Source organism: Quercus robur, chromosome 2 (genome assembly GCF_932294415.1).
Source record: "Quercus robur chromosome 2, dhQueRobu3.1, whole genome shotgun sequence".
Taxonomy (NCBI): domain Eukaryota; kingdom Viridiplantae; phylum Streptophyta; class Magnoliopsida; order Fagales; family Fagaceae; genus Quercus; species Quercus robur.
In genome coordinates, this window is record NC_065535.1 from 50,094,142 (window position 1) to 50,233,010 (window position 138,869).

Sequence of the window (138,869 nt, forward strand, 5' to 3'; positions counted from 1 at the left end):
TGAAGGAAGTGCTGTTCATCAAAGCTCAACAGAAGTCTTGATAAAATCCTTTCTATCGAGAATTACTGCTGAAGCTCGATATAAGCTATATTTATTGAGAATTATGAAATCAGGTTTTCCAGATCTGATTACACTCATATCTTTGAGTATTTGTGTAGGGTTTCTTTTCTCACCAGGGATGGAGGGAGACTAAGGGGGCAATGCCCCCCCTATTTTTTTATTATTTATAATTAATATATACATAGTCACCAATTTTAACAATTTTGTTCTATAAAATCACACTTTATCTCCCTTAATATTATCATTGATTCTTTTAGGAGTACTACTCTAGTCACAAAATTTTCTATAACATTTTTACAAACTGTTGTGGTAGTAAACTTTATTGGTTTGCATCTAGGCTCATCACGTACATCGCATTTTAACTTACTAATAACCACTCATCACATTAATAATTTGTAAAAAAAAAGTTTATAATTCTAGCATTTTGCTCATTTTAAAGGCTAGATCTAAAATCTAAAGCAAAATAAACAAGCCCAAAAAAATTATTCAACAACAAAAATTACCAATAGTAAAGCTAAAAACAATTAAACTCAATCAATCAATTTTACCTAAAACAAACAACTTGACCCTTTAAAAAATTTTAAACAAAATAATTTTGTCCATACTTGGATGTACACATAAAAAAAAAACTCATTAGCTGTTAAGTAACTGAGTCGGAAGCTAGAACCACCACACGCAACTAACAGTAAAACTGCCCCCCCTAACTTCAAGTTCTGGCTCCGTCCTTGTTTCTCACAACCCTAGACATATATAAGAATTATTTTATGAGTCGTCACAAGGTGATGCAAGGGGTTGCAAAAGAATAATCCATGCATATTGTGACCAGAGAAAGAAATTGCTCTAGTTCATCATATTCTCTATGGCAGCTATTGCGTCTTTACGCCAAGGGTTTTGTGACCAAGGACCTTCTTGATCTTTACTGTTGATGAATTGAAGAACTTTGCAGCCAACAATCTTCCTAAAGTTGGTGTGTTAGTCACGTATTAGGGTTCGTGCATCGTTGGATAGTCACGTACTGAGATTTGTGCATTGAACGGAGAGATTGCCGCTACAATACAAGTCAAATTTGGTATTGGGGTAAGGGTTTAATTGTAAGTTGGTATTGGGTATTGGGATTCCTTTTACTTATAACTGGTTGTGATTGATAATAGTGGAATCTCGAGAGTGGTGACTTTAAATTCACCCAGTGGAGTTTTGCCTCGATAGTTTTCCCCATTCGTAAACAAATCACCTGTGTCAAATTTAATTTCCACTGCATTTAGTTATTTGGTGATTTGTTTGTACTACCACGCTATTGCATGTAATTTAATTAATTAATTAACTTAGATAATTAATTAATTTGCTAAGAGGTCAATTCATTTTAACCCAACATGGACAAATTTATAATAAGGAACCTCATAATCATAGACCACAAGATTCAGCTTCTATATAAAATTCATCTTTTTACTAACCTCTTAAAAATAAAAAATAAAAATTTTGGAGTTAGGGGTGTGTAAAAAACCCACCAACTTATTAAATCGAACCTGATCCAACCCGACTTGTCAAGTTGGATCGATTTTTAGGGTTTAGTGGGTTGGGTTGGGTTGGGTTACGAAAATTTTTTTATAGCGACTCGAATTGGATTTAAGTCATAAAATTACAAACTCGTCAAATCCGACCTAACCATCTATATTTAATATATATTTAAAATATATTATATATTTAATAAATTAAAAAAAAAAAAAAAGTTGTAGTCTTGCTATCATATATTATATGTATATATATTTAATAAAATTTTTTTAAACCAGCTGTACTGCACTAAAATAAAGTGGAATGCTTTATATAAACGTATAAACACTATACTCTGCAATTCACATGAGTTCTGAGTCTTCTGACTTCTGATAACTTTTGCAAATTGACAATTTGACATGATAACTCATAGCATAGAAAAAAGTGAAATGCTTTCCACAAAAACGTGTACATCTTGTACTTTGGAGAAAAATATTAAAATTTTTAAAAGTCTAGTAAAAAGACCTGGGTGCGGGTGGTGACTATGACTAGAGAGTAAATAGTGCGTTTAAGTACGAGATGGAGATTTTTAGCAAAAAAAAAGTACGAGATGGAGAGAATATCTCAGCCAGCTCCAAATGTCACTTGTTTCGGAAAATGCAAATTGAACAATGTAAACTAAAAATCCATTACAAGACAAATAAAATCACTGGTCTTACAGATGCATATCCTGAGAATATTTTATTGTTGTTTTTGTTTTGATTTTTTTTCTTCTACAAGCGGAGAAATCGCTTCTTACTGTACTCATTATGCATAAATGCACAATTTTACACCCGCATAAATATATAATTTTATATCCACTGATATGGGGTTTTTTTAGCCAAATGATGTAAAAAGACTACTTTTTCTTTTCATTTTACAAAATTATCCACCAGCTGATGTAATTGCTCTTATCCTCGTTAAATCTTGGCCAAACGAAATAGCTAAGATTGACAAGTGAAACCTTTTATATGCATCAATGAAAGTGCACATCTGGGTGCACAAACACACAAAACAGAAAGAAGGAAATGGATTCTTCCAATAAGGCAGTAGTAACTGATAAGCCTCATGCAGTTTGTATTCCAGCCCCAGCTCAAAGCCACATAAAGGCAATGCTAAAACTTTCCAAGCTTCTCCACCATAAAGGTTTTCACATTACCTTTGTCAACACTGAGTTCAACCACCAACGTTTTTTGCAATCTAGAGGCCCCAACTCCTTAGATGGCTTGTCTGACTTCCGATTTGAAACCATTCCTGACGGCCTCCCTCCATCGGACGTCAACGCTACCCAAGATATCCATTTTCTTTGTGATTCCATTATGAAAAACATGTTGGCACCATTTTCTGATCTCCTTGTAAAACTCAATGGTGCAACTTCAAAGAATCCTCCAATGACTTGTATTATCTCAGATGGTTTCATGCCATTCACCATTACTGCTGCTCAAGAACTTGGAATTCCTATTGTAATGTTCTTCACTATTTCTGCTTGTAGCTTAATGGGTTTTATGCAGCTTCCTTCTCTCAAAGACAAAGGAATCATACCACTTAAAGGTTTAAAAAAAAAAAAAAACGCAATTCCCTACTGAAATATTGCATTATTTTGTTACAACTAATCACAAATTTTTAAAGCTAAAATCATTCATTGATTTTGCAGATGAGAGTTACCTCACAAATGGGTATTTGGACAGAGTGATAGACTGGATTCCAGGTATGAAAAACATCCGTCTAAGGGATCTCCCAAGTTTCGTTCAAACCATAGATCCAAATGATGCTTTCTTTAAACTTGATATCGAAGCAGCAGAAAGAGCTCCTAAAGCTTCCGGAATTGTTATTCACACGTTCAACGCATTAGAAAAAGAGGTATTGGATGCTCTTTCAACCATGTTTACTCATGTATATGCCATTGGCCCTCTTCAACCGCTACTAATCAATCACTTACCCAATGACCTTTCGAAATCAATTGGGTACAATTTATGGAAAGAAGAAACTGAGTGCCTCGATTGGCTTAACTCTAAATCACCCAACTCGGTAATATATGTGAATTTTGGTAGCATAACTGTTATGACACGAAAACAATTGATTGAGTTTGGTTGTGGACTTGCAAATAGTACGCACCCCTTTTTATGGATAATTAGGTCTGATTTAGTTGTTGGAGAATCAACCATTTTGCCACCTGAGTTTGAGGTAGAAAGTAAAGAAAGAGGCTTCATAGCTAGTTGGTGCCCTCAAGAGGAAGTGTTGAACCACCCTGCAGTGGGAGGGTTCTTAACACATAGCGGATGGAATTCAACCATTGAAAGTGTGTATGCAGGAGTACCAATGCTTTGTTGGCCATTTTTGGGTGATCAACAAACAAACTGCAAGTATACTTGCAATGAATGGGGCATTGGCATGGAAATTGATAATGATGTCAAAAGAGAGAAAGTAGAGAAGATTGTGAGGGAATTAATGGAAACAGAAAAGGGTAAGAAAATGAAGAAAAATGCAATGGAGTGGAAAAAAATTGCCGAAGAGGCCACTTGTCCACTTGGATCTTCATCCATTAACTTTAACAATCTGGTGAGTGAAGTTCTTTTATCAAAGGGCTAAATATATTTTGAAGAATTTTTTTTTTTTTTTTTGAAGTGACAATAATAAGGTACCCGCTATTAAGTTTGTTTATATTAAGTTTGGCTAGAAATAACTATCATCTATTGCCTATAAATAGAAAACTTCATTTTACAAGAAAGGGCCCTTGACCATCCAACATCCAAGATGACATGGCAAATTCAGATTCTCTATCAAGAGACCTCTATGTAGAGATGTAGACTTATCAATGTAAACTTGTAGAAGATTGTGGGCTAAGTCCCCATGTATTTGAATTCTTGTTCAATGAAATTTATATCTTTTGTGAGTGCATCATCCTCACTTCAAGTAGGCTTTGTTAAGTAGGCATTGCAATCATCCTCATTCTGATCGTTGTTATATTGTGTATTTCGCAAAAATTCCTATTAAGTTGGTGTTACCGAAGTCATTCCTTCTCTTGTGAAGTCAAATTCACTGCCTTGAGTGGTTTTCAGTTACTTTGAGCGGACAAAATCTGGTTTGTACTCAAACTAAGTTCTCAATGGGTCTGCTACTTGTTTATAAGCCCTCTCAAACTCGTTCTCCTTTTGTAAAGTTATTATTGCGCCACATGTATTGTTTGTTATGTAATGATCAAATCAAGCACTCCCGTCCTTGTATGACTAAACATTGCATTAAGATTCATTGCACTGATTGCAGAACGAATGGATACGAATGAATGATAAACTAGTGGAAATCATTGCTTGAAAAAGACTGTGACAGGTACTTGTTTCTTCATTGTGTAAGTGAGAAATAATTACCAGGTGAATTGTAGTTTTCCGATTCTGGACTTCGTTAGTGTGAAATTCATGAGTATTTATAGGTGTTAATGACAGTTTATGGATTTGGTTAGGTTTAATTTAGAGTTATCTTAATCTACATCATTGATATTGAATTTGAATTTTGATTAACGGTGGATGTGGGTTTAGAATTTCACCAACTCTTTGTTAACCATAGAGCTCATCTGTGCAAGAAGACACACAAACACGACGACGTTTATGACAAAAGGATTGGCAAAGCTGTGCGTTTTGTTTAATTAGACACGCGTGAAACATTAGCTCCTGAAGTTCAAGCATGTGATCACTTACTCACACAATGCGGTCTCTAGCTCGAGTCTAATCTATATATATAATAATAGGTGAAGCTGAGAGGAACTTAAATTAGAATTCCAAATTAGAGTTCTAATTTTGTGCCATGTGTCTAGATTTATGTGAAATCTGAAATTGAAGTCTAATTTTGATCCATGTACCTAAATTTACGTGAGAACCAAACCATAAATATCATATTCAAATCACGTACTGAAATAATTGTCTTGGAAGAGTATATATAACAGATTTGCTTGGCAAATTTTGAAGTTTACACATTAACATAACACTCACACCCTCTTTCTCTCGACTCTTCCCCTTCTGAACTGAATGACTTTTCATATTTCTAATTCTTCATGCCCGTTCAGTTGCCTCTAATCCTAAAACATCAAAGAGCCCGTCAGATGATCGGAGGTCTATTCTCTCTCAACTGGAAGGGAAAAGGTTTTGAGTTTAGGTTCTACTAAAACAGGCTCCATTCAGAGGAACATGATTGTCTGCAATTCTTGATTGGGGATTGTGAACAAGCAATCCAATTATCATGGGAGAAGAATTACAAAATTCGTAAGGTGTGTGTTCCAGGTTTTTTTTTTTCTCCCCTAAAAAATTTAAGATATTCATTCAATTTTGATTTGTGCCTGAGATTTTGTTTTTGAGTGATTTGAATGAGTTCTTGATGCCGATTTAATATGTTCTGTTATAGTTTTGGCCATTTGCTTGTCTGTTTTAGTTTTTCTCTTAAACAACAATAAAAGTTTCCTTCAAATGACTACCATGTGTTTTATAAATTAAAAAAAAAGTAATGACCATCTAATTTAGATAGTAATCTGTTCCACAAAAGCAAAAACGCTTTGGCTGGCCATATTTGTTTACCACATGATTGAAAGTATTGCTGCACTTCTTACAACATTCAACCCAACAGTTTTGTTGGCAAGATTAAGTGAGATAGAGCACTAAATACTACAAGCAGAGCCTAATTCAAAGTCCATCTATTTGCCTTTTCAAGTCAGTTATTTACACGCATGTATAGTGAACATCAATTTTACTTCCATAAAACTCTAATATCATAAATTGCATCAGTTGCAGAATACATCAAGAATAGACACAAACAAATGTTGGTTTTTGTCGCACCCGTGATTTATCAATTTCCATCACTTTACTCCACATTATCAGTTTTTGTAATTCATGGCTCACCTGCATACTATTTTGTAAATTGGTAGAGATGCTAGCAGAGTTGGAAAAGAGGAATGGTCAAAGGCAAGCAAATAAGTAAACTACAGAACTTAAACTCTAGAAAATAGGTACAGTTTAGGGAGCGGATTGAAGTCTCTATAATGCATTCTACCAGCAGTACTTTAATTGACAAATGTAACGTGTTTGTATAACTAGAATTTATTGGTCTTGGCCAATTTTAATAAGACTTGATAAGTGAAACTTCTATATAAGCTTGCATATAACATAATCCTCTCAAAAAAAAAAAAAAAAGAAGCTTGCATATAACATAAGAACTTTGCACTTTATATTTATTCTTTTGTATGGAGAGGGATTTCCTCCAAACAAGTCTGCAGCCATTCCTACAAACAGGGACATGTGTCAATAAAATAAAAGGACACCCATCTTTTCAAGGCTCCAATTTTTTCCAGGTTTGTTACCAAATCCCTCTGTATTTGGATGATTTAATTCTAGTTTTTTCTTGCTGTGATAATAAGATTTATTGTTTTTAATTTTTTAAAAATTACCATTTTGGCTAGCTCTTCTTGATTAATCATGTACAAATGAGAATCACTTAATATGTGATCAAAGATAGAAGATCCATATTGAAATTTGATACACGGTGTCTCCTGTTCCTATGTGGCATTTGTCCCTCTTACTAGATTTTAAATAGTTAGTTTGTTGAACTCGCACTTATAGGACGAATGTGTTATTTGTTATTATAGACTCTGGTATTTCGCTATTCATGTCATGTTTAGAGCATGATGGCCTCTCCATCATGAATAATTTCTGAATTCAAGCTCTTGATGCTAACATCCATCCGTTTCTTCTTGGACAGAGATACAACCACTTCATTCCCAAGTTTTGTTTTCCGCTTGCAAGTTGATGACACCTGAGTTTCTAGCTGACATCAAGTTGATAGTATCTAGCTGGAAGAGCTTGTTTTTCTCTTACTGCCAATGTAGCTGGAAGAGCTTGCTTTGACCATTTTAGCTTTTGCCCAAATGGGTCTGAGCTATTTGTTTGTTGGTTGGTCTCAGTGTTTGTTTGCTTCACTGGAAATCAAAGAGGAAAGGAATTCTCTGGCATTTCACCATACTTGTGTTCAAATTGAGTTTGTGCTACTAGCACTTTGAGCAGTTGCCTCACTAGGTAGAAAAATTTGTAAAGTACACCATGACTTGCAAATGAGGTGAAACTAAAAGTAGAAGTGCAGAAGATTGATTGGAAATTGTAGCCTTGGCTTCCCTCATTTTTTTTTTTTTTTATTATTATTTTTTTGTAGGTTTGTATAACTGTCTTTTTCAGTAAAAAGTGCTACAATGTGGCTTTTTTCCCCGTTTGCGTAACCAGTGGCACTCAATTGGTGATTTGTGTACAAGTGCATGGTACCATTTCTGCATTGATGTTTTTCAACAGATTATCTTGGGTGATGTAATGAATGGAAAGTGTTATTGATCGTGTATTTTTCAAGCTATGTTGTGTTTTTATTGTGAGGCAAATGAGCCTTTTCAAACAAAGAGTTGCAGAATATTAGTGATGAGTTATGGTATTTTATTAAGAAGATAGACTTCTTGTTGCACACAAAAAATGGACACAAATTAGCAAAAAAATTTATGTAAAAGAAATTTTTTAAGACCACAGATACAAGACCTATAGTACACAAGTTCTAATCATCAATGTTAACATTTTGTCAAGTGCTTTCAACGAAACATCAGAATTGAAGAACCTAGAAGCTTTGCAACTAAAATTTTATAGAGCATTTTCAAAATATCATGATAAAGTTTGATCATGAAGAAAAAATTATATGATATGGATTGCAATCCTTTCTACAAGAAGGTGAATTTGGTGGTCTAATTACATATTTGACAAGGAAAGCCAAAGTGAAGGAAAGCCAACCAAATCCATATCTAAGTTTAAACTTCCTGAATCTTGAAAGAGAGCCAAATAAAAGGAAGAGCTCAAAAAATCTATTGCTAAATTTAAACTTCCTGAATTTAAATTTCCATCACTCTATTGCATTCATTGCCTTGTTCAAATATGCAAATAGATAGACAAAAAATATAAAAATTTAGCAATAGATTTGTTGAAATATACATTGGCTCACAAAAATATTTCTAGGAAAATATACTCCAAATCCCCCTCCAATCATGGATTGCTAACAAACCAAACATCTTCAACATAAAAAATCAGCATCAAGAACCAAAATTCTACTAAGTTCTTTACTTTCTTCTTTGTGATTTTATACAATCAAGACTCTCTAAGACTGTTCGCATCCTGGGCCACATCTCTGGATCAAGTTCAATGCAATTTAGTGCAATATGAAATGCTGCAACAACTTGCTTCAGGGGCTGAACTCATGGGATTCATAACTATGACCCGGATATACAAACTTGTCATCCGCAAAGGCAAAACCATTCAATCTTCTTCCTGAAATAACATAAACAACTAAATTAAGGAAAAGGTTACAAGGAAAAATGAGTCTAAATAATATAGTATATATGTAGAAGTGTAAAAAAAATACCAAAATCGTGGAAACCATCCTGATCTCCCAGGATGGCATTGCTTTGCCCAGAAACTAAAAACGTCTGACGTGACCTTTGTTTAAATATACACAAGCAAAATATCTATCAAAATATATATAAATACACACACACACAAGCAAAATAAATAGGAGTTGCATGAATTTCATGTCCCAAAAAAAGGAACTAACAAAAGCAGGTGACTCCCCCCAAATTGACAATATATATCAACACTGAATTTTGTAAAATCTAAACGTAATTTATATATGTGAAAACCAGACCTACAAGGCAGCATAATGATAAGAAATCAAAAGTAAGTTAAATTTTTTTTTTTTTTTTTTTTTTTTTCATATTGCACATCAATTTAAATCCAGAAAATATATTCCTTCCATCAGTAGATGTCCAAATCAAATTCCTCTCTTATTCTTCCAGAAAACTTCACTCTCATCTTACATAGCACGTGCCCCTCAGTTTCCAAGAGTGTTTAAAAACTCCTACCAATATTACTTCATATCATTTTAATTCCAAAGGTTTCCCTTCTTTGTTTACCGCTAATCTTAGTGGTAATTCAGCTTTTACAATTTTTATTCTCAAACTTGTAATAGTGGCTTCGTTTACAACTAATCTAAAATTAGTATTAGCGTCTTTGTAAAAAGTAAATAAAATTAAGATTGCTTTAGCAGAAGCTAAATCCTTTAATAACTCAAGTGCACTCTCTACATAGGGGATTACATCCACTAAAGTAGCTTACATCATAGTGCTGAACATAATATCAAGAACAATAGAAAAGTGATTCAGAAGATACCTGAAGATGTAGGATTAAAGGTGATGATGCCGAAACGATCACCAATAGATCACGCAGCACTCGCAAGCTCAAAATAGACCTATACAACAAAATAATAGAAGACCTCACAGAGATCACCGGTGTGGTGCCGGCCAAATACCTTCCGAAGGTCAAGTTAGAATTATTCTCACAACTCTAGAGTGCTAGAGAGGGTAAATTATGCGTACCTTGATTTGTGAGGGTATTGGGGATTTTATGGTAGTAGTAGGTTGGCCTCTCCTCCTTGATGTAGAAGTCTTTTCCTTATAGGAATCCTCTTGAGTAATCTCAAACATGATGGACAAAACATTTCCATGTAGAGAGGATCTTTCATTAATGTGCGTATCTTTCAGAATGCTCTTTGCACTAGGTTTCTGATTTCCTTTAAGACTCTACCAGGTTTCCAACGTGTGTAACAAGTATCTGGAATCATTCTAGGCCTTGGGCTCACCTATTGCCGGCCCATGGGCTTGGATCCGTCAGGCCCAATGTGGTGAAGGTTCGTCATGCTAATTTTTGCCCCTTCAATTGCCCCCTTCACCCTATGGGTCTGTCATGACTTAGATGGACGGACCCTTAGGGTGACAGTTTGATATTATTTAGGGTTAACGGTCCAAGAATATTTAGGACGCCGGTCTAAGATCCCTGAAGTTGATGGTTCTCCAGGAGGACACGAATTGCGACCACTTGATGACAAGTTGTCAAGTATTTATGAGCATGCCACGTGTCGCTTTTCGATTGGATTTTGTATTGGATCGAAGCGTCGCTTCGTCTTCCGTGCACTTCATGTATATATATAACACTCTTCTCCATCCTCATTTCTACACTTTACAGCTAAAACACATTGTCAGAGCGACACCGTCAACCTTGTCAAAGAACTCTGTCGTACATCCATACCCGTCGATTACACAACCGTTGACCTTCAGTTACTTCAGAGAATGGTGAGTATTGCTATTTTTATTTACAAGTCTTGCATTTGTAATTATATTTAGCTAGACCTACACACCCGTCAATACTCTTAAATCCGTCAGTCTTAGGTTTTATCGTCAATTGTAGGCAATGTCTAGTGCATCAAGTAATCAGTCAGTGGTTCGTGACGGGACGAAATACGAGGAAGTATACCCGTCCGGTCATAGAGACCCAGACAGTCCCGGCGAAGAGAGGAGTCCGTCCGCCTCTTCCTCGTCCTCAACAAATGAGGATACGGAGATGGTTTGAGCCAGAAGATGCTTCTGATGACGGCAAGGATCAAGCATTGGGATCCGTCATCGATGCTGATGGACTTAGAGAGTTCATCATGCTACCAGAGTGGACGGTGCATAAATTCACTTCTGTCATTAAGGAGAAACACTTCAGCACTTTTAGGGCTAACTTCCAAATTTCGGACTACATTCCAATCCGTCTACCCTACGTATCAGAGAAATGTTATTACGACGAGGTAGAAGGTGTCGGAGTGTACGAGCAAATGCTGAAGGCAAGACTTCGGTTTCCGCTAAGTACCCTACATAGAGAACTTTTAAAATATTTGGGTCTGTCCGTCACCCAGATATCCCCAAACGCCTGGAGGGTCTTCATAGCAATGGAGATTCTCTATGGTGCTATGACAGACGGCGCTAGGAGGCTGACGGTGCGTGAATTCCTTCATAGCTACCGTCCAGACGAAATAGACAGGTCAAGAGGAATGTATAGTTTTGCCAGTAGGAGCCCCTTGTTGAAGGTCATTTTTGAAACTCCTGACTCAAATAGAGACTGGAAGAGTCGTTACTTCTTCCTAAAGGGTGACGAATGGATGAGCCGTCCAGGGGAGACGGAGTATATGCCCGTCGACACAACTTGGGGAGTGTTACATTCATCTCGTATGCACCCGTCCTAATTTGTAATTCTTTTCATATCCATCAGTTATAATTCTTCTTCTAACCGTCCATTTTCTCTGCAGGTAGACGGCGCCCACAAGTTAGTATTGAGGAGTTTAGCTTTCTCGAGAAGATTTTTCAAAAGACCAAGCCGGAAGAAAGGACTTGGGCAAAGTTGGTAAATCCGAACACCATCCATTGGTATTGTGACGGTCCTGAACCCACCCCTGAAGCCGTCAAATACAACGAAAGAATTCACAAACGTAAGTCCGTCAACCTTTACTTCGCATAAATGGCTTCAACTATATGTAAATAGCTTCATCCGTCCTGTTTTACAGAGATGGATGACACTAAGAGAAGGGCGCTGATAAAATCACAGGCCGTCAAGCAAAAGGAGTTCGGCGAGGTGGTTCTTAAGGGGACAGCTCCGTCGACAAAAAGGAACCGTCGTCCAAATCTGACCGTCCACATAAGCAGCAAAAGGTCTCTCTGGAACCCGTCGTAGGGTTGATGGCTGAGGGTGTGAAGACCGTCACCCCAGTAAAGCACGGGTCCGACAAGGGATTAATGAAGGCTCTGTCCACAACCCAAGAGAAGCCTCCTCCTCTCCTCCATGACGACTCCAAATTTTCCTTGGAGAAGCTTTCATTTATTATCTCGTCAGAGGACTACGAGGATCTGGGCAATCACTCGACGGAGGTAATGGGGGAGATGGATCTCTTTGCTGTTGCTCAGGTAATCTTTGTCCATCGACTTAAGTCCGTCTACTTAGTTTTTTGTCTAACACTTTTTAACTTGTTTGTTCCAGTACTTGGTCATGATGAAGGGCTTAATGGATCGGTGTCTTAACCGTGAGGCGGCTCTAGAATATGTTCGAGCAAAGGCAGAGCAGACGGAGAGTGAGCTGAGTCAACTTAGCAAGTGGAAGTCCACTATGGAGAAAAAGTTTGACCTTTCAGAGCAGGTGAGGAAAGAACTTGAACAAAAGACGGAGGAAGCTGGGAAGGCCCTAGAGGTCAAAGAAAAGGAAATCCAAGACTTGAAGGAAAAGCTCCGTCAGGCTAAGGAGGTTGCGGTCTGAGAATACCGTGATTCCGACGACTTATTGGGCGAGCTGGGGGGATCGTTCCTTCAAGGCTTTGATGACGCACTCCGTCAAGTTAAGAAAGCCTATCCTGAACTAGACGTGTCAATGATAAATGTCAACGACCAAGACCAAACGTCTGCTTTGCCCGTCGCCTCAGAAAACACAGACGACCTCTTTGCTGAGGAGGCAGTTCAAGGTGACGGAGAGTCAGCTCCAGCAAAAAATGTTCAAGTCATCGACCCGAAAATGTAATAAATTTTTTTTTTTTTGAGAACGATCCGTCCTTAATTTTGTGTATTAAACAGTTACCCGCTGAGGGTTTTATCCGTCATTATTGCATAATTTTATGCTTGCTATATCAATCTTTATTATTTTTTGAATGATGCATAAATATCCGTCCTCTTCAAGTTGTTCGTTATAGAACTGGCCATTTTTATGGACTTGTGTAGTTTTTGTTTTTGGACGATCCGTCCAATTCGAATTTTTTAGGTAACCTATCCGCCAAACGCTGTCTGGGATGACCCGTCTATGTGGTGGATTTTGCTTTATCCGTCCATTTTTATCGACTTTAAGGAGTTTCTTATGTCGTGGACGATTCGCCTACATAACGTAATTTAATTTCATCCGTCTATTCATGGGCTGTGATTGTTGCCCGTCTAGGATGATCCGTCCATTTTTTGGACTTCAAATTTTCATCCTCTTGGGATGATCCGTCCACTTTGTGGACTTGTTTTATATCCGTCCATTTTGGACTTCAAACTTTCATCCTCTTGGGATGATCCGTCCACTTTGTGGACTTGTTCATTTTGAACTTCAAACTTTCATCCTCTTGGGATTATCCGTCCACTTTGTAGACTTGTTTTGTATCCGTCCATTTTGGATTTCAAATTCTCATCCTCTTGGGATGATCCGTCCACTTTGTGGACTTGTTCTATATCCGTCCATTTTGGACTTCAAAGTTTCATCCTCTTGGGATGATCCGTCCACTTTGTGGACTTGTTCAATATCTGTTCATTTTGGACTTCAAAGTTTCATCCTATTGGGATGATCCGTCCATTTTGTGGACTTGTTCAACATCCGTCCATTTTGGACTTCAAATTTTCATCCTCTTGGGATGATCCGTCCACTTTGTGGACTTGTTCTATATCCGTCCATTTTGGACTTCAAATCCTTTTGGGATGATCCGTCCACTTTGCGGACTATGTAGCCTATCCATTCATAAAAATCCATGTGGAAAATAAAAGCTATATCTAAATATTCTTCTTAAAAGAAAATGCATTTGTAGAGAAAAAGTACCTGCCCCTCTGGGCTTAAAAAGGCACAAAAAGATTGTAGCAAAAATAGTTAAAGAAAAACTAGTAATTGTAGCTAAAGGTTAAATAAACTGGGCAATTGGGATCGTTGCTGTTCTCCGTATTACTTCTACTGGTAGTACTTTCGCAGGTGCTCGGTATTCCATGGATGTGGCAGCTTCCGTCCGTCTAACGTCTCCAGGTGGTAAGTGTCTTTCCTCTGCCATGACGTAACTCGGTAAGGTCCTTCCCAATTGGGACCGAGCTTCCCTTGGGTAGGGTCTCTAGCGGCGCTCATGACCTTTCTGAGTATGAGATCTCCAAATTAGAAGTCTCTATGTCTGACCCGAGAGTTGTAGTGTTTGGCCATGCGGTCCTGGTATCTAGTGAGCCTTTGTTCTGCGGCTGTCCTGATCTTGTCTACTAGGTCAAGCTGTAGCCGCATTGCCTCGTCATTTTTGTTCTCGTCATGGTTGTGCACCCTGTAGCTCATGAGCCCAACTTCGGCGGGGATGATCGCTTCGCTCCCATATGTTAGTCGAAACGGTGTCTCCCCTGTTGGTGTCCTTGCCGTCGTCCTGTATGCCCATAGTACGCTTGGCAATTCTTCAGGCCATATATCCTTTGCCCCCTCGAGCCGAGTCTTGATAATCTTGAGCAAGGATCGGTTCGTGACTTCGACCTAGCCATTAACCTGAGGATGGGCGTGGGAGGAGTAGTGGTTCTTTATTCCTAACTGTGAGCAAAAATCCCGGAAGGAGTCGTTGTCGAATTGCCTCCTGTTATCCGAGACAAGGACTCTAGGAATGCCAAACCTGCATATGATGCACCTCCAGACAAAACTTCGTACGTTCTTCTCCGTAATGGTGGCCAAAACTTCATCTTCTACCCATTTTGTAAAGTAGTCAATGCCCACTACTAGGAACTTCAGCTGTCGTACTGTTGTAGGGAATGGTCCCATAATGTCTAATCCCCACTGAGCGAACAGCCATGGGGCCGTCATCAGGGTCAGCTCTTCGGTTGGTTGTCTAATAATATTGCTAAATCTTTGGCATTTGTCACAGGTTTTAACATAAGCCTCGGCATCCTTCTGCCTGGTTGGCCAGTAGTACCCTGCTCGCACAAGCTTGTGCACCAACGACCTTGACCCCGAATGGTTTCCGCAGATTCCCTCGTGTACCTCCCTCATGATGTAGTTTACTTCTTCCGTACCCAAGCATCTCAGATATGGACGTGAGAAGCCTCTTTTGTACAGGACGTCTTTTATCAAGACGAACCTCACCGCCTGGACCTTCAGCTTTCTCGCAGCCTCCTTCCCGTCCGGTAAGACCCCGTTTTTTAAGTATGAAACTATCGGTGTGGTCCAATTACTTTTGAAGCCTATCTCCTGCATGTCGTCAGAATCGATTAGTGGAGAAAGCTGAACAAAAGAGAGTACATTACCAGGGATTATCATATGCTCTACTGAAGCGGCTTTGGCTAGATGGTTGGCGTGCTCATTTTCTCCTCTGGGGATTTAGATGATTTTGGCCTCTAGGTCGTCTATTCTTGCCCTTACTTGATCAAGGTATCTCTTCATCCTTTCGCCCTTGCATTCATAGTCTCCATTCACTTGATTAGCCACGACCTGAGAGTCGTAGTAAATGACTACACTCGCGACTCCTGCTGCTTTGGCGAGGTCGAGACCTGCTACTAATGCTTCGTACTCTGCTTCATTATTGGTGGTGGGGAAGTTGAGACGGACCATACATTCGACCCTGTCTCCTTCAGGTGACAGTAGTACAATGCCAACCCCCCCGGCTCGTCTGTTGGATGATCCGTCAGTATATATGCTCCAATGAGGGGACTCTTCTACCCCCTTGTCCTCGTCATGAGTGAATTCTGCTATAAAGTCAGCGACGATCTGTCCTTTGATGACAATCCGTGGGTGGTACTTGATATCAAACTCGCTCAACTCTATAGCCCATAACGCCAGTCGACCCGCAGCTTCAGGGTTGCTCATCGCCCGTCGCAAGGGCTTGTCGGTCAGGACGTTCACCGTATGGGCTTGAAAGTATGGCTTGAGCTTGCGAGCTACCGTAACTAATGCAAAGGCAAGTTTCTCCATAGGTGGGTATCTTTCTTCGGCACCGCAGAGTGCCCGGCTGGCGTAGTATACGGGCTACTGCACCCTATCCTCTTCTCTGATCAAGGCAGTGCTGACGGCAGCGGGGGAGACGGCTAGGTAGAGAAAAAGGTCTTCACCTGGTTGCGAGGGACTCAGTAGTAGTGGGGAAGATAGATAGGCTTTCAACTCCTCGAATGCTCATTGACACTCAGTAGTCCACTCAAAAGATTTCTTCAATGTGCGAAAGAAGGGTAAGCACTTGTCTGTGGCTCTTGACACGAATCTATTCAATGCCACTATTTTGCGGTTGAGGCTTTGTACCTCCTTCACATTTCTTGGTGGAGCCATCTCCATTATGACTCGGATCTTGTCCGGGTTGGCCTCAATCCCCCTTTGAGATATCATGAATCCTAGGAATTTTCCCACCGTCACCCCGAAGGCGCACTTTCCCGGATTGAGCTTTATGTTGTAGGAGCGAAGGGTGTTGAATGTTTCTCTAAGGTCTTCCAGGTGGTCTTCCTCCCTTCAGCTCTTTACTAGCATGTCATCGACATAGACTTGGACATTTCTCCCGATTTGCTGCGTGAACATCTTGTTCATAAGCCTTTGGTACGTTGCGCCTGCATTCTTCAGGCCAAAGGGCAATACTTTGTAACAGAAAAGGCCTTGACTGGTCACGAACGAAGTTTTCTCCTAATCAGCTTCGTGCATTCGGATTTGGTTGTAACCTGAGAAGGCGTCCATGAAGCTTAGCAGCTGGTGCAGATCCGTTGAGTCTACCAGGACGTCGACCCTTGGGAGGGGATAGCTATCTTTAGGGCAGGCTTTGTTAAGATCGGTGAAGTCCACGCACATCTGCCACTTCCCGCTAGCTTTCTTAACCATTACTACGTTCGCCAGCCAATCGGGGTAGTAAACTTCCCTAATGAAACTTGCTTCCTGTAGTTTGAAGACTTCTTCCGCTATAGCTTGATCTCGTTCCGGGGCGAACACTCTCTTCTTCTATCGAACGGGTGGAAAGGAGGGCGATACATTCAACCTGTGTACCATGACTGAAGGGTCTATTCCTAGCATGTCATCATGACTCCAGGCGAATACGTCTCGATTACTCCTAAGAAAAGTTATGAGCTCTTGACGGATTGCGGGGTTAGCAAGTGTTTCGATTTTGGTCGTTCGGTCAGGATCAGAACTGTCAAGAGGTATCTCCTCTAGTTTCTCTACCGGCTCTGTCACCGTCTGGTGCTCTTCTATATTCAAGGCCTAGACCTGATCCTCCATCTCCATCATGGCTATATAGCATTCATGCGCAGCCATTTGACTTCTGCACAGCTCTCCCACTCCATAGTCAGTAGGGAACTTAATCATCAGGTGGTAAATTGAAGTTACCGCCTTCCACGAATTGAGCGTGGGACGTCCGAGGATAGCGTTGTAGGCAGACGAGCAATCGACCACTAGGAACGTTACGTCCTTGATAATCTGCTGGGGGTAATCGCCTACAGTCATGGATAATGTGACCGCGCCCAAGGGGAATACCCGGCTTCCTCCGAAACCAACGAGCAGAGCGTTTGTTGGAATCAATCTTTCCTTGTCGATCCTTATCTGCTGGAACGCCGGGTAGTATAGGATATCTGCTGAGCTGCCGTTATCAACCAACACCTGGTGCATGTTTTAGTCCCGTACCCGTATGTTGACGACAAGCGCATCGTCATGTGGATAGTGAAGATGTCGCGCATCTTCTTCTGAGAATCCGATAATGGGGCCTTCTCTCCGTGCTATCTTCGGCACGGTTCCTATTAGCTGAACATTTTGCACCATCCTGAGGTAGGTTTTGCAAGCCTTTTTTGAAGACCCGGCTGCAGCTGTTCCTCCCACTATCATCCTTATGTCCCCTATGGGTGGTCTCAGTCGCTCATTCTCCTATCGAGAGTGTTGTTCTTGTGGGGGTGGATCTGTTCTCTCTTTGCTAACGAACCTCTGCAGTTTTCCTTGTCTAATAAGAGCTTCAATTTGCTGCTTCAGGTTATAGCAATCGGCCGTGTCGTGACCATGGTCACAGTGGAAGCGGCAATATTTATCCCTAGATCGTTTGTTGGGATCACTCTTCAACTTTCCAAGGAACATCAGAGCCCCCTCGTCCTTGATTTGTATTAGGACTTGATCTATCGTGGCGGTCAATGGAGTGAAGCTTGTGAATCTTCCCCCTAGGGGTTTAGGGCATCTCTCATCCTTTCAGTCTCCTGTCCTTACTTTCTTCCGGCCTTGGTCCTGCCGAGTGTCTTCTGGCCTTTCTCTTTTCTTGGGTCTCTCTTGTCGGGCCAACAGCGCGTCTTCAGCGTTCATATACTTGGTGGCCCTGTAAAGCACTTCTGACATGGTCTTCGAGTCGTTTTTGTACAGGGAGAACAAAAACTTACCCTCCTTCAGCCCATTCGTGAATGCTGCTACAAGTATCTTGTCGTCGGCTTCGTCAATCGAGAGTGCCTCCTTATTGAAGCGGGATATGTAGGGCCTCAATGTTTCCTCCTTTTGCTGCTCGATACTCATTAAGCAAGCTGTAGACTTCTTGTACCGATGTCCACCGATGAAGTGCGCAGTAAATTGAGCGCTTAGCTCCTTGAAGGTGCTGATGGAGTTGGGTGCCAACCGGTTGAACCAAATTCTTGCCGCACCCTTTAGCGTTGTAGGAAAGGCCCTACACATAATTGCATCTGCTACTCCTTGAAGGTGCATCAAGGTCTTAAAGGTCTCTAGGTGGTCTAAAGGGTCCTTGACCTCGTCATAACTATCCATATGTGGCATACGAAACTTACTCGGCAGGGGGAAGGAGTTGACGGAGGTTGTGAATGGCGAGTCAGTCCAGTTAACAAGGTCGTCGAGGTCGCTGGACACTCGTCCCTTGAGAGCGTTCATCGTTACTTCCATCTATTCCTTCATTGCCTGCATTTCCGCGATAATAGATGGCGGTGCCGTATCCAAAAGGGAGGGAAGGCTCGATCATGTTTTGTCGCTCCGATCTGCTTGGGGCATTATTGGCCTGTGGTCCCTCTTGGTTCCTCCTTTCAACGCTAGTTCCTTCTTGATCCGCTCCTTCATTATTTGGTGCTGCGTTTTTCTGGTTCAGCTACTCCTCCAGGTCACGGTTTTGTTTAGTGAGGTGCTCCACGGCTGCAGCGAGAGTCTTAACCTGCTTCTCAAGTGCGGTCGTGGGGGGTCCTTCTTCTTGAACGTCGTTAATGGTCGCCATTGAGCGAGTGAGCACCATGCAACTCTTTTGTCCGGGAAGCGACAATGTGGCTTAAACGCTTTCCCATAGACGACGCCAACTGATGATGCCGAAACGATCACCAATAGATCACGCAGCACTCGCATGCTCAAAGTAGACCTACACAACAAAATAATAGAAGACCTCACAGAGAGCACCGGTGTGGTGCTGGCCAAATACCCTTTGAAGGTCAAGTTAGAATTATTCTCACAACTCTAGAGTGCTAGAGAGGGTAAATTATGCGTACCTTGATTTGTGAGGATATTGGGGCTTTTATAGTAGTAGTAGGTTGGCCTCTCCTCCTTGATGTAGAAGTCTTTTCCTTATAGGAATCCTCTTGAGTAATCCCAAACGTGATGGACAAGACATTTTCTTGTAGAGAGGATCTTTCATTAATGTGCGTATCTTCCGGAATGCTCTTTGCACTATGTTTCTGATTTCCTTTGAGACTCTACCAGGTTTCCAACGTGTGTAACAAGTATCTAGAATCATTCTAGGCCCTGGGCTCACCTATTGCCGGCCCATGGGCTTGGATCCGTTAGGCCCAATGTGGTGAAGGTTCATCATGCTAATTTTTTCCCCTTCAAAAGGCATTCCCTTCCTCTCCCTTTTTTCCACCAATGCTCATAAATGGTTTGATTAGATCCATGAGGCCAACTCCATCCATAAGGTCTTCTATTTCCTCAAATGCAAACTAATCACACTGTTGAGTATATGCAGCCTTCTCAAACATGTTTGTTGTCCTTTCAAACATCTCCTCAAAGATCTTTCACAAGCCACACTTGTTAATTTCAGAGGAACTTGGACTGCTCCAAACCCACTCCAAAAAAACAAAAATTACAAATATATCACAGCAAGAACTCAAGCTAGCCAAAATGGTAATTTTACGAAAATTACTAACAAGAAATCTAATTATCATAGCAAGAAAAAACCATAATTAAATCATCCAAATATATCACACAAAACAAACCAAAATAATATCAAATACATAGGGATTTGGTAACAAACCTGTAAAAAATCGGAGCCTTGAAAAGAAGGGTGGTAGAATCGGTGGTCCTTGGCGGCGAAGAGGTGGGTGGGGGATGGGAAAGGAGGAGCATGTGGCAGTGGTTGGAGTTTCTGAGAAGAACAACGAATGAGGATGAGAGAGGCGTTGATGGGGTTTTAAAGAGAGATAGTATTTTCTTCCCGTCAGTACGTAGCCGTGATGCCCTCGCCGGTGTGAGGTTGCTGAGAAAAAGACACATGACCCCAAGCTTATGTGTCTTTTTATTTGATTGACACATGTCCCTGTTTGTAGGAATTGCTACAAACTTGTTTGGAGGAAATCCCTCTCCTTTTTTTTTTGTATTAGTCCATCATGACTATTTGCATGTTTCAGATGTTTGTGTAATCCTTTGGGAGTGCATTTCTTGCCAAGAGCTATAAGAGATTTTCTAGATAAATTACAAAAGAAATGTATTGCGAGATTGTGGTTACTTTGACAATGCCATTTTCCATGCAATTGGGATTTGTGAGATTGATTGATAAATTTGAGATTTATTTTTGTTTTTGCTAAAGTGAAATATATTTTTAAGATTTTGTGCATGTACCTTTGCAACATGATTTTACTCTTATAACATACTTTTGTTGGCTTCCATTTTGATTCAACTGTTAGAAAGGAAGTAAGGGATAAGGACTAACGATTAATGAGGGCAACTAGAGAATTGTCATACAATTGGGGAACTCTCTTGGCAATTATAGTGATGCATTTTTGACTCCTTATTTTCTTATTATTAATGCCAGATGATATGATTTATTTTTGGTATGCTAATAGGGACGATCAAATTTATCATTTTATTCGAGCTTTGTATATAATCATAAAGTTTTCAACGACTTTGTGAAGGAAGAATTAATTTGATGCTCACACACTTCAAAAATATGATGTCTTATTTCTAGCAGTACGGTTTTGTTTTGTATGTATGTGTTTTATTAATATCTAAAATCAACATCTATTTAAATTGTCCATTGATTAATAGACTTATTTGTTGAACCAACTACATAAATTGAAGTTTCTACTTTTAATGTCAATTCTAGATGTAAGTTTCATTTTCTTAGTCATTTCAAAAATGTTTGAAATTCAGCTTGGACTTTGTTGTTTGCATTTTATATTTGTCACTCAATATTTGATGCTTCTAGCAAGTAAATTCAAAATTGGAGGCCTAATTTTGTGCCACGTGTCGTACTAAATTTCTTAATTTTGTTGCAAACATTTAACAACATTGTGAAAACCAAAGAGTCCAATGAAGAAATCATGTTCAAAACACCATTTCACTATTTAACAATTACGAAATCATGGAATTCAAGGAGTTGCTTCAAAATTATTTTCACTATTTAATAGTTTAGAAATCATGGAATTTAAGGAAATACTTCAAATTTGATATTGTGATTAATTTAAGCACAGCTTATAATTTTTATTTTCTAGGTTTGTAGGTGGAAAGACAAATCCTTTGGAGCAGTCCAAGTCTGAAAAGGAGGAGTAAAACGAGGTATAGTTTTTGCTTTATTGAAATCTCTTGGAATTCGTATTTAAATGAGTGGATCGATTGATCTTATATTTGGGCAGGTATCCCAACTTTGTTAGAAGAATTATTATTTTTTGTATCATTGTGCTCTGTTATTTTTTGTATCATTGCACTCTGTTATTTGGTGTTAACTGTGCTGAATTGGGACATTCAAGTATAAGCAACAAGGTAAAGAGGCCATATTGGAAAATAATGTATTCTTTTATGTCACCTATGGCTCTTCAATTTTCTGTTTCTTAAAGGTAAAGATGTTAAACCCAGTAAATTTTATTTTACTGTGCCATAATGGCTCTTCAATTTTTCTGTTTCTTACTCATGTTCTTTTTGTTTTCCTCTTTTGGACCAACAAAAGGTACAACAATGCACTACACAAGACCATCAAGTTGTGTTTCTATCCGTCTATTGTACAATTTTATTTTATTTTCTCCTTGGCATCTAGATTTGTTGTCATCTCTAGCTATTTTTGAAGTTTGAATGGTAGCTTAATTTGATGCGAAGCATCCCTTTTAAGTATTCTACAAAATAAGAAAAATAAACCTAAAATTTCTTTAAATCTCATTTTCAATAGTTTTTAGTGTGTTCAATTTAGCATTTTGTTATTTTGTTAAAAGTGAACAAAAATATAATCATATATATATATATATATAAAACGTGGAAGTACAATTAGAATTCAAATCAAACCCAAATTAGTTTTTAATTGTAGCCCAATAAAATAGATTGTAGTCGAAAAAACAATATCATGAAAATTGTTTAATAACCTAAGCTTAAGATCAATAGCATCATTACAATTGACCATTCTTGTGCGTAAGCACGGGTTATATACTATTATATATTAATAGCCAAAGCTCAAAGAAAATTCAATTATATTTTAATTGGATTTTCAGTTTTGTGCCACGTGTCTTATATAATTTTTAATTTTGTGTCAAGTGAATTATTGAGTGTAGAAATCAAAAAGTCTAAATCTAATTAGATTCTAAATTGGATTTCAATTGGAGTCTAATTTTCCACCATGTGTCCATCTAAATTTTTAATTTTTGTGGCAAGTGAATTATTAGGTGTAAAAATAGAAGAAACTAAAACCAATTAAATTCTAAATTATGTATATATATATATGAGAAACTATTACATATTTTAGAAATGTATGGTTTAAAAAAAGTATAAACTAATACCATGTATAATTTGAACATCTTCTCAAAAAAATGTATAATTTGAACCGTATAATTGTGATTGTTTTTAATTGTACCTGTGCATATGCACGAGGGTACACACTAGTATATATATATATATATAATAGCAGAAGCTAAGATAAAGTGGATTCCTACAATTAAGGAGGTGCTGACAAATAGGATAATTGCCCATCTAAAATTCAGATACGTATCACTTTTAAAAGTGGTACATTATATTGTTTGGCAAGGTTAACACCATTTGACAATGGCTGTGTATATTAAAAAAAAAGGGTTAAAATAAAATAAAATAAACGTACCATGTAAAAGTTGATTCCTATATTTTCTCTCTCTAAAAAAAGCCCCTAGCGATACTGCGATAGAGAGAAAGGAAGGAGAAAAAAAACCATAGCGATCTTTTCTCGTCAGACTCTGCTTAACGTTTTCTCTCTCTAAAAATATATATAAAACCGAAACCTTTGAAACTATCACAATTTTCCACATCAGCACAATATTTTAAAAAAAAAAAAAAAAAAACCCTTAAACTCGATGCAAAACCAGCCCTCTGCCTTATCCTTCCTCCAAAATGCAGACCTATGCTCTATCGTTCCTCTCTCTTCTCTATTCTCTACCTTCTTCCCCAAAACCCAACACTAAAAATCAATCCTGCCAAGAAGCCATCCCCACACTATCAAGTCCAAGATAGAAAGAAGGCATCACCGAACAAACCAATTCTACCAATTCTCATCATCAATGTAGAATTTAATAGTCTTCTATTTGAATTTTTTATGATTCATATGTTAGATATTGGGATTGATATTGATGGTGAGATAGGTTTATATTGTAGAAAACAACATTTAGATAGTTTCGGTAATAGTTGATAGTATTGTACAATTGTTTTTTTTTTTTTTTTTTTTGGCTGCATCATTGTAACAATCATTTACTATATTGATTATTAGTCTGTGGACTGGTGTCACTTTGGAGCTTTAGGGGCCTCTGTTGGGCTGCTATTGCTGTGGACCAGAAGAGTAGTAGGGAAATTTGATGGGGTTGTGGGAAATTATTCAGTTTATGTAAGTTTGGATGTGTGGATGATCAATTTGAAGATTTCTTAAATGAACATTTATAATTTTGTATGAAAAGGCTCCACATGCGAGGCTGTACAAACACTAGCATATATATAGTTTGAATGGGGCTCTCTTGATTTTCCTTATCTTATTGATGTATTTGAAATATTTAACTTTCTCATCATCAATGCAGAATTTAATAGTCTTCTCTTTGGTTATATTAGTCTTCTCTTTGGTTATAATAGACCACACGAAGCCCTACGTGGAGGACTCGCAGAATTTAATCAAAGTAGATGGAGCATGGAGAAAACAAAACAAGAGAACTGGCATAGACTTTGAAAACAAATCCAGAGAGGGGAAAAAGCTTTTTATGGGTTACTAACTTACTATAGCACCAAATCTATGAATTGCTAAGTGCCCAGATTTGTAGCTGCCAATGAGGCTGTTTTGAAGGCAAAAGAGTCGGGTTTCAGAAGAATCTTCGTGCTGGTAAGAAGCAAGGAAATTTGTTGAACAAATTTGGAAATAGAAAAGGAAACCACCATGGAGATTCTCCGCACAAATTGAAGACCTTAAGAATGCTCAGCTGTTTTCCAGATCACAATTCAAGCAGTTCTTGGACTCCTTGTAAACAAAACCAAAACTCTGGCCAAACTAGCTACCAAATGTCTTAAGAATCATTTTTGGTCCAATTTTTTAATTTGTTTGTTGCAACATCCTTCTCCTGTAAAATAAAAAATAAAAAATCAGTGCATTGCCTTATGTTATGATGTTGGTTTCATGTCAAGGTGAATGTGATTCACCAACAAGAAGAGGTATCATATGTATCAAGTATATGTAACCACCCCTCACATAAGTGTTGATCTCGCGCTTGTGGGATCTAACCCTTATGTGAGACCTTGGCAACAAAACTGTTAAAGGTTTTATAGGATATGAGTTTCCCTAAAAGAATCTCCAGAGACTTGGCATTTACCTTGTCCACTGAAAGCTACGAGATCATTACAATTGCACGTCTCCATACGAGCTATAAGCTTAGAGACCTAAGTTTAGTGTTTATCTTCCATTGCAGAGCTTTCAAGTAGTGGCTTCGCACTCTGATTTAGTTAGTGGTAGACAATTTAGGAAATGGTAGGTGTTGGCTAAGGGTTCTGGTCGTGGTATGTGGTAAAGAGGATGGCAGGATTTTGGGTGGTTCGGGTGGTAATGAATCATCTCTCCTTAGTATAATAAAATGGCAGTTGTGTATGTGTTTTTGAGGTGTTGAGGGTGTCTAGCTATGATAATGTAGCTTCGCACGGATGGTGGGTGTGATAATGGAGTCTAGGAGGATAGGTGGATGTGATAATGGGTGAAGGATAAACCTTTAAGAAATGGGAAGCGCATTAGGATCTACAAGAGCAAGGGCAAGAATTCCCATGGAAGATCAAAAGATAAGGAAATATCTCTTCTATCTTGGAATATTAAGCAGAAGAAATTTTTTTGCAAGGATCGAGTATAACAAAAAGATACATTCTAATAACAAGCTCCAAATAACAAAATGTAAATACAATCCCCTGATTATAATTTCATTTCATGTTCATGACTCATGAATAGACTTGAAACGAATCACACAACAGTTGCATACGAATCCCCTCTGAGTAACGTTCATCACATATCTTCACCAAAGCAGAGCTTCTCTTCCACATATTTTAGACCGCTATTATCACATCCTCGAAAGTCTAGGTGAACTAGGACATCCTCCACTCAAGGCAGCAGGGTTTCATTGAGCATATCTAGCACCCGGTCTTTGCCTTGTCCACCCAATCTGGCAGCCATAAGCATCAACTGACAAATTAATAACAACTCAGACTAGACGAGAGAGTAAATACTTGTCGGAGAGAATTACTGCAGACAAGTAGAAAGAGGGAAGAATATGTTGAGGACTTAATTTCATATTGATTGTTATCATTATTGTGTAATAAGAAAGCTTAGCTTCTCATTAATCTATAAAATTACCCACTGATTCAAAATGCAAAAAGGTTAGTTGGTACAGAGCATCTACAATTCATAAAGAAAACATTATTTCATTTATAATAATGTCTGAACATCGCAATAGATAAAAGAAACAAGGAGAAGATAAATTTACAAATGCATTACTCTGGCAGTCCAAGATCACGAATGAGGCACACACAATTATATATCCAAATCATCATCTGGGTCCTCATCAGAATCTGGTCTCTCATCATCTGAATCACCACGCAAATATATTATCTTGCCCTTGCTAGAGTTCTCATTTGCCTGCAATATTCCAGAAGAAACAGGTTCTGCTTCACTCTTGCCATCCGTAAGTGATCTCCAAACATCATAAATTTGAATGGGTTTACCAGTTCCTAAAGCAATCAAAAGTCAAGTATGAAGTCATTAAAAACAGACACATCTTCTGATCTAACAAAAGAGATTACAAATGGAAAATACATCTGAAGTGTAATATAATAATTCATTTCGAAAAAAGAAAATACACACACACAAGCATCCCTGATTCCGTACCCTGGTGTTCAAAAGGAAGTACAACCTTAGCCCAATCAATTTGCTCCTTCTCTGACAGCTGTAAATTGAATTGCACCTGTTGAAAGAGGTAGACTCTCATGAAACCATAGTAATGAAAATCATACCAAACCACTGGTTAAACCGTAAAAACTGTGAACCAAAGCATTATCCGGAATGTTTTGGTTTAAAATACCAAATATGCAATGACCCATTATCAAACCAGGTAAACCAATGGATTGACCCATTATCAAACCGGGTAAACCGACAGATTGCAAGGGTTATTCTTTTTAAGCCGCAGATAAAACCAAAAAAATACCTTCTGTATTTACTAAACTATTGAAGATTTAAAAGATAATCTAATAAAGATATAAAGTGATAAAGATTAAAGGCTAAAAGACTAAAGAGATAAAGGAAGAGTTGTGCCATGAGATGAGGGTTGAAATTAAAGACATTAAGAGATAGCGATGAGACCAAAAGAGATAAAGAGACGGTGATAAAATTATAGATGCAAGTGATAAAATGATGAACTTAGGGGGGGGGGGGGGGGGGGGGAGAGAGGAGAGAGAGAGAGAGAGAAAAGGAAGACAAAAATGAAAGAACTTCTACACTAAAAGAGTCAAAATTCAACAGACTAAAAAGTTAGAAAGCAATCCTATAGCCTACTCCAACATCTCATAAATGTGTAATCTCTAGGGTCTAATGATTAAGCTAAAACTTTATTTTGAAATTCTATGAGATATGTTGTCTCAAGACTTTTGAACTATATAACTTGGTTATTGGATGATTTATGTGGATGATGTTTTTTTTTTTCTCTAACTTTATGTCATAAGATGTAATTTTTTATTGTTATAATTTATTTATTTACCTAAATGGAGTATTTTTATTTTATTTTAATTGCTTTCATCAGACTAAAAAGTTAGAAAGCAATCCTATGGCCTACTCCAACATCTCACAAATGTGTAATCTCTAGGGTCTCATGATTAAGCTAAAACTTTATTTTGAAATTCTATGAGATATGTTGTTTCAAGACTTTTGAACTATATAACTTGGTTATTGGATGATTTATGTGAATGATGTTTTTTTTTTTCTCTAACTTTATGTCATATGATGTAATTTTTTATTGTTATAATTTATTTATTTACCTAAATGGAGTATTTTTATTTTATTTTAATTGCTTTTTATAATTATAAAACATATTATTTAATTAATTAATAAACCTACAATTCAACCAATGAACCACTGGTTGAACAAATGAACCAGTGAACCAATTCTACAGCCAAGTCAACCTCCGATATGGTTTTTATAACAATGCATAAAACACTAGTTTGTGAAAATTTAAGAAATGTGAAACTTGAGTGGTTCTATGGACTGTTTGATATCAGATTTGTGAATGTGGTGAACTGTTTGAATCCACCAGATCTCAACCCACCATCAAAACCCCTCCCCAAACCATTGCAGGCAATGACAATGAGGAATCTTGCACAAGTATTGATAGGTCCAGAGAAATATAATTATTTAGGTATGTTTTTCTTTGGGAGCGAATATAATGTTTTGCTAATCTTTATCTTTCAGAACTCTGCATAATAATGAACTAAGAAAAATTTGGGAGGCTCAACCCAAGAGAGTGGAAGTTACAAAAGTAAAAATCAACAGAGAGAGGATAAATGTTTGCCTGTTAGTAAATCGATAAGAGCAATGTGTTTAGTTTTGGGTTCCTCATTGGTGGTTACCTAGTTGGGTAGCGGACTGGCCATAGGTGTTGGAGATGGTGGAAAAGATGAAAAATCATGCACCAGCTCACCATGTGGACTCGTACTTGGTCAGTGATTCTTAAACCAGTCAAGACTCAGCAGGAAACAAATTGACCTAATGTCAAAAATTCATTATCAATATTATGATCACATTTCAATATGCATGGTGCTAAACCTTTACTGATTTTTCTATTTCTGTCATTTTTCCTGAGAAGATTGTGAAGAATATGCTGAGAGATTGGGTTGTGATCATGCTAAAGAGAGGGGTCAAAGGAGCGATAGGAAAAAAATTAATTGTCATGATGGTCACACATTTCTAAGATGATGATGATTATGACAACTTACTTTATGTGCACATACTGTGTAAGTCAAGTTTCCCCTCTATTCCAATAAAAAATTATTACATATAAAAACTGATAATAACAAAATCTTACAAATTATACGCAAACAGTGAAACTGAGAATTTTCAAGGAAAACATGATTTCCCAAACAAGAATGGAGGACAAAGTCATTTCCCATTTATGAATGAAGCATCAATTAAAACTTAGGTTGGGTTCTTTGTGTGTGCGTCCGAGAGAGAGAGAGAGAGGCAGACAGAGAGAGATGTCAAATAAAACTCTCAACAAGTTCAAGCTACTCAACTGACCTTTGGCAAAAGGCTTCGATTGACTATTTCATCTTAGGATGAAATGGATCTAAAGTTGATGGCTGATTGCTCAACATGAAATTCTTCAGACTGGATATGAAGTTTTTACGTTAAGACACAGTCAGCTCACCACTTTGTAAGTATAAAAACTTCCAAAGAGAGAGAAAGCAGGAGAGATCACCATCACTCGAACATGTCCATTTCTGCGCTTAAACTGGACATGAAACTTCCCTTTCCAATAATTATGTTCAAGTAAAGGGAGGCTCTCCCAATTACATCTATGCCCATTTGCAGATTGATTTAGCGGTTCTATACTGGCCACCATCGAGGACATATACTCAAGAACGGCAGTAACCCTGTCTTCATGAAGGTCTGAATGTGACAACCAAAAGTTGCTCGAAACTCTATCTGAAACCATGGAGATTCTGGCATTTTACCCTTAATTTTTTTAAAAATTGGCAATATGCCCCTGTTTGCAAACTATAGAGGGGCGTGCCCCTGTTTCGATACTCGATTACCTTAAAATCGAGTTTCAATTAAATACTCGATTCGTAGAAAATCGAGTTATGCCTGATCAAACTTAAAAATAAAAAAATAAAATAAAATAATTTGCATGGAACTCGAGTTTCAGGAAATCGAATTCCATGCAAAAAAAATTTTATAAGTGTGATCGACCCAAATTCAGGGAGCCCTATAGTGGCGTTTTTAAGCCCTATAGTGACGTTTTAAAGCCCCATAGCGGCATTTACCTACAAATTTTTTTATAAGCGTGATTGCCTCATATTCAGGGAGCGCTATAGTGGCGTTTTTAAGCCCTATAGCGACGTTTTAAAGCCCTATAGTGGCGTTTTCCTGCAAATTTTTTTTTTATAAGTGTGATCATCCCATACCAGGTTGTGGGAGCCCTATAGTTGCGTTTTTAAGCCCTATAGCGGCGTTTTGGAACTCGAGTTCCATGCAATTTTTTTCCTTTTTTTAGTTTGATCAGGCATAACTCGATTTTCTACGAATTGAGTATTTCATTGAAACTCGATTTTAAGGTAATCGAGTATCGAAATAGGGACATATCCCTATATAGTTTCGAAATAGGGGCATATTGCTAAATTTTTAAAAAATTAAGGGCAAAAGGCTAGAATTCCCCTGAAACCATAGTACAATAGTGAAACTACATGCATCTAAAAGCTGAAGTGCATCAAAAAAGACTTCTTTTTTCCTTTGATTTTGTAACAGAGAATAATAGAACAGAAAAAAAATGCCAGTGATGCAACAAAATTACAGCTGCAACAGATCGCTAGATTTTTATGAGAACTGAAAATCGTAATCAATCAAGAGGGAATAGAACATGTGTATACCATTGCTTCGAAGGTTACTTAAAAGGCCTGCAACTGATGATATAGATGCATGTCTTAAGATTTCATTAACCTGGTAAGATTTGAGAAGAATTCATCACAAACACACTCACATACGCAGAGCAAAAATATTACCAGAAGTTTGATAGAAAAATCTTAAATGTTACTGGCATAGACGAGCAAATAAACCACAAAAATAATTCCCAAAATTTACGGTGACATTATAGCACAAATGAATTTACATTGAAAATATTCTTCCCCACAAAATTTTTTAAGCAAAATAAAACAATTAAGTAAACTGATTTACTATATAACAATATTATATTAAGATTAATCCTATAATTCTAAAGAACCATAAATATTTTTATTTTGATCTTTCTTATTATTGCACCAAATATAATGCCTTTTACTTTATTACTTTCCCCTCTTTACTTTAATTTGAATTCATGAGATTCAGTTGTAGGTTCATTTCACATAATATCTCCAATAGCAGAAAAAGAGATTCACATGCTCTAATCATGTGAAACTTATACATTTTGTCTTTATATATATATATATATATATATTAAATATAAGCCCCGCCCATATAATTAGGACAAGAAAGACTGTACCTTGTCCCTGTTTTAAATTCCCAAATTTATGCAACAATGACAAAACTAAAACTGAAATACCCCTCCTTTTCCAAGGATGAATATAAAATAATATGGGCACTTGTATGAATTGAATACAAACCTCAAAGAGTCAATGAGTAATTTTTCTTTTTGAATTTATTTTTTAAGAAATTTTAGCAAAAATGCCAACTTGGGGGACTTTTATAAGTTCAATTATTCTAAACTTGTTCAATAAAAAGGCTGAAAGTAAATATAATGTGAAGATGGTTATGGAGTTAAATGATTGCACTCCAACCTAATAATTTTGTATTAAAAAGCATTAAGCATACCTTATAAATGACTACATAAAATTACATAGAATTTGAATTTGGAGACATTGCATGACAAAAGATATTCAGACAAAAATTTCTTAGAGAATTGTATATTATATAAAATTTCACTCAAATATTGTGTATTTTCCATATTTCCTAAACTGAAAGTGGATTATCCGGGTTACATTCGGTATATACATTATTGTCCAAATGTTTCAAATACTAAGACAGCATAATTATGAACCTCCATTTTACACTAAAACAGAATACAAAATTTGCTTTTATGTCCTAGAATTCCTTTTACTGCACTTCCATTTTCCATTAAGATAATGAACAATAAACTTGAGGAGGAGAACTTATGTATATTAACAAAGAGATTTTTAGGGATTCCACAAGCCATCCATGCATTCCACCACCCCCCCCCCCCCCCCCCCCGGCGGCGGCGGGGGGTTGTCTAAAATGAGACACCAATGTAATTTTTATCAGCTGAACTAGACAAAATACTGTAAGCGCACATGATGGCCGGTTTAGCATAAATCCAATAAAGGAAGAGCACAATTCGAACTAGTTTTTGCATAAACACAAGACATAAAAGCTCCTATACGGCTACAGATTATTTGGAAAAGCCTTTTCCTCATGATGCACATCTTTGGAACTTCAGAGGAAGTTTCCACGCACCAACTCAGAAAAGGACAGGACTCCTCAAATGGATTCATCTTAGAATCCAAAGCTCCTAATGTGCCTTTACTTTCTTTAGCAAAACCTGTTCCTCGTGATGTTTGATGGCACATCAATGACACTTGAGGAAGTTTCCATGCACCAACTATTCCTGCAACCACAAAAACGAACTTTGCCTTGTCCAACTATTCCTGCAACCACAAACCACCACCCACAAATCAATGTTACAAAACAAAATCACTAACAAGTAACAACCTAAAGAATAAAAAACACCCTTTTCCTTTTAATGACTAATGTTCAAAACTAAGACCCACTACCCCCACCCCTTCACCATTTAGCCAACGGGCCAACAAAATACACTCTACATTCCAAACTTCCTAGTAGGTACAATTTCTACTTACAGCTCAACAACGAAACAGTGAAAAGAAATACGCATTCGACCAATACCTTTCCCCAGCTCGATAATTGAAGAGTACAACTTGTCCATATCCTTCACATTCCTACACAAACTAGCTCCAGTCAAAGCTTCGTTAGAGAGACTCCCACCATTTCCAGACGCCAAAAGGGCATCCTTCCAACCAAGAGGATCCGTATAACAATGTTCGAGTTCCCACACATTCATAATAACAACAAAATTATATAAACCACGAGACCACTGCGATCACATTGAAACCGATTTTATTTTTTTTTCAAAAAGAGAGAGAGAAATACGACGGCGTTTATGAAATTTGAAACACGCAGCAACTGACCGTGATTGGGATTTTGCCGCCAAAATGTTGGTGGAAAGCTGGGTGAGGAGGTGAGTGAAGACGTGGAAACCGAAAGGTGAGGCAATGGAGTCCTTGATGGTTAGAGCCGGTGCGAGTTCTCCTTGCAACGCACCGTCTCGGAGTGCTCTGCAAATCGATTCCGCCATTGAAGCCTGTTTTGAAGAGTGTAATAAAACCCTAAAACCCTAGTTTGTTTGTTTGTTTGTGGAAGAACTGAAGAAGAGTAAGATTTGGGGATTTTTGCAAATATGCCCCCAAAATCTTCTGTTTTCCCACACGTACCTCAGTTTTTGTGTTTAGTTAGGGTCTATTTGAATACCGCTTATTTGCTAAAAACTAATAATTTATTACTGAAAACACTGGACCAAAATAATTTTTAAAGATGTAAATAGAACTGTGGGGCCCAAAAATACATGGGTATGCGCGTTTTTGGTTGGGTCGTGAACAGTGCTGTGGGAGCCAGCCAAAAACACAAACGATGAATAATTGATTTACAAACGCACGCTTAGGGCATGTTTGGTAGACTGTAATAGGCGCTGTAATGTAATAGTTATTCATATGGTTTAGTTATTTTTTAATTTGGTTATATTTTTATTACAAGGAGTAGTCATTCCTTATGAATAACTATTTTTTAAAATGAGAAATAATTATTCCTCTTTAAAATGTTGTATTAGCTATTTCTTAGTAAGTACAATAATTTCAAAAATTAATATATTTCCAAATTAGCAAACTTTTCATATACATTTAACAATTATAAAAAACAAAAAAAAAATCATAAGAAATAACACATATCTCTTTTAAATTTAAAAATAACAATTTTTAAGGAGATATAATTATATGAGTAAGATATTTTCTAAAATAAATGTTAAATTTCATTCTAATGTTATAACTCACAACCAAACTAATGAATAGGTTTAATTATTACATTACAACACACTTTATTACTAGTAATAAAGATTACAATTTCTGTCGTAATCTTCATTCAGTGTACCAAACGTACCCTTAGTGTCCATTTTGCAAAGGTTATTTTTGCCAACTTATATTCAGCTTATTTTTGCTACTATTTATGGGTCTTACTGTATTATTTCAGCTAACTTTTACCTTTATCTAAAATACTTTCAACAAAAAATTTTCAATTTCAACAAAATAAATAGATTCCAAACAGACCCTTAGTGCTAGAATAATCGACAATGCCTATGGTTTTTTTTTTTTTTAAATATTTAATTGTGGTCTAACTAGTGAAACATCTAATTACACTACTTGGTAATTTATGCCTAATAAACGAAAAGTTATGAACTCTTATTAGTTTATATATAATAAGTAGCAGGCAAAAAGTGTCCACTACTCATATTCCAAGTTCCAACATTACTGTCGAGTTGGCAATTTAGTGCTAGGATAATAAGCAATGCCAATGGCTTTTTTTTTTAATCTTTAATTGTAGTCTGACTAGTGAAACAGCTAATTACACCACTTGTTAATTAATGCATAATTAACGAAAAGTTATGAGCTCTTAGAACATTCACAGTGAAGTTGCTAAATATTATAGTTTTTAACAACTCAAAACACTACTTTATCTATTTTAACACCACATTTTATAATACACCTCACGACAAAGGTTTAATTTTTTTACCACTTCATTAAAATATTATTTCTTTATTAATTTTTACTTCTTTTTTATTCTTATTCATTTCTTCCTCTCTCTTTTTGTGTTCTCTCTTCTCCCAAACAAAAACAATCCATTGCAAAATCGCAAACCACCACCCACCATCGGAAAACGCAAACCATCACCTAAGCTACCACCACTACCCCAGCAGAAAACCCAATCTACCGCCCAAGCCACCACCACCACCCCATTAGAAAACCCAAACCATCACCCAAGCCACCACCACCACCATCATAAAACCCAATCCACCACCCAAGCCACCACCACCACCATCATAAAACCTAATCCACCACGACTACCCCATCAGAAACCCAATCAACCACCCAAGCCACCACCACCACCCCATCAAAAAATCCAATCCACCACCACCACCATCAAAAACCCAATCCACCAACCACCATTAGAAAACCCAACCCACCACCCACCATCCACCACCATAAACCAAAACAAACCCACCCACCACCATTGCAAACCCCAACCCAAAATCAAACCATTAACAACCAAAACAATATCTTATATTCAGTTCCTTGAGTACCCCTTCTAAATTATTGCCACATGTCTAGTTTTTAATAACTCCACTAACCACCGTTAACACTGTCTCTCCTTTGTTTCTTCTTCTATTTTTCCCTAGCCTGAGAGAAAATCTAAGAGCTTCAAATTTCTCACACAATCAACGGTAACCAAATTTCTTCATTCCCCCTTTTTGTTTGATGCTTGAATATTTATCAGTAGCCATATAGAAAATTTTAAATTCCAAAATTAAACGTAAAAAAATACTGGGCCGAAAGCCGACCCATACATACCCAAACAAAACCACCGCATACCCATACTCCTACCCAAACCCAACGACCACTTCGATGCCAAACTCCATGCCGGAAGCCCAATTTGGAGTATTGATGTCAAGATTTGGCTTTGAAAGAAATTCAAAGGCAAAAATCATTTTTTTTTCCCTACCAATCAATCTACGGACTCACTTACTCCATCTAGAAAAATGAAATTAGGTGGTGCATCTTTTGAGTGCATGTGCACCTGGTCATCGTCTTGTCAGAAATTCCCATAGATTGACCATCTTTTGCTTTGCTGTCATTTGGAACATAGCATTATTGAGATGGAAAATTTGATTTTTGTACGCATTGGGTTCTTCTTTGCTATTTTAGATTATAAAATCTCACAATAATAGCCATCTGGTGTGAGGAGGGTAAGAGATCTAAGATTCTAAATAGGTTTGTGTAAGAGCTCAAAAAATGGCTCAAGCCCACTTAGAATAGTGGAACTCAATATTTTTGGCCCAACACAATTAATTTGTAAGAGAGCAAGCTTTCTAAGTCAACTATAATGCTATGTAAGATCCAAGCGTGAAATTAACAAAGTAATGACTTACAATATGATGAAATGTAGCACAAGTCAAGTATACTCTTCCTCGGGCTTGTTCGAGGAAGGATTGTTCATATATTGTTTGCTATCTTCTTCACACAAGTTGATACACTCCTATCTCTAGTTTTACTTCTGTTTCTCCACCCCTTTCCTAGAGGGGTTCCTTTCCTTTATATAGTCTCCCATAATACATCTGAGCCCTCCACCTGTATGCCTCAGGGTTGTAGTTGGGATGCTTATCCCATCATAACCCTTCTGGAGGTGGTATAGAGTGTTGTGAGCTGTAAAACTATTGTTCAGGTGTTTTTTCCTCATAAATGTGGCCAGCTCAGTTGGTGCAGTGTATTGAATGCAAAGGTGATGGCTACCTTCCCCAGATATTTCCTCTCTTCTTCACATGCACATCTCTTAAGTCTTCTAAAGTGCCCTACTTTTTGGTGCAGGTGGCCAACTGAGGCATTCCTGAGGTGCATTCGTTCCACGGACGGAGGGTTCGTCTGTTTCTCATCCTTAGACTTCTGTTCACATGTTAAGTCTGAATCAGCGTGGTCTTCATGCCTTCCCTCCTCAGGCTTAGTCCACATGTTAGGTCTGGATTGGTGTATGGATGGGCTTTTTCCCATCCTTGGACTGGGCCTTTAGGCTTTACATTGTGTTCAGATTCCTCCCTCCCATAGTTTGCTAGCGGGCCAAGAAAAGAAAAGAAAGAAAGAAAAAGAATGAGACAGTGTTAACAGACGTTAGCTAAGTTATTAAACTAGACAGGTGGCAGTAATTTAGAAGGGGTACCTAAGGAACTGTATATAAGATACTGTATCTAAGTTTTACCCTTTTATTTATTATTGTTCCAGTGTGTAACCTTGTGCATATAAACGAGTACATTTAAAAACAACCAAAATTATATATATATATATATATATATATTTATAATTTAGAATCTAATTGGATCTAGTCTCTTCGGGTTTTGCACTCAATAATTCACTTGCCACAAAAATTAAAAATTTAGATGCGCAAAATTAAACTCCAATTAAAATTCAATTTAGAATCTAATTGAATTTAAACTATTTGATTTTTGCACCTAATAATTCACTTAACACACAAATTTTGCCACAAAAATTAAAAAAATTAGATGAGACACATGGCACAAATTTGAACTCCAATTAAAATTCAATATAAAATCTAATTGAATTTAGACACTTTGATTTTTGCACCTAATAATTCACTTGACACACAAATTTAAAAATAAGATGAGACACATGGCGAAAAATTAGAATTTAATTAGATTTTCTCTCAGTTTTGCATATATATATATATATATAAATATATATATATATATATATATATATATATGCGTTATCACTTGTCCTAAATTAAACTAAAGCAAAAAGAACTCTTTCGTTCATAAGCCAAGCGGCCTATTTCTTGAAGAAGCAGTACGACTCAATCCAAACAGGTCAGTAAGAATTTTTCTTTTCCCTTTTAGGTTAGCCATTAGGGAACTTAAATTATACAAAATCTAATAAAAAGATAATTTCAATATATTGAAGTTACAAAAAGAAGATTAAAAAAAAAAAAAAAACACGCAAGTATATGAAATTTTACAATTTCATTCTACAAACAAAATGAAAAAGCAAAAAGGAACTGATGAGAGATAAAAGTCAAAGCTAGGATTGCTGATATTAAAGTAATAAAATAAGAGAAAGTTTGAAATAATAATAGAAAAGAGAAAAATTGAGAAAGAGAGAGAAACAGATGATATTTGTTGCAACTGCAAAGTTACAAGCACCGCTAATTAGAACTCATAACCACAAGATCTCTCTTAGTACTATCTTTTTATGAAAAATAAAAGGGTAAATTATATATTTAGTCTCTAATTTTTACGCTGTATATCAATTTGGTTACAAAGAGAAGATAAATAAATAAATAAATAAATAAAAAACATGCAAGTATATGAAATTTTACAATTTCATTCTACAAACAAAATGAAAAAGCAAAAAGGAACTGATGAGAGATAAAAGTCAAAGTTGGGATTGCTAATATTAAAGTAATAAAATAAGAGACTTTGAAATAATAATAGAAAAGAGAAAAATTGAAAAAGAGAGAGAAACAGATGATATTTGTTGCAACTGCAAAGTTACAAGCACCGCTAAATAGAACTCACAACCACAAGATCTCTCTTAGTACTATCTTTTTATGAAAAATAAAAGGGTAAATTATATATTTAGTCTCTAATTTTTATGTTGTATATCAATTTGATTTCTGACATTTCAAATGTGTTAATTTGGTACCTAACCTTTTGGTACTATATCAAAATGGTCCCTACAGATAAATAATTGATAAAAAATGTTGGCTAACCATCAAAATAAACTATTGGTTTAATGCCACGTAAGACTACCACACTGCCATGTCAGTATTACCTAAATAAAAAATAAATAAAAACCTACTTAGTGAGTAAGCTCACATGTTTGGTAAAAAAAAAAAAAAATCCCTAGCCTGTGATTTCTTAGGTAAAAAATAATAAAAATAATGGTGGTGACGCCAGATGATCAAGCATGGTGCCCAATGGTGAAGACCAACGACGATTGATCTACTGGTGACGCTGATTTTGGTATAATCTCTCTCTTTACTCAAATGGGTTTTTTTTTTTTTTTTTCCTTGGAAATACTACCACAAACAAATACTTAAAGCAACAATGGAAGATAAGAGATTAGATTGGTTTTGTGTGACTATGAATTGATCTAAGTTGCACAAATATTGACACAGGTACGAGAGTACGGCAATTTAAAAAAAAAAAGAGTACGACACGTCTGGGATATGGCTAATAATTAATTGATTAATTTTATATATTTTTGACAATTTATATTCATTTTAGAATTTAAATTAAATAAGAACAGCAGAGAAGAACAATAAAACCAAAGAAGAGTCATAGGCATTAAAAGTAATATAATACATAATAGACATATTTTTAGTTTAAAGTTTAAAAAAAATAATAATATACAAAATGGTTTTATTAAAGAGTCATAGACTCATAGCTATTCACGTGACATCCTTCAAAGCATAAAAGTTGAAATTGAATGCCAATGGGGGATGGTTCAATTGGTAAGGTTCGGGCACTTCGTCTAATCTACCTAGGGTCGAGTCCCGCTACCAGCAGTTCTTCATTGGTGGGCATCCATAAGGGTTGGCTTGTGGGTCTTAACCTAAGTGCCCTATACGGGAACAGGTGTAGCTTAGCTAACCCCCATTTTTCCTCTACCCACCTTTACTACGTAAACAAGAAAAAGAAAAAAAGAAATTAAATTGAATAGAAAACACGTGGGTCACGTGAAAATTAAAAAGCAACACACAAAAGATTAAGACCAAAATGAATAACCAACGGAAGAAACTAAAAAGGAGGAAACAACGCTGAGGTAATTTTCAAGATAGCATTAGTGAGGGAAAGAATATAATAAGTTTACATACGTTAGAAACAATACTGCAAACTAGCATCTTGAGTTTTAAAGGCTCGATTTCCATCTAAATATCGAGTCTCAAAGACTTGAGTTCTACTTGCTGATCTAGGGTTTTTTTGCCACATAGATCTCGAGTCTTATAGACTCGAGTTTGTAAAAAGTAAATCCGAGTCCATAGGACTTGATTCCTATAGTGAAACAGATCAAATCAGATCTAGAACAGAGAAACAGAGAACAGAGAATAGAGAACAGAGGAGCACATCAAGAAGGAAGAAGAGGAAGAAGAAGAGGAGGAGAGGAAGAAGAACAGAGGACCAAATCGAGCCAGAAGAAGAAGAATCAGATTTGGAAAGAAGAAGAAGAGAACAGAGGAAGAAGAAGAAATAGACTTGTTCGTGGAATTTGGAGAATGGGAACTCGAGTTTTAAATACCCGATTTTCATGTGGATTTTTTTCCACATCAGACTGCCATCACATGCAATTCGAGTCTTAGAAACTCGAGTTCAACCTCTGAACTCGAGTTTTAGAGTCTCTAGAAGCTAGTTTACTATATAGTTTTGCAAACATGACAACTAATTAAAATATTTCAAAAATAATGTTAAATGCAAAAAAAAATTCAAACAACGCTGGGTGAAGCAAGAAGAAGAACGGGGGAGGAGATCGGCGTAGTAGACGTTACAGCAAGTTAGCAACAACGTGGCAACTCCATGGTGGAGACAGTGGCAAGATGCTGACAACGACGACAACATCAATGACCTTGAGCTAGTAGGTTCCTGAGAGAAGAGGCAACTCAAATTTTTAGATCTGAAAGTTGAGGTTTTTTTTTTTTTTTTTTTTTTTTTTTTTTTGCTTCGGTCAATATGATTTTTCGGGCCGAAATCTGTGTCTGGGACGTACTAGCGTGTCGTGACCGTGTCCTGACCGTGTCCGGGCCGTACCTAGATTATAAAAAAGAAAGGATACTCCCTGGCTACGGATTTAAGGAGTGTCTTACCAATGCGGTACATCATCTTGAAGTTTGAACTATCAAGTGTCAACTGATGATGTACGGCTTGGACTTTATTGAGCAAAGTTGGCCCCCAAGTGTTTGATCTAGTGGTTTTGAGTGAATGCTTTGCTCACAATATAGGGTGCTTTCACTTTCATTGATGTTGTCAATTTGTTAATTGCTATTTGAGATTTTGCGTTTCTCCTTTGTGAACCACTTTCTTTCTTTCTATATTTCTATCTCCACTAGTAGTTTCTTGTATTGTAAATCGCAATTTCACTCTCCAACTGTAGCTGAAGTATGTTATGAATTTTCACTTTCTGCAACTCTTTCTTTTTGGGCAAATCTTAAATACACACTCATCCTCTTTCAAACATTGCGACGAAGATAGTAGCGTTTTCTGTTTCACTTTCATTGGACTCAAGAAGTGAAACTCTCTCAACTCCCTCTTCTATCTTTGCTAGAAATCAAGCACCCATACCCTTTTAAAGAGAAATCAAACAATTTTGATAGACTTGCCTTGATAGAACTAGTGTTGGGCTTAGAATACAGAGAATGGATTTTCTCCATTATACACAAGTTTTAGGAGGTTATGCAAAAACACAAGTTTTGGGTTTGAAGATTAATTTTTTTAGGTTAGATGAGAGTAGTCAAGAATTAGTGTTGCGCTAGACAAATTCACGGTGGTAAATGGAGGTTATGCAAACCCACTTCAGTAATTTATCCAATTTAGGGTCTTTGTTTTTTTTTTCTTGCAACTTCAATGAGTTGGAGGAGAGAGTGTATCAAGATTTGCGGACAAAATTGGCCAATGCCCTTTTCACCCAAATTATATAGCCTTATGCCCCCCTTCCCAAACTAATTAGGGAAATGTCCCTCTTTTAAAACTCGATTTACTCAAAATCGAGTTAAGCCCTATAGTGGTGTTTTTAAGGAGCCTATAGTGACTTTTTAAAGAGCCTATATTGACGTTTTAAGGACCTATAGTGGTGTTTTGGAACTCCGCCTCCATGAACTCGAGTTATAGGTAAAAAAATTGCCTATAACTCAATTTCATGGAGATCAAGTTCCAAAACGCCACTATAGGTCCTTAAAACGTCACTATAGGCTCATTAAAACGCCACTATAAGGCTCCAAATTTTTTTTTTTTTAACTCGATTTTGAGAAAATCGAGTTACAAAAGAGGGGCATTTTCCTAATTAGTTTAGGAAGGGGGGCATAAGGCTATATAATTTGAGCGAAAAGGGCATTGGCCAATTTTGTCCCAAGATTTGCTGTCCATGGTTTTTGTTGACACGTTCCAAACTATGGTCACAATTTTTGGTCAATGTGTTATCAATTGGAAGAATGAGCCATCAAATCTCTTTCTAAAGGTATATTTTCAAGACTAATGGCCACTTAATCTCTTTCCAAAGATAGATTTTCATAAGCCAAGAAATTGGGTGTATGAAAATTCTGCTACTGCTGGTGGATACGATGAGTTCCACAGTTTGTTACAGTCAAAGGCACACACGGCTGTTCAAGAGGGAATGGGTGCTTGATTTCTAGCAAAGAGAGGAATGGATTGAGAGAGTTTTGTTTCTTGAGTTCAATCGAAGTGAAAGAGAAAGAGTTGTTGGGTTGGGTTTTCTCAGTCCATGCAAAATTTCAACACTGTTTAGTGTCTCTAGTTAAGTAGCTACATGTCTTAATATTAAACGGGAATTTAAGGTACTGGACATAAGGTACTGTAAGTTTTGCCCTTTCTTTTTTTTCTTTTTTCTTTTAAAATTTTAAATTTAGGTAAGGTTGACATAGCTATCTAGGTGATTTTAGTAACAATAATTAGTATGTTTGTATTATGAAACAATACGCTAAATGAACTAATAATTTATTTTTTATTTTCTTACTAGTACTATGGACTGTTAGGGACATAATTATGTAATTGGCTAATCTTTTGACAAAACGCACTTTACTTGTAATTGGGTAGATCTAGGATGAGTTTAGTACTTCAAGAAACAAGTGTTCAAGTTTAGTATTGAAGTCACGCAAATTTGACCAAGAAACAAGTGAAGGAAGTGTTGTTCATTAAAGCTCGACAGAATCCTTTCTATCGAGAATTACTGCTGAAGCTCGACATAAGCTCGACACAAGCTATATTTGTTGATAATTACGAAATCAAGTTTTCCAGATCTGATTACACTCATATCCTTGAGTATTTGTGTAGGATTTCTTTTCTCACCAGGGATGGAGGGAGACTAGGGGCGGCAATGGCCCCCCCTTTTTCTTTTTCTTTTTTTTTTTTATAATTAATATATACATAGTCACCAATTTTAGCAATTTTGTTCTATAAAATCACACTTTGCCTCCCTTAATATTATCTTTGATTCTTTTAGGAATACTACTCTAGCCACAAAATTTTCTATAACATTTTTACAAACTGTTGTGGTAGTAAACTTTTATTAGTTTGCATCTAGACTCATCACTTACATCGCATTTTAACTTACAAATAACCACTCATCACATTAATAATTTATAAAAAAAAGTTTGTAATTCTAGCATTTTCCTCCTTTTAAAGGCTAGATCTAAAATCTAAAGGAAAATAAACAAGCCCAAAAAAATTATTCAACAACAAAAATTACCAATAGTAAAGCTAAAAACAATTAAACTCAATCAACCAATTTTACCTAAAACAAACAACTTGACCCTTTAAAAAATTTTAAACAAAATAATTTTGTCCATACCTAGATGCACACATAAAATAAAATAAAAATAAAAAACTCATTAATTATTAAGCAACTGAGCCGGAAGCTAGAGCCACCACACACAACTAACAATAAAACTGCCCCCCCTAACTTCAAGTTTTGGCTCTGTCCCTATTTCTCACAACCCTAGACATATATAAGGATTATTTTATGAGTCGTCACAAGGTGATGCAAGGTGTTGCAAAAGAATAATCCATGCATATTGTGACCGGGGGAAGAAATTGCTCTAGTTCATCATATTCTCTATAGAAGCTATTGCGCCTTTACACCAAGGGTTTTGTGACCAAGGAGCTTCTTGATCTTTACTATTGATGAATTGAAGAACTTTGTAGCCAACAATCTTGCTAAAGTTGGTATGTTAATCACGTACTAGGATCCGTGCATCAGTAGATAGTCACGTCCTGAGATTTGTGCATTGAACGGAGAGATTGCCACTACAATACAAGTCCAATAGGATATTGGGGTAGGGGTTTAATTGTAGGTTGGTATTGGGATTCCTTTTACTTGTAACCGGTTGTGATTAATAATAATGGAATCTCGAGAGTGGTGACCATAAATTCACCTGGTGGGGTTTTGCCTCGGTAGATTTCCCCATTCGTAAACAAATCACCGATGTCAAATTAAATTTCCATTGCATTTAGTTATTTGGTGATTTGTTTGTACTACCACGTTATTGCATATAATTTGATTAATTAATTAACTTAGGTAGGGACAGACCCAGGTAGAGGGCTAAAGGGGCCCGGGCCCCCCTCTAGGCCCAAAAAAAAAAATTTTTAGCAAGTAAAATTTTTCCAAAAAAAAAAAAAAAGGGCTTGGGCCCCCCTGAAATTTTTGCTCCGGCCCCCCTTCCCCCAGCCCATCATCCGGCCAGCTCAGAGTAGAGCCCATAACCCATGTCAATCCAAAAAAAAAAAAAAAAATCTCAGCTCTCAGCAGTCCAAGACTCCAAAATGAAACGGAGAAAGCAAAAAACAAAGGAAAAAAAAAAAAAAAAAAAAAAGGAAAGTGAGAGACCGAGAGGCGAGAGCTACGAGCGAGACGGAGAGAGACAGAGAGGCAGCGGTGTCACCGTGACGCCGTGACGGAGAGAGACAGAGAGCAAGACGAGAGTGAGAGAGCGCGAAGTGCGAACCCAGCTTCGAGCGAGACCCACGCCGACGAGAGCGAGACCCACGCCGCCACGCGAGACGAGATCCACTTGCCGCCGGTTGCCGTTGCCCGATCTGCCCAGCCCAGCTTTGAGCCTTCACAGAATCACAGTTCACAGGTATTTACTCTTTAACTCTTATCTTTTCCTTCAAATTTCAAAACCTTGTGAGTTGTGATCTGAGATTCTGAGAATCAAAGAAACTGTGCTTGTGGTGTTTGAGTGTTTCTTGTTTGTGTTTTTACTGATAGAACTGAACTGATTTGGTGCTTGTGCTGCGGCTGAACTGAACTGAACTGTTTGTGTTTTTTTTTTTTTTTTGGCTTTTTGGCTTTACTCTGTGTTTGTGAGTTGTGACTCTTGCATTATATAGATAAAAGAGATAGATAGAGAGAGTAGAGATTGTAGTGATAGTCATATGGTTTTTTCTTTGTTGACTGGTAGTTGGACATAATAATAGGGAATAGGGAAAAGTGGAGTTGCTGTTGGGCAATAGACAAGGGACAGGGGAGAAAAAAAAAAAAAGAAGGTAAAGTTAAGAAAGGTTTTTGTTAGTAGTGCTTGACTGTCTGTAGTGGAATTCATTGGGTATTTGGGTTAGTGGGTCAGAATTAGGAAGATGAAGACAAGAGACAACACAAAGATACAAAAAACATAAAAGACATAAATAAAGGAAGAGACAACACAGAGACATAAATAAAGGCAGTCCAAACACAAAGACATTAAAGGCAGTAGGTAGACCAAAGACAAAAAGAAAAAAAAATAAATCATATAATATAAAAAATTATCACACAAATTTAAAAAAAAAAATAACAGTAATTCTTATATAATTTTTATTTTATTTGTAGATCATGAAAAAATCAACTACAATGCTTGATTTTTTCAAAAGAAAAGGTTCAACTTCAAATTCTTCCGAAGTCAACGTGGAATTGCCAACAACTAATGTTGCTATTCCAATTCCGAAAAATGTGGATGTTCCAATTCCGGAAAATGCGGATGTTCCAATCTCTCAAACACAATTTCAAAGAATTGACCTTGATTCTTTGGATTATGATCCCGGAACACGCAAACAAATATGGGAATATCATGTTAATCAGCGTGATGAAATTCGACGGGCTTACATTAAAAAAGGTCCGCACCAACCTCCTCTAGAGACATTCCAAAAAAGTGGAAAGCACAATCGTAGCTTTCAAGCTTCTTGGTATAGAAATAATTCAAAATGACTTGAATATTCTCCTACAACAGATGCAGCTTATTGTCTACCCTGCTTTGTCTTTCATAATCCAAATGTGGTTGTAGGACAAAATACATTTATTGTTGGTGGATTTAGAAATTGGAAAAAGGTTGGGGGCAAAGATTGTTCTTTTCAAGTTCATATAGGAAAAGATCCTAACTCAGCTCATAGAGTTGCTGAGCAAATGTGTAAGGATTTGATGAACCAATCGCAGCATTTGCAAAGGGTAGTTGATCATTTCACTACTGAACAAATTGCAAATAATCGGTTGCAACTGAAGGCCACAATTTTTATTGTGCGATATCTTGCCTTTCAAGCTATAGCTTTTAGAGGTCGAGATGAAAGTTTTAGTTCATTAAATCGTGGGAACTTTCATGAATCATTGGGTATTGTGACTTTTTGGAATGAGAAGGTTGCTGAAATAATAGAAAAAACTCCAAAAAATGCAACCTACACATCACCTAGGATTCAAAAGGAAATTCTACATGTTTTCTCAGCCAAAATGAAGAAGGCCATTCGGGAAGAAATTGGTGATGCAAAGTTTTGCATAATGGTTGATGAAACTCGTGATGAGTCCATGAAAGAGCAAATGGCTGTGGTGTTTAGATATGTTGATGCAGAAGGCTTTGTGAAAGAACGCTTTTTTGGGCTTATTCATGTTGTTGACACTGCAGCTTTGACTCTAAAGAAGGGGATATATTCTTTGTTATCTCAATATTGCTTAGATATACAAAATATTCGAGGGCAAGGATATGATGGAGCAAGCAACATGCGAGGTATGTGGAATGGATTACAAGCTTTGATTTTGAATGATTGCCCATATGCTTACTATATCCATTGTTTTGCACATCGCTTACAATTGGCATTAGTAAAAGTATCAAAACAAGTTGTTCCCATTAGTCATTTTTTTCTTACATTGCTTTTTCTGATCAAAATTGTTAATGCTTCATGCAAGCGCAATGAGCAATTGAAAGTTGCCAATGCTAATGAAATAGCACGTTTGATTGATCTTGAAGAGCTTGAGACTAGAAGTGGACTTAATCAAATTGGCACTTTACAACGACATGGAGAAATACGTTGGAGTTCACATTTTAGATCAGTTTCTAGCTTATTAAGGATGTTTGGTTCAACTGTTGAAGTTTTACAAAATATAATTGATGGTGCAATTGATGGAGAAAATTAGGGAGAAGGAGAGTCAGCTTATGAAGGTTTAACTTCATTTGAATTTGTTTTCATCTTGCATCTTGAGAAGGAAACTATGGAGATCACTGATAAACTTTGTCAAGCTTTGCAAAGCTAATCTCAAGACATTTTAAATGCCATGCATTTAGTTTCATCTACTAAAGCACTTATCCAAAAATGTAGAGATGATGGATGGGATAGCTTACTCACCACTGTGATATCATTTTGTGAGAAGCATCGTATTGATGTCCTAGATATGAATGCTCGTTATGTTGCGAGGCGAGGTCGAGCTCGTAATCAACAAGATAACGTTACAAATGAGCATCATTATCGAGTAAATATTTTTTATGCTACAATAGATTCTCAACTACAGGAACTAAATTATCGGTTTAATGAAGATGCAATGGAGTTACTTAGGCTTAGCTCAGCTTTAGAACCTCGAGAGGCATTAAAATCTTTCAGAATTAGTGATCTTTGTTTGTTGGTAAAGAATTTCTATCCACAAGATTTCACAGATTATGACAAACAAGTGTTGGAGAAGGAGCTTTATCATTTTGAGCATAATGTAGTCCAAGATCCAGAGTTCAAAAAATTGAAAAGTTTATCTAAGTTGTCTCGATGGTTAGTGAGAACTGGAAATTCAGAACACTACAAACTTGTTTATAGAATGGTGAGACTTGTGCTTACTCTTCCAATTTCTACTGCTACTACAGAGCGAGCATTTTCAGTTATGAAACTTGTCAAAACTGAACTTCGAAACAAAATGGAAGATGACTTTTTGAATGACTCTTTGATGTTATACATTGAAAAGGATATAGCTTCGACATTTAGTTTGGATTCAATAGTAGATGATTTTGAAGATTTGAAAGAACGTTGAGTTCTCTTTTCATAGATGATTGTATAAAGAAACGATAGTGTTTCGTATTTTTTGTTTTTGTTAGTAGATTGTATCTTAATATATTAAGAAACAATGATTTTTGGGTATTTGTCTTGGTTGATAGCTTATTAATACTATATGGATGCGTATTTGAAAAAAAAAAAAAAAAATTGCTTATCTCGGCCCCCCCCCGACTTAAAATCCTGCGTTCGTCCCTGAACTTAGGTAATTAATTAATTTGCTAAGGGGTCAATTCATTTTAACCCAACATGGACAAATTTGTAATAAAGAAACCTCATAGTCATAGACCACAAGATTCAACTTCTATCTAAAATTCATCTTTTTATTAACCTCTTAAAAATAAAAATAAAATCTTGGAGCTTTTACATGATTACCAATGGTAAATAGTGCGTTTAAGTACGAGATGAAGAGAATATATCAGCCGGCTCCAAATGTCACTTGTTTAGGGAAATGCAAATTGAACAATGTAAACTAAAAATCCATTACAAGACAAATAAAATGACTGGTGTTACGGATACATATCCTGAGAATATTCGTTCCTCAAAAAAATATATATATATCCTGAGAGTATTTTATTGTTGTTTTTGTTTTGATTTTTTTTCTTCTACAAGTGGAGAAATCGCTTCTTATCCTCGTTAAATCTTGGCCTTCTATCTTCACAGTCAAAAAAAAAAAAAAAAATCTTGGTCAAACGAAATAGCCAAGATTGACAAGTGAAACCTTTTATATGCATCAATGAAAGTGCACATCTGGGTTCATAAACACACAACAGAAAGAAGGAAATGGATTCTTCCAATAAGGCAGTAGTAACTGATAAGCCTCATGCAGTTTGTATTCCATACCCAGCTCAAAGCCACATAAAGTCAATGCTAAAACTTTCAAAGCTTCTCCACCATAAAGGTTTTCACATTACCTTTGTCAACACTGAGTTCAACCACCAACGTTTTTTGCAATCTAGAGGTCCCAACTCCTTAGATGGCTTGTCTGACTTCCGATTTGAAACCATTCCAGACGGCCTCCCTCCATCGGACCTCAACGCTACCCAAGATATCCATTTTCTTTGTGATTCCATTATGAAAAACTTCTTGGCTCCATTTTCTGATCTCCTTGAAAAACTCAATGGTGCAACTTCAAAGAATCCCCCAATGACTTGTATTATCTCAGATGGTTTCATGCCATTCACCATTACTGCTGCTCAAGAACTTGGAATTCCTATTGTAATGTTCTTCACTATTTCTGCTTGTAGCTTAATGGGTTATATGCAGATTGCTTCTCTCAAAGACAAAGGAATCATACCACTTAAAGGTGTAAAAAAAAACGCAATTCCCTACTGAAATCTTGCATTATTTTGTTACAACTAATCACAAATTTTTAAGCTAAAATCATTCATTGATTTTGCAGATGAGAGTTACCTCACAAATGGGTATTTGGACAGAGTGATAGACTGGATTCCATGTATGAAAAACATCCGTCTAAGGGATCTCCCAAGTCTCGTTCAAACCATAGATCCAAATGATGCTGTCTTTAAACTTGTGGTCGAAGCCCCAGAAAGAGCTCTTAAAGCTTCGGGAATTGTTATTCACACGTTCAACGCATTAGAAAAAGAGGTATTGGATGCTCTTTCAACCATGTTTACTCATGTATATGCCATTGGCCCTCTTCAACCACTACTAATCAATCACTTACCCAATGACCTTTCGAAATCAATTGGGTACAATTTATGGAAAGAAGAAACTGAGTGCCTCGATTGGCTTAACTCTAAATCACCCAACTCAGTAATATATGTGAATTTTGGTAGCATAACTGTAATGACACGAAAACAATTGATTGAGTTTGGTTGTGGACTAGCAAATAGTAAGCACCCCTTTTTGTGGATAATTAGGTCTGATTTAGTTGATGGAGAATCAACCATTTTGCCACCTGAGTTTGAGGTAGAAAGTAAAGAAAGAGGCTTCATAGCTAGTTGGTGCCCTCAAGAGGAAGTGTTGAACCACCCTGCAGTGGGAGGGTTCATAACACATAGCGGATGGAATTCAACCATTGAAAGTGTGTATGCAGGAGTACCAATGCTTTGTTGGCCATTTTTGGGCGATCAACAAACAAATTGCAAGTATACTTGCAATGAATGGGGCATTGGCATGGAAATTGATAATGATGTCAAAAGAGAGAAAGTAGAGAAGATTGTGAGGGAATTAATGGAAACAGAAAAGGGTAAGAAAATGAAGAAAAATGCAATGGAGTGGAAAAAAATTGCCAAAGAGGCCACTTGTCCACTTGGATATTCATCCCTTAACTTTAACAATCTGGTGAGTGAAGTTCTTTTATCAAAGGGCTAAATATATTTTGAAGAATTTTTTTTTGAAGTGACAATAATAAGGTACCCGCTATTAAGTTTGTTTATATTAAGTGTGGCTAGAAATAACTATCATCTATTGCCTATAAATAGAAAACTTCATTCTACAAGAAAGGGCCCTTGACCATCCAACATCCAAGATGCAATGGCAAATTCAGATTCTCTATCAAGAGCCCTCTATGTAGAGATGTAGACTTATCAATGTAAACTTGTAGAAGATTGTGGGCTAAGTCCCCATGTATTTGAATTCTTGTTCAATGAAATTTATATCTTTTGTGAGTGCATCATCCTCACTTCAAGCAGGCTTTGTTAAGTAGGCATTGCAATCATCCTCATTCTGATCGTTGTTATATTGTGTATTTCGCAAAAATTCCTATTAAGTTGGTGTTACCAAACTCATTCCTTCTCTTGTGAAGTCAAATTCACTGCCTTGAGTGGTTTTCAGTTACTTTGAGCGGACAAAATCTGGTTTGTACTCAAACTAAGTTCTCAATGGGTCTGCTACTTGTTTATAAGCCCTCTCAAACTCGTTCTCCTTTTGTAAAGTTATTATTGCGCCTCATGTATTGTTTGTTATGTGATAATCAAATCAAGCACTCCCTTCCTTGTATGACTGAACATTGCGTTAAGATTCATTGCACTGATTGCAGAACGAATGGATACGAATGAATGATAAACTAGTGGAAATCATTGCTTGAAAAAGACTGCCAGGTTACTTGTTTCTTCATTGTGTAAGTGAGAAATAATTACCAGGTGATTGTAGTTTTCCGATTCTGGACTTCGTTAGTGTGAAATTCATGAGTATTTATAGGGGTAAATTATTGTGTATTCTCGAAATACCATAAATGTGTACTTCCTCCTCTTACATGAATGATGGGTTCCACTAATTAAATTTATGGTGGAACCCACCATTCATGTGAGAGGGGGAGTACGCATTTATGGTACTCCGAGAATACCTAATAATTTTCCATTTATAGGTGTTAATGACAATTTATGGATTTGGTTAGGTTTAATTTAGAGTTATTTTAATTTACATCATTGATTTTTAGAGTTGGGCTGCTATTGCTGTGGACTAGAGGAGTAGTAGGGAAATTTGATGGGGTTGTGGGAAATTATTCAGTTTATGTAAGTTTGGATGTGTGGATGATCAATTTGAAGATTTCTTAAATGAACATTTATAATTTTGTATGAAAAGGCTCCACATGCGAGGCTGTACAAACACTAGCATATATATAGTTTGAATGGCGCTCTCTTGATTTTCCTTATCTTATTGATGTATTTGAAATATTTAACTTTCTCATCATCGATGCAGAATTTAATAGTCTTCTCTTTGGTTATATTAGTCTTCTCTTTGGTTATAATAGACCACTCGAAGCCCTACATGGAGGATTGGCAGAATTTAATCAAAGTAGATGGAGCATGGAGAAAACAAAACAAGAGAACTGGCATAGACTTTGAAAACAAATCCAGAGAGGTGAAAAAGCTTTTTATGGGTTACTAACTTACTACAGCACCAAATCTATGAATTGCTAAGTGCCCAGATTTGTAGCTGCCAATGAGGCTGTTTTGAAGGCAAAAGAGTTGGGTTTCAGAAGAATCTTCGTGCCGGTAAGAAGCAAGGAAATAGAACAAATTTGGAAACAGAAAAGGAAACCACCATGGAGATTCTCTGCACCAATTGAAGACCTCAAGAATGCTCAGCTGTTTTCCAGATCACAATTCAAGCAGTTCTTGGACTCCTTGTAAACAAAACCAGAACTCTGGCCAAACTAGCTACCAAATGTCTTAAGAATCATTTTTGGTCCAATTTTTTAATTTCTTTGTTGCAACATCCTTCTCTTGTAAAATAAAAAATCAGTGCATTGCCTTATGTTATGATGTTGGTTTGATGTCAAGGTGAGTGTGATTCACCGAAAAGAAGAGGTATCATATGTATCTTGTATATGTAACCACCCCCTCACATAGGTGTTGATCTTGCGCTTGTGGGATCTAACCCTATGTGAGACCATGGCAACAAAGCTGTTAAAGGTTTTATAGGATATGAGTTTCCCTAAAAGAATCTCCAGAGACTTGGCATTTACCTTGTCCACTGAAAGCTACGAAATCATTACAATTGCACGTCTCCATACGAGCTATAAGCTTAGAGACCTAAGTTTAGTGTTTATCTTCCATTGCAGAGCTTTCAAGTAGTGGCTTCGCACTCTGATTTACTTAGTGTTAGCCAATTTAGGATATGGCAGGTGTTGGCTAAGGGTTCTGGTCGTGGTATGTGGTAAAGAGGATGGCAGGATTTTGGGTGGTTCGGGTGGTAATGAATCATCTCTCCTTAGTATAATAAAATGGCAGTTGTGTATGTGTTTTTGAGGTGTTGAGGGTGTGTAGCTATGATAATGGAGCTTGGCACGGATGGTGGGTGTGATAATGGAGTCTAGGAGGATAGGAGGGTGTGATAATGGAGGATAAACCTTTAAGAAATGGGAAGCGCATGAGGATCTACAAGAGCAAGGGCAAGAATTCCCATGGAAGATCAAAAGATAAGGAAATATCTCTTCTATCTTGGAATATTAAGCAGAAGAAATTTTTTTGCAAGGATCGAGTATAACAACCAGATAGATTTTCATAACAAGCTCCAAATAACAAAATGTAAATACAATCCCCTGATTATAATTTCATTTCATGATCATGACTCATGAATAGACTTGAAACGAATCACACAACAGTTGCATACGAATCCCCTCTGAGTAACGTTCATCACATATCTTCACCAAAGCATAGCTTCTCTTCCACACATATTTTAGACCGCTATTATCACATCCTCGAAAGTCTAGGTGAACTAGGACATCCTCCACTCAAGGCAGCAGGGTTTCATTGAGCATATCTAGCACCCGGTCTTTGCCTTGTCCACCCAATCTGGCAGCCATAAGCATCAACTGACAAATTAATAACAACTCAGACTAGACGAGAGAGTAAATACTTGTCGGAGAGAATTACTGCAGACAAGTAGAAAGAGGGAAGAATATGTTGAGAAGGACTTAATTTCATATTGATTGTTATCATTATTGTGTAATATGAAAGCTTAGCTTCTCATCAATCTATAAAATTACCCACTGACTCAAAATGCAAAAAGGTTAAGTTGGTACAGAGCATCTACAATTCATAAACAAAACATTATTTCATTTATAATAATGTCTGAACATCGCAATAGATAAAAGAAACAAGGAGAAGGTCAATTTACAAATGCAGTACTCTGGCAGTCCAAGATCACGAATGAGGCACACACAATTATATATCCAAATCATCATCTGGGTCCTCATCAGAATCTGGTCTCTCATCATCTGAATCACGCAAATATATTATCTCACCCTTGCTAGAGTTCTCATTTGTCTGCAATATTCCAGTAGAAACAGGTTCCGCTTCACTATTGCCATCCGTAAGTGATCTCCGACCATCATAAATTTGAATGGGTTTACCAGTTCCTAAAGCAATCAAAAGTCAAGTATGAAGTCATTAAAAACAGACACATCTTCTGATCTAACAAAAGAGATTGCAAATGGAAAATACATCTGGAAGTGCAATATAATAATTCATTTCGAAAAAAGAAAATACACACACACAAGCATCCCTGATTCCGTACCCTGGTGTTCAAAAGGAAGTACAACCTTAGCCCTATCAATTTGCTCCTTCTCTGACAGCTGTAAATTGAATTGCATCTGTTGAAAGAAGTAGACTCTCATGAAACCATAGTTATAAAAATCATACCAAACCACTGGTTAAACCATAAAAACTGTGAACCAAAGCATTATCCAGAATGTTTTGGTTTAAAATACCAAATATGCAATGACCCATTATCAAACCGGGTAAACCGACAGATTGCAAGGGTTAATCTTTTTAACCCGCGGATAAAACCAAAAAAATACCTTTTGTATTTACTAAACTACTGAAGATTGCAAAGATAATCTAATAAAGATATAAAGTGATAAATATTAAAGGCTAAAAGACTAAAGAGATAAAGTAAGAGTTGTGCCATGAGATGAGGGTTGAAATTAAAGACATTAAGAGATAGCGATGAGACCAAAAGAGATAAAGAGACAGTGATAAAATTATAGATGCAGGTGATAAAATGATGAACTTGTTGGGGGGGGGGGGGGGGGGGGGGGGGGGGGGGGAAAGAAAAGGAAGACAAAAATGGAAGAACTCCACTAAAAGAGTCAAAATTCATCAGACTAAAAAGTTAGAAAGCAATCCTACGGCCTACTCCAACATCTCACAAATGTATCTCAAGGGTTTAATGATTAAGCTAAAACTTTATTTTGAAATTCTATGAGATGTGTTGTTTCAAGTCTTTTGAACTATATAACTTGGTTATTGGATGATTTATGTGAATAATGTTTTTTTTTTCTCTAACTTTATGTCATATGATGTAATTTTTTATTGTTATAATTTATTTATTTACCTAAATGGAGTATTTTTATTTTATTTTAATCGCTTTTTATAATTATAAAATATATTATTTGATTAATTAATAAACCTACAATTCAACCAATGAACCACTAGTTGAACAAATGAACCAGTGAACCAATTCTACAACCAAGTCAACCTCCGATACGGTTTTTATAACTATGCATGAAACACTAGTTTGTGAAAATTTAAGAAATGTGAAACTTGAGTGGTTCTATGGACTGTTTGATATCAGATTTGTGAACGTGGTGAACTGTTTGAGTCCACCAGATCTCAACCCACCATCGAAACCAATGAGGAATCTTGCACAAGTATTGATAGGTCCAGAGAAATATAATTATTTAGGTATGTTTTTCTTTGGGAGCGAATATCATGTTTTGCTAATCTTTATCTTTCAGAACTCTGCATAATAATGAACTAAGAAAAATTTGGGAGGCTCAACCCAGGAGAGTGGAGGTTACAAAAGTAAAAACCAACAGAGAGAGGATAAATGTTTGCCTGTTAGTAAATCGATAAGAGCAATGTGTTTAGTTTTGGGTTCCTCATTGGTGGTTACCTAGTTGGGTAGCGGACTGGCCATAGGTGTGTTGGAGATGGTGGAAAAGATGAAAAATCATGCACCAGCTCACCATGTGGACTCATACTTGGTCAGTGATTCTTAAACCAGTCAAGACTTAGCAGGAAACAAATTGACCTAATGTCAAAAATTCATTATCAATATTATGATCACATTTCAATATGCATGGTGCTAAACCTTTACTGATATTTCTATTTCTGTCATTTTTCCTGCGAAGATTGTGAAGGATATGCTGAGAGATTGGGTTGTGATCATGCTAAAGAGGGGTCAAAGGAGCGATAGGAAAAAAATTAATTGTCATGATGGTCACACATTTCTAAGATGATGATGATGAAGACAACAACTTACTTTATGTGCACATACTGTGTAAGTGAGGTTTCCCCTCTATTCCAATAAAAAATTATTACATATAAAAACTGATAATAACAAAATCTTACAAATTATACTCAAACAGTGAAACTGAGAATTTTCAAGGAAAACATGATTTCCCAAACAAGAATGGAGGACAAAGTCATTTCCGATTTATGAATGAAGCATCAATTAAAACTTAGGTTGGGTTCTTTGTGTGTGCGTCTGAGAGAGAGAGAGAGAGAGAGAGAGAGAGAGAGAGAGAGAGGCAGACAGAGAGAGATGTCAAATAAAACTCTCAACAAGTTCAAGCTACTCAACTGACCTTTGGCAAAAGGCTTCGATTGACTATTTCATCTTCGGATGAAATGGATCTAAAGTTGATGGCTGATTGCTCAACATGAAATTCTTCAGACTGGATATGAAGTTTTTACGTTAAGACACAGTCAGTTCACCACTTTATAAGTATAAAAACTTCCAAAGAGAAAGAAAGCAGGAGAGATCACCATCACTCGAACACGACCATTTCTGCGCTTAAACCGGACATGAAACTTCCCTTTCCAATAATTACGTTCGAGTAAAGGGAGGCTCTCCCAATTACATCTATGCCCATTTGCAGATTGATTTAGCGGTTCTATACTGGCCACCATCGAGGACATATACTCAAGAACGGCAGTAACCCTGTCTTCATGAAGGTCTGAATGTGACAACCAAAAGATGCTCGAAACTCTATCTGAAACCATAGTACAATAGTGAAACTACATGCATCTAAAAGCTGAAGTTCATCAAAAAAACTTCTTTTTTCCTTTGATTTTGTAACAGAGAATAACAGAACAGAAAAAAATGCCAGTGATGCAACAAAATTACAGCTGCAACAGATCACTAGATTTTTATGAGAACTGAAAATCGTAATCAATCAAGAGGGAATAGAACATGTGTATACCATTGCTTCGAAGGTTACTTAAAAGGCCTGCAACTGATGATATAGATGCATGTCTTAAGATTTCATTAACCTGGTAAGATTTGAGGAGAATTCATCACAAACACACTCAAATACGCAGAGCAAAAATATTACCAGAAGTTTGATAGAAAAATCTTAAATGTTACTGGCATAGACGAGCAAATAAACCACAAAAATAATTCCCAAAATTTATGGTGACATTATAGCACAAATGAATTTACATTGAAAATATTCTTCCCCACAAAATTTTTTAAGCAAAATAAAACAATTAAGTAAACTGATTTACTATATAACAATATTATATTAAGATTAATCCTATAATTCTAAAGAACTATAAATATTTTTATTTTGATCTTTCTTATTATTGCACCAAATATAATGCCTTTTACTTTATTACTTTCCCCTCTTTACTTTAATTTAAATTCATGAGATTCAGTTGTAGGTTCATTTCACATAATATCTCCAATAGCAGAAAAAGAGATTCACATGCTCTAATCATGTGAAACTTATACATTTTGTCTTTATATATATTAAATATAAGCCCCGCCCATATAATTAGGACAAGAAAGACTGTACCTTGTCCCTGTTTTAAATTCCCAAATTTATGCAACAATGACAAAACTAAAACTGAAATACCCCTCCTTTTCCAAGGATGAATATAAACACTTGTATAAATTGAATTCAAACCTCAAAGAGTCAATGAGTAATTTTTCTTTTTGAATTTATTTTTTAAGAAATTTTAGCAAAAATGCCAACTTTGGGGATTTTTATAAGTTCAATTATTCTAAACTTTTTCAATAAAAAGGCTGAAAGTAAATATAATGTGAAGATGGTTATGGAGTTAAATGATTGCACTCCAACCTAATAATTTTGTATTAAAAAGCACTAAGCATACCTTATAAATGACTACATAAAATTACATAGAATTTGAATTTGAAGACATTGCATGACAAAAGATATTCAGACAAAAATTTCTTAGAGAATTGTATATTATATAAAATTTCACTCAAATATTGTGTATTTTCCATATTTCCTAACCTGAAAGTGGATTATCCGGGTTACACTCGGTATATACATTATTGTCCAAATGTTTCAAATACTAAGACAGCATAATTATGAACCTCCATTTTACACTAAAACAGAATACAAAATTTGCTTTTATGTCCTAGAATTCCTTTTTACTGCACTTCCATTTTCCATTAAGATAATGAACAGTAAACTTGAGGAGGAGAACTTATGTCTATTAATAAAGAGATTTTTAGGGATTCCACAAGCCATCCATGCATCCCCCCACCCCCCACCCACCCCCAAAAAACAGCTTGTCTAAAATGAGACACCAATGTAATTTTTATCAGCTGAACTAGACAAAATACTGTAAGCGCACATGATGGCCGGTTTAGCATAAATCCAATAAAGGAAGAGCACAATTCGAACTAGTTTTTGCATAAACACAAGACATAAAAGCTCCTATACGGCTATAGATTATTTGGAAAAGCCTTCATGATGCACATCTTTGGAACTTCAGAGGAAGTTTCCACACACCAATTCAGAAAAGGACAGGACTCCTCAAATGGATTCATCTTAGAATCCAAAGCTCCTAATGTGCATTTACTTTCTTTGGCAAAACCTGTTCCTCGTGATGTTTGATGGCACATCAATGACACTTGAGGAAGTTTCCATGCACCAACACAGAAAAGGACAGGATGCCCCAAATAGATCCATCTTAGAACCCAAATTTCTTGTTTTGGTCCATGTTTGGTACTTTTCCACACATTACCCAAATAGATAGAATTGTAACCCAGGTTTCGTAATATAATTCAAAATTCTAGATGACATTAACGTGCAAAAGAACATGGAAAAAATAGCAAAGCATACTTGTCACACTCACACTACAACCAACAGGCTGGCTAGATCTTCAACTAAACCTCACAGTAATTGCATCAGCCATTCAATTTGCACATACTAAACTTTCGCAATTATGGGATCCAAAATTACCGAGTCTATGGCAACACAAAAACGAACTTTGCCTTGTTCAACTATTCCTGCAACCACAAACCACCACCCACAAATCAATGTTACAAAACAAAATCACTAACAAGTAACAACCTAAAGAATAAAAAACGCCCTTTTCCTTTTAATGACTAATGTTCAAAACTAAGACCCACTACCCCACCCCTTCACCATTTAGCCAACAGGCCAACAAAATACACTCTACATTCCAAGCTTCCTAGTAGGTACAATTTCTACTTAAAGCTCAACAACGAAACAGTGAAAAGAAATTCACATTCGACCAATACCTTTCCCCAGCTCGATAATTGAAGAGTACAACTTGTCCATATCCTTCACATTCCTACACAAACTAGCTCCAGTCGAAGCTTCGTTAGAGAGACTCCCACCATTTCCAGACGCCAAAAGGGCATCCTTCCAACCAAGAGGATCCGTATAACAATCCAAAATCTCAATCCTGCAACAATGTTCGAGTTTCCACACATTCATAATAACAACAAAATTATATAAATATACATTCAGTAAGTCACACACACCCAGTAACACAATACTATATTCACACATAAATAATGTAGCTCCAATTCTACAACTATTCTCAGTAAAATTTTGGGATAAATTTCAAATTTAAAAAAAAAAAAATTTATATATATATATATATATTTATAAAAACAAACAGAATCATAATAATGAAAAAAAAAAAAAAGGCTTTACCATTTTTGGGACGAAGCGACATCAATGCCTATTCTATTCAACAAATCCAAGTAAAACGACGGGCTTCGAGAGAGAGCGACAAGCACGAGACCACTGCGATCACATTGAAACCGATTTTATTTTTTTCTCAAAAGAGAGAAAGAGATAGAAATACGACGGCTTTTATGAAATTTGAAACACGCAGTAACAGACCGTGATTGGGATTTTGCCGCCAAAATGTTGGAGGAAAGCTGGGTGAGAAGGTGAGTGAAGACGTGGAAACCGAAAGGTGAGGCAATGGAGTCCTTGATGGTTAGAGCCGGTGCGTGTTCTCCTTGCAACGCACCGTCTCGGAGTGCTCTGCAAATCGATTCCGCCATTGAAGCCTTTTTTGAAGAGTGTAATAAAACCCTAAAACCCTAGTTTGTTTCTTTGTTTGTTTGTGGAAGAACTGAAGAAGAGTAAGATTTGGGGATTTTTGCAAATATGCCCCCAAAAGCTTCTGTTTTCCCACAAGTACCTCAGTTTTGTGTTTATTTAGGGTTTATTCGGATACTGCTTATTTGCTCAAAACTAAAAACTAAAAATTTACTCCTTCCATTCCAGTTTGTTTGTTCTTTATTCTTTTTTTTTTTTTTTTTTTGGATGTCTCAAAATATTATCCTGTTTCTAAAAAATAAAAATAAAAGTTATTAGTTTACTAATGTTCATGTTATACCCCTACTTTATTTTCAAAACCATTTGAAAAAAAGAAAAAACAAATATTTAAAAAATTAATCTAATTGGGGCACCTTTTTAGTTGCCTCATTTAGAATAACTTTTTTTTTTTTTTTAAATACTGATAAATTTATTTATGGGTAGTTTTGTAAACTTATACAATATATATATATATATATATATATATATTTTAAAGTTTAGAGCTACAGGAAGCTACAAAGATAGCAACTTACTGTAGCTCAATTGTCATTTTTTATAAGTATAACATCTTTACTGTGGAGTACACTTTGAAGTTTTATTTGCTAAAATGGCATTATAGCAATTATACTTCTCTTGTTGTAAGTGCTCTTATTAGCTTATATAATCAATAGTGAACATAAAGTGTCCACCACTCATATTCCAACATTACTGTCGAGTTGACAATGAACTATCAACTAATTTATATATATTTATATTAAAAATTTCACTAAACTTTCATCTATGCACAAATTTATAATTAGTTAATTATTAAGGACGAGATGTATTAAACTCTTTATTTTTCTATTTCTTCTAATAAATGAGAAAAATCATGCTATTTATTGAACTATAAATTCTCAGGGCATGTTTAGTGCACTAAATGAAGATTGCGACATGAATGATAATTCTTATTATTGTAAATAAAAGATATTGTAATGAAATAACTAAACATATTCATAGTTCAAGTGTAAGTTGTAATATTATGACAAAACTTCATAGTTATATTTAGAAAATATCTTATACAATTATATACACCTACTAAGGAATTGTTTGGGAGATAAATACCTTGGGGAGCTTCATTAAGTAATTAATATAACATATAATGACACACTTTAACACAAAAGACCTAAGCTCAATAGGTATGTGTTCAATTATGTTATATTAACTACTTATTCTTTTCATCATTATTCAATATGAGATTTCGCTCACTTGTGTATACCCAACAGGAATAACTAATATAAATATTTTAGAAATGAATAGTTATTCCTCATTTTAAAGAATAACTATGTATAAGAAATGATTATTTCTCCATAATAAAAACATAATCAAATTACAAAATAGCTAAACTGTAAGAATAGTTATTATAGGACTATTAATGTTGAGTAGTAAGAGTTCAAACTTGGCTCAATAATGAATGTAAAATGTTCAAACTTTACTCAAGCTCGTACCAAGCCTATAAATGATGTTCAAGCTCGAGCTCATCAAAAAGTTTAAAAATTTGAGCTCAGCTTAGCTCAACTTAATTCATTAGTCAAGCCAAATTCGAACTCAATATCAAGCTTTTGAACTTGAGATCCAAAATAAGTACATTATCAAGTCTATATTAATTAAAATAATTATCAAGTTTATTTAGTTTGGACTAGTGGTCCCAACTCCCAATTACTTAAAAGTCTTAATAAGACATGAGTTTAATTGTCAATCTCATATCAAACTAATACCAAACTCATAAACAAGACTAGGTTCAACTTATTTTGTATCAACCCCTAATGCTCACAAACCTGTTTATGAACAATATTTTTTGCTTGATCTTGGCTCATTTATTAAACAAATCAAAAACTAAGGCTCAAGCTAGCTTTATTTATAAACAAATAAACATGAACAAGCTTTTTATTCAGCAAAGTTGAAACTGTTTATAAGCAACTTAATTAATTTATTATTCTTAATTATTACATTACACTATCTATTAGTACAATTCACCAAACATGCTCTAAGCGTATTTTTTAAATGCTTTTAAAAACTTTGGACCAGGGAGGAATATGATTCTCCCTATTTGTGGGCCACCATTCAGTTTGTGTTACTATACTTCCGAATCAAGAATATGTTGATGCTATTTATCTCTCTTTTCGAGGTTGTGATCTTCGAATTTGGAATAAACGTTATCGTAAGATGAAGATCTGTTTCACATGTAAAAGCAAATATTAAACAAAAAGGTGTTGCAATGTATATTGCTGGCAACTTTGATTCTCAAAAAAAAAAAAAAAAAAAAATTGCTGGCAACCATCATTGTATAATATTTTTCTTCCCTTGCATGTGAGATATTGAGATCAATTTCTTTAATATTTTTTGATGCTTAAAGTGTACAATCGCAGGCTTCAAAGTTGAATTATTGGCGTTTTAATTATGCTACCAAACCTACCATGAAAGTTAAACAAAATCCCTATCATAATTAGAGCCTTTATGACTTTATGATAAAGATTCAAATCATTAGAGAAATTGAGCCTCTCGTTAGAGGACAAAAACAAAGGTGCATTTGCATTGATTGTGGTTTTCATGTTGTGCATGCGTGCTTCAAATTATAGCCATAAAAAAATCCACATGAGAATCTTCCAAGTTTCAATTACTATATTAAGAAGTGTGAATGAAAAAGTACACGGGAAACCACATGATAATCTCCAATCTCTTTGATTTTTGTTTTGTTTTGTTATAAAGCTATTCACATCACAAGTCAAACCTTTTATCAATCAAAATCAAAACTTTACTATTCTATTAAAGATGATGTGAAGTGTTGCGTTGGCCTGTTGGGTAGTAGTTATTTTCGGATGTCATATTTAATGTGTAATATTAAGAAGACAATTTCACTTAATTCTTTTGGTCCATCACAATCTCATAATTCACAAACAATTTAATTCTTGTAAACATTCCTTGGATCAGTTATTAGTTATTTAACTTGTATCAATGCTTCATTCCCCATGGCTTTTTTTTCCTAATCAAGACTTGTCAAGACTGCTCGCTTATTTGGAATTAATAAATGGTTTTCAATTTTATGAAGTTATGAATCACACACCCCTTTGTTAAACCATTTATATTTAATTATTTTCTTGTAATATGATTTGGTATATAAATATCATGGCATTCTTATATTGCAATGCACGTGTTATGACATTTAGGTTAATTTGCACGGTTCCACCTCTGAAAAACAGAAAAATATTATTAAGTTCCAAAGTTTTGTGGTAGGAAGTTTTTCATGAAATATTATTTATAATATTATATCTTTTAGTAGATTTTAATTAGTTCAACTGATAAAATTTATTATCGTTATATAATAAACTTTATTTTGAATTCTGCCTTTAAAAGAGTTATTAGCATTTTTGTCTGATTATAAAAAACAATCATCATTGAGCAAACGTCATATGATCAAATTCTAATCTATCTAAAAGGAATAAATATATATATATATATATACATACATCTCTCTCAAGAATGGGGAAATAATTTTTAGAATCCAACTTATGTCCTATTCGTACAAAAATTATACTAGCTGACATACAAACAAGTGTCCTCCATCTCCTAAAACAAAATATCTATTGGAATTATATTAAAATCTTCTTAATTTGTTTTTGAGAAATGAAACATTTACATAAAAATTGAATTATTTGGGTATTTAACCCATTTCATATTATTGGAGTTGCTAGTGTATTGGGCAACTAGTTACACTCTTTCAATTTTTGGTTGCATTTTAAAAATTGTTCATTTGATATAAAACTTACAATTTATATGATAATGTCAATGTGACATTTCAATGAACATTTCCTAAAATAATTCCATGAACCCACCCAAAAAAACGTTATAATGGAGAAAAATAGAAAAACATTGTTTTTAACTACAAAACTGTGATAGACTATGACGAAATGGACACTTAATATCATTATAATATTCAATGGTGTAGCTGAATTAGCACCTTCCATGCATAAAGTGTTTGGAAATCTAGAGAAAAAGGGGTTCGAGTTACAAGATTAGCAGCATATTATAATTATTTCTATAAAAAAATATTCAATAATGTAAATTATAAATTTTGAAAGTTTAGAAACTATTCCAAAACTTAAAAAACATACAATATTCTTCCATTTTAAATTAAAGGGAATTTAATCCGCTCAAATTTAAATTACTACTTGCAAAAATGACCATGTGTACATAAGCCTAACTTAAATAGAGAAAATGAAAGAGAATTTTGTTAACGAATATTCTTAAGGAACAAGCAGTGGCGGCTTCAAAAAAAAATTTCAAGGTGGTCATTAAGAAACTTAAATTATACAAAATTTAATAAAAAGAGAACTTCATATATTGACCAAAAAAAAAAATATAAATACATAAAGTCTTACAATTTTCTTCTACGAGTTTTCTTATTTTAAAATCATTACATGATAGTCTCATTATCAATGCTATAAGTTACATCTCTTTCAAAATTTTAGTTAAATAGAATTTTTTTTGACATATTCTTTTTATTTGTAAGAGCCTAATATATTGTTAAGGGGACTAAAGTTTAAGGAAAAAGTTTGGCTCAAACTTAGTTGTGGCCTAAAGTTACAACTTTCACTAAACAAATTAACATGACTACATATTTTGAAAATCTAATCGTTGAATTAAATATTTTTTTTATGTTCTTAAAACACATGTTAAATTTTATGTCAATCGAATATTATTTAATATTCGATCCACAAACTTATTTTTATGTCTAATTTTCGATTACAAAAACTCAAGATTTAAACATTTGATTGATAATATAGCTACTAAACTTTGATCTTTTTAAAAGTTTGCAATGGTAATCCAATGGTAGATTTGTCAAAATTCACATCCAATAAAAAAAATACATTGAGTGGAGTTGTAGTTTTAGTTTACAACCAAGTTTGTTGCTAAAATTTGTCCAAAGTGTAATTATGTTGGGCCTAAAAAAATTTAGAGTAGTCACAAAATTATTTTTAGGGTAAAAAAATCATAAAATTTTGTAAATTTATATAAAATAATTATTTTTTTCTTAAGTCAAGATGATCCTATGACCACCTTGGCTTCAACATGGAGCCGCCCCTGGGCACAAGTTCAAATGCATTTAATGTTTTTTTTTTTAGAGTATAACAAAAAAAAATTAGAGGAATATTTAATATTTTAATTAATACTTTAAAAATATTTTGACAAATAAAGTTAAATTATGTACAAATATAATCTTATAACCCAATTGGTTTCTTCAAATGTTCCAAAGTAGATATTTTAAAACTTCAAATCCCCTACCTTACTATGGATAATATATATAACAAAAAAAATACAATAAATTAGTTTATGCAACAAAAAATATGAGTTGTAACTCATAATGTACATTTTTATTCCATCAAAAAAAAAATTTTTTTTTTTGAGAGATTCAAGATGTGACTATGATGAACTATAATGGGCGCTACACACCCTAAAAAGGAATTTACTCACCAGTGACCAGTGACCACACCTGACCCAATGACCCAAGAAGAAGATAGTGTTAAAGCATCCACATCAGTGGATGCAAACTTTTCATCTATTTTGCACAAAAAAGCTACTTTTTCTATTTTACACACTCATTTTTACAACACCCATATCAGTTTATCTATTCTACACATTTATTCAATAAAATATTCATTCTTTTACAATTTTTTATTATTCTCTCCCTTATCGCCTCTCTCTCTCTCACAGACCCAATCCGAAACCCATTCAATCACCTATCTCTCCCTCATCGCCTCTTTCTCTCTCTTTGTCTCTCTTTCAAAGTTTCATTCTTTATCACGCAAAGTCATCACCCACCCCGATCAGCCCTAGATCCATTCAAGTCGGCGAACAGACCCATTCAAGATCCAAAGTCATCACCAACCTCGATCAGCCCTAGACCCATTCAAGTTGACGAATAGACCCATTCAAGACCCAAAGTAATCACCACCCCGATCGGCCCTAGACCTATTCAAGTCGGTGAATAGACCCATTCAAAACCCGTTGCCTCATCGCTTCAGGGCCATGGAGACGTGGGTTCCGATGAAGCCAATGACGTCAATGACGAGGACGGTGAGGCCGATGACGAGGACGGTGAGGGTTGGAGCCAGAAGGAAAAGAGAGAAGGAAAAAGAAGTAGAGAGAAGGAAAAAGAAGTAGAGACAAGAGAGAGAAAAAACGAGAAAAATGGAGAGCAATCAGAGACAAGAGAGAGAAGAAAATTAATAAAATAATAAATGCAAGTGCTACAGTAACTGTGCATATATGCATAGTTGCTGTAGCAATTGTTCATTTATGCATATTTTTACATCCACTAATGTGGGTGTTTTTTTTTTTTTTTGGTCAAAATGTGTAAAATGAAGGATTTTTTGCATTTGCAAGACTTTGCATCCACTGATGTGGATGCTCTCAATGTGTCATAACTCGTGAACTATGACTGAGCTTGTGACCACTCTTGTAGTCTGCACCAACCTAATCCAATTCGATTACCCCTAGATCTTTATTTCTAACGATGGAATCTTCTGTTGTCGCTATCAATTCCTTATGTCCCTTTGGCTTTTATTGATATCTTCGTCGACCCACGAAATTCTCTCAACCACGTGCTGTCCTTTTGTAACGTGGTCATCTTCTTATCCTAGCCTCATTGGGTCCAGCAGTTTCAGCCATGCCAAAAATAATTTACTTGCATTATATTTATACATATATGGGTCTGTTTGGATACCGTTTATTGCTGAAAATTGAAAACTGAAAATACTATAACAAAATAATTTTTAAATGTGTGAATAGTGTCGTGGGACCCAGTTTTAAAGTTATTTTGCAAAATTCTGTACTTGTGGATCCCATGAACAATGCACAGAACCCACTGTTTAAAACGCAAACGCAGGTGAGTTTGGACTTCAGCTGTATCCAAACTCACACTATGTCTGTTTTTGGAGTACTTGCTTTCTTATGGCCATACAAAAATATATAAAAACAACACTCAAATAGGAGAATTTAGGGGATGGAAAACTATAGTCTATAGGGTAGTAATCAAACAATCTCAAAGTAGCAACTATATATATAGTCAAGGAGAAAAGGACTACATTCGGAATTCAAAATAGTTACTTATAGGTAATTGAGTCGATTCCTTGAGATTAGGGTACATGTTATTTAGGACTGTCATAGGTTATATAAAATAACATAATTGGACTTTAAAAAAAAATGCTTAACATAAGTTACAACATATTTAGGTCATAGCATGATGATGCATGTGAATCCTAGACCAATGGTCAATAAAACTAATGCAATGGCTATCAAAATGAGTCATGGACATGATATAAGGCTAGATATTATATTTTCACAATATATACATTTTCTATCCTCTCACTTTTCTAACCTCCCAATCAAATAGGTCAAACCCTTACATGCCCACAAATTAAGTAGTGTATGAAATTTTAAATATATATATATATATATAAAAAAAAAAAATAAATAAAGGCGAAAAACCCATTTTCATCCCTACATTTTAACGCGATTCCCACTTTGGTCCCTAAGTTTTTTTTTACCGCTTTTAGTCCCTATTTAGAAAAACGCATTCTGTTTTAGTCCTTTCCGTCAGTGCCGTTAGGGCAAAATCCTAGGTGGCAGACGGAAAACCCTATTAGCAGACGTGGCGCCGATGTGGCGTTGATGTGGCGATTAAGTGGCATTTTTATATGCCACATCAGCATTTTAAAATAAAATAAAATTTTAGTTATTATTTAATTATTTAAATAATAATTAATAATTAACATAATTTTTTTTTTCTTTTCATTATTTTGTTGGAAGATCATCTCTGTGTTCTTCGTTTTCTTACCGTTCATATTTTTCATGTTTTTAGTAAATTAATTCCTAGTTCTTGTCTTTTCTTTTCTTTGCCTTTCCAGTACGTTCTTTGTAACCAAACAAATCGAAATTCAGAAATTAGATCAAACAATAATCAACATACACCAACCAAAATCCAGAAATCAACATACACCCACCAAAATTGAAAACCCAGAAATCAACATACACCAACAATCAAACCCAGAAACAGATCTGCACATTCAAAAATTTTAACCCAACATACACCCATTAAAATCAAAAGACCTGCATCCTCTTTGTTCACAAAATCAACACCAATCTCCAAGTTGGAAACCCAACAATCCATCGAAACACAAAATCAAATCCAAATTGAAAACCCACCGATCTCCACCATCCTCCAAATCCCACCATTCTCTCAAACCCAGCCTTTGAATCATAACCCACAAATTCGCCACAGATCAGTATACCAATCCGCCAAAAACCCACAAACCCAGATCAACAAATCTCACAAACCCATGAACCCACAAATCCGCCACAGATCAGTGCACCAATCTACCACAAATCCACAAACCCAGATCAGCAAAACTCACAAACCCACAACAACCCAGGCCAAGAAAATCAACCCACAGCCACAAACCCACTAATCACCCTCGCCGCGCACATTCTGGAAATCCGGCTCCGTCACCACCGTACACACGCTACTGCTCTCGACGTTGTAACTGTGCGTGCAGTTCGATTCCAATCCATTGATGCGGCTCATATCGGGATCGAGTGTTGCTTTGGCGATCGGATCTTCGCGAATGGAGGACTCGGAGTGGATCAGTTTCTTTCGCCTGTGTTTCCGTTTCTTGCGATTGGGATTGGGCTTGGATTGGACGACGACGCCGTTTTGGATTGGATCTGAGTTTGAGCGGTAGAAGAATAAGGATTCGTCTTCTTCGAAAGACATGCTTTGGCTCAGAACCTCGAAAGACGATTTTCTATCGTCGGATCTCAGTGCCATGGCCACCGAGAAAGGACTAAAACAGAAACGTGAAAACAAAAAGTTTCAAGAAATGTATATTTTGAACCCAAATTTTAATTTTTGAATTTTAATTTCTGGGTTTGTGTATGAGTTGTTGTTGTTCTGGGTTTCAAGAACACTTTAATCTTAATTAGTGTGATTTTTTATTTTTATTTCTGTTTTTTATTTTTTTATTTAGTTAAATTTAATAAATTATTTTTTAAAATTTAAATGCTGACTTGGCATTTTTTAATGACAAAATAAAATTTTTTATTATTATTTTAATAATTCCGTTTGCCACATAGGTCAGTGCCCTAACGGCACTGACGGAAATGACTAAAACAGAAGGCGTTTTTCTAAATAGGGACTAAAAGCGGTAAAAATAAAATTTAGGGACCAAAGTAGAAATCGTGCGAAAATGTAGGGACCAAAATGTGTTTTTCGCCTAAAATAAAATAAAAACGAGAGTTTTGTAATGGCAATTTCATTTTGACTTCAGTAGTGTTATAGCCTAATATCATTGTACTCTTTTCTATATGTTTTAAGCCTTTTATAAAAAAAAAAATTAAAAAAAAATTAAATCTCTTTTCTGTGGGGTTTGTTTGAGGTTTTGACCCTTTTTTTTTTTTTACAATTATTTGGAATATTTATTGTAAGGACCTGATTTGAGTTCCCTAGCCCAAAGGTTGGTGGACTTAAGCCCAAAAAACCCAAAACAATGAATTTGTAGATAGTGGGTTAGAAAAAACTAGGCTTTAATGATTCAAACCAATACTAAGGTAGATTGAAATGACAAAAGAATGAAAACAGACGGGTTTGTGTTGAAGAAAAATGTCCTCGGCAATATCCGAGGAGCACAACTCTTATATATTGTTCTTAGGTTTGATTACAAGATTGGTTCCTGATTGCTGCAGTATTTTCCCCTTGATTTCTTGATCCCCTTTCCATAGTGGGTTCCTTCCATTATATAGTTCCCTTTAAATGATCTTGGCCTTTCACTTGTTGACCATCCAAGCCTCTACTTGAGTGTCTGTCCCATCGGACACCCCCTCAGGCTCCTTTGTGCGTTGGGACGGCCAATCTAGCCTTGTTCAGGGGTCTTCTCCACATTAATGCAGCCAGAAAGTTAGTTGCAGAACCTTTAATGCGGTGGTATCAGTTTTCCCTCAAGATATTTTAGGACCTCCCTCTGCACTTTGTTTTTGAATATGCTTATCTGTGCCTGCAGAATTTCCGGGAACGTCCCCTTGGATGGCATATCACCTATTCGAACCTCAGCTTTGTTTATCCGAGGTGACATTCGTCCTCGGCCTATACTTCCGTGCCATTATAACCAACACCGACCTCATCATCTGCTAACACAGACTCCCTTCATAACATTTACCTTTTCTCGGACGGTCTCAATCCTCGGCTCGGGCTTTAGGCCTAGTACATACATGGGTAATGGGCTCCTGGGCCCAATATCCCTACATTTATTTATTTATTTATTTGACTATTTTGTTTACTTTAATTGGATCATCTCGTCTTCTTTATACTTATTATTCATAGTTATTTTTTATTAAGGTATTGATTTCTCATCAATCACTTTTAGTTCTTTAGGTCAAATGGCCATAAACTAAGCCTTAGCTCAATGATCTATCATCTATCATCTATCTCCCACCTCCACACCCCCAAAAAAAAAAAAACCTAAGTCATCATTTCTAGAAAATTTAAGAATACTTTAAGAGTACAAGAAATGCATACTTCTTTCTTTCACATGAAAAGTATATCTTACCATTAATTTAATTAGTAACACCTATTATTATGTGAGAAAAATGAGTACACATTTATCATACTCCATGAATATTTTTATAATTACCTTGAAATTCTTAATATTTTACCATTTTTTTTTTAGAAACAAATATTTTACCAATTGATTGCTACGAATATGTATATGACTATATTTAAAACTCATAGTTAAAGCGAATAACTTGGAGTAAACTCATGAGAGAATTGATAACGATATTTTTAAAACAAATTAATTTTGTTTTTTTTTTTTTTATAGCGAAAACAAATTAACTTTATTCATTCAACGAAAGATAAGAAATCAATTTTCACCAACCTAAATCTATTTCAAGTTCATTCAAACATGAATAAAATAAAATAAAAGATTCATTCAAACATCTTGTTGTTGAGAAGTCAAATTAATCAAAAACTACATTTTGAATTCATTCAAAATATTTGAACAAATTATTCAGAAGAAGGCAGATGGGGGAAAAATGAAAAATGACCAGACTAAAAATCACTTCATCACCATAACTTCAAGACCGTTGTTAAAAGAAAATAAAACTTGAATTACATTTTTTCATTATGATTGAACCAATTCATTACATTTTACCTACCTCATGTTTACTCTGTTAGCCATTGTCAAATTTTTGCACATCTAAATCTTGAGAAAAAGGTGAAACTTTATCCATCTAATGATTTATAAAAATGACGTCTTGACTCCATTGTGATTTAGAAAAATTGGACTTGACTTACAGGTGAGTCTTTCGTAATAATTAATTGCACCTTTATATTGAACGGTATAATTTAACATAGGTTAGACATGGAAATTTTTTTTAAGGATAAACTACATATTTGATCCCTATTTTTACATTATATCTCAATTAATTTAGTCCTTAACATTTCAATTGTGTCAATTTGATCTATATCATTTCAATGTCGTATCAATTTAGTTTTTGTCATTATTTATCTCTTAAATGGAAAAATCTGACATGTCAAACAGCCTAAATTTAAAATAATAAATAAATAATTGTCATATCAACTACCACCTATACTAACTTTTTTTTTAGAGAACACATCAAATATATATTTTTTTTAAATCCCAAATCAAATCTTTTTTAGTTTGATAATAAATTTTGCTTATTTCGTTAAACTGGGGTAGACCCATCTAAAACACTATCTCCCTCAAATCCATAATTACTATTTTAGATTTTAGGGATTTCTCATTTTCTATTTTGTTTTCTTTGAAAAAATCAAACGGTTTTAGGTTTTTGATTAGTCACATTGTTCAATCTTCAAATCCCAACGTTTTGAAAATTTTTATTCGATTCGAATCATTGCTGTTTCTACTCAGATTCGCTCTTTCATTGCTTAACCATGCGTGTTCTCATCAATAACTTTTGCATTTCAAACATGATTTTTGTTTTTAATTTGTAGTAATTTTTTATTTTATTTTATTTTATTTTTTGGGAAGTGTTTGTGGATTATAGAGGCTATCTATGGCTTGGCTAATTCAAGGCATGAAGTCCATGGCAACTAAAGTTAGTGGATACCATGTCTCGAAGCGGTTTAACCTCATCTAGTTGATTTCACATGCCTGAGCGAGTTATGCGGGTATGCCCTTGTTTAATGAAATAAGCAAAATTTAGGCTATGTTTAGTTCGATGAAAAATGTTTTTCAAGTGTAAAATATTTTCAGGTGAAAATATTTTTCAGAAAAGAAATATTTTCAGGTGTTTGGTGGCATTTTAAAAAATACTTTGAAAAATATTTTTTAGTGTTTGGTTGTGCTCTTGAAAATATTATTAAAAACACATTTTCTACTTGTTGCTCACATTTTCTCAGCTTCCAAACAAATATATAATATCATTTCTCAATAGATAAACATAAGAAACAAAACCCAACAAAAAAATTCATCAAATCCGGTCAAATTGAGAGAAGAAGGAAGAGCGAGACGTGACTGGGTTCAATCTAGAGGCAACGGAGGCAAGATCGTGAGGTGGAGGTGACTAGGTCACGGTGGGTCACTCGTCTTGCTGTGGTTTGCTCGACATGGGTAGAGAGAAATATGGTAGTCGGTGACATGGGTGGCAGAGGAAGGAAGAGAGAAACAGGGCAGATCGGCGGTGGAGTCAATCTTTGCTTGATCGGCGGTGAGAGGCATGGCCCAGATGGTGGTGAAGTCGATCTCAAGTTCAGGTGACCAGCCTCTCTCTCTCTGACGGTGGGCGGCTCTCTCTCTTTGACGGTGATCGGCCTCTCTCTCTCTCTCTCTCTCTCTCTTGGTTCGGGTTTTTTTTTGTGTTAAATGATTTAAAGGTAAAATAGATCTGTAATCTATTTTACACTTCAGCCAAGCTCATTTTACAGTCAACGAAAATGATTTTCCATTTGACCAAATTTTCCATGCGCAACCAAACACATGGCAAAGTGTAAATTGTTTTCCCAAATCCATTTTCAACCGAAACAAACACAGCCTTATTATCAACTAAAAAGATTTTGTTTGGGTTTAAAAAAAAAAATTGACGTGTTCTAAAAAAAAAAAAAAATAGACCTGTTAGTCCAAGTGGCAGTTGATGTGGCAATTTTTTTTTTTAAAATTTAGGGCGTTTGACACGTCAGACTTTTCCATCCAAGAGATAGCGACAGAGATTAAATTGACATGACATCGAAAGGTTAGGGACCAAATTAACACAATTAAAAGGTTAGAGACCAAATTAACACAATTAAAAGGTTATGGACTAAATTAAAATATGATGTAAAAGATAGGGATCAAATATGTAGTTTACCATTTTTTAATACTTTGGAGCAATGCTCCCTCATCTCACTTGAATGATGAGTTCAACAATAAATTTTTGTAACAGAATCCACTATTATGTACAGGAAGAAAGTAATTCTCTCGGTGTACTAAGTGCTCAAAGAATGGGGCTAAGACAAGTGCTATCCAACCCAGACCCAAACCCAACAAAATCATCGTACCTGGAGTCATTTGAATCGAAAACTACTTGATCCATGCAATGCAGTGGTCGATGGCAGGTGTAGAGCATCCAAATCAATCAACATCAATTTGAGTGGTGATTTTCCCCTTTTGAAAAAATTCACTCCAATTGACCCATCAATCCTTTTTGTTGTTCATCCTTCTCCACCTTGCTGTCTCTCTTCACCATTCAGATCTTGCCAGATCTAACAAAGATCTCACCAAATTTAATGAGATCTCAGTTAGGTTTGTTGAGATATCTACCAAATCTAGTATGATCTTTGCCAAATCTAAAATACCATCAACAAGGAGGATGACAACTTTGACCAATCTGACCTTCAAAAATCTGAAGGTTGTTTGTCAACAACACACATTCCACTGGTTGGTTATGAGTTTAAGTTTCTAAAACTCGATACAATTGAGTCGAGTGGCAGGTTGGAGGACAATCCAACCAAACTCTACTCGTAGCCATTCCTAGCCGAAACATATAAAGTGTCACTTTCTAAACCAAAATTAGAAAATTAGAATGGAGATCCTCTAGTGCTTCCACTAATTTCACCAATAGAGTTTTAAATTTTCTAATTATTAACTATTAAATGAGTTACCTAAACTTTGAGCCATCATCAATAATTTAAATAAGTTTCAAAATAGTACATATTAGTCACTAATCTGTGTGATGCACAAGAAAGCTATTGAGTGTGAGATTTTAAGAATAATATATTCATTATTTATTTATTTATTTTTGTGTGATAGTCTAAGAGATTATTTGAAATTATCAAATAAAATGAATATGGTCAATCTTCAACCTTCAATGGAATTTTATACCTGAAAAGTAAGTGACATTAGTGGCGGAGCCAGGAATATTTTCCAAGGGGGCCAACTAAAGAGTAAATACAATAAAGTTCTTAAGGAAAAAATATATTTCATAAATTAACTTTAACTCAAAAAAATTGTGCACTATATTTTTCATTATACTAAAATTATTTATAATTTATTCTAAGCTAAATTATTTAGTTATATAAATATATATATATATATATATATGTATGTAGGTATGTATGTATAGTTAAACAATTACTCAAAATCTCATTTTCCTTCTTGTACACAAAGATGATCCCATATTGGTTTAGTACAAACAATCAAGCGTAAACTACAATACATAGTGAGATAAACAAACCATTAAGCAAAAATTTTAAAAACTAAATATAAATACATTAATACAATAGACACTATTATACATTAGATTATATTATATTTTTCTATGTTATCGGGTTTTAGTTCTAGAAAGTATTTGAGTTTTGTTTTTTTTTTTTTTTTGGGGGGGGGGGGGGGAATAGTTATAAGGAAGTAAAAAAAAAAAAAAAAAAAAAAAAAGAAGAGAGTCAAACATTGGTCATAGACTTTGGTTTTATGGTATATATAGTCATATAGATAAAAGCGTGTTTTTATGTTGATGACTTGACCAAATTTAACCTATTTATTAGCAATAAATTATAAACATTTTGAAAACTAACTTGAAAGTTATAATTTTTCATCCATCTCCTGATTATAGTCTTTTGATCCAAAAGCACCAAAACTTATACCATTTCCTTAGCAATCATCTTACTATTGTAACCAGCAGTGACGAATCCACTTGGATCAACTCAAAACTATATACATAGTTAAAAAAAATAAAATTTGAAGTTTATATTTCCAAAACTTGTAACTAACCCTCTTTCAAGAATTAAATTTGGTAAAAACAGACTCAAAATATATATATAGAGAGAGAGAGAGAGAGAGAGAGCCAACTAGCCCATACGTGTAGCCTCTCCTAAAACACGCCCCTCCCCCCAAAGAAAGAGTTAATAATAATCTATACATAGCCTCTCTAGCAAAAAAAAAAATAAAAAAAAATACTCAGGCGGTGTTACTATATTGAAGACATCAATTACCTAAAGAAATATTTCCAACTCATCAAGGACCTCTTGTATCTCAAGAGGCTCAACGCTACCATTGATATTGATTAGGCAAGGGCTTTCATCCTCATTCTTCTACACATTGTTGTGTGTGTGATCAATTTTGAGACAATAAATTTAATTAGGGTGACAATGGAGATGGAGGTAGAGATTATTTGGATTTAAAAATTAATGGGTTAGATTTTTATCATGCAAAAAATTTCAATGGGTCACTCATCCAAATGAGCTTTAGGAGACTTTTTGCCAAAAATAAACAAACTACTCCAATATTCTCTCATACTTTGGTGTGATAGTGACTGGTACTTATATGGAGCCTTTAAGTTGGCCGTTATTTCAATGAGTGTGGTCACTTCCTTTAATTGGGTTGTGGGAGTGGGAGGCATCATAGCTTTAGTTACAGGTGAATGTCTTGGGATTTGTACCAACCTTTAGAGAATATAGGTTGAATGTTGTAACACAGATTTCACTCGTGTTATGGGGTTTATGCCTTTTTTTTTATATTTTGGACGAGATGAAAAATGATTCTTTTGGCAAAGTGTAAAATACCTTTTTTTTTTAATCTCACTTTTGTTTAAAATCCTCTAAAATTAGTTATTTTTTAATTAAAAAACTAATTTTTAATTATTTTAATCTTATATTTAATAAATAAGCTACCAAAAACGATAAAATGCAAAATAGACACGCATATTACTTTTTCTTTTTCTTGTTTTTTGAGTGTCAGAAAAGCATATTACTGAGACTTGCAATCACATTTTATTTGGTCCCAAAATCTGAAAAATCAAATTGCCTTTTCCAAAAAAAAAAAAACTATAGGCGGAAGCTTCCTAAAAAATAAAAAGAAAAGTACAACGTGTGTGTGTGTGTCTCAGACAAACTTCGTCTTTACGTTCGTCTTTTTCTATCACACTCCAAAAAAAAAAAAAAAAAAGTATTTATTTCCCTCTCTTCTCGTGGCGCTTTAAAAAGCATAAAACCAGAATGCCCAACATCGACATGCACTGCCACCACCGTCACCGCCACCAATACAACTAGACTCTAGACCCCAACTCTCTCTCTTTCTAATGGATTCCACACCTTCTCAGAAGAATCTTCTCAGGCTACGATGCTCAGTCCAAAACTACGACTGGGGTCTAAAGGGTCACGACTCTCGGGTCGCGCGGCTCTATGCCCGGAACTCGGGGTCCGAGACCCGACCCGACAGCCCTTACGCCGAGTTATGGATGGGCACCCACGAGTCTGGGCCCTCGTTTGTGGTCCAGGCCCCACGCGCTTCCAATGGCGTGTCGGTTGACGTTGACGATGATGTCGGTGTGAGCTTGAAGAAGTGGATTTCGGAGAATCCTAATGTGCTTGGTGATAAGGTTTTACTCAACTGGGGTTGTGATCTTCCTTTCTTGTTTAAGGTACAATATACTAATTCTGCTCATGTTTTTCCCACTATGTGTTTCTGTCTATCAGTTTGAATTTGAATTTCCTTTTTTTGGGTACAATTTTGCTTTGTGTTAGTATGTTTTCTGGTGGTGTTTTTGGACTTGATTCGACTGGAATTTGAGATTTCTATGTTAAGTATTTGACGGGTTTAGTGTGAATTTTCTTATAAAAAAAATTCTTATGTGGAGAGTACAACTAATGTTCCTGCAACTTGATATTTGAGTCTGTGTTTGTAAATTTGGGTTTTTTTGTAAAATTTTTCTTTGTACTAGTAAACTTTTGATTGATTTTTCTGGGTTTGATTTAACTGAAATTTGAGCATTCAATGTTCAATATTTATTGGGTTGTGTGTGAATTTTTTAAGTTATGGACATATGCGTTTGGGTGTGTAAAGTTATGTTTTTGTAAAATTTTGCTTTGTTGTAGTCTATTTTCTGGTTGAGTTTTTGGGTTTGACTGGAATTTTAGTCTTAAATGTTAAATATTTGATGGGTTTTTCGTGAATTTTTATATCTTGGATATATGTGTTTGGGTTTGTAAATTTGCCTTTTTTGTTTTTTATTTTACATTTATTGCTTTGTTGTAGTAAATTTCTGGTTGAGTTTTTGGGTTTGATTTGACTGGAATTTAAGATTTCTATGTTAAATATTTGATGGGTTTAGTCTGATTTTTTGTTCTTTTGTAAAAGGTCCCACATATGGATGCATGTGTTTATGTGTGTAAATTTGTGTATTTTATACAATTTTGTCTTTGTTTCAGTAAGCTTATGGTTGGGTTTTTGGGTTTGATTTGACAGGAATTTGAGTTTTCTTTGTTGGGTTGTGTGAATCTTTTATTTTTTGGTTATGAAGGGTTTTGTGGGATTTTGACTCTTTAGTGGGAAATAGGTACTTTCTGTGGCAAAAGCGTTGTCAATACAGGCTCATCCCAATAAGGAGTTGGCAAGGGCGTTGCATAAGGCACTACCAGATGTGTATAAGGACGACAATCACAAGCCTGAGATGGCTTTGGCAATAACAGAGTTTGAGGCCCTTTGCGGGTTTATCAGTATTGAGGTATTATGAGATCCAAGGTAGCTTTGTATATGTGAAGCTTTTACTTGATATTTCTTTGTTGACTGGTATTGTGGATCCAAGCTCAAATTTGAGTTTTGTGGATGATCTGATATAGGTGTGATAAGTAAATGGGTTGCTTAGAATTGCTTGTTTGTTAAACAGTTTAGAATAATGAAAGTAATCTGGGAGATTGCCGCTGCATTCAAAATGGAGAAGACTGTACCTTTTTTTATTGATTAAAATTCTGATTGGCACCCAGTTTTATTATATAACTCATTCTTGCCTTCATGTTTGTGCACATTTAATTAATTTTACCTCTACCTATCAAATGATTAACTCATAACTATCGTGATGCCCGTTTAATTCCTGAATTAAAAGTTTATCAACTGGCTGAACCTTTATTCACACTACCATGACAAAGTTAGTAAATTTCTTTGTTCAGATTAATGGAGAATTATTAACTTCTTTGTAGTTCCCTTGGATTCTTCTCATGACACTTCACTCTTCAGGTCACAAGATGAATCCCTAATCCCTAACCATCAGTCAGCTTTGCTCTGACTGATCTCAGTTAAATACAAAAGTTGGACTTCCTAGTAGTTTTTGTTTGGGAGACAAATAAAAGGAAATAAAAAATTAGTCTTTCCCTCCTTGCTGAAAACTGCTTTCTGCTGCCTGAGGATTGTTAGTCATGTGTGTGTGTGTGTGTGTGTGTGTGTGTTTGTGTTTTGTTAACTATTGAGGTATGTGCAGCAGCTTTGATGGAGTTATTCATGAAAAATGTGAACAAACTGCTAATGAGCTCTAGCTCAAATAGCATTTCCTCCCACAATATTGCATGGAGGGTGAGGTCATGAATGTAAAACCCATTGAGTGTGTGGTAACTTACTAATAATAATGACAATAATAAAACTAAAAGCGTAAACAAACTATACTTTTTTAAAGGAATCCCTTTTCTCATAAATTGAGCATGTGCCGGAGAAATGGGGTAATATTTCCCTCTTTGCTGACAGGTTCACAATTTTTTTCTTCCTTTAGAAGTACTGTTTTGAGGTTCACTGAATGTTTATATTATGGATATGAAGTATACAAGGTGACTGGTGTAGTAGAACATTTGGTAATTGTAGTAGCCGAGCTAAGCTTGCTTGTATTCTATGCATGCTCACATGATTTGTTAATTCAGTATCATTTACTTGGAGCAACTTGCTATTTTCTTACCAGGAGCTTAAGGGTGTGCTTTGTAATGTTCCTGAGATTGTAGAACTGGTTGGTAGTGCATATGCAAACCAAATCTTGCATATTAATGAGCAGGATGGGGAGGAAAAAGTAAAATCTGTTTTGCGGTCAATTTTCACCCAGCTCATGTCGGCTAGCAAAGAGATGATAACGAAAGTGTTATCTAACATAAAAAGTCGTCTGCAAATTGAAAGTCAGGTCAGTTGCAATTAATAATTTCCTTTTTGTGTTTGTAGTTCTATAAGTAAGATTGTTCTTGTAGAGCTTTATGCTCTTATTTGTAGGATGATTTGATTGTTATAGTTACCCTTTAAGAAGATGCTGCTTCCTACTACATAATGGCCACTATGTAATAAAAACTTCTGTCATGTTCAATTGTTAGAACCCAGATTTGATTAAATGTGAAATTATGGAGCGCACACACACACACCCATATATATATTGATCAAGAGAGAGAGAGAGAGGATTAAGCTGTGCCAATTTAAATTGAGCAATATTTGCACCGCTCAATTACTGCTTATAGTATATGCATTTCTATGAACCCACAGTTGGATCAACTACACCCTATGTATCCCTTATGTGTGCTAAATTGCCAAATTTTAAAATCAATTTGTTGTTAGTAGCTCTCGGATCCTTAAAATTACACTAATTTATGTAAATAAACTTAAATTTTCATCACTCTATATGTGATGGCATTTGGTCACTGATTAACTTGGTATTGAGCATGACAGGCACAAGGAGCATTTAAAAAAAAAAAAAAAAGTTCCTGCTTTTGTTTTTCCTCATATTTTTGATGATCGATAAGACCTTTATTCCCTCTTGCGTCAGGTGAGGAAATTAACAGATAAGGAGCTACTGGTGTTGCGGTTGGAAAAGCAATATCCAGCTGATGTTGGTGTCATATCAGCATTCTTTTTTAATTATGTGAAGCTTAATCCTGGTGAAGCATTGTATCTTGGGGCAGATGAACTGCATGCATATGTATCCGGTGAGTGCATTGAATGCATGGCGACTTCAGACAATGTTGTACGGGCTGGCCTTACTCCCAAGCACCGTGATGTCAAAACTCTTTGTTCCATGCTCACATACAAACAGGTAATGAATGTTCTCAGGTATTAATCCAGTTTTAATTGGATTTGTTGTTTGCTTTAAAGGAAATACTTCTTTCCTTTGGCAACCTTGTAGTCATGGAGTTCATCTAGCCACTTCCACTAGTAATTTGAGATCTGTATTGTTAACCTACAAGTGGGGTATTTTATGGGTTCTATGGGTTTATTTCAGCCAAAAGTATGGTTGTTGCATAGCATGAAACCAATAAATGGCAATTAATGGTCTGACAGACCTGACAGTGGATAAAATTTCTCACATGCTGTCACACACACACACACATATTGCCCACTTTAGATTGAGTTTAATGATTGTGCTTCACTGTTGGTGCAAGAAAAAAATGATTTTATTTAAATATTTTCTTAATAAATGATTTTTTTTTTTGGTTATTTTTATCGATTATCTTGGTGATGTTGTTACTCCATCAGACGCAAATTACAAATATATGAATATTGATATTTGTCTATGCTGCAGGGCTTTCCTGAAATCCTGCAAGGAGTTCCTCTGAATTCGTATGTAAGAAGGTACCTGCCACCTTTTGATGAATTTGAGGTGGATCGATGTATTCTTCCCCACGGGGCATCAACAGTTTTTCCAGCAGTTTCAGGCCCTTCCATTTTCCTTGTCATGGCTGGGGAGGGAATTATGCATGCGGGATCATCCAAAGGCGAAGTAGTTACTGAAGGAGATGTTCTTTTTGCACCTGCTAACACTGAGATTAGCATTGAAAGTGAATCAGAATTGCAGCTATATAGAGCTGGAGTAAACGATCGACTTTTTCAAGCCTCCTTATAGTGCAAGAGCACCTTTTTTTTGCTTTAGGAGAAGTAAATAGCTAAATTATTTTGCGCGGCTAATGCTCTGCACTGTTTATAAATGTGTATTGTGTAATGACACTTGCATTTTCATGCATGAGCGATAATATAGTTAAAAAGAATAATAGTAATAAGGATCATTACTTTGGTAGTGAGATGCGGCAGGATTTCTTATTCTTCACGCAATCCTGTTTCTGTGTTTTTGTCTAATCTTTTGTTTCCCAATGGAAAGTCTCATCAAATTCCCACCCTAAGTTAAAAGAAGGGGGGTTGAAACATGTTCACATCTTTGCAATTTATATTTTGAATGGCTTATGCAACTTGTTTGGCTTGTCTTTTAGAGTTTGTTGGTAGAGGTAACTTACCACATTTGCAATTGGCCATATATATATTAGTAATAAGTTATACAGACGAAAGTATCCATAATTTCACCCATATTTCCATTTTTATGGGGAGAAAAAAGTGTCATTTGAATTTAAACTCTTCACTTTTGTTTAAACTTTTTATCTCCTTGAAGGAGGGGGGGCTTTGAGAGTGTTCCTGATCCTTTTTTATTTTCCTTGGGCTTTAAGTGCCCAAGCTCAAACCCTAATATCTGCAAGCTACTAAAGCTTGAGTAATATAATCGAGGCAATGCTTTGGATAAAAGGCCCAATGCAGCAGAGCAAAAAGGGGCCATAATAAGAGGGGCAAGTATTTTCCTTGCCCATTTTGGGTGGCCCAAGCTTGCATTGGGTCCAACTCATTGAAATCCAACCAAGGGAGGTGCAGTTTGGTTGGAAGGGGAGTGGGATTTGAATAAGTAGTTGTCCTTCATACACTTCGATTACTTTGTTTTTTGGGAAACACATTACACAAAGAGGGACAAGGGTTAGACAGCCACAGTTAACATAGTACATGTCATGTCTTTTTACAATCCCTCAAACTTTTTACCCAAATGAGTTGCCTCCTTAAAATTTATTACCCTTAGCTATTCTTTATAAAGTCAACCAATTTCTGAAATCTAACATGGCTTGGTTCCATTCTACTGAATGAAGAAATTTTTCCTCTCATTGCTAATACCAAGAGCTACTTTTTGGCCAATAATCGCAAATCTCGAGTCTCGACCATAAAGCTTACATCCCCGAAAACCAATTAAAAGCTCACTGTCCCAAGTATTTTTCAAACAGATTTGGGCAAGTATTTTTATTTGGATTTTACTAATGGATGCCTTAAGACACACGTGCATACATTAGTAAACAAATTTTAAAAAAAGTTTATCGAAAATTAAAAAAGTTTTGACAACTTTTTCAATTTTCAATAAAATTTTTTCAAAAATAAATTTGTCAATATATGAAATAAGGACACACATTAACCAGACCTTTTTAATTTATGTATTTAAGGCTGCGTTTGAATCGACTTCAAACGCATTCCGGAAATGATTTTCTGGAAAATAGGTGTGTTTGGTTGGTCCGAAAAATTCTATTTTCCGGAAATTGAAATCTGTTGACCGAAAAAAAAGGCCTTTGACCACGGAAATCAATTACCGGCTCTATTTTCACTTCAAAGGATTTCCGGAAAAGAGAGAGAGAGAGAGAGAGAGCGCGCGCGCGCGAGGGAGAAGACCAGTGCGCGCGAGGGAGAAGACCAGTCCGCGCCGATCTCCAGTCCTAAGACCAGTCCGACGACGGCGATCGACGCTTCGCGAGATCGCGCCGTCGATCGCGATCTCGCGAAGCGTCGATCGCGATCTCGCCTTCGCGAGATCGCGATCGACGGCGCGATCTCGGGAAGCGTCGTTCGCGAGATCGCGCCGTCGATCGCGATCTCGCCTTCGCGAGATCGCGCCGGATCAAGATCGCGATCGACGGCGCGATCTCGCGAAGCGTCGACCGCGATCTCGCGAACGCGAGATCGCGCCGTCGCGAGATCGCGCCGGCGAGATCACGATCTCGCGAACGCGATCGCGCCGGCGAGATCGCCTTCGATTTGTGTTTTCTGGGTTTTCTGGATGTGAAGGCGAGATCGCGATCTCGCGAACGCGATCGCGCCGGCGAGATCGCGATCTCGCGAACGCGATCGCGCCGGCGAGATCGCCTTCGATTTGTGTTTTCTGGGTTTTCTGGGTTGTGTTTTCTGATTTGTGTTTTCCTTTCTTCTTTTCCAAACACTAGAAAATATTTTCCGGAAAATTTTTTGAAATACAACCAAACACACAGAAATATTTTCCTTTTCCAGAAATTAGCATTTCCGGAAAATATGTATTTTCCGGAAAACGTTTTACAGCAACCAAACACAGCCTAACTTTTCTGCCATCATAAAAGGAGGGAGAAGACAGTGGTAGAGACTAGAGGTTAGAGGGGCAAGTTTCCTAGTTCAACTCACCGCCGCCAGCCCATAAATTATCAACGATTCAACATTCTATCCTCCCTTAAAAGCCCAAGAACGAAAAAGTTTGGAAACCTCTTCATAGTTTAAACTCACTCTCTTCCAATAAAACCTTTACCTGTGGCTGTGGGACTTCTTTTGTGTAGAAATAGTTGAGAAAAGCCTTATCCATTACTAGGCTAACTGAAAGCTTTTTTTTTTTTTTTTTTTTTTTTTTTTTTTTGGCATTGGTAAGGACAAAACCATTTTGTTTAAAAGTTCTGAGTTGTTTGTTTTGAGTAAAATTAGTCAATTGGACTTAATTTTTGTTAACTTTATTAGTAGTAATTTTTGTTGTGAGGCTTAGAATGGATAGGGGTAATAGTGTTGGAAAGGGTGACTGAAAATAGGGAGATGATACAAAAGGGGGAGGGAAAAGTGAGAGAAAAATATGATTTCATTATTTGATTAGAGTAAAAAAGGAGATTAAATAAAATGAGTTGGTTGGAGATTTTCACTTGGGTCCACTATTTCATTTTTCCATCCAAATTGAAAAGAAAATGGGAGGAGATATGATATTGAGAAGAAAATTATAAAATTTCCCTCAAGTTTTCCATCCACTTTTATACAATAAGAGTGTAATAGTTATTTAATCTCCATCTTTCTACTTTTTCACCCTCTATATTACAAAAATATGGTAAAAAATAAAAATATTTTCTATCGCCCCAAGGACAAACCATTTCCAACCTCTCAACCAAACAAAACCTTTATCCATATTTGGATAGGCAAGATAAGCCCAAGAGAGAGGAGAGGGTTGACTTAGGTGTATTTCGAGCACCCTTAACCCTTTCTCTCCTCTCCCCCTATCTTCTTAGTTCCAAATATGCTTCAAAATTATTGGGTGTTCTACACTGTGGGTCCAATCCACACATACACATTGTCATTTGTCAAAGCTCTAAAATGAGTGTATCCTCAGCCAACACAAGTCAGCCTTAACTTAACGGGATATGACATTAGGCATGTGAGACACATTGAAATTGGTTGAAGGAAGAAAGTAAGAGCACTAGCATTGGGGGTGTAAAAACCCCCCTAGTTGCTATTTTAGCAACCAAGACCTAGAAATAGAGCTTCATCTGGGTATGGGAATGCAAAATTTTTTAACATCTGTGAATAGTAAGGTTGTGTATATACAACCTTATTGTTCATTAGATATAAAAATAAAATAATATATTTTATTGATTTTTTTTTTTTGATAATTACACTTTACCTACCTATGGTTTGCCTCTAACTTGATGTGCCTACCCGTGGTTTAAATTTTGACACTTTACCCACCTATGATTCCCACCGTTACTGTGTCGTAACCCACCTCTCTCTCAACCGTTACTCTAACACAAAATATGTAAAAAACAAAAGCCCAAACAAATCAAAACACTCTCATTCAAATCTTGAACATGAAGAACATACCCAAAAATCTGAAAAATTATAGGAAGTTGAACCCAAACCCAAACACTTGAGGTTAGCTCAAATAGGGTATCATAACATACCTCTATTAAAAACATGGCTAGATATAAAATTTTACTCTACTTTTATGCCTGTCTCCTCCAAAAATACAAAAAAAAAAAAAAAAAAAAACATAAAAATACAAGATCAAAAAGGATTCAATGGAATACTATTATCATAAGATTTCAAACCATAGGTAAACAATTTAAATTTCGGTCAAATCTCAAGTGAGTAAAGTGTCAAATTTCAAATCACAATTAGGCAACTTAAATTTAAACCAAACTACAAGTAGGTAAGTTATAATTTGCCCAAACAAAATTATTACTTTCTTGTGATCGGGGAACTCCTATCCTACTATGACATTAATGCCCCCATTTGCCAGAAAAACTAATGTAGGTTCATGATATTGCAAAACTTATAAACCTCACACGCACGTTCTGGTTTTAGTTTTTTTTTTTTTTAATATATAAGTGGACCCTAGAGTCAAATTCTCTTGTATCCATAAAGTGACTAAAATTAACATTGTAATGGATGAAAATTAACTTAATACAATAACTTTCTTTATTGACAGAGAATCACATACAAGGTGCAAGGAAATAAAAGGTGCTTACAAACAAAATGTCCAAAGACTGCTCTAACTTAGATCGAGGATGTAAGGATCATTCCTAACCCACAGGGCCTCTTAAACCAAGGTGACAGTATCTCTTCAAGAGTATTTGGTAGGGTTAACTCTTTTGTTTCTATTTAGATTGCGTTTGACATTAATTTAAAAAGTTAGTTTTTTTTACTATTTAATTTATTTTTGTTACTATTTAGCTTATTTTTGTTACTATTTATGGGTCATATTATACAATTTAAGCAACCTTTTAACTTTATTTACAATATTATCAGTAAAAAGTTTTCAGTTTCAGTTAAATAAACTGTTCTCAATGGATTCTTAGTGTTATTTTTCATGGTTTCTCTCTCTCTCTCTAGAAAATATAGGATCTAATATTCTGAGTCATGGGGGGGATGAGTAGTAGCTCCAATCACATCTCCCTCTCTATGTTGGTAGGCTGTGGGGATGAGTTACTGCCTAATCCTATGGGTCCTATTGTTCGCTATGGTCATTCAGCATTTAATGCATAGAAGTTGTTAGTAGCTAGTTGTAATTAATGTAGAGGTGACAATTAACTTCCTTAGGATGCAATATGATGACAGATCACGTGAAATTAGAGATTTTTCGAGGTCCCCTTTTTCAAGCAAAAACCAGTTTTGTTTCATGGTACATTTACAAGATCAACCCTACAAAGTATGATCAATGATCGAGGCTGTACTTGTCTAATTGAGAACACGCTCAAATGACCATTAAGATGTCAATTTTTTCTTTTAAGGTGTGTTTGGTTGGGGTGAAAACAGGGAGGAGGGAAAATAAGGAGAGGAAAATAGGGTTAAAAAATGTTGTTTTCCACTATTTGGTTGAGAAAAGAAAATAGGAGAGACAAAAAATAGAGGAAAAAGTTTTCCCTCCTGGACCCACTTTTTTTATCCTCTCAAATTGGGAGGAAAATTAGGAGAGAAATGTGATGAGAAATGCATTTTACACAAATACTCCCACTTTATTACATTCACCTACTCTTCTCACTTTCCCACTATTATATAACAAGGACAATAGTCAATTTATATAAACTACTTTTTTCATCATTCCCTTTTTCTCTCCAACTAAACAAAAAAGTTTTCCATCTTCTCACTTTTTCACCCCTCCAACCAAACACACATGAGGGAAAACCAAATATTTTCTATCTTCTCACTTTTCCATCCTCACACTAATTTTCCATCTTTCCACTTTTTCACTCTTCCAACCAATGCATGTTTGTTTCCGCTTTTTGGACCCAAAAGGCACGTTATCTGTCCACAACGTGAGCTTTATGGGTTTGGTAAAATTTTATTATTGTGCGTTTCGATCTCCAAAATGTGACTTTCTGCATTTTCGCATGGCACCTGCTAAAGACGCAAGTGCAAAACATGAAAGTCGTGTCGAATGTGTTAAAACATTACCGTTGGAATGGTGTTGCATTCTCCTTAATTTACCCTCATATTTTTCTCAAAAATCCAATTTTACCCCTCCAATGACAAAATAAGCTAGTGATTCATTTCCCTTCCCAATCTCACAGTTGTACCTTTCTTCACAAAAATTTGGGAAATCTCATTGTGCTGCTGCCCTGGATCTGTTTCCCTTTCTTCTTCCTCTTTTATTTTTCATTTTATTTTTATTTATTTGTTTTTCTATTAGTGGTTGGTATTGCCCATGTATATGGAAATTGGAAGAGATAAAAGGAGAAAATGAAAAAGCATGAAACCTAATTGGTTGGAGAAAATATGAGTGGGTGTGGTGTCACCTGTCTACTGGTGGAATGGATTTTTCTTCATAAGATTTGTGGATTTAATTTTAGAATGATGTTATGTCCACAACATTTTCACAACAAATCTTAAAAGGATAGCATTATTTAATTTTATTAGATTTTATCAACTTCTAAAGCTGATAAATCAAAAATGCACTATGAAGTGTGATTAATATTTACACAAAGCGACCAGAGGTTTTACTGGCAAAGGCTAAAGCCATTTGAAGTTTATACTTATGGTTGCATTGCATCCATGTTGTGTATCTTTAATTTCCATGTTGCTTAGTGAGTAAGTGAGTTTTTTTTTTTTTTTTAAATGATTTTATTAGATTTTAAGTAAAACTCATATACATTGAGAACCGGGTTCTTGGGTTCTTTAACAGTTTTGAATAATCAGTCACAATTTCAAGTGCTACTCAATCAAGCAGCTAATTATTCCATTCTTAGAAATTTTGGTTGTGTTTGCTACCCATTGCTAAGGCCTTGCAAGAATCACAAACTGATATTTCATTCCAAAAGGTGCATATTTTTGGGGTATAGTGCTAATCATAGAGGATATAGGTGTCTTGATCCAATTACCAATAGTCTATTTGAGGACATTTGGTGTTTGATGAACTTCAATTTCCTGATCGAAAAGAGAGTCCCAGCGTATTTCATCCTGCTACAACAGATTCTGACCAAGTGAGAGAAATTCCCTGCAATTCCAACTTTATTAATTAAGGTAACCTCTTTTCCTTCAACTACTATTTTACAATTTATTATTACCTTGCCTAATTCACATACAACAACAACTAAGAGTCTTGGACCAAATTCTCCTTTTAACACATGTTGTAACAGGCTCTATAGCTTCTCCACCTCACAATGATCAACCTATGGTTACTCGAAGTAAATCTGGTATTCATTGCCCAAGAACTTGTCCAGTTTATAGAGTTTATTACTTCACTAAACATCCTTTGTGTGCACTACATACTCTTGCAATACCTAGTTACCTACTAAACCCTCTTCTTAAAATTTATGCTGTCAAGTTCAAGGAATGGCAGAAAGCAATGCAGGATGAATTCTCAACCGTGCATGCTAATGATACTTGGAGTCTATGTCCACACCCAGCCAACAAGAATGTAATCCACAGCAAATGAGTTTATTAAGTGAAGCAATGTCTTGATGGTTCTATTGAGAGGTCCAAGGCCTAATTGGTGGCTAAGGGATTCCAACAGCAAGATGGTTTGGATTACCCAAAAAAAAGAACGTTAGTCTTGTTATCAAAAAACAGCAACCATCAGAGTGGTTCTTGCACTTGCAATTCATTTTAATTGGCCACTTAGACAATTAAATGTCTAAAATGATTTCCTCCATGGGACTTTGGATGAAGAGGTTTTTATGGACCAACTTTTGTGATTTTTTTATTCAACATTTCCAAATTATGTGTGCAAATTGAAGAAAGCGATCTATGGTCTCAAGCAAGCTCCACATGACTAGTTTAATCAACTCACATAATCTTTACTCAGTCTTGGTTTCACTGAATCTTATGTTGATGACGGGAACTAGTCTACAATTCATTCATTATCTGATACGTTGCATGATTTGTGATTTTACTATGAAGGATTTAGTTTCTTTGCATTATTTTTTGGGAATCAAGGTTGATTGTGATGCATCCAATTTTTATCTTTCTCAAACCAAATATATAGTTGATTTTCTCCTTTGTTGCAAGATGGATGGAGCTACACCGATGACCTTTAGTTCTAAATTGTCACGAAGATCAGGTGATCCCCTCTCAGATCCAACTGAGTATAGAAGCATTGTTGGTGCACTTCAATACTGTACCTCAACTCAACCAAAAATCAACTTCGTTGTTAACAAGCTCTACTAGTTTATGCACTATCCACGTAGGGTTCATTAGTTAGCAGCCAAGCGAGTTTTGAGATGTCTCAAAGGCTCACTTCATCGTGGTCTCTACTTTGGAAAAGGTTCTTTGACACTAAATGCATTATGTGACTTAGATTGGGCAGGGGGGATGTTAATGAAAAAAGGTCTACTACTGGTTTTGTAGTTTTCCTTGGACCATGTTTAATCTCTTGGAGTGCAAAGAAGCAGGCGGTTGTGTCTCAATCGAGTATAGAATCCAAGTACTGATCCATGGCTATGGTGGCACCGTGGCAGTTGAGTTATATTGGTTTAGAATGTTGCTCAAAGGCCTTGGTATCGCTCTTTCTCACCCTCCTACTCTTTGGTGTGATAACCTTGGTGCCTTGTCTCTTGCTAGTAATCCAGTGTTTCATGCACGCATCAAGCATGTTAAGGTGGATTACCATTTCATTAGGGAAAGGTAACATGCAAAGATATTTTTTCTAAGTTTATCTCTGCCTCGGCTCAACTTGCAGACTTGTTTACCAAAGGGTTGACCACAACCCGATTTCACCCGCTTCATTCCAAGCTTATGATTCATGACCTCCCCATCTTGCATGGGGATGTTAAGGATAAAAATATATATCCAATGTTGCCATCACATCATCATCCACAAGAGCAGATGAAGATGAGTTCGTTAGTGACTCAATATTTTGAAGAGTGTTGGAATAATCTTTATCTAGTGATACATTTTACTCAGCTGTAATTATCTTTTGGTTGTTAACTTATGTTTATTAATTTCAATTGTGTTTATATCTATAAATACCAAACATGGATAGTGGTGGAATACAAGCTGCCACTTTTAATTCAGCAGTATTTTCTTACAAGAAGTTGTTCAATTTATTTTTTCCGATTCAACTTTGATTATATTCGTTACTTCAAGTTTTGATTTGATTACGATTTTGTTGTTAATTTAGTCTCTTTTATCATTTATGCTTCTCTCATTCCTTATGTAAGTGGGTAAATTATCATTAGAGATATTATATTCTAGGAGATTGATCTTCGAATTGGGCGGGTTGGATGTTTAACAACTTGCAATACTATAACTTTGGCACTGAATTAGGGTGTAGAAACTTGTATTAATTGTATGTAACTAGGTCGATAGTTATGAAATTCTTATTTATTTTTAAGGTTGAAGCTTGATATCAAGTATATGCATATATTTTCAAATTGATGAATTATTTTGTGTTTCAATAAAATTTCAAGGTCTTTTTAATTTCCTAGTCTTGAATTAAATTAAGTGATGATTCCATCTTGAATCTCTAAATCTATGGGTGGGTAAATGCATATTTGAGCCTACATAATGAAACAAGATATTAGCGGATGCTAAATATCTCAATTACTTTGGGTTGGTATTGTAAGGACCGAGTTTGAATCCCTGACTCAAAGGATGAACAGGCTCAGGTCCAAAAAGCCCAAAACAATAAATTTATAGAGAATGGGTTGGAAAACTGGGTTATAATGAGTTGGATGGCAAACAAAGTGGATTCCAATGACAAAAACAGAAAAATAGATGGATTTCAACTAAAGAAAGTCGTCCTCGGGCAGGTCCGAGGAGATCAGTTCTTGTATCTTTATCTTAAGTATAATTACAAATTTATTTTCTGATTGCTACAATATTTCTTTTTTAGATTTCTCCCACTTCTCCATGGAGGGTCTCTTACATTATACAGTCCCCTTTGAACGATCTTGGTCCTGCACTTGTTGATCATCTAAGCCACTACTTGAGTGCTTGTCCCATCGGACACCCCTTTAAGCACTCTGTGAGTTGGGGTAGCTAAGGCAGCATTGTTCAGGGGTCTTCTCCACATTAATGTAGCCAGGAAGTTAGCTGTAGAGCATTTAATGCAGTGGTAGCAGCCTTTCCCTAGACATTTTTGGGCTTCCATCCCTCTTGTACGTTTATAATGCACATCCCTACTAGTGGAATTTCCTGGAAGGTCACCTTGAATGATAGGATGTACATTTGACCTGTGCTTGGCCTATCCAAGGAGATAATCCTCCTTGAACCATTTTTCCCAACCTTTTCATTTGCACGTTACTTATGGGACTCTGAACTTAACACCCTTACTACTGCTTATTCGTCCTCAGACCAATTAACGTCCTCGACCAAAGCCTAAGGCCCAATATACAATCTTGGGCCCTTATCCCTACAATAACTCCTCAAAACTCCGGTTTTTCCCTCTTATTAGAGGAGAAAAATGGGGGTTTTGATATTTAAGAGTTAAAACTATTCATCTCTTTGGTTTACACACCTGGGATTACCATTTTGCGTGCCCCATAATTGTTACTGACGTTTCGGAGCCCGAGATGCATCATTAATTGCTCCAGGCGGCGTTTTGTTCCCCGCATCCAACGGTGAGATGCAGATCCTACAGTTGACATTTCTCCTTGAATTTTGAGCGGGATAACTCCCACTCATTCCGCCTTCTATATAAGATACCCAGGGAAATCATTTTTCTTCATTTCACTAGTCTTCAAACTCTCAAGAAATTCTTAGCTTTCAAACCTTCAAGGCTTCCCAGATCTCTAAAATCTCCAAGTCTCTTTCTTTAAGAAATTGAAACTTTTAAGAAGTATCAGAAGCAAAACACGTGCTTATTCTTGTAAGTTTCTTCCTTTCTAGGTTCTTTCCTCCTCGGCCATTCTTCTCGGCCTTCCATTCTTTTTTTCCTTTACTTACGAACTTCACTCACTTCTCTTTAGCTTAACCAAATGGGTAGGTTTAAGCACCTAGAAAATTCTCCCACCACTATGGAGGGCTTTAGGGCTAGGTACCACATCCCACAGGGAGTAGCCCTGCAATAATGTGCCCCAAACCAAATTCTTACAGATAGAAAAGAATGTGAAGTTGTCATTCCTATGATCGCCTTCATCGAGGGAGGAATGACACTTCCTATGGATAGGGTAACCAAAGATTACCTAATCAACCATAGACTGTGTCCGCGCCAGTGCTCTCCCAACCTGTTTAGAGTTTTAGGGAGTGTAGATGTTCTGAATGAGCAGATGAACTTAGTGCTCACATAGCACAACATTGTTCACATGTACAAGTGTCATTCACTTGCCAGCGCGGGATTTTATCTCAAGTCCCAGTCCGACACTGTTAGAATGGTACCATGTCTTCCTAAGTCCAACAAGGGCTTGAAGGATGGTTACCTAATCGCCTCCAGGGATTGGTACGACGGTCTTCACTGCCCAACTCAGGAGGGAGAACCAGGTGGGGTACCCTAGGATTAGGTCCCTTGGCAAGGGATTTAGCCTTTTTAGCTTTACTTCCTTTCAGTTTTAACACTTCGCCTTCCTCTGATGATAATTTTCACCGATCTAACCATGATTTCCTCCTCGGATGTTTTTGCAGATAAAACACACATTGCATCAAGACTCAGCTTGGTCAACATTCCGGGTCTCAACAAGTTGTTGAGGTCGAAGGTATTTATAAGTGAAGATAGGCAGCTGCGAGCCATCCACTTAATTCTCGACTACAAGCCTCTGTCAAGAACATACCAGAATGCGGGCCAAGTGATAAGAGCCGGTGATCCCAGATTAGCCCGCATAGACATTTTTGTGCCTTACTTTTTGGCTTGGAGAGATCTTCCACCAATTGAATTTCCTCTTCAACGCTCTTCCCGAGAAGTAGCTGCTCTGAGGGAGGAAATAGCTTCCTCACGTCTATCTCTTGAGGCCGAGATTGACCGATTCCACTTCGAGGAGGGTGAGAAGGAGCAGGTAGAGCCCATAATCCATCTCCCAAACTCCGAAGAGGAATTAGACAGACACTTTGCCACCCATTCTCCTAAGCTCATCATCACGCGTGTTGATAGCAATTCCATAGAAGAAGAGGAGATGCCGCTGGATAACAAAAAGACAGGGCTACGTGACCTCCTAAAAAACAGGGGAGCGGGTCTTTAGGGCGCCTCGGGATCTAAACCTCCTCCTGCGCTTCCCCCTCCCCCTCTTCCTCCTACGATCGAGCTCAGCCTACTCCCCATTCCCAATTTGACAAAGAAAAGGAAGGAGTAGGAGTTGGAGTTGGAGGAGGGTAAGGTGGTCCTGCAAAAGGGGGCCAAACAACAAAATACGGCCAAGGACAAGCGAGCCTCCTCTGTGGACAGCAGGGAGGAGCCAAGTGGGGCCGAAGTGTGCCAATAACACGTACCTGGGCCCCTCGGTTGGAGTTGGACTTTATTGCTATCCCGTGGAACGCCTCCATCAGGGAGTACCAGAGGGGGCATTTAGCTTACGTTGCCGAAGCCTTAGAGCAACCCCTTCTCCTGCCTAAAGACATGGAAGCTTTAAGGCACGTGAGGCAGCCAAACCTGTTCATGTCCCTGAAAAGGGACCTTGCTATGGTAAGCTCATCGTCCTAATTTTCGATTAGATGTTAAGATGCTTCTTTTGCCCTCTTTTTTTTTTTTCTTAACATGGGATCCCTTTGCCCTTTTTATGAAGATTACCCAGGAGGTCTTTGTGGCCAAGGAATGGGTCAACAATGCCCGGAATAAGGCCAAGGCCGAGGCAAGCCATCGCGCTGAGGCCGACAAGGCTCTTAGCGCAGCTGAACACAAGAATAAGGAGCTCGTCACAAAGTTGGTTGCGGAGAAGAGCTCACGCCTAAGCGTTGAGGCTGGCCTGAAGAACGTAGAGGCCCAAGTTGAGGACCAGCGTAAGAAGCTTCATATCATAAAGATAGAGCTGGCTACCTAAAGGCAACTGGTCTTAAAGCTAAAGGCCGACTTGTAGAAAGCCAAGGAAGCAGCCCAAGCAGTAAAGGAGGTTGCTGAGGCTTCAGAACAGGCGGCTTATGACCGCAGGGTGTAGGAAACCCAAACTCAATTGGCAGAGGAACTGGCGGAGGTGTGCAGAGACTTCTGCAAAGAGGTGTGGGCGGAAGCGCTTAACTGAGTAGGAGTCCCTGCTACCTCCAAGTGGAGACTTGCTGAGAACGTGTTTTATCCTGAAGACATTCAAGAAATTCCAGTGGATCTCCCTCCTCTCTCTGCTCCTGCTCTCCCTCCCTCGGGATAGCCCTCCACCGCCCAGGCCTCTATTCCCCCTCCCGACGTCCACACAGGGCCTGACAAGGCCAATAACCAAAGCCAGAAGGTTAAAGTGGCCGAGGGCAAAGAGGCCGGCCTGGGGGGAGCTCAGCCTGAGGATAAGGGTAAGGAGGCCACAACCCTACCAGAGTGCTGATTCCAAGGCCAAGGATGACCTTCCTATTGCTAAGGCATAGCTTTAGGATCTTAGCGCTTCTTCTCCTTTTTTGTTTTTGTAGTGGTAGTCTATCATTGAATGTATTGTACTTTCATTTTGTCTAATGAAAAGACTTCGCTTTCTACCTTGTGTATCTTTACTTTACGTGTCTTTAACCTCAACAAAGTTGCAGGTAATAGTGAACTACTGCTATTCCTTTAATAAAGGCTAACAATAATACATCACTTGGTAAATTAAATAAATTGAATAAGTGCCAGCAATAAAGAGAATTATCACATACTTGTAAAAAATTAACAAGGCAGGCAACTCTCATTTTGCTTAACACTTAGATAAAAATCCAAGAAACTTAACTTACTTATAGCCAGTGATCCAAGGAATTGGGTATAACCTGGGATCTGTTTGACACTTAGGAAAATAAGTGGATGTCACAAAGTGTTAATCCGCCCAAAGCAGGTGGTCTGAGGAGCTAGGCATGATTAAGGTTCCGTTTGATGCTCAGATAGATGTCATTAAGTATTAATTTACCCAAAGCAGGTGGTCCGAAGAACCAGGCATAGCTAAGGTTCTGTTTAATACTTAGATAGATGTCATTAAGTATTAATTTAACCAAAGCAGGTGGTTCGAGGAACCAGGCATAGCGAAGGTTCTGTTTAATACCTAGATAGATATCCTTAAGTCTTAATTTACCCAAAGCAGGTGGTCAGAGGAACCAGGCATAGCTAAGATTCTGTTTAATACTTAGGAAAATAGCTTAACATATCAATTTACCTAAGCTATGTGGTCCGAGAAGCTAGGCATGACTAAGGTTCTATTTGATACTTAGATAGATATCATTAAGTATTAATTTACCCAAAATAGGTGGTCCGAGGAACCAGACATAGCTAAAGTTCTGTTTAATACTTAAATAAATAGCTTAACATATCAATTTACCCAAGGTATGTGGTCCGAGGAGTCAGGCATGACCAAGGTTCTGTTTGATACTTAGAAAATTGTTATTAAGTATTAATTTACCTAAAGTAGGTGGTCCGAGGAACCAAGCATAGCTAAGGTTCTGTTTAATACTTAGATAGATGTCATTAAGTATTAATTTACCCAAAGCAGGTGGTTCGAGGAACCAAGCATAGCTAAGGTTCTATTTAATACTTAGGAAAATAATTAGAAGTGTTAATTTACCCAAAATAGGTGGTCCGAGGAACCAGACATAGCTAAGGTTCTATTTAACATTTAGGAAAATAATTGGAAGTTCAACAAATAATGTAATACACAAGAAAGTGACAAAGAAGACTTTCATTAATAATAATATCTTTTGAGATTATTTACATTCCAGGGGTGTGGTACAGTCTTTTCCTCTAGATCTTCAAGATAGTACGCACCTATTCTAGCCACTGATGTGATACGATATGGCCCTTCCCAGTTGGGTCCTAATTTTCCCTATGCTGGGTTCTTTGCAGTACCCAAAATCTTTCTTCAGACCACGTCTCCAACTGTTAGTGGCCTTAGTTTTACGTTGGCATCATACCCTTGCTTGAGCTTGTGTTGATAGTAGGCCAATTGGACCATGGCATTTTCTCTTCGTTCTTTAATTAAATCCAACCTCTTCTCCAATAGCCCATCATTGCTGCTTGGGGTGAAAGAGCTTGTTCTCAGTGTGGGGAACCCAGTTTCTAGAGGAATAACAACCTCGGCCCCATAAGTCATTGAAAAGGGCGTCTCCCCTGTGGATCTACGAGGCGTAGGTCAGTATGTCCAAAGGACATGTGGCAGTTCTTCCACCCATTTTCCCTTTGCGTCGTCTAGCCTCTTTTTAAGCCCACTAACTATGACCTTGTTGATAGTTTCAGCCTGCCCGTTCCCTTATGGATATGCCAGGGTGGAATATCTATTTATTATGCCCAGATCACAGCAATACCTCCTGAAGGTCTTACTATCAAACTGCAATCCGTTGTCCGAGATGAGTGTATAAGGGATTCCAAACCGAGTGACAATATTCTTCCAAATAAATTTCTTAGCATCCGCATCTCTGATATTTGCCAAATGTTCCGCTTCAAACCACTTGGTAAAGTAATCTATGCCAACCAACAAATATCTTTTTTTCCCTGCCGCTTTAGGGAAAGGACCTACAATGTTCAATCCCCATTGAGCAAAAAGCCAAGGGCTGAACAGTGGGTTAAGGACTCCTCCTGGTTGATGAATGTTCGGTGCAAATTTTTGACACTGTTCACACTTCTTCACATATTCTTATGCTTCCTTCTGCATATTTGGCCACCAATAACCTTGTATGAGGGCCCTGTGAGACAAAGACCTACCCCCCGTGTGGCTTTCACAAATCCCTTCATGTAATTCTTCTAGGAGAAGCTCGACTGCTTCTGGGTGTATGCATAGTTGATATGGGCCAGAAAAGGATCTCTTGTACAACTTTTAGTCCTCAGACAGAAAAAACTGAGGAGCCTTCCTCCGTACCTTTTCAGCCTCAGACATATCCTCGGATAGGACATCCTCCTTAAGGAACAATACTATGGAATCCATCCAGCTAGGTCCTACCCTAATTTGATGAATGTGAATCACATTGCTTCCTACCTCAATAGGCTTATCTAAGTCTTCCACAAGAATCACCCGAGGAAAACTTTGTGCCGAGGAGATTGCCAGTGTGGCAAGAGAGTCAGAATGTGTATTTCTACTTCTGGGGATTTGTGATAAGTTAAAAGATTCAAATCTTAACTGTAAATGTCTAACCTAGCTCAAGTACTCCTGCATTCTGAGATCTCTGGCTTCTAACTCTCCTTGAACTTGGCCTACAACCAATCTTGAATCAGAGAATATTTCCACTGTTTTTCCACCCATCTTCTGAACCATGATCATCCTGGCCAACAGAGTTTCATACTCAGCCTCATTGTTTGTGGTCGAGAAGCCCAATCTCAAGGATTTCTCAATTGTAATTCTCTCAGGAGATATCAGAACTAGTCCCACTCCAGATCCTCTGTGGTTCGCCGCATCATCAACATATACCTTCCAGGACAAAGGTTCTTGTACAGAGATTGAACCAACCAATTTTTCATCCATGTTCTGCTTCTCCATTCTCTCTTCTAACGAAGTTTCAGCAAACTCAGTCACCAGATCGGCGAGGACTTGTCCATTGACAGAGATGCGAGGCATGTATTTGATATCAAAGGCTCTTAGGATCGTACCCCATTTGGAAATTCTCCCAGTGTAATCAGCGCTCCGAAGTAGAGATCTAAGTTGGAGCTGGGTGAGGACAACAACCGTGTGTGATTGGAAGTAATGAGGGAGCTTACGTGTGGCATGCACCATTGCCAAAATGGCTTTTTCCAATGGTAGGTAATGAACCTCGGCCTCATGTAGTGACTTGCTCACATAGTAAATTGGCCTCTGTACCCCACTATCAACTCGTACCAGCACCAAGCTCACCGCGTGGGAGGCGACAGTAATGTAGGCAAACAAAACCTTGTCCACCTCGAGTCTTGACATAATGGGTGGCCGAGAGAGGTATTCCTTCAGTTGCTGGAAGGCTAAGACGCACTCTTCGTTCCATTCCAACCCCTTCTACTTGTTCAACAATTGAAAGAAGGACCTACACCCATAGTTGTCAATATCGTACAATAAGCAATACGTATCGTATTGTGTGGAAAAAGTTCTGTATCGTATCGGCGTATCATAAGTACTCATGAATCGTACGATACAGTGTGTGTATCGTATGAATTGTATCGTATCGTACGATACATAGACAAATGCATTAAAATGAGATTTTTTGTTAAACTTTGTACTTTTATTTAAATCTAACAAGTTGTTAGACTTGTTTGTAGTAAAAAAGTATTAGTTTACTTAATTTAGCCTACTAAAATAACATATTCATAAATTTTTTTCCCCTCTATCCTACAATTGGACTACACAGTACACACTTACCTTTCACTTTAATATTTAAAAAAAAAATTTAAATTTTTTTTATTTTTATCGTTATTGTTATAAGTCCAAGAAACTAGAATGCCAAAAAAAAAAATAATTTATAAAAATATTATTAAAATAAAAAGAACAAGAAGAGATAGTAAATGTTAATGACGAATAACAATGAAGAAAATTTTAATGAAGAAATAAATTTGCAAAATTATAAACATGATGATAGTGTTGACTTAGATGGGGTTGATTAGGCAATTTGATGAAAATAAATTATTATTTTTTGATCATTTGTAATATATTATCACTTTTGAATTTAAGTAATTTGAATGTGTATGTTATAAACACATGCTAGTTTGATTTATTTAGTTAACTTGCTAAATATTATTACATAAATGATGAATAAATTAGTCATTAGTTGAATACATTCAAAATTTATAATGAGAATACCCTTTATATATGTATATTTATAATTTTTTATAAATTTTATTAAGTGTTTGTATATCTTACGATACACGATACGATACGATACACGATACGAAAAAATTAAAAATTGATTCACGATACGATTCACGTTTTGACAACTATGCCTACACTTGTCGGCTGACCGAGAGATGAATCGGTTTAAAGCAGCAGTCATTCTTGTCAGCTTCTGGACCTCCTTGGGATTCTGAGGTGGTTGTAGACTGTTAATTGCCTTAATTTGGTCAAGATTAACCTCAATCCCATGGTGAGTGACCATGTAGTCCAAGAACTTTCCCGAACCAACACCAAAGGAACACTTAGAAGCATTAAGGTGTAGCTTGTGCCTCCTCAAGACCTCAAATATATTCCCGAGGTCGTTAATGTGCCCGGACTCCATCTTACTCTTGACCACCATGTCGTCTATGTAAATCTCAATGTTTTTTCCCAGTTGAGGCTCAAACATCCTAGTCATCATCCTCTTATAAGTAGATCCCACATTCTTTAGACCGAAGGGCATCACTTTGTAGTGGTAATTCCCGGTTTGAGTGACAAAAGCCGTCTTTTCCTGATTGTCCAAGGCTAGTGGTATTTGGTGGTAGCCTTGGAAGGCATCTAAGAAACTCATCCGAGGATGGCCTACAGTTGCATCCACCAGTTGGTCTATCTGAGGTATAGGGAAAGGGTCTTTTGGACAAGCCTTATTTAGATCTGTGAAATCCACACACACTCGCCATTTCCCATTCTTCTTCTTCACTACCACTGTGTTGGCCAACCACTCAGGATAAAATACCTCCTTGATAGCCCCAGCCTACTTAATCTTCACCACCTCGTCTCTTACAGCATTAGAGTGGTCCTTAAATGAGCACCGAGACGATTGCTTTTTAGGGATGATAGAGGGGTTGACATTCAAATGGTGACATATGAAGCTCGGATCCACCTCGGGAGCTTTGTAAGCACTCCATGCAAACACGTCTATGTTCCTCCTAAGAAACGCTAATAACTCTTCCTTCTCCTGAAGGGGCAGCTAGGCCCAAACCTGAAAAAACTTCTCCGGATCATCCCCTTCAGTAATCTTTTCCAAATCTTCACACTTCGCCTCCTCGGCCGGCCCATCGATAGATAAAACCGGGGTCTTCGATTGCTATGAGCCCCCCTCAGTAAAGGTTGAGGACTCGGCCCCAGGTTGATGCAAAATGGCGGCCACCAAGCACTGCCTAGCCATGGATTGACTCCCAACGAGCTCTTCAATCTGGTCACTGGATGGGTATTTCACCTTCTTATGCAGAGTGGAGGAAACAGCCCCCAGGGCGTGAAGCCAAGGTCTTCCCATGATGGCCGTGTAGGGGGAATAGGCGTCCACCACAATAAAATTCACCTCCACCACTTTTGACCTTGCCTGCACGGGTAGTCTAATTTGACCCTTTGGAATGACTACTTTTCCATCAAAGCTCACCAAGGGCAAATCATAGGCTGTTAAATCCTCGGGCTTCAGGTTCAGCCCTTTGTACAAGTCAGGATACATGATCTCTACCCCACTACCTTGGTCCACCATCACCCTTTTCACATCATACCCTTCTATCCTGAGGGTGATCACTAGAGCATCATCGTGTGGCTGTATGGTTCCCACCTTGTCCTCATCCGAAAAGCTTAACGCTGGTCGGGCCTCCATTCTTGCCCTTTTTGGCATTCTGTAAGATTCCTCAACGGGTAGCTAAGTTACAGACATCACCATGGAAGGCTGCGAGCTAGTTCTCCCAGGAGTAACGAAGATGACGTTGATTGTGCCTAACAGAGGCCTTGAAGAAGCGTTCACCTGAGCCCCTGACATTGATTGGTCCCCCTGCCCGTTGGGTCGTTACAACTGTTGTAACCTTCCCTTTCTAACAAGCTGCTCCAGATGATTCCACAGAATTCTACATCCTCGATAGTATGCCCCCGCTCTTGGTGATATTGGTAGTGGAGGCTCTGGTTGCACCTCGAGGGGTCTCCTCCCATTTTATTCGGTCATCTGAAGTATGGCTCGTTCTTGATTTTCTCCAAGACTTGATGCACTAGTTCTCGAAACACCACGTTAACCGCCTGGGGAGCCGTGGACCCAAACTGCCCAACAAAATCCCTCTAGGGTCTATTATGGTTGTATCGGTCCGACCTGAAATCCTTCCTCCTGAGGGATAGCCTTACCTTTTCCCTTACCTTGTTGTTGGTCCTCCTCGACCCTCTTATACTTATCAATCCACTCCATGAGCTTGCGTACACTGGTGGCAAGCTTCCCAGTCAAGGACTTCCTCAGCCCATGCTCAGTAGGTAGGCCAACCTTGAAGGTTCTAATAGCCACATTATCAAAGTCACCATCTATCTCATTGAACATTTCCCAATATCTATCCGAATATGCTTTCAGGGTCTTCCCCTTCTCGCATGGACATGGACAACAGGGAATCTAGGGGCTGAGGGACCCTACTGTAGGTGATGAAACGGGACCTAAAGGCTTGGGTGAGCTCTTTAAAGGAATTAATGGAACCTGTAGCTAGGCCATCAAACCACCTCATCGCCACAAGCCCTAGACTGGAGGGGAACATCTTGCACACTAGGGCCTCATTTTTGGAGTGCACAGTCATCCTCTGATTGAAATGGCTCACGTGTTCCACAGGGTTAGTTCGACCATTATACATGGTGAATGTGGGCTGGGTGAACCACCGAGGAAGCACCCCCTCCTCTATTCTACGTGTGAAGGGTGACCTAGAGATCTGGTTGAGCGCCTTGCTCATCGCATCGTTTCCCCCGCTTTTAGAGAATGAACTCCTGTTTCTGCACTCAAGGTGGTGATCTTTGACATACGAGAAAGACTCGTTGGGAGGGGTTCTCGATCTGCGTCTATAGCTACCATCATTTTCACCGTCAGAAGAAGAGTTAGAACTGGAAGGAGTTTGTTTTCGCCATTCGTGTCGTGGCTTTCTCTTCAGATGGTCAATCTCCAATTGCAGGGCTCTGGTATCTTCCTCATGAGAGAGGTGGCTCTTCCCCTGGGACTGGCTCCTATTGGTCTATGTAGTATACACACCCCTCCCAATCCCTTCTTCGCTCAAGGTTGACAAAATGGTTTACACGTTGAGACCTCATAGATTCTGCCTGGTGTGGACCTGAACCTACCATATTTGAACGTTAGACTCACTATAACACCAAAAATTCCCACAGATAGCGCCAATTGTAAGGACTAAGTTTGAATCTCTTACCTAAAGGATGAATAGGCTCAAGCCCAAAAAGTCCAAAACAATAAATTTATAGAGAGTGGGTTGGAAAACTGGGCTATAATGAGTTGGATGGCAAACAAAGTGGATTCCAATGACAAGAACAGAAAGATAGATGGATTTCAACTAAAGAAAGTCGTCATCGAGCAAGTCCAAGGAGATTAGTTCTTGTATCTTTATCTTAAGTATAATTACAAATTTATTTTCTGATTGCTACAATGTTTCTTTTTTAGATTTCTCCCACTTCTCCTCGGAGAGTCTCTTACATTATATAGTCCCCTTTGAACGATCTTGGTCCTACACTTGTTGATCATTTAAGCCACTAATTGAGTGCTTGTCCCATCGGATACCCCTTTAGGCTCTCTGTGAGTTGAAGTAACCAAGATAGTACTGTTTAGGGGTCTTCTCTACATTAATATAGTTAAGAAATTAGCTGCAGAGCATTTAATGCGGTAACAATAGCCTTTCCCTAGACATTTCTGAGCTTTCATTCCTCTTGTGTGTTTATAATGCACGTCCCTATTAATGGAATTTCCTGGAAGGTTACCTTAAACGAATAAAACGATAGGATGTACATTTGACTTGTGCTTGGCTTATCCGAGAAGACAATCCTCCTCGGACCACTTTTCCCAACCTTTTCACTTGCATGTTACTTATGAAACTCTGAACTTAACACCCTTATTACTGCTTATTTGTCATCGGACCAATCAACGTCCTCAACCAAAGCCCAAGGCCCAATATACAATCTTGGGCCCTTATCCCTACAGATATTTTCACACATATTAATGCATACCATTTCAACAAAATCCATTTAAGAACAAATATAACAAGTTTGTAACAATGATCTTTGTGACATTTTTAGAATTACATAGACATATTCTATAAAATAATAAGTACCTGTCAAAGGTGAAAAAAAAAAAAACATTGTGACGTGAGTACTATTCCCATTGAAACTTTACCGAATGAGATTTTGAGCATTAATTCTCAAAATATGAGGTAGGATTACTCGATCAGAGTAAGATTCTGAAATAAAGACGATTATTCAATTAAACAAGTGTAGGAAGTCTTTGACTCAAATTCTTTATTAACTAATAGTGAGCCTTTTTTTAGCCTTTTTTTTAATGTAGGATACCGAATTTTGTGACAAAAAAGGTAACCCTTTCATCATGGCTTCATTTGATTTTACATAAACCACCCTTTTTTTTCCCCTTCCTCTTGGTTCTGAAGTAGTGCCGGCAAGATGCAAAAGAGGGAATCACCGAACAAGATGCAAAATCCAGGGATTGAACAACAATTTTTAGGATTTTCTACCCAAATAGTATCAGTATCGACCCAGAGTGTCAAAGGGTAATTAGAACTTAGAAGTAGAGCCAATGAAAATCTTGGGTCTATATTCTTAAATTTTAAACAAATTAGAGCCAATTCTGATTCAATCTACATGTATGTATCATTTAGTTCAATATGCCAATAAATCAAGTCATTTACATAGTAACAGAACACATGAAAATGATTCATATAAATTTGAATAAGCAAGTGCTCAAAGATAACATCATGCAAATGAAGCCTAACTTGATTCTAGATTAGTCCAAACATGGAACTAGAGGGTATAATGATGTATACAACACTGAGGATGAATTAAGGACAAGCACTCGGACACAATGAGTCAAACAAGGTTCCTCAATTAAATTCAAAGATTGCATTTAATTTTCCTTGGGAAAATAAATAAAATAGTGGTTGTGTTGAAGAACCTAATGTACCACATATAAGGAAATCAATCTAAAATTTACCCAATAATTGAAGCCCATACATATATACCAACCAACACTCGCTGCAGCGATTAGTTTGATTCCCATGCAACACAAATATAGACACATTAATAAAACCAACAAGGGATATCAGTTCCTGACTATGACCCCATTAGATAATGGCAGATAAACCGTAACCCAACAAACATTTGATATAATAAGTTCACCAAGCTGAGCTCGCAGAAATTAGGCACATGGAAAAGACATAATTCAACACAAGAGTCTCTTTGGTCCTATGTAAAGACATCAAACCAAATCTCAGTCAAAATTTTTAAACATAATCCTATTCAAAGAAATTATAGAACTCTAAAATAAAATAACAGTGCCAAAACAAAAGCTGATGAATGCAGCACAATCAGGCCTCAGCAATTGGATATTCGAAGACTACATCTTTGCCAGTAAGCTTCCTGTAAACTCCAGCAAATGTTTCCAGCTTATATTCTGTGTTGTTCCTCTCCTTAGGGTCCAAATACACCTGACACCAGGACAACAGACACCATTAACCAATTGCCAACAGCACAAGGTGAGACATACCAACAAAAATATAAGTTTTTTTGGTTATGGTATGATAACTCATTGGGTCATGGACCTACACAGCCTGACCCTACTTCCCATTCTTGTGAGAACTAAAGCCCATTGACAAAACAATGACCAACAGACCAAGGTTTGCAATTACCTTCATTATTTTGGATCCATCAATTCGGTATCTGATGCGTTTCCCAACAATCTCAGCAGGATGCACAATATCCTCTAGCATATTTTCATGGACGGATGTTAGTGTGCGGGTGCGGGGTCGCTGAGCAGCAGATCCTTTCTTTGGAGGGCGAACAATCCTGCGGGAAGCAATCAAAACAACATCCTGCCAAACAGTAACAAGGATCAATTAAAGCATACAAGGTGCGTTAAGTAAGAATACAAAACAAAAACCGCTATTAGAGCAGAGAATGGCAGTTTGATATTGCAAAGATCAAGAACTAATGTGGCACATTATGTATGGAAGTTCAAGACTAAGAAAATAAAAATAAATAAATAAATAAATAAAAACTCACCAAACATATTTCATACACCACAGTACATCTTACGATGTTTAAGATGATTGTTACACCACAAGAACACAACTTACTAATTATTCTGCATTGTAACGGAAGTCACAGGAAAAATACAAATGATTGCATTATGGTATCTCGCTGCCAAGCAAGGACCCAAAATTTGACAACAAAGCAAGCTTTCACTTGGAATAGAATAAAATGACACACTACCTTGCCACTGAATTTTTTCTCCAGCTCCCGAACAAGGCGAAGATGAATCTTGCGGAAAGCCTTCCTCAATCTGAAGGGAACATAGACAACAACAGCCTTGCGATTTCCAGAAACATCCATTTGACTGTTGAATTAAATGGGTTGTCATCATTATTAGTAAAAAAATTCTAACCCATAAAAGAAAAGGAGAGAACTAGTTAGAATACACACGCTGCTGAATTGATGTAGAGATCCTTCAAGTCGCTTTTTAGCTCTTGATTAGTATTCTCCAAATCAAAGAGGTACTGCATCAATATCAAGCAAACATTTAATATATTGAACTGGCAGATATTATGAAACACAAGCTGTAAGAGAGCAGCATAAAAAGTAACCTGTGCAACTGTATCCTCAAATTCAGTGGGCTCAACATCCTTGTCCTTTTGGATCTTCTTCCTTGAGGAGTACATCTTGGCAGATCTGATGCAAGGGCAAGACTCAAAATTTTATGCTAATTCAGGGAGGTATTATGACATAAAAGAAACAAACAATTGAATAGAAGTTATTTTTTAAATTGTAGATAGCACACCCAGTGGTCTTGAACCCATGAACACCACACTTCACCTTGCTCTTACAAGGGGAAGAGAGCCATATATGCTAGAACTCACTGTCCAGTTGAATAGTAATCATTATCCCTATACATTTCTTTACATGTAATCACATCCATACCATATACAGCTTCCAAATCAGTGTTATCCGTTGATGACATTAGATCTCATTCAGAAAGTAGGACATTGTCTACGACTTTTTCTTTTTTCACAAAGAAAGTCCATAAAATGTTCCTAACAGCTTGGTAAATAAATTACAAAAGGTAGCCCAATTAAAATTCAACTCTATCAAAACAGAGAGCTCATTTGCTAAAAAAAATGAAAACTAAGCACTATTTACTCCAATCACACGGACATCTTCAAAATTCATAATCCATGCTCATGGCAGCGAGCAATCCAAAGATACATGAATAGACCAATTAAAATTTTCAGTCTCAAAAGTCCAAACAATAGAGACCTGAGACTAAAATTTTCCAGTCAACCTATTAACATTCGTTGGCCTACTTGAGGTTTTTTTTTTTTTTTTTTTTACTTTTCGTCAATTTACTCGGCAACCAAAATATCAGACGACAGTATAATGGGATCCAAAAAAACAGATTCCATTTGCACAACTAATTGCTTGTTTTTCGTTAAAACTAATTGTTTGGTTTCATTCAAATCGTACAAAAGCCTTTCAACACATTTTTTTTTAACGAATCTCATAGTACCAGCCTCTAAATTGATATCTACGAAGCATCTACTGGCATTTGCATTGTCAAATCAATATCTTATGCACCAAAATCACCCAATACGCATAAACTAGTCAAAAAACAACCACACAACACAAATGATTGTAGCAAAACAGAGCATGTGTTAGCACATATTTCCTGGACTTTTAACATAAAGCAAACCCATTTATCAAAACCATTCAATTTCTTTCCTTCCACTTCCCTAAGCTTTTCAGAGAACATAAATATACTATAAAACCCACACTATCATTTTCACACATACAAAAACAGCACGATCTTTGAATCTGCGATTCAGAACCGAAATAGGAGAAAACAACGAAAACCCAGATGAGAAAAATGAAAAACATGGCTACCCATTTGGTGTTTTGGTTACGTACCGAGAAGTGGAGGCCGAGTCCTGTGAAGCTAAGCTGTGCTGCGCTGAGAGAGTGAAAACCCTAGACTTCGGCAATGAGACAGAGGAGGATGAAAATGTGTATTGTAGGGTTTTATAAGGAGCTCGACCTACTAATGGACGGTAGAGATTGGTTCAAGGGTTTTAAAGGCGCTTCTACACCGTCTGATCTATTTTTTGTTAACTGTGTTTGGTTACGCGAATAGTTGGGGCTTGTTTGTCCATAATTCATAATCCTTGGAGCCGCTGACTCAATCTTCATTCTCCTCTCTTCTCCTTTCTTTTTCTTTTCTTTTCTTTTCTTTTTTTTTTAAATTATTTATTTAAGATTGCTTCTTTTTTAGGTCAAATTTAAATTAAAATTTGATTTTTTTAATAAGTAAAAAAAAAAAAATTAATTGGATACCAATAGCATTGTGACTTAATATTATGGTTTAATCTTCTATGACATAGAAATAGAATTTAAATCCCTATTTATTAAAACAAAACAAATCTCTCGCTGTTGTTTTTGTGAGTAGGTATTAACTTGATTTAGGTGGTCATTTACTGCACTATTATTGATCTTCGTTATTCTGTTTTTTTACAAATTATTTTAATTAAAAAAACTAAAAATATATATTTATTTTGCAGGTTCTACTTTCATTTTTGGATAAAGATTTGCATACTTAACTGCATCAACTCAAGGTTTGTTAACAATTTCTGTAAAAAAAATTTAAAAAAAGTTCTTGTTACATAAAAGTTATATATAAATAGTCAATATAAAAACATTAATCAGATCAATTACTGCTTTGCTACTAATACATGTATTGCACTATTTGTCTAATGTAGATAGTTTTCTTTATGGAATCTATATTTGTTCATTATTCCGTTTACTTGCTAAATAAAAGAAAAAAGAGGAAAAAAAAATGACTCTTTTGTTTTTAGACTATTTTCATTTTAAAAAGTATATTTAACTCAGCTAAGTTTTTATACAAAATAAAATAAATATTTCTTTTAAATAGTTGGAACATATTGTTTATTGCGATTGTTATACTCATTATAATTGTTTTTACTTTTTAGTTGTTTTTCCAATAATTCATTGTGAGAAGGTAAAATATTTCTTTTAAATGGTTGGAAGGTAAAATATTTGTTTTCAATCATACAACCTGCCCTTGAATGTTTTGTATCTATAAAAATTCTTCTCTTGGCTTCAACTCAAACTTTTCTCATAAACAATACTACTTTTGTTAGTGGGAAAGAAAGGAAAAACAGCTACCGTACATCATTTGTAAAGGAAAAACCAAACAGCTCGGCAACCCAATATGTTCTATGTTAGACAACACCTTTAAGATAATATACCCGACTGTTTTGTTCTTATTACATAATCTGAATCTAAATTCCCAAATTTTTGAATGTTTACGTAAATTTATGATCTTTTTCACTCATTTTTATTGTGTCCATGCTTTAATTTAAAAGATATTGCATTAAACGATGTCGTTGGGTTATTTTGGCATTTTAAAAGGTGCAGGAGTGGTGGAGAAAGTAGAAGTAGAGGTGGAGACAAAGGAATGTAAGTATGAGGAATTAGTTAAAGCCCTTGAAAACTTTGAAAACAAGTATTATATCTTTCTATTCTTTTTGTTTGTTTATCTAATTCTCTGACTGGATTGAAAAGAATTAGATTCCTATAGGTGTATAAGATTTGTTAACCCTAACAAACTTTAGTAGTTTTGGAAATCCTTAAACATTTTTGGCAGTTATAAATAAACAGTTAAGTTCTTTCTCAACCTAATATTTTAATCTATTTCGATTTTTATAATTTTGGGTGTGTTATTGATGGTTGATATATGTGCCAATTTGTTTGGTCTGTTATCCGCTCATCCTATAACTCCCTTGATATCCTTTCTCCAGGAGGTATAAAACAACACAAGAAAGCTTGGTGAGCTAAAACTTTTAGAGTTACTTCCTTTCCAATTGAGTCTAAAATCTTAACAATTTATGCTAGGTTTGTTAATTCTGCTTCCAACAATCTCCCTCTATGTTCTTGATATTTGGTTCTTCATTTTTTGAATTTTAATTATTTTTATTTTGCTTCATTTATCTCTCTTCAAATATTACGATTATTTGTTGGTGATATTTCTGCATTATGGTGTTTTTAAAATAAAGCTGTTTTGAATCAATTTGTATCTATGCTAATGGTGTATATATTGAGAATTTTAATAATAAAGGCATGCAAGATTTTGATAAAATCATGAATCTTAACTTTTGTTGAGGGCTGCAAAAGTAGGAAATGAAAATTCTAGAATTCTACTTTTGTCTGCACAATTTTGCAAGGCAGGAAGCTTATGATGGGGGAGCTTTAGTTGTAGAGCACAGAGAAGAATGAAGCAATCCAAGAGAGACTCTTTGTGATACAGTCTAGAGTCAACAACAGTATGCTTGCACCTGTTTTCTCATATTTAATATAATAACTTAAACAAGTCTTATGAAGAAAATTATTTTTATTGATAAAATATAATTAGTAAAGCTACCCCGAGCAATTTAATAAGATTTTGTTGTTGATTTACAAAACTCTTTGAATATTATGATCATTTGTTATTAGTGCATATCATATATTTTACTTTTTGTTAGTGTTTCTTTTAAATGTGATATGTAATCTTTTGATTTGAAATTTTACCCTTTTTGTTGTGAAGGCAATAACCAGTGATAGAACATCATATTATTTTTCATCTACTCAAATTGTAAATCACAACAACAAAAAGTATGTAAGCTTTTGCCTAGAATGAACATTGTAAATTGCTTCAAATGAGCAATAATTTTCTTTGTTGGCAGATTAAGAAATATTTGACAAGGTCACTATATATATATATATAGAGAGAGACACACACACACACACCTACCTTGGTTGACCAGCTCAAATCCTAATGAAATTTGTATATTCCTTTTTGTGTGAGTTATTCTTTAAAATCCAAAGCGAAAAGGTTCATTTAAGTTGACTAAATTTCTCTCAACCCGACAAAAAATGCATTTAATTTGATTAAAAAATATATTTAGCATTTCTAAGAACTTTCCCGTGCATCACACGAGTTAGCAACTAGTAATCCTTGGAGCCGCTGACTCAATCTTCATTGTCCTCTCTTCTCCTTTCTTTTTTTTTTTTTTTTTTTTTTTAAATTATTTATTTAAGATTGCTTCTTTTTTAGGTCAAATTTAAATTTAAATTTGATTTTTTTAATAAGTAAAAAAAAAAATTAATTGGATACCAATAGCATTGTGACTTAATATTATGGTTTAATCTTCTATGAAATAGAAATAGAAATAGAATTTAAATCCCTATTTATTAAAACAAAACAAAACAAAATTTAATTGACTTCTTAGTTTTATATATATATATATATATATATATAAATAAAAGTGATGTCCAAACCTTTTTTTTTTTAAAGACTTAATTAAAATAAATTTCTTATTTGAAAGTGTTTTTCTAGTCAACCATTTATCATGGGTTTGGTAATAGTACCAAAGACACATTTTATAAATTTCTCAGCAATAATGTACAATAAAATGCATTTTCCGAAATGCAATTTCCTTATGGTTTGGCAAGTTTTTCGATTTCCCTTATTTTAAACTTATTTGAAGAAATAACATTTTTTGGATCTCATCTCTTGAAAATACGAGTCTCGACATAGAACTCACAAGATCCACTAAGAAAGAAATTCAAAAATGATTAAGATGGAATATTTCATGGTTCATTATAAAGATAACTCATAATGTTATACTCCATTTGTCACCCTTGAAACTCATCATCGTGACAATCAAATAGTCACATGTAACCAAAGCCATAGCAATTGTTGTGAAACCATCCACACCTACCTAGATCTAGCAAACTCAAATTGATCTTGCAAAACTAACCTAATCCATATCCAATAAACCATCCACTCTTTCTACATCTTCCATTGCTGCGTGGATCCGCATTTTTCATTACCCAATTAGAGATCCTCGAGAGATGATGTGTTGATCATGTGTGCATGTGTATGGAGTCGTCACTTATTTTGTTATAGAGAATTAAGAAAACCGCCATTAATTTTTTTTTTTTATTAAATAATTTCATCAGTGAATGATAAGGAGAAAATTTGTATGGTTTCGGTCTTAGATACAATCTAAGAAAAGGAAAAATTACATTACTTTGTTTCCTAATTACAATCTAAGGAGACAAAATGACAAAGACTCAATCTATGAACTCAATGTTTGAATCTGGAGGCTAGATTACGAAAATGGAAAAGTGTTAGACATCCATTTTGCTTGACCTGTAGATCGATCTTAAGGAAAGTGATGGCTATGTTATGTTATGCACTATTCATCCAACCTGTCATTTTGGTATCCATTGATTGACTTTAAATATGTTCATCATGTAATATTTAACGGAATCATAAACCAAATTTAATGCATGATCATATAATTCACACTCAACCATGAAAATTAAATAAAACAGGGAATTACACTCACATGCACGACCTATTTCAAGTGGTATGATAGCTTTCTTCTATTGATATAAAATTCTTTGCTTTACTTGTCTCTTAGGGCCCGTTTGGATTGAGAAGGAATGGAGGGGAGTAGAGTAGAGTTGGCTAAAGATAGGCTAACTCTGAGCCAATTCAACTCTACTCCCTCTCCCTCTCCCTCTCCATCAATCTAAACAGACCATTAGGATTCATCCACATTTATTCTAGTTGAACATCTGAGGGAGTTGTGTGTGTAGATGTATGTAGGAGATTCTAGTGTGATGACTAGAGAATAATTGTCGAGATTGTATTAGAAGGATATAATTGAATGAATATAGATTAGAGTTGTTGGGATTAATTGGCTTGAAAGAGTGATGTTGCAGGAAGCAACCTAATGTCTCTCTGAAGTTTCTTTCAATATTTCTCCAGCAATTCACTAATCTAAAACTATGGGCTGAAATCTATTTCATTGATGAAAGGGTTGTATAATTGTATTTAGTGATTAGAAAGTTAAAATTACCCTTATTTCCATCCCTCCCTAAGTTTTTGAACTCATGTTTACCTTAATACACAGTTGATAAGAGGATAAAAAATTTAAATTTTGTGGAATACTGGACACAAATGCCTATCCACGCCTGTGATTTTGTGACCGAGTGTAGACCAACAATTATGTCCTAGGCAATTTTGATTTTCGCACAATTTTATCTTGATTTTATGATTTTTTTTTTTTTTTTTTTTAAGGATAGTTACGAATTTAAAAATTATTTTTAGTCATAATTAGAGTGTTCTACAAGTAAAGTTTAACTTTTGATTTTCCTCATTTTTACGAGAAAAAAAAATTATTATTATCTTGTAGGATTTATTTGATAAGTTAAATTGCACATTTTTGCGTCAAAATTAAAACCGATGGTATTTTGACATATAATTAAAACTTGATGTGGCTTGATTTTTTAATGAATGGTTTGATTGTAATGTTCTACATGTCATTTTTTTTTTTTTTTTTTTTTGAGAAAATTCTACATGTCATTTTGATGGTTATAAACTCAAATGTATGTTGGAATAAAATTTATGTTCATCAAACGGTTCAAATGACGTTGTTACAACTTACAAATGGAGTGTCAAATTTTCGATTTAGCCATTAAGTATGGTGTCCGATTGCACCCAAAAAAAAAAAGCTACAACCACCACAATTGGACCTTTTTGCCTGCACCTAAGTCGAACACCCTTCATCACAAAGCCACAAAATTTTCGATCCAAAAATTCGAAATAAAAAAATCAAATTTGAGATTTGCAGATGCTAGAGTCGATCTTCTCAACTAGGCCACCGTAGCCTCCATTGTCCCTACATATGACTTGGAACACCAGGGATCTATGAACTGACAATTGGTGGCATTGTCACTTGTGGTTTAAGCGCTATCTCCACTGCCTAATTATATGTTTACATAAATCTCAAACTCCCGCAAATTGAAAGTTGAAACCACAGTAACATTGTTAATGGTTGAGAGAGAAGGAGATAGTCTTTGTTGAAGTAGAGTGAAAGGGAAAAGGAAGGTGGATGAAATGTGTTTAATGAGACATTGTGTCTTGAAGAGATGAGATCTAGGTGGACTAAAAACTGTTAAATGGCCACATTAGCTTTTAGCCAACATGTTCATCTTGTCACTTTAAAAGATGAAATCCAAAAGAGAATATTTCTCCAAATAAGTTTCAAACAGTGCCACTTTGCCAAATAATTTTTAAAAATGCATTACACAAAAAAGCAGGATTACCGTTAAAAGCATTTTATGAAGAATTCATTTTGCATTTATAATTTTCTAGAGCTACAATTAAGGATTCTCATTTTGCTTTGAAATTTTCATTTTTGCTAAAATTATTAGGACCCATTTCAACACAAACCATGAAGCCAGCACTTTTTCTTTATTTGTTTCTTCTCCTTATTTATTCTTTTTTATTTTTAATTACATATTTAGTCCTTAACCTTTACACACTTAATTTTTAATGTTTCAAATGTGTCATTTTAGTCTCTAAAATTTTGGTATTGTATTAAAATAGTCCTCACCACTAAGTGATTGATGAAAAATACTAACATGACTAATAGTGAAATTATTATTATTTTTTTTTATTTTATGCCACTCAAAGGGAGTCGAATCATGAAAATGACCAAGGAAGACATTTCATATTTTGAACATAGAATTCTAAGATAAACATACATACATAAATCCATACTTGCTCTTAATACTATTATCAAACACTGCCTTGAGGGGTAAGATTTCAGTGTGCTCAATTCTTTCATAATACTGATTTTTTTAATAAAAAAAAAAAAAAAAAAAAAAAACTAATAATGCTGCAGCACACCCAAACACCCAAAAATTCCAAAATTTTCCGATGTCCTGAAAGGGATAAACACCTGAAAATTGGAACAACTGAAAGAATACTACACAGCTTAATCCTGCACCTGTGTGCCCTTGACATGAGCTACTCAAGGTAGCATGCCAGATATCATAGTTTTGAGTTAAATTATGTGCTGAGCTTGGAAATTTTTGTTTCAAGTCATATGGGTCCTACTTATTCAAAGCAGTTAACCATGATAGGATAACTTTTGCACCTTTCTCCCATGAACAATCCAACATCATATCATGGGCAACCCGTTCAACATTGACTGGTGACACGCCGTAAAATCGGCCTGTTTCTCTGAGACCTTCCGCATCCTAATAATTACAATTTACCAAAAAAAAAAAAAACCCCTTAATCATAGCAGGTCAGAAGCAATATCAACTGCAAAGTAGAATCAAAGGTGTAGAAGAAGAAATGGTGGGGTTTGGTAAACAGGCAATAGTGAATAAGTAGATTTGATGTTATGCAATATCAGCAATAGCAGACTCTGTAAATAAGAGTTAAACTTGTGTTTACCACAATAAAGTCATCATTTGCACCCAACACAAGAAGCTCAACAGACCCTTTTGAGATTGAAGGAACTGGAAGTGATGCATTCAGCTTCCGCAAATCAAACAATGGCATCCTTGAACTTTCTCTCATTAGTTCCTGGTAACTGATGAGAAGTAAATAAATTGAAGGTTAAGTTCCACTATTGAACAAAAAATATAAAGATTTGTAGAACAGAAAAGATATAAAATTCTTAGGCATAGGCATGCTAAATCAGTGTATGATCAATTGACTCCAAAAGTAGCCATATGCATGGAATACAATGAAAATTTAAACTATTCATATTTGAGAGGTCTATTTTTGTCCTCTATTTTCAATGTAAACCAAGGTTTTCAAAATTGAGACTGGACTGAATCCATAAGGTCTTCACATTTGAACATAATTTCTAAGATAGGTAGGCACCAAGATGTACATTTAATTATAAATTAATAATTCAGGTAATTGCTGGAAACCACATAATTCAGGGAAAAACCTGAAGTAGAGAAATTTTGAAACTGAAGTCAGAAGCGAAGATCGTTTGGACGCATAGAACAAAGCTAATTAACAATTCTTTTATTTTTTTTGTAAGTACAAATTAAAAACTTTATCAGCAAAATTTCTTAAGAATATAAGATGGATAAATGTCTGCGGAATTAGATATGACTTTAGATTCTCAATATGGCTACTTGAAGGAATATTTATTTTTAAGTGAATGTTTACAATCAAAAGCATTGGACTAAAAAGCAATATATTCATATTTGTCCTAGTGCACCCAATATCAGCAGTTTTCAGAACTTCATCCTAATATCAAACAAAACCAATTCATTTTAACTGATAATTCACAAATTTCTAGATCACCAAATTGCATTAAGTGAACAAAAGGATATGAAGAAATAATAATTAAAGTTAAGACCTTGATTTTTCTTTCAATTACTTGTATTAAAATTGGCTAGAGTTTTTAAGAGTCAATTTTTTACTCCAGCAATCCTACTATTTTTTTCCATCAGTCACATCACTCTCCCCTCAAAAGCTTTGAAATATAGCGCTCTTAAAGCCCTAACATCATCCCAAAATAATGCCCAACCATCCTCCAACATCAAACACCAAAACCACTACTCTAGGATCACTGGACCTGGAACCATGGCTGCCAACAATCAATCAATAATCCAACTACAAGGCGTTACTCTGCACGATCGATCTTGAAATCAAGAAAGGAGCCCATGGAGGTGTTAAAAAATGTTCTTTTCATCACATTTTATATACTATAATTTGCGTTTCATCATTTTTTTAATATACTAGAAATCATATATATTTTATCTTGATATCTACTAGGAATTGCTTTTTCCACATTTTCCATTTGGGACAAGCTTTGCATCAGAACCTTTTTGTCTGTTAAACAGAAAACATCACACCAAAATTTTTTTTTTTGCCTAACTTTAATTTTTTTTTGAGGTTACCTTATTAATGAGGTTCTTTGCATAAACGTGCATTTTAGCAAAACTTCCAAGCAGGGTTTAACTATCAGCTTCACAAGCATGATTTTGCCAAACATTGACTCAAGGTACAAGCTATTACTTAACTTTCCTTGCAAAACAGTTTAGCAAGGAAATATATGCATGTCCACACACAAACTGATGTTCAAATTTAAAGATATAAATATCTTCTTCAATGCCATGGTAAACAAAATGCTAATAGACTTGAAGAGAAGTGATTGCAAACAAACCGTAGAACCAGTTGATCCTCCATTGTTGAAGAGAAAAATGTTTCCTTACAAAGTGGAAGAGAAGTTTGGAAAGCTTTTGCTGCTAAGCTGCGTGTTACCTGCTCAATTTCATAAAGATGTATCCAAATCACAATAATGACCGACTTTCATTTTTAGGAGTAATGCTAGGGACACATAAGAGTGCACAACTTGTGCCACAACTCGCCACATGGTGAGTTGTGAGTGGTGGAGGTGTGATGGTGGGCCATGTGGGGACAAACCCACACAAGGTAAATTGAGGACAAAAATTGACAAGGTTTTCATACCTTCTGTATGATCAAGCAATGATGTCATAAGTATTAATAGCTTTACTAGTAAACATAAAGCAATATAAGTTTTTCTTTGAACATTCTGCACATAATTAGGCAGCATTTTTTCAAGATAATGAACTATGACATGCAAGTTTATGAACTGCAAAGTCAAAAACTGTAACCAGTTAGACAAGCTAAGATATTAAACAATTAATCATGGTTTTTGTGAATACATGATGTTTTGTGAGTGTAAATGACAAACAATGCACATATATAATCTTCTTCAAAAAGTGAAAGTAGATACCTTAAAAGCAGCAATAGGCTTGGAAAAGAGATACCGCCACACCAACCCACTAAAGAAAGCAATTGAAGAGAGTCAGTCAGGGATAGGTTCAAGTAAAAGAATAATAGAACGTCATATATATTTTCTTTTTGATAAGTAGAATATCATAAAAATGAGGAAATAGAAAAAATCACCTATTACCCGAAGGAGGTACAGAGCAGACAAGAGCAGCTCCTGTAAGCTTGGGGTAAAAACTTTCCATTTCTAGAATCAAGCCCAATCAGCACAAAACAAAACAGGGAAAAAATAGTAAGGGAATTTGACTTCAATAGACCAACCAGAAGCATTTTAATGAAATAGTATCTGATTCCTTAAAATGTGCTTGTGGTTCAGACCACATTCCAGTTTCAGGAACGATATTAGATAACTCCTTCAAGCACAATTTTAGAGGCTTTAAATTAAAATAATACAAAGATCACAAATCAATTTCTAGAAGTTGTCTCAGGTGCAAGCAATGTATCTTAAATTTAACATTACATCTTTGATGTGTTGTGCACCTTAATGACCTTATGGATGACAACTCTTTCTATAGTGAGACGAGATATCAACATTTTCATTGATTATCAATTATAAGAAATGACACTACAGTTTATTTATAAAAGGTTTTTGCTGTATTTGACTTAAATGTTTTCAAGCAGATTAGAATTGAGTTAGATCTGAAATGCAGTCTCTAATTCTACAAATTTATTTCATGCCTCATCCACAGAGTATTGCTTCAATTTCTTCAAATGATTATGAACCAATTCTAAGGTTACCTATAGCCTGGTTATTCTTCACATTTGCAATGAAATACTGAATAATAAGCCCCCCGAATGAATGTCCAAGCAACACTGGTGGTAACAATTCTTTCTTCTGGATGAAGTCAGCAACATCACTTGCATGTGTCTACTGCAGAATTTGAAGTGAATAGAAATAAGAACATCATATCCAGTATGGAAACCGTGGATCATACAAAACAAAGAATTACAACCATCAAAATTATCTTTTCAAAGGAGCCATTTTTCCAATGGAGATCTAAAATACCTGGAGAGTACCAGCAACAGAACCAGAAGGAGCATCACTCTCACCCTGACCATGTAGAATAGGATATGCCAAACAAGAACGTAAATCCCACAGCATACAAACAAGAACGTAAATCCAGTAGTTTGATAGGTTCAATAGTATACATATACATACATATAATTAGTGCAAGAAGATCTAATTGCCATACCCAAAAGATTTGCAACTGTAATTAAAATTTAGGAAATGATGTATAGAGGTAATGACCATACACACACCATCATGACACTTGGAGACACAACATGCAACTATTGCACCTAGCGTAGAGGTAAAATTTAGTGAATGAAGATATAAAGGCTAGCAATAAACAGAATTCAGTGTATACCTCCCTAATATTAGTACTTCATCACTAAGAAAAAATGAAGATGTATGATGCCTAACTCCAATTGTCAGTATGGACAGCATAAGATTTCCAATAAGATCAATTTCTCTAGGTTTTTGTCAACTGCAGGTCTGCGGCCAAATATTTTCAGACATCATGGGTTGATGAACACATAGAGAAACAAAAAATTGATTTGGAATTTGACCCTTCTATAAAATTTCCAAATCTCTAAATAATGATAAAGTTTTTGGATCCTTTACATCCCCAATAATGAACATTTCAATTTCAGTCTCCTTCCTTTTCCCACACTGTCTCAACTCTCAAAGAAAAGAAAAAACAACAACAAACATGGATCATCAAATATATTAACACCTGTTCCACATATTATGTGTAAATTTAAATACATCAAGATTGTTAGTAAATATTTGAAAAAAGAGACAGCTTGAGATATAAATGAAGACCAACTTACGACATAGCACCACAGAAATTCAAACCAACATCATGAATAAGATGGAGCTAACATCGTCATATTATATACAAATCTACACAAATTTGAGCTTCAAGAATGGAAAAAAATATATAATGAGAGAGAGAGAGAAGATACCTGACCCAACAAGCTTAGAGCATAGCAATCAAACCCACAAGCTGAAAAGAAGGGAAGCCAGTGCTCGGCCCAGCACCAAGCAGCATGGTAGCTTCCATGGACAAATACTAAAGGTGGGTTTTCACTGTTTCTGTCATATGGGTCCTTGTCTACAACACCCTTCTGCACAATGACCTCCATGTTTAGGCCAGAAGGGAGCTTATGGAAAAGACGGGTCTGTCCCTGCTTCAACTCGTAGGGGACTTGCATTTTCTGAGTTCTGCTGAGGACAGCCTGGGGCTTCTTGGTCCTTCTGGGGAAGCAAAGGTTTGGCTGAGAAAGAGAGATGGTGTGGGAAGATAGTAGAAGAGTAGCCATTGCTGTTTGAGCTCAACATTCATTCACTCACCCACTTCCACCCTGGATTTTATCATATTTCAGAGTTGATAGACTTTACTTTAATTAGATTATTATTATTTTTAAAATGTCTCGAGCACTCTTTCTTTTTTGTTTTTCTAACTTTTCTTTCTTTACGGAAACATTTTCTAAAACCTAAACTACGAGTTTGGGGCAAAATTTAATTTTTAGAAAAATTTTAGGCAAATAGCATGCTGCAAAATTTATTTAGTTAAGTACACTCTTTTTGAAACTCAAGTTTGTTAAACTCAAATTCCAATTAGTTTAGTCATTTGATATATTTAAAATAAATAATTAAAAAAACCACCTGAAACTCAAGTTTGCTAAACTCAAGTTCCAAGTTATTAAAAAAAATTTACCCAAATGGAACTCGAGTTCCAATCGGGTAAATTTTTTTAAATGGAACTTTTTTTTTTGAGAAACTTTTTTAAATGGAACTTAGGTGTAGCAAACTCGAGTTTTAGGCCAGTAAACCTACATCTTGTAATTTTTTATTTTTCCCAAGTCACATAATAGTGTCCCTCTCTTTCTCTCTCCCTCCGGTCTCTCTCACTCACAGAGTATCACCGTTTCTCACTCTCACTCTCCTCCCTCACTCTGAATTGTCTTCCTCAGTCCCTTATCTCCCTCAGTCTCTCATCTCTCTCAGTGCCTCCTCTCTTCGTCTCTTTTATTTGCTCTGCCATCATGTCATCCCTTACCTCTTGCTCAACAAACGACGGTCTCTCAACAGTGGTGACAAGCGGCGACAATCCATTAGAAAACAAGGCAAGCTCAATTTTTTTTTACTGTACTTATTTGTGAAATTTTGTTAGGGTTTTGTTGTAAATATGTTTTGGGTTATGAATAATTTGTTTAAATTTGTTTAGGTTTTTTTATGAATTCCTTTAAGTTTGTTTAGGATATAATTGATTGAATCGGTTATGGACTAGATATTTGGGTACGCTATTTTGTTAGAAGAATGTGAAGATTTGTAGTTTTTGAGTGTGGAAAATCAATATCTAGGTAGTATAAAGTCTTGAGTGTTTGGACGACTTTGATTATTTTGACAACAACAACCAAGCTTTTTAGTCCCAATTTTTTTTTGGGTCGTCTATGGATCCTTAAAAGATTATGCAAGGTCAACCATATGCATTCTTTTCGGTTATTACTTTGATTATTGAATGTTCTAAATTTAAAAGGATTTTTTACACCAACAACAATTTGAATAGAGTTGAATGGAACTAGGACATATGCCACAATCTAGTAGAAAGAAACCAAACTCTCTTTTTTTCTCATGTCAAAAGGTGTGCAGGTGGGCATATGTTACTGCAAAACTTGTAAGAACATGTTAAAGAAATCTAGTGGTAACTTCATATCCAAAAGGCAAAACCTTTAACAAAAATTCATCTAAACCACCTTCAATGACATTGGATGTCCAAATTAATCGAGTTTACAAGAAAAAATGTAAATTCAACAAGTTACCAACACTTTGACATGGAAATAAAATAAACTAAGGACGCAAGGGATAACAAAATTTGATGCTTATAAACTATGCCAAAAAGTTCAAAGGAACTGCAAAATACAAAAAGATGTTCCCTTCTTGGTCCTCTACATTCAATATCGCATATTCTTTCAGATGTTCACATGCGGTGTCCAATGCTTGCCTACAAAAATTATGAAAACACATATACAACATAAATATAGCATCATTTAGTTTAACTACATGTTCTTTTGCACATTTTCCAATTACGGGAGCAATGTAAGGATATAAGGAAGAGAGGGAGTGAAAAGAACAGGATTATAATACCTTTGTCTCGCATAAAGTAGCTCCAGCATCCAAACTATTACTTACAAGTTACAACCTTACCCACTATAACATTTGCATTTGTCTCCGTAATAATACTGTGGAAAATAGAAAGTTAGATTTAAGTGGGTAGCCAGAATATCATGAAAGCTCATGAACCCCTAAATGTAGAAAAAAAAAAATGAAGTAGCCAGAATATCATGGAAGTCACCATCTGTGCTTAAAAAAATATAAGCTTTTCCTCACTGAAATAATACCATAATGTCCATTACAAATGAAGAACCATAAAGTGTTCAACACAAAAAGGAAAAACAAAAAGTTTGTCATCTTATTCAAGTCGAACTTAATTTTTACTAAACTTGCCAGCCTCTTGATCCTTAAACTGATGCCCATGATGTTGAGCTTACATAAAGAACAGAAGAAAATGTATTAAATTATTTAGAAATTGACGTGCTTATAATTGACATAGTTAAATATACAATGTTAATGCTTGTAGTAGATCCAAAAGATTTAAGTTGATTATATGATGTTGTTGTGTTCCATAAACACTAAGCTAGTCTGTAATTGGCACTTGAGATCCACTTCCTCAAAATTGTTTTGGATGACCCTACAAATAAAAATTTCATTAAAAATGGTTAACAAGTATAAAATTGAATAAAAGTTAAGAAATTACTGATAGTTGGTGTATATTGCTTCCCAGAGTGCCAAAATATGTTGGGTTAATACTAGTTACCGCTCTTTGATTAGGAAGCCCCTGCAATCAAATTACATATATTAACAAAAAAACACAAATAAATAGTATAAAATGAATTATAAATGATAAACTATACTTGCATTTGGTTTCTAGGAAATAAAGGAGTGTTAAAATATGGCATCATATATCCACCACTCGAAACTTGACTCAGATGACACTGTGTAATTGAAAATAAATCTTAAAAATTAAATATCAATCACAAGAGAAAAAATTATGCCAAAAAAAAAAAAAAAAACACATACATGATTCTATTTTTTCCAATAATTACTACAGCTGAATTTCTAAACCAATTCTCACTACAGCTAAATAAGGTTAATAAACACTTAGTGACATCCAAAAGTTTACCTCTACATTAGAACCCATCCAGGCCATCCTTCAGTAACTCTACTAGAAATTTATAGTATTAAAAGGCAAGGATTCGTCACATAATATATTTGCTTTATATGATTGGATGACGGATAAAAAAAAAAACATTTTAGTCAAAGGGGAGATAAAGAAAATCTGCACAGCAATACCTTTCGAGAAACAATTCTGCTAACTCAATCAACTTGACTATAACAGATGGATGTGGAACCAAAAGTAAAATTTGTACCCTAACCAAAATAAATTTTTTTTTTAATAGACGATTAGATTAGTAAAATGCAATTGTGTAAATTATTTACATGGTAGATTAAAATCTCAAACAATTATTAATCTCATAGTTTTTTCTTATTCTTAATACCTGAACATTCCTTCTCTCATGTGTTCCCATTTCATGATCTTCTTGTGGAGTACTTAAAGTAGGCAAACCAATTTCACCTGCATTGACTTCAATTTCTTGTGCCACTTGAGAATTCTTTCATTAGAAAGAAAATAGATGAATTAGACAAGTAATTCAGATTAACAAATACATATAATACAACAAAGAAACTAATAAAATAGACTATTAGTTAAAATTAAATAAGCAAGTGCCTGTTTTCCTTTTCCTTTTTTTTTAGGGCTAGTTTTGTTCCCTTCCTGTCTCTTTCTTGTTTTCAATTTCCTAATCTCTTGGTCTATTTTAGATTCCTTTCGTTTTGACACCGGTCGCCCTTTACTTTGAGCCACTGAAGGACTAAGTACCTTAATACATTCCTTTGATGTCCCATTAATAACTTCATTAGATATGGTCACCGCACCCAATGTATGATGAGATGTTTGACCACTTTCACTACTTGACACATTCAGACTCAATTTCTCCTTCAACTTAGTTAAAACTGTCATCATAGTCATACAACTTTCTTTAGTTTTGATGCCATTGATGCAACTTCATAAAAAGAAGTGTGAAATTTATCATAAAGTTGTGCTTCAATATTTCCACTCAAGTCATTGTAAATACATTTAATAGTTCCAAATCCTTACTCCACTGTGGAAGAATATATTTTGATGAAAATATTTTAATTTTCTTTATCATGATAAGCACAGAAAAGGCATGCTTGTAGAGGATTCCTCTAAATTCAAATAAGCAACAATTGCATTGTACCTCCAATTCATTTTCATTAAACATGGAAGGTTACTTCCTTTGTATTATTATCATCAATTTCTATTTCATTAGCAACTTGATATGTAGAAATTGCACCTTCTTGTTTGTTAGGGTCATATTTTGTATAAATTGATTAATCCTTTGACAAAATGCACTTTACTTGTAATTGGGTAGATCTAAGATGTGTTTAGTACTTTAAGAAACATGTTGTTCAAGTCAAGTATTAAAGACATGAAGATTGGTCCAAGAAAAAAGTGAAGAAAAGTTGTTCATTAAATCTCGATAGATAACTCAACAGAAGCCTTCTATGGAGATTTAATGTGAAGCTTGATAGCAGCTCAATCTATCGAGAATTACGATTTTAGAATATGCAGATCTGAAATTCGATCCAACCTTGCATATTTGTTTGGGGTTTCTTTTCTCACAACCCTAGACATATATAAGACTTATTTTAAAGGTCATCACACATGGATATAGAGACCAAGAGACTTAGGGGTGTTTGGATTTCTAGTTTCCATAACTCATAACTTTGTTTCCATAACTCATAACTCAAAAATGGTGGGACCCATGACTCAAAAATTTGTTTGGATTTCAATAACTCTGTTTCCAGTTTTTGTTTCCATCACTCAACTCTCTGATTTTTGATTGATGAGTTATGAAAATTGAAAACATATTTTATCTGTTTTCAGTTTCCATAACTCTGTTTTCAATGGCATTTTTGTAATTAAACACACATGGAGGGACTTACTAGTCAGGTTAACCGCACCTTTTGACCTTTTTTTTTTCTCCATTTTTCTTTCTTCTCTTGGGTTCGGTCAGTTCGTTCTTCCTTTTTTTTTCGTTCTTCTTTCACTGGGTTTGGGTTCGGTCTTTAGTTCTTTCTTTCTTTTTTTTCTTCTTCTTTCATTGGGTTTCGGTTTCTTGGTTTTTTTCTTTTTTTCTTTTTTTTTTTCACTAGGTTAGGGTTTCTAGGTTTCTTTTTTCTTTTCTTTTTTCACTGGGTTCAGTGAGTTTGGGTATTGGAAAAAAAAAAAAAAAAACTGCACCGAGTGACAGGTATGGGGCCCACAAACAGTGTGAAAAATATTGAGTGATGACAAGTGAGTGATGGTGCCAAACGGGTATGGTATTTTAAGTGATGAGTGATGAGTAATGAGTGATGAGTGATGAGTGACGAAAATTGAGTGATGAGAGATGAAAAAAAAAATCCAAACAAGTCCTTATTTTCTCTATGTGAAGCTATTGTATTTGTACGCCATAGGATTTTGTAACCAAGTACTTCCAGATCTTCATTGTTGATGAAGTGAAGAACTTTGCAGCCAATAATATCTGTTCAAGTTGCTGAAGTTAGTCACGTACTTGGGATCCATGCAAAGGGTTAGTCACAAATTGGAGGTTTATGCATCAAGGGAAAGAAGACTACTACAAGATCAAGTCCAATTGGGCATTGGAGCAAAAGTTCAATTGTAGGTTGGTATTTCGGGATAGGCCAAGGGTAGTTGGTAAGATTCGTTATACTTGTAATCGCTTGATTGTTGATTAGTGAATTCTTGGGAGTGGTAATCTTAAAATCACCTAGTGGGGTTTTTGCCTTACGAGGTTTTCCCTATTTGTCAACAAATCACCGTATTAATTTATTTTCAGTTGCATTTAGTTTAATTGGTGATTTATTGGTGCCTCCACGATTTACATGCAATTGAACCTAATTAATCAACTTGGGTAATTGAATTAATTAACTGGGGTTAAGTTATCTTAACCCAACATAGTTTAAGAAGAAAATGATGACAATACATTTTTCTCCTAATCTCATCTTGAACCTCCTTGAACTTCGAATTGATATAACTATCCTAAAATTGCTTCTCAATGGCATAATGAGGTATACATGAAACTCTTGAAGTTAAAGAAATAAAATCTTCTGTGTTCTCCTTTTCAACCTTACTCTTCAAGGCCTCGTCATATTGATCAACAAATTGCTTCAATGCAATCTTCGGCCCCACATAACCATAAAAAAAGGCATTCATACTTTCACTATGTTGTGTTGTAGACATTCCTACCCAAAATGTATTTTTAACATATGTTGGTATCCAATGATGTTGCTCATAATACAACCATTACAACCACTCATTATCTTGAAGATTATGCATCTCAAGTAATCTTTGCCAACTGTCTTCAAATTCATCACGACTCAAGGAGTCACATACAGAGTGCTCTATATCCCTCTTAGTCATCTCATATTGAGAATATCATTTTAATTTCTCAAGAATTTTCTTCATTATACGCCATAAACAAAACCTATGTTTAGTTTCAGGAAATACCATTTCAATTGCCCTTTTCATAGCTTGGTCTTGATCAGTTATAAATGCTTTTGGAGCTTGGCTTGACATACACTTCATCCATGATTCAAACAACTAAACAAAAGTATCAACATTCTTGTTTGATATTAGACCATACCCAAGAAGTATTGATCGACCATGATGATTCACTCCTACAAATGGAGCAAGTGGCATTTTATATAGATTTGTTAAGTATGTTGTGTCAAATGTTATAACATCCCCAAAATATTCACATGTAGCTCTACTTCTTGCATCCGTCCAAAACACATTCCTCAATCGAGATCTATCATCCACATCCATTACATAATAAAACCGGCCATCCTTCTCTTGCATTCTAACAAAATAGTCATGAAGTGCTCTAGCACCTCCCACCCCAAGTCAAAGTCGATGGAAGCTTCTTAAATCCTCCTACTTCAATAACAATAGATTTATAGTTTTTATTGATACAAATTCCAACTTTACCATTTAATTCAAGCCTTCTTTTCACATAAGCATCCATCTTTTTATGACATCTAAAATATCTAGCTTTTTTGGGACTCAAAGTATGGACATGGTTAAGCACAACAATAGACAAAGTAAATTTTCCATCAGGACAACAATTAGCATTAATCTTGGCCTTGCACCCGAGTCTTTTTTGGTCTTGGTTTAAGAATGTGAGAGTGCCCTTTTTCGTGACACTCAGGCCCAAGGATCCTAGGCCTAAATGAAAAGAAGGATTTGGTGGACCGGGCCTTGACTCACCGCAGCTAACTAGCTGTTTAAGAATCAAGTGAAATGCAGAGAATACTCCTGACAATACAAACAAAATGACAAACAAGGATATCGTAGAATGCCAAAAATTAACAAGGTAAATTCAGGAGGAAATAAACAGGATTAACTAAGCGATAAAAATTAGTGCTGTGGGGATCCTGGGAAATATGAAGCAAAGTTTCATTAATACATTATCTGTTTGATTACAGAAAGCTCACTAGGACGTGCTACAAAGTTCAATCAAGCTCAAAAATTGCAGTCTTGAATGACTATTTCAGCCTTCAAAACTTGCAAAGTTTGATTCTCGTTGAATCCGAGTATGTGCAATAGTGGATTTTACAGGATACCGGGAAGCAATATTTTGTTTTCCCTTAATATTTTCTCTTCACTCTTGATTTTCTCTGATAGTTCTTTTTCTAGATAATTTCTTCTTTTTTTCTCACTTTTTTCGTTGCTCCCCTCTTCACAACCCACCCCCTCCTTTTATAATGGAGTTTTCTAGGCTTTCCGGGGAACCATTGGTTCCCCTGTTTTGCTCTTTTGCGAACAGAGTATGTCTTGTCCCTGTTTGTCTCGGTAAGTCCCTTTTCTGTTTCTTCTCATTCTTTCCTTCTCTCAGTTCTGATTCTTTTGAAAGCTTCTGGTTGGCCATCTTCTTTGGGGAGTGCTGAGGTATGCCCTTCTCGGCATCCCCACTTCTGGCGCCTTCTACTTTTCCTTTTCTTTCCTATTTGGGCGGAATCCTGTTCTACCTTTTCAAAAAAATCGTTTGTTATCATTCTTCTTCCCTGTCTTGGTTCCCCGAGGCCTCTTCTGTCTGTGCCATGAGAGGTCGCTCGCGTTCTTTTTTACTTTTGTTTTCTTGTTTTCTTTTTTTCTGTCTTCTTTCTATCGAGCTGTCCCAATCTTCCTTTTTTTCTTTGTGCCTGAAGGGATCCGCGCCTATTGATGGTTCCTGAGGATCCTTGCTTCTTATACTTTGCCGTGGCCTTCTCTTTTTTTTTTCTTTGGATGCTTCTCTTTTCTAGGCTTCGGGATCCTCTGGGCCTTTCTTTTATTCCCTCATGGGTCTCCTGTATAATTCCTTTGGACTTAGCTTGAGTTTTCCTTCTGGACTTAACTCATTCTTTTTTTGGGCTTAACTTATTCTTCTTGGGCTTATTTTACTATGATCTTTTTCAGACCTCAACAAAGAGCATTAGTTGCCTTCGAGTCTTTTTTGGTCTTGTTTTAAGAGCATTAGTTGCCTTACTTTTTGCCTTGCCTTGATTAACACATGAAATAGTGAAATATTTTAAATTCTCATCATGTCCAGGTTTAGAGGTTCTCTTTGACATGCCAAAACCTGATTGTTTAGCATATTGTGTATAATATGCTCTAACTTCTTCTTCTGAATTAAACATCATTCCAACCTTTGGTTCTAAAAAAATTTCATTTCCATCTAAAATCTTATTGATCTCATGTTCATTTTCTTCAATTTTTTCAATCTCTAACTTTTGCTCATTTTCTTCCTTATCAATGACAATTTCTTCATTTGAAGACGTGTAGTCTTCATTGCTTAACAACCACATGGTTGTTTCCATTAGATATACTATTCAATTATCTAATAAAAAATATAAAATTTTAAACCATTCAGAAGCCGAGCATACAAAACTTTAAAAATAAAATTCCGTCAAATGAAAATTATGTATTGTATTTAGAAGTTGAGCATACAATTCTGTCATCCTATATTTAGAAGCTGAAAGTACAAAACTTTAAACCATGTATTGTATTTAGAAACATTAAAAATAGAATACAAGTAGTTGAGGAATTACCAAAAGTAGAAGAATTAGAAGCTTCAGTTAGCATTGTGGGAGCATCATTCTCATCAGATGGGATTGCAACACCACTCTTATCCATGGTTCTGGTGGCTTCTGCAACGATTCCAACGACTTGTGTGGTGGCAGCATTAGTCGAAGTGTGGTGGGGTGGAGGCATGGGCAAGAGGAAGTAGATTGTTGATTTGGGATTTGAGATCTAAGAGGCAAGGAGGGAGGGAGGCAAAGGAGATGCAGCGCAATCGTGAGGCAGAGAGGCTAGGGTTTTAGAATTATTTTTTTAGGTATAGTTTATGTCTAATACGTTTTGGGTTTAGGATGGAAGTCAAAATTGACTTGAGTTTCTTTTTTGTTTTTTTAATTAGAATTTGTTAATATCTTATGTGGCATGTTAGTTTTTAAAAAGTTGATGTGGAGCATGCCACATCAGCAGTTTGTAAAATGTTTATAAAATAATTTGTGTCCGTAGCATTACTCATGTTTTTTTACTCTTATTTAGTTTACTTTTTTATTTATAACATATATACAACATTCTCCAAAACTGTCTTATATAAAATATCACAAAATTATCCATGCATTGCACGGGCAACTTACTAATATTTATAATTAATGGGACATAAGATTTTTATTAGTGAAAAGACCAAATTAGGAATTTAATCTATGATTTCTACTTTTTTTTTTTTTTTTTTTTGTTAATAACTTTGTAAAAGCATAAGGTCACTATCTCTACCATTAGTCTGAAATCTAAAATTTGAATTTGCTACAATAATTAATATTAATGAAAATACTAACGGCCTTTAGTGTTGTTTGCAAACTTGGATAGTTTTAATTAAGAGTTTAAATTAGGTCCGGATGTGGCGTAAAAGTTTTAGTTTATAGCATCCAATATGAGTACACCACATCAGCATTTTACTGCAAATCCAATACAACTTACCACACCTAATAATAACTCATTTAACCTACTCCACCCACCAAAGACGCCGCCACATTCCGCTAGCCACAAATCCTGTCACACACCATGGAGACAATACCGTCACCACCACCTAATCTATTCTCCCACCCTCTAAAATCAACAATAGACCAAAGGCGCCACACACTTCACCTAAGAGAGCTAAGGTTCTTAAGAAAGGAGAGATATCGTATAATTTGGACTAGAAGCAGGAGAGTAAGGTCTAGAGCAAATTCTTGTGGGTCAAAAAATACTTGTGTTGTTGGCATTGATTGTGGTTCAGATTGCACACTTTGCAAGTCTTATACTTGATCTTGTGGCTTAGAAAGTGTTGATACCCATTTTCGCGACACATTTTTTACAAGCTCGATTCAACCAAGGCCGACTTCCTTGTGGGCTCAATTCATTTATTGTATTATATTTTATTCTTTTAAGCATGGCATAAGCTCATGCGACATATTAGAGAAATTGAGGAAGTGTGGTTTGGAGGGTATAGGTCGGTTTCTTTCAGACCTTTTGCATGAGCCCAACCTATGCGTGCTACCAAGTGAGTAAGGGACACTAATAGCACCTCAGGTTTATGGAGGAGGTCTTATACCTAAAATTTCCACCCTAAAATAGTTTTTATGCTCTGACTGATTGTGACCCAAAATTTCTACCCGAACCCTTTTTTTTTTCTTCAAAAATGGTTGGCTCTCATTGGCCAACTTCAGCTACTAGCCCTTATTCAATTGAGCTTGCAAATGGTTTGAAACAACTGAAAATGGGGAGCCAATAAGGGTTTAGTCAAGCATTTCCCTTAATGATGATAAAAGTAATCCTTCCTTTTATCCAAACAAAAGCAAACCTGAAAATTACTACTTGCTTAACACCTCGGGATCCAAAGTCTCTTCTATTGACTATAAACCAATCACTTAGAGCACCCCAAACTCAATATAAACGCCACAATTAGATTCAAAACAGGGGCATCACATTTTACTCTAAGAGCAACACCCCAAGCTCAATACAAGAGTCCCTCTTCAGCTAAGAAACCCACCAACTATGTTTTCCCCCACAGAGTTAAAACTTGAGACCAAAACCCCATTCAGCCAGCTAACATTCTTACAATTATAAACCTTAGGGATGAAATATGAGTACAGGGGAACCTCCCTCTCTTCCTTACAACCTCTCTCAATTTCCTCTTCTCACTTACTATGAATTGAAGTTTCGTACCTGTTATGTTCTTATGCATTTTTCAGCATTTTTGTTATTGGCATTTTCATTTCCCTCTTGTTAAAGCACCATTAGCCTTTGTTTATTATATTTTTAGAATTTTGGGCTTGATTATCCAAAAATAAATACTTCTAAAGAACCCGAGGGGAGATTTGGGCTAATCTTGCATATTTGGTCCTTGTCGCAAAAACGTTCCCCAACAGAAAGTTCAAAAAAAAAAAAATCATTTTTTTAGTAGAAATTCAATGAATTTGTGTTGCTGTGTTTGTTATTTTTTGTGGTTTAGATTAACAAAATGAATTTTTGTAGCATAATGAATTTTAGTCCATTAACAAAATGATTTTTTTAAGAAGAAAATAATTTGGCCTATATGGTGGTTATGGGTTCCTAGTCATATTTAAGATTCTATGCACTTTGGGTTTCTTATTCAAAGCTTTAGAATTGTGTTTTAGATTGTTGTTGTGGGTGAGAGAGTGAATCGAGTAATGGTGACAGTAGCATCTCGACAGGGTGTGACGATGTTTGTGGTAGGGTGGCCAGTGGCTAGCAGCATGTGTGGTGGGGTGGCTGGATGGGTGCTAAGTGCTAACTATTCTAAATAGGGTTCTTGACTTTTTATTTCTAAAAGGATATAAATGAGTTGTTATTGTGCGTGGTAAGTTGTATTGGTTTTTAGTAAAATGTTGATGTGGCATACTATTTGGTGTAATCTATTTCTAACTTTCTATTAGTCCATAACATTTGCTTCAGCTAAGAATCTCATCTCGTTTCATCGAAAAAAAAGTATAAGAAAAGAAGGATAGAGAGAGATTAGATACATATAATTGCCTTTGTACCATGCAAAAGCTATAATTAGATACAACGTCCATCAACTCCTCACCCTCCCTCACTTCCATGGCCAAGTTTCTTCTTCTTCCCAAAACATGTCTTTCACCTACCCTACCTTCAACGGCTCTCACTCTGGACCAATTGCATCCCCAACTCCTTTAATATCCACTACAAGAAAAAAGTTATTTTTGCAACAAAGAGACATTATAGTAGCAATAAACATAAAAATGTGTATATTACTTTTGTTGCAATAGGGACTTAAAAATACTAATATTTTATTTGTTGCAATAACCTCATTGCAATAGACTAATCCCCTCCCGCGTTTTATTTTCCCCAATTTTCATTACCCGCTATTACAAAATTTCCCCTTTCCCTTCTATCTTGCACACTTTTCCTCTTTCTTTTTCCTACTCTCTCAATCCACCGTTTTGCTTTACAAAATCAAAATCTGAGAGTGTGGAGCCTAACGATGTCACAATAAAGTATAGCAACAATATTTTTTGTTGCAACAAAGTAGTTTTAATAATAATAAAAATATTTTATTGTAACAAATTTTTTGTTGCAATAGCCTATTGCCATAGAGTTTATTGCAACAGTTTGCATTGAAATATTTTTGTTGCAATAAGGTTTTATTGCAACAAAAAAGTTCGTTGTAATAGAGTTTTTTTCTTGTAGTGACCATTCATGCCCTCTGATCTTTCTTAAAAGAAGGAGATCATCATCTTGATCATATGATTTGCCCTTGTTTTCGTTGCTCTAGTGTGCTTTCTCTGCTATTGGGTGACACACAAATTGAAGAGCAATTTGGTTAGACTAGTTATCAACCCACTCCCACCACCACCACATGATGTCAACCCACTCCTATCACCACTAGAGGATGACATGGCTGAGGAGGCATTTGGGCTTTGAGCTCAGTAGTGAGTCTTTTCAGTTTTCTTAACCTACTTTTATTATGTTGTAGTCTCTCTTTTATTTCTTTCCATGTCTATATATATATATATATATATATATATATGTAAGGGCACGTTTTGGTTCCTAAGCCCAAAAGGTAAAAAGATTCAAGCCCAAAGAGCCCAACACAATGAATTTTTAGAGAGTGGGCTAGAAACTAGGTTTCAATGAGTTGGACAACAATCATAATGGGTTAAAGATGATAAGGAAGCAAAGGAAGCAAAGATAAACGAATTTCGTGCAAAGAAAATCTTCCTCGGCAAAGTCCAAGGAAAGTAGATCTTATATATGCCTCTTTTCAATTTGATTACAAGTCCAGTTCTTATTACTACAGTGTTTTTTTCTATAGATTCTTAGATGATCCCCTTGTAATTGGGGTCTTTCTTCTTTATATTACCCTGTTTGCTTCATCTCAACCCTCCATATGTAGATCAAGCTACTGGCTTTTATTCTTATCCCATCAACACCTTCTTGAAATCTTTGAAAATAGCTGTAAGACTGAATATCACTGTTCAGGTATCACCTCCACATTAATGCGGCCAGAGAGTTGGCTGTAGAGCTTTTAATGTGGTGGTAGTAGCAGTTTTCTCTTAGATATTTCTTAGCTTTCCTCTGTCCTATTCCCTCCTGATGTTTATCCTTACCAATAAAATCGTCCGGAGCGTAACTCTTGATGGCAGACCAAACTTTCTGACTTCCGCTCTACTTAGCCGAGGAGGCATTTCTACTTGGACAACCTTATCGAACCTTTATGGCCAGAATCCTTCCATAACTCACCGATTGGTACCTTACCGTTAAAGCCTACTTGTCATCGGACTGTTAAATGTCAGACAAGGCCCACAGCCCAATATACACTCCTGGGCCCTTCATCCCTACAATATATATATATATATATATATTTATATATTTATATATTTATATATTTATATATTATGTTTTGGATGTTAGATTTGTAGTTGGAACTTGGAAATGGCTTGAGAATATATTTTTAAGTTTACATTGTTAAATATCTGTGTGAATCTTGCTAGTATAAATTAATGGTCAAATATTTATATTGTGTCTTTATATTATTTATATTATTCATATGTATGTGTTTGTGTGTGTTTGTTTCTCAAAAAAAGAATATTGTCCCACATTGCTTAAGAGAATGTGTTGTGTGTAGTATAACTTGCTCTACCCTACCTTAAAAGTTACCATGACTTTTGAATGGAGTTGTGATGTGTGTTTGTGTTAGAACTCCTTTCCCTCTCCCTTATAACTTGCCCTGCCCTCCCTTAAAAGTTACCATAACTTTTGAATGGAGTTGTGGTATGTCGTTATATTAGAACCTCTTTCTATCTCCCTTGTGTGTGTATTTGTTTCTCAAAAAAAATATTGCAAAATATTAAGATGAACAAAGATTAATTACTATTTTATATGTTGAAGTATTTGTTTAAATAGTAAATAATATCTTTTAACACAAAATTTGATATGCTTATTAAGTACAATAAAATAGTAAAAAAAATATTGAGTAATATAATATTAATAAAAAATCACCCTTGTAAATGATTATGAGAGAGATATAAAAATAAATTCATCTACCATTTAATACAAGATGATGATTTGATACTTTAATATAACGTAAATGTAATTGTTTGGTGGGTTTCAGTTAGCCTTTTTTATTTCTCAAAAAAAAAAAAATGTAATTGTTTGATGGTGCATAAGACCTAAATGAAAAGAATCTCATTTTTTTGAAAAGTAAAAATTATTGATAAGAGCCAAAAGTTAATACAACAAACCATTTAGGTACATGAAATCATTTTAAAGAGAATTCTCATTGAATGCGTAAATCATCAAGTGGTATAAAATCATCAGCTTGTGTTAAAATCATACAAAATCATTATAAAAAAAAAAAATTTTGAGAGAAAAAAAAAATGTGTAAAGGTTGCCGTTATGTTTCAATGAGTTTTTATTATGAACAAACCTTTTTTAATGTGATTAGTAAAATTGGTCAACGTCACAAAAGTATGTGTAAAGGTTGTTTGTGTTGCTACCCAAAACAAAAAGGAAAGCCCAATACCCATGGGCCGTTGAATAAGGAATATGAAGCCAGCAAGGATCAAGGGAAGGTCACAAAGGCCCATGAAAAATCGACCACCTTACAAAGAAACCCTAAAAGAAAGAAGAAAAATTTTAGGAGCACAACATTTTTTCCAATTACTTGTCACAATTATAATGTGACAGAGTGTAATTAGTGAAAAATAAATAAATAAATATTGTGCCTAAAATATGAGTGTATGGAATCTTGTAACTCAATTATCACTTTTTAGCATTTTCAACAGAGATATCTAGGGTTCAAATCCCTTATCTCCTCACTACCAAATTATCAAGGAAAAAAAAAAAAATCAGCTGATAATAATAATACCCTCGGTTGAATTGCAGAAAAGCCTCTATTGACAATGAAGCCTCTATAATTGCTTGGTACATCTAATTTGGAAACATTTATGTCAATAAATCCGATAATCTTCATTTCAGCCTTTTCTAACTGATAATGTTTTTCATTTTTTTTGAGGCCTTTTAACTAATAATAATGTTGATTCTCAATAATAATAATGTCGAAACAAACCTAGTTTATTGTCAGACGAGATTTATCCATTAAAAAATCAAGTTAGAGCTTTACTAATGAAATATCACTTCCTGCATTCTTGAAATTAATCACAAATTTATCATTCATTCATTGTCTGGGAACACATTCTATGTCAATCCAAATTATTACCTGAGTCCACAAAGTTACATTTTCTTTTAGCCCAATTAAGTACACTAAACAACTTCTCTTAAAAAAAAAAAGTACATTAAACAACCAGCGTCCATTGAGACTTACTTTTGCCCACTGGGCCACTATATACAAAGTCCTAATTACAGGGAGGGGAGTCTCTGACCCTTTTTTTTTTTTTTTTTTTTTATTAACCTTTTACTCTTATTTAACAGAATCTCTGGTTTGGCTAAGCATGTGTGGAGATTGACTTAAAATTCTGAAAATTATGAGAATTAGCATTGACATCAAATAAGTTAGCTTTTCCTTCTTGGATACAAATAGAAAAAAGAAAAGAAAAAGAAAGCTTTGCTCCATTGTGTAAGTTCATCACCCTTCCTTGTTTTGATGAAATTTCATCTTGCTTCCTAAACATGGTTGTCTAACGTTTTTGTACGTATAGAAAGCATTAAAATGAGAAAGAATCACTCAGAACATACTAAAATCATAAATGCTAAATCGTTAAATGAAAATTTCAAACCAAATTTATCCTACTTGAGTACTAATCATTATGCCAGTTTTTTCAACATTCATAGAGTTCTCTAGATCAGGCTCTGACGTTGATTGACATGGAGGCTTATAAATGTTTGTTTCCAATACCCCCATCAAGAAGATGTTGTGATCTGTGAAGAATGGATATTAGACTGTTAAATTCTCTGTTTACTTCTTTTGAGTGCTATTAGTCAATGAAGAGGGCCATAGACCAAACAGTACCATGACTCCTTTTTTAGGAATGCCTAGTATGAGGTCCAGAACTATCAGCAAAGATGGCTTTATACAGCTTGTCACCACTCACCTGTATGAAAATGCCTAATTTTGACAATTATGTGCAGGGAAAAAAACAAAACAAAAAAACTCAGCTCCAATAATCCTACACAAAAGTGAAAAATTCTTTTCCTTCAAATTTATAAATGGCACTTCTTTCGCAAGAAACCAACAAGCCTAAAGGTCATGTGTTTGAGTTCTGACTAGAGGTAGCCTAGTCTAGTTAGATAGGGATTATCTTGACTGAAAATATTATTCCAAAGTAACCTGGCCAGACCGGGGGAAAGAAATTCCTGACAAATGAAATTGAGGACAAAAAGAGCAACTCCATGTATTGTTTCTTATCTTCCTCATTACTTTCCATACTTTATCAAATTCTTTTGGCAAAGAGGTGTGGAAAAATTAAAAAGAAAGAAAAATAAAGCACTTTATAGTATATTCCAATATATCATCTCAACTCCAAAAACATATTGGATCACGTAGCTGGATACATGTATATCCTCAGCAGGGTCCCTACCAGTGGACATCAGCTTCAGAAAATGAAACCGCCACTTGGGATTCCCATGTGCTTTTTTTTATATTTTATTTTTATATATTACTTAAGTGTAAAGGAAAACATAATTACACTGATACCCACATGGTAATAAACCAGACCCAAATTAGACATTTTAACACAATACTGATTGCTAATATATAGCTATAAATTGCACTCTTGAATTCTATAATCTAAACATCATTTAGGTCTCAAATAATTCTATTATATTGTCTGACTATATGAGTCATGTCCGATTTTCAAGAACAGTTGCAATATTTTAAGCCCTCTATTCCTTCCTCAGAAATAACTAGAGATATCAACATGATGAACCAGTCAGTGCAGCCAAATGCAAGCATTATGGGGAATTTCAGTATTACAGACTTAACTGTGGATGATTTCTTGAGTTTCCAACAACTTGAATGTCAGTCAGGCATGGCTCAAAATCTTCCTGGTACTTCACATTCCAACAGCCTCAATGAACTGCCACTTGTCTATGCTATTACTTCAACAAGAGATGTTTTTCATGAAAGCAAGAAGAGAAAAGTAATGGAACTATCAACAAGCAGCTCAGAAAGCATTTCTTTAGCTGCTTCTGGAGATGACTTGAAAGATAACAATAGTTCTACAAAAAAGAATGTTTGTGTCATTTTTTTGTTTTGATTGTCTTTCCTTTCTAATACAACTTTAAACCTTTTCTTTCTACAAAAAAGCTGAGTTTATAATTTATTTTTGATGTTTGCAGAGCTTAAGAAAAGGAAAGAAAAGGAGCAGTGAGAAGGAACGTGACAAACAAGGGGAAGTTGTTCATGTAAGAGCCAAAAGAGGTCAAGCTACTGATACTCACAGTTTAGCAGAAAGGGTATATTTGCATGTTATTGAATATATATATTTACTAATTAAATAAATAGATATTGATTATAATCTATTGTTCTTCATATCAATATAAATAAATTTATATATGGATGTCGTTGAGAAGTTGAAATACATTACCCTTCTTTGGATCAGGTGAGAAGACAGAAAATCAGTTACAAGTTGAGATGTTTACAAGAACTTGTTCCTGGATGTCATAAGGTACATACAATTAATTATTTTTGTTATTTTGTGTGTGTGTGCAAGTATATGTGCGTATCTTTGTGTGTTCTTTATATAACATGACCTGGAAATTCATAGGCAATGGGCATGGCAGTGATGTTGGACGAAATTATCAATTATGTCCATTCATTGAAGAATCAAGTTGAGGTAATTAAGTTGAAAATAAAGAGAAGGTGTAACCATGATGATGCTGTTGTCTTAATGTTTAACTCACTAGCTATTAATTTTTTTTTTCTTTCTCTTTTCTTCCTGAAATTCAGTTTCTTTCCATGGAGCTTGCGACTGCATGTTCTTCCTATAACTTGATCTTGGAAACTGGAGCTACTGAAAAAGCACAGGTACTATATCAACGGAATGACATATATGTTACAACATTTTATTTGACCAGTTTATGTGGAACTTACAGTCAAAACATTGCTGTTCGGGTGCTTATTTTGTTTCAAGAATAACGTAAAAGTCTTACAATCTGGGAAATGCACTACTCAATGTAACAGTCAATAGTGATTTCAACTTGCCTATTTCAATAATTTAGAGTCTATTTGCCATTTCTCTCTTTTAACTTACTTACTTCTTCCTCAAAAAAAAAAAACTTATTTACTTAGATAAATTTTTTTTAAAAGTCTTTTTTTTTTTTAATGTACAAATATATTTTAACAAACATTTATCATATAAGAAATCAGTAAAAAGTTGAATCCAAACGCACACTTAAATATAATTTTCACGCTGTTTTATGTACATATGCATATGGTTGTAGACAGATATGAAGGCATGCAAATTAAATCTATGTGTTCATGTCTAAGTGTTTGGCTTTAAGATGGTAGTGTTTAATGTTTGATGGTGCAGGGGACTAATTCTTTAAATCAGTCACATGGGATGGAGAACTTGGTGAGGGACCGATATGGAGAGCAAAATTGCTTGAACTCAACATGGCCACTTTGAATGCATTTTTGGCCCTTACTCCAGCAGTTGCTACAAACACACATGAATATGTTCCCCATCTCTCACACCCACAAATCAAGTCTGTTCCCATGTACTAGGCAAACATGCTATTGATTTTTGCATCTTTTTTTCATAGGACTAAGAACAAAACTACAAAAAAAAAATCTGTAATATCTCTCTCTCTCTTGTCAATTTGTAAGGGCTGAATATCCATATAGTTTTGACTGTCTAAAAGTATACACTATATATTGTGGTTCCTAGCATATCCTATGTATCACTCACTGTTGCCATGTTGGCAAGAGCAGTTAGAGCACAAACTGGTTTCGGTGGGTGGGACCTGGACCTGAAATATTGCTTGTAAGTCTTGTGTTTGTTGACAAGTTAACATGGCGATATTATAATATTATTTGGACAACTTTGCGACCAGTACTGATCGAGCCTATAGTACTCAATTCAATCTGTTATTTCTTGGTGTGGAAGGGAGAGAGAAAAAATTCCCAAGTGTTCAAAATATCTACTAATCATTGTATGGACTTGCCTGATTACATAATCTTGGATATTTGCTAATCATTAAGGACACATAAATTATTAATTTACAATTTAAGCATGTGCAGGTTAAGTTATTCATGCTTCCACTCGTTGGATGTCTCTCCTCATCCCTTGGATAAGCTGTTGCTCTAAACTCTTAAATATATATCTTGTGAAAACTTTAACATAAAAATTTAAAAAAACAAAAACAAAAACAAAAGCTATTGTTATAATTCAACCCTAACTATTTACATTATATCCACGACTTAACAAGTTATAAGGCAACATCATTCTCATTCAATTGGACTGATCGTTATAGTGAATTCATATTTATATTGAGTTCTATACCATTTGAAAATAGAAAGTTAATTGTCCATTAATCACATGCATTTTGAATATAAAATTTAAACCAATATGACTGATTGATCCACTACTCCACTCTATGATTTACTCATAACAATCAATACCTTAATTTACTCTTCATGTTATAGATAGTGAATTATACTTTCCAACACATCTTCTCAAATTTTTAAACAAAAATCATTGTTTAAAATGAGTCCAAATCTTGAAATTGTTTTCAAAATTAGCTTTCACTGCTCGTGTGCAAGGAAAACAACTAACAAAGGCAAAGCTTGATTTATGAACTAAGGTACTTTTTTTTTTTTTTTTTGAGAAATAAATATAACATGCTGCTAACCCCGCAGTTCGAACCCTTTCACTCCTAGACCCCCAAGCACTTTGTACATGAGGAGGTGTCAATTCAGCTACAAAGCCTTTGACAATGAACTAAGGTACTTGATGGGAATAAACAACACAAACTTTTCTTGAATAGGAAGATAGTCAGAAGTCAACTCATAAGAAATTGTAGTAAGGATCAAAATTCATCGATTTTGGTCATGATCTACA

General features: G+C 35.7%; 8 protein-coding genes and 1 long non-coding RNA gene across 33 annotated transcripts; 4 read left to right on the forward strand and 5 right to left on the reverse strand.

The window, feature by feature from the left end:
* The first annotated feature begins 2,497 nt into the window (after nucleotides 1-2,497).
* LOC126713880 (7-deoxyloganetin glucosyltransferase-like) lies at nucleotides 2,498-50,204 on the forward strand. 2 transcript variants are annotated; one of them, XM_050413806.1, is made up of 3 exons: nucleotides 2,498-2,733; nucleotides 48,453-48,857; nucleotides 48,954-50,204. In XM_050413806.1, the coding sequence occupies exons 1-3, from the start codon at nucleotides 2,616-2,618 to the stop codon at nucleotides 49,886-49,888; spliced, it is 1,458 nt and encodes a 485-aa protein (XP_050269763.1). In that variant the 5' UTR covers nucleotides 2,498-2,615; the 3' UTR covers nucleotides 49,889-50,204. The 2 variants fall into 2 exon arrangements, with proteins under 2 accessions (XP_050269763.1, XP_050269764.1); XM_050413807.1 differs by lacking the exon at nucleotides 48,453-48,857 and adding an exon at nucleotides 3,242-3,447 and having other exon boundaries at nucleotides 2,500-3,138; nucleotides 49,160-50,204.
* Nucleotides 25,660-59,425, reverse strand: LOC126713881 (elongator complex protein 5). Of its 15 annotated transcripts, XR_007651471.1 has the most exons (11): nucleotides 59,160-59,418; nucleotides 58,968-59,060; nucleotides 58,547-58,713; nucleotides 58,245-58,291; nucleotides 56,232-56,301; nucleotides 55,795-56,021; nucleotides 55,614-55,703; nucleotides 53,540-53,615; nucleotides 53,141-53,381; nucleotides 53,010-53,052; nucleotides 52,500-52,895 (listed from the first exon to the last, which is right to left on the reverse strand). XR_007651471.1 is itself a non-coding variant. In XM_050413810.1 (10 exons), exons 1-9 carry the CDS (start codon nucleotides 59,324-59,326, stop codon nucleotides 26,401-26,403), a joined length of 1,134 nt encoding a protein of 377 aa, XP_050269767.1. In that variant the 5' UTR covers nucleotides 59,327-59,424; the 3' UTR covers nucleotides 25,660-26,032; nucleotides 26,365-26,400. The 15 variants fall into 15 exon arrangements, 12 of the variants coding, with proteins under 12 accessions (XP_050269767.1, XP_050269769.1, XP_050269768.1 ...); XR_007651472.1 differs by lacking the exons at nucleotides 52,500-52,895; nucleotides 53,010-53,052; nucleotides 53,141-53,381; nucleotides 53,540-53,615 and adding exons at nucleotides 25,660-26,032; nucleotides 26,365-26,597; nucleotides 26,735-26,830 and having other exon boundaries at nucleotides 59,160-59,425; XR_007651473.1 differs by lacking the exons at nucleotides 52,500-52,895; nucleotides 53,010-53,052; nucleotides 53,141-53,381; nucleotides 53,540-53,615 and adding exons at nucleotides 25,660-26,032; nucleotides 26,354-26,597; nucleotides 26,735-26,830 and having other exon boundaries at nucleotides 59,160-59,425.
* On the reverse strand, nucleotides 29,441-33,147 carry LOC126713882 (elongator complex protein 5-like). Of its 9 annotated transcripts, none has more exons than XR_007651475.1 (4): nucleotides 32,850-33,124; nucleotides 32,548-32,755; nucleotides 30,504-30,573; nucleotides 29,441-29,559 (listed from the first exon to the last, which is right to left on the reverse strand). XR_007651475.1 is itself a non-coding variant. In XM_050413821.1 (3 exons), exons 1-3 carry the CDS (start codon nucleotides 33,014-33,016, stop codon nucleotides 32,176-32,178), a joined length of 345 nt encoding a protein of 114 aa, XP_050269778.1. In that variant the 5' UTR covers nucleotides 33,017-33,145; the 3' UTR covers nucleotides 31,861-32,175. The 9 variants fall into 9 exon arrangements, 2 of the variants coding, with proteins under 2 accessions (XP_050269778.1, XP_050269779.1); XR_007651476.1 differs by having other exon boundaries at nucleotides 29,489-29,507; nucleotides 32,850-33,125; XR_007651478.1 differs by lacking the exon at nucleotides 29,441-29,559 and adding an exon at nucleotides 29,566-30,291 and having other exon boundaries at nucleotides 32,548-32,609; nucleotides 32,850-33,147.
* Nucleotides 59,426-75,828: 16,403 nt separating the features above from the next.
* Nucleotides 75,829-80,841, forward strand: LOC126713883 (mannose-6-phosphate isomerase 1). Its single transcript, XM_050413823.1, has 5 exons — nucleotides 75,829-76,325; nucleotides 77,241-77,408; nucleotides 78,627-78,839; nucleotides 79,470-79,736; nucleotides 80,223-80,841. Exons 1-5 carry the CDS (start codon nucleotides 75,984-75,986, stop codon nucleotides 80,541-80,543), a joined length of 1,311 nt encoding a protein of 436 aa, XP_050269780.1. The 5' UTR covers nucleotides 75,829-75,983; the 3' UTR covers nucleotides 80,544-80,841.
* Nucleotides 80,842-87,628: 6,787 nt separating this feature from the next.
* LOC126713884 (uncharacterized) lies at nucleotides 87,629-88,198 on the forward strand. Its single transcript, XR_007651481.1, has 2 exons — nucleotides 87,629-87,684; nucleotides 87,816-88,198. It is a non-coding gene; the product is annotated as an uncharacterized LOC126713884 (long non-coding RNA).
* An 11,223-nt stretch (nucleotides 88,199-99,421) lies between these two features.
* Nucleotides 99,422-99,967, reverse strand: LOC126700064 (uncharacterized). The gene has a single exon (XM_050398047.1). It carries the CDS (start codon nucleotides 99,965-99,967, stop codon nucleotides 99,422-99,424), a length of 546 nt encoding a protein of 181 aa, XP_050254004.1.
* A 3,435-nt stretch (nucleotides 99,968-103,402) lies between these two features.
* LOC126713885 (40S ribosomal protein S7-like) lies at nucleotides 103,403-106,442 on the reverse strand. The gene is made up of 6 exons (XM_050413824.1): nucleotides 106,279-106,442; nucleotides 104,961-105,045; nucleotides 104,800-104,873; nucleotides 104,590-104,713; nucleotides 104,007-104,189; nucleotides 103,403-103,805 (listed from the first exon to the last, which is right to left on the reverse strand). Exons 2-6 carry the CDS (start codon nucleotides 105,033-105,035, stop codon nucleotides 103,686-103,688), a joined length of 576 nt encoding a protein of 191 aa, XP_050269781.1. The 5' UTR covers nucleotides 105,036-105,045; nucleotides 106,279-106,442; the 3' UTR covers nucleotides 103,403-103,685.
* A 6,488-nt stretch (nucleotides 106,443-112,930) lies between these two features.
* Nucleotides 112,931-118,467, reverse strand: LOC126713886 (uncharacterized). The gene is made up of 8 exons (XM_050413825.1): nucleotides 118,037-118,467; nucleotides 117,075-117,119; nucleotides 116,807-116,936; nucleotides 116,186-116,255; nucleotides 116,013-116,061; nucleotides 115,419-115,516; nucleotides 113,684-113,822; nucleotides 112,931-113,481 (listed from the first exon to the last, which is right to left on the reverse strand). The coding sequence occupies exons 1-8, from the start codon at nucleotides 118,391-118,393 to the stop codon at nucleotides 113,335-113,337; spliced, it is 1,035 nt and encodes a 344-aa protein (XP_050269782.1). The 5' UTR covers nucleotides 118,394-118,467; the 3' UTR covers nucleotides 112,931-113,334.
* Nucleotides 118,468-135,606: 17,139 nt separating this feature from the next.
* On the forward strand, nucleotides 135,607-137,861 carry LOC126713888 (transcription factor BEE 1-like). Of its 2 annotated transcripts, none has more exons than XM_050413826.1 (6): nucleotides 135,607-136,040; nucleotides 136,147-136,263; nucleotides 136,410-136,475; nucleotides 136,575-136,643; nucleotides 136,757-136,834; nucleotides 137,340-137,861. In XM_050413826.1, the coding sequence occupies exons 1-6, from the start codon at nucleotides 135,651-135,653 to the stop codon at nucleotides 137,433-137,435; spliced, it is 816 nt and encodes a 271-aa protein (XP_050269783.1). In that variant the 5' UTR covers nucleotides 135,607-135,650; the 3' UTR covers nucleotides 137,436-137,861. The 2 variants fall into 2 exon arrangements, with proteins under 2 accessions (XP_050269783.1, XP_050269784.1); XM_050413827.1 differs by having other exon boundaries at nucleotides 136,147-136,212.
* Nucleotides 137,862-138,869: the final 1,008 nt, after the last annotated feature.

Coding starts and splice junctions, on each gene's coding strand:
- LOC126713880 (XM_050413806.1), top strand. CDS start 2,616: ATGGATTCTTCCAATAAGGCAGTAGTAACTGATAAGCCTCATGCAGTT. Junction 2,734..48,452: donor CAAGCTTCTCCACCATAAAG/GTTTTCACATTA, acceptor TCCACCATAAAG/GTTTTCACATTACCTTTGTC. Junction 48,858..48,953: donor AGGAATCATACCACTTAAAG/GTGTAAAAAAAA, acceptor TTGATTTTGCAG/ATGAGAGTTACCTCACAAAT.
- LOC126713882 (XM_050413821.1), bottom strand. CDS start 33,016: ATGGCGGAATCGATTTGCAGAGCACTCCGAGACGGTGCGTTGCAAGGA. Junction 32,610..32,849: donor GCGGCAAAATCCCAATCACG/GTCAGTTGCTGC, acceptor GACTGGAGCTAG/TTTGTGTAGGAATGTGAAGG. Junction 32,292..32,547: donor AATTATCGAGCTGGGGAAAG/GTATTGGTCGAA, acceptor TTGTGGTTGCAG/GAATAGTTGGACAAGGCAAA.
- LOC126713881 (XM_050413810.1), bottom strand. CDS start 59,326: ATGGCGGAATCGATTTGCAGAGCACTCCGAGACGGTGCGTTGCAAGGA. Junction 59,061..59,159: donor GCGGCAAAATCCCAATCACG/GTCTGTTACTGC, acceptor ATGTGATCGCAG/TGGTCTCGTGCTTGTCGCTC. Junction 58,714..58,967: donor GTCGCTTCGTCCCAAAAATG/GTAAAGCCTTTT, acceptor ACATTGTTGCAG/GATTGAGATTTTGGATTGTT.
- LOC126713883 (XM_050413823.1), top strand. CDS start 75,984: ATGGATTCCACACCTTCTCAGAAGAATCTTCTCAGGCTACGATGCTCA. Junction 77,409..78,626: donor GCGGGTTTATCAGTATTGAG/GTATTATGAGAT, acceptor TTTTCTTACCAG/GAGCTTAAGGGTGTGCTTTG. Junction 78,840..79,469: donor GTCTGCAAATTGAAAGTCAG/GTCAGTTGCAAT, acceptor CTCTTGCGTCAG/GTGAGGAAATTAACAGATAA.
- LOC126700064 (XM_050398047.1), bottom strand. CDS start 99,967: ATGCCAAAAAGGGCAAGAATGGAGGCCCGACCAGCGTTAAGCTTTTCG.
- LOC126713885 (XM_050413824.1), bottom strand. CDS start 105,035: ATGTACTCCTCAAGGAAGAAGATCCAAAAGGACAAGGATGTTGAGCCC. Junction 104,874..104,960: donor TTGAGGATACAGTTGCACAG/GTTACTTTTTAT, acceptor ATATTGATGCAG/TACCTCTTTGATTTGGAGAA. Junction 103,806..104,006: donor ATGGATCCAAAATAATGAAG/GTAATTGCAAAC, acceptor TCCTGGTGTCAG/GTGTATTTGGACCCTAAGGA.
- LOC126713886 (XM_050413825.1), bottom strand. CDS start 118,393: ATGGCTACTCTTCTACTATCTTCCCACACCATCTCTCTTTCTCAGCCA. Junction 115,517..116,012: donor AGCCTATTGCTGCTTTTAAG/GTATCTACTTTC, acceptor GAAATTGAGCAG/GTAACACGCAGCTTAGCAGC. Junction 113,823..115,418: donor GAGGATCAACTGGTTCTACG/GTTTGTTTGCAA, acceptor ACTTCTCATCAG/TTACCAGGAACTAATGAGAG.
- LOC126713888 (XM_050413826.1), top strand. CDS start 135,651: ATGTCCGATTTTCAAGAACAGTTGCAATATTTTAAGCCCTCTATTCCT. Junction 136,476..136,574: donor TTGTTCCTGGATGTCATAAG/GTACATACAATT, acceptor GGAAATTCATAG/GCAATGGGCATGGCAGTGAT. Junction 136,835..137,339: donor GAGCTACTGAAAAAGCACAG/GTACTATATCAA, acceptor TTGATGGTGCAG/GGGACTAATTCTTTAAATCA.